Source organism: Salvia miltiorrhiza, chromosome 8, assembly GCF_028751815.1.
Source record: "Salvia miltiorrhiza cultivar Shanhuang (shh) chromosome 8, IMPLAD_Smil_shh, whole genome shotgun sequence".
Lineage (NCBI taxonomy): Eukaryota > Viridiplantae > Streptophyta > Magnoliopsida > Lamiales > Lamiaceae > Salvia > Salvia miltiorrhiza.
In genome coordinates this window covers 38,566,795-38,710,973 of record NC_080394.1, presented here as the reverse complement: position 1 = coordinate 38,710,973, position 144,179 = coordinate 38,566,795, and the positions used below count along the sequence as shown (strand labels likewise).

General features: G+C 38.1%; 7 protein-coding genes, 2 long non-coding RNA genes, 1 other non-coding gene and 1 pseudogene across 27 annotated transcripts; 4 read left to right on the top strand and 7 right to left on the bottom strand.

Annotated features, from left to right (window-relative positions):
- Positions 1 to 1,836: 1,836 nt before the first annotated feature.
- On the top strand, positions 1,837 to 4,958 carry LOC130996693 (uncharacterized). The gene is made up of 3 exons (XR_009092735.1): positions 1,837 to 2,051; positions 4,022 to 4,082; positions 4,701 to 4,958. It is a non-coding gene; the product is annotated as an uncharacterized LOC130996693 (long non-coding RNA).
- Positions 4,959 to 19,641: 14,683 nt separating this feature from the next.
- LOC131002102 (small nucleolar RNA R71) lies at positions 19,642 to 19,748 on the top strand. The gene has a single exon (XR_009094179.1). It is a non-coding gene; the product is annotated as a small nucleolar RNA R71 (small nucleolar RNA).
- Positions 19,749 to 36,515: 16,767 nt separating this feature from the next.
- Positions 36,516 to 38,894, top strand: LOC130996692 (peptidyl-prolyl cis-trans isomerase CYP18-2). The gene is made up of 5 exons (XM_057921990.1): positions 36,516 to 36,806; positions 36,954 to 37,015; positions 37,474 to 37,607; positions 38,074 to 38,158; positions 38,517 to 38,894. The coding sequence occupies exons 1-5, from the start codon at positions 36,624 to 36,626 to the stop codon at positions 38,560 to 38,562; spliced, it is 510 nt and encodes a 169-aa protein (XP_057777973.1). The 5' UTR covers positions 36,516 to 36,623; the 3' UTR covers positions 38,563 to 38,894.
- Positions 38,895 to 59,985: 21,091 nt separating this feature from the next.
- Positions 59,986 to 61,315, bottom strand: LOC130998457 (uncharacterized). The gene is made up of 3 exons (XM_057923874.1): positions 61,177 to 61,315; positions 60,560 to 60,741; positions 59,986 to 60,462 (listed from the first exon to the last, which is right to left on the bottom strand). The coding sequence occupies exons 1-3, from the start codon at positions 61,313 to 61,315 to the stop codon at positions 59,986 to 59,988; spliced, it is 798 nt and encodes a 265-aa protein (XP_057779857.1).
- Positions 61,316 to 61,949: 634 nt separating this feature from the next.
- Positions 61,950 to 77,360, bottom strand: LOC130996691 (transcription initiation factor TFIID subunit 2-like). Its single transcript, XM_057921989.1, has 26 exons — positions 76,970 to 77,360; positions 76,443 to 76,583; positions 75,772 to 76,104; positions 75,014 to 75,169; positions 74,858 to 74,924; positions 73,930 to 74,129; positions 73,601 to 73,754; positions 73,346 to 73,430; positions 73,173 to 73,264; positions 72,001 to 72,126; positions 71,868 to 71,921; positions 71,335 to 71,403; positions 70,181 to 70,278; positions 69,730 to 70,077; positions 69,540 to 69,627; positions 68,874 to 68,999; positions 68,727 to 68,783; positions 68,148 to 68,227; positions 68,017 to 68,059; positions 67,002 to 67,088; positions 66,270 to 66,359; positions 65,444 to 65,502; positions 65,155 to 65,245; positions 64,920 to 65,082; positions 64,541 to 64,724; positions 61,950 to 63,668 (listed from the first exon to the last, which is right to left on the bottom strand). The coding sequence occupies exons 2-26, from the start codon at positions 76,565 to 76,567 to the stop codon at positions 62,099 to 62,101; spliced, it is 4,545 nt and encodes a 1,514-aa protein (XP_057777972.1). The 5' UTR covers positions 76,568 to 76,583; positions 76,970 to 77,360; the 3' UTR covers positions 61,950 to 62,098.
- A 1,462-nt stretch (positions 77,361 to 78,822) lies between these two features.
- LOC130998456 (uncharacterized) lies at positions 78,823 to 79,350 on the bottom strand. Its single transcript, XM_057923873.1, has one exon. The coding sequence runs from the start codon at positions 79,348 to 79,350 to the stop codon at positions 78,823 to 78,825; it is 528 nt and encodes a 175-aa protein (XP_057779856.1).
- Positions 79,351 to 79,766: 416 nt separating this feature from the next.
- LOC130998455 (transcription initiation factor TFIID subunit 2) lies at positions 79,767 to 92,514 on the bottom strand. Its single transcript, XM_057923872.1, has 25 exons — positions 92,124 to 92,514; positions 91,597 to 91,737; positions 90,925 to 91,257; positions 90,167 to 90,322; positions 90,011 to 90,077; positions 89,083 to 89,282; positions 88,754 to 88,907; positions 88,499 to 88,583; positions 88,326 to 88,417; positions 87,154 to 87,279; positions 87,021 to 87,074; positions 86,488 to 86,556; positions 85,336 to 85,433; positions 84,885 to 85,232; positions 84,695 to 84,782; positions 84,029 to 84,154; positions 83,882 to 83,938; positions 83,303 to 83,382; positions 83,172 to 83,214; positions 82,157 to 82,243; positions 81,425 to 81,514; positions 80,599 to 80,657; positions 80,310 to 80,400; positions 80,075 to 80,237; positions 79,767 to 79,879 (listed from the first exon to the last, which is right to left on the bottom strand). The coding sequence occupies exons 2-25, from the start codon at positions 91,719 to 91,721 to the stop codon at positions 79,767 to 79,769; spliced, it is 2,904 nt and encodes a 967-aa protein (XP_057779855.1). The 5' UTR covers positions 91,722 to 91,737; positions 92,124 to 92,514.
- Positions 92,515 to 93,976: 1,462 nt separating this feature from the next.
- On the bottom strand, positions 93,977 to 94,504 carry LOC130998454 (uncharacterized). Its single transcript, XM_057923871.1, has one exon. It carries the CDS (start codon positions 94,502 to 94,504, stop codon positions 93,977 to 93,979), a length of 528 nt encoding a protein of 175 aa, XP_057779854.1.
- Positions 94,505 to 112,418: 17,914 nt separating this feature from the next.
- Positions 112,419 to 113,384, top strand: LOC130996690 (uncharacterized). Its single transcript, XR_009092734.1, has 2 exons — positions 112,419 to 112,819; positions 112,924 to 113,384. It is a non-coding gene; the product is annotated as an uncharacterized LOC130996690 (long non-coding RNA).
- A 217-nt stretch (positions 113,385 to 113,601) lies between these two features.
- LOC130996689 (uncharacterized) lies at positions 113,602 to 122,646 on the bottom strand. Of its 18 annotated transcripts, XR_009092725.1 has the most exons (11): positions 122,165 to 122,636; positions 121,069 to 121,201; positions 120,400 to 120,471; positions 119,467 to 119,878; positions 118,940 to 119,003; positions 117,707 to 117,793; positions 116,990 to 117,059; positions 116,165 to 116,234; positions 115,298 to 115,395; positions 115,059 to 115,167; positions 113,602 to 114,921 (listed from the first exon to the last, which is right to left on the bottom strand). XR_009092725.1 is itself a non-coding variant. In XM_057921987.1 (8 exons), exons 1-5 carry the CDS (start codon positions 122,231 to 122,233, stop codon positions 117,014 to 117,016), a joined length of 459 nt encoding a protein of 152 aa, XP_057777970.1. In that variant the 5' UTR covers positions 122,234 to 122,645; the 3' UTR covers positions 113,602 to 115,167; positions 115,298 to 115,395; positions 116,165 to 116,234; positions 116,990 to 117,013. The 18 variants fall into 18 exon arrangements, 1 of the variants encoding a protein (XP_057777970.1); XR_009092727.1 differs by having other exon boundaries at positions 119,522 to 119,617; positions 119,699 to 121,201; positions 122,165 to 122,644; XR_009092719.1 differs by having other exon boundaries at positions 113,602 to 114,553; positions 114,695 to 114,921; positions 119,467 to 121,201; positions 122,165 to 122,643.
- Positions 122,647 to 123,097: 451 nt separating this feature from the next.
- Positions 123,098 to 143,220, bottom strand: LOC130996688 (uncharacterized; annotated as a pseudogene).
- Between the last annotated feature and the right edge of the window lie 959 nt (positions 143,221 to 144,179).

The window sequence follows — 144,179 nt, the reverse complement described above, 5'->3', positions numbered from 1 at the left end:
GTAAGTACGCAAGGGACATGGTGAGAAGGTTTAAACTGGAAGGGGCAAAGCACATGCGCACTCCCATGGGATCAAGTGACAGGCTGTCGAAAGACAATGCTGAGGAGGTTGTTGACCCAACATTATACAGATCGATGATAGGGAGTCTCCTATATCTTACAGCCACACGGCCTGACATCATGTTCATTGTGTGTTTCTACGCCAGATACCAAGCAGACCCCAGGAAGTCACATCTCAAAGTCCTAAAGCGTGTGATAAGGTATGTTGCCGGAACACTTGATATCGACATTTTTTTTTCTGAGGATACTAACACAAATCTAGTGGACTTTAGTGACTCTGATTGGGCAGGCGATATGGATGATAGGAAAGGTACTAGTGGTGGATGCTTTTACCTTGGAACTAACCTTGTATCTTGGCATAGCAGAAAATAAAATTGTGTGTCCCTCTCTACTGCAGAATCAGAATATGTAGCAGCAAGGAGTTGTTGCTCTCAACTCTTGTGGTTGAGGCAAATGCTGTCGAACTATGGTGTGATGAGTGATGAAATGGTGATGTACTGTGATAACATCAGTGCAATCAACATTTCAAAAAATCCAGTTCAACACTCAAGAACCAAACACATTGATATCTGACATCACTTTATTCGCAATTTGGTGGAACAAGAGGTAATCAAGATAGACTATGTTCAAACCGAAAATCAAATTGCGGATATTTTTACAAAACCCTTGGATTTTGAGAGATTTACCACATTAAGAACGTCTCTTGGCCTCTGCTTTCGTGATAGAATAAAAAGGGTGTATTTGTTGCATCATGTGTAAAGTGAAAATTCTTTTGGATGCAACTGTATGTTTTCCTGTGTGATAGTCTCTATTACTATAACATGTTCCTCTACACTAACTCAGTATGTGTGTGTGTATAATTTGTTTAAAGCATAAAAAAAACCAAAGTAGTTTGGAGGGCACGGCGTTCGCTGCGACGATGCACTCTATGTTATTACAACTGAGTGAATTTTACTTGGTATTGTGTTTGTGTGTGTGAAATATGACAAACTGAGATATGTTGTAACACCCCGTGTTTTGAGAAGCTATTTGTGCCCTAGCTTGAATTTAAATTGAGTTTTAAATAGTAGCTAGAGGAATTATGCACGTGGGCGAATAAATGAGATAAGAAATTTTTAGAGTTTAATAGGAGGCGATATTATTTTCTCGAGTCTTATAAATTCTCTTATTGAGAAACCTATCTTCGCCCTATATTTTTATTAAAATGTCTATGTGATATAAATATTTTACTTGGTAGAATATTCACATATGATTTATTGATGCATTGTTATTATGATATTAGTTATATCATAATTGAGAAAAAATTTCCTCACATGAATAAATATATTTTCCCACATACTAAATAAGGTTATAATTATTCAAGTATATATATATATATAGATAGATAGATAGATATATATATATATATATATATATATATATAGATGCATCTCTCTTTCTCTCTCACTCTCTCACCCTCACGCAACACTCCCTCCCCACTCTCCCACATTATTCTTCTCTTTCCCATAATCAACACTCCCTCCCCACTCTCCCACATTATTCTTCTCTTTCCCATCAATGGAAATCACATGCACCATTAAAGAGCCCCTAAAAGGCTAATCTAACTAGCCAACTCATTCCTCCACACTTTAAGCTCACAAGCACATGCACACCTCTCTCTCATCTCCCTCCCTCTCGTCCCTCACTCTTCTCTCTCCTCATCTTCTCTCTTCTCACTCTCTATTTCCCTCACTTCATGACATCCTCACACATTTATTTCAAGATATGCATTGAATGAAGCAATCACACCATCACATCATCTCATCAAAGCAAGTTCCCCTCTTCTCCTTTTTCTTCTCCATTCGGCAGCCCCTCCCCTCTTCACTTCACCTCACTTTCTTTTTGTTCCACCAAATATAGTAAGAACTAAGGTTTCTTAAAGTGTTCATCTTCAAGCTCAAGCTCCAAGCATACTACGCATCATCTTCTACTCCACCTCCATTGATCTTGTTGGTAGCAACCTCAATCCTCCTCTTATGTTATATATATATTTTCTTGTGGTATAAGCATGTATATTGATGCATAATTGAAGCATGATGAGTTATTAGTGAGAAAATGCATGAGAATGGTGGTGAAATTGTAGATCCATGATGATATGTATAAATGTTGTTGTTTCAACCATTTTGAGAAACTTTCATACAGGGGCGGAGCCAGGGGGCTAGGGGGGCTAGAGCCCCCCCCCCCCCAAATTTTGAAAAAAAAAATTATAATATGTCTAAAAATGTTGTTATTATTATTATTATTATATTTGTATTTTAGTAAAAAAATGTCTAAAATGTATTGAATGCCCCCAAAAATTTTTTAGTAAATGTTGAACTATATTATCTATGAAAATGTTGTTATTATTATTATTATTATATTTGTATTTTAGTAAAAACTGTCTAAATGTATTGAATGCCCCCCAAAAAAAATTTAGCTAATGTTTTGAACTATATTATCTATGAAAATGTTGTTGTTATTATTATTATTATTATTATTATTATTATTATTATTATTATTATTATTATTATTATTATTATTATTATTATTATTATTATTATTATTATATTTGTATTTTAGTAAAAAATGTCTAAATGTATTGAATGCCCCCAAAATTTTTTTTAGTAAATGTTTTGAACTATATTATCTATGAAAATGTTGTTGTTATTATTATTATTATTATTATTATATTTGTATTTTAGTAAAAAATGTCTAAAATGTATTGAATGCCCAAAAAAAAATTTAGTAAATGTTTTGAACTATATTATCTATAAAAATGTTGTTATTATTATGATTATATTTGTATTTTAGTAAAAAATGTCTAAAATGTATTGAATGCCCCCAAAAAAAAATTTCGGGGGCTACCGCCCCCGAACCCCCGTAACAGTTCAGCCCCCCCCCCCCCCCCCCAAAAAAAATCCTGGCTCCGCCCCTGCTTTCATACGTTCTGGACTGATCAGTCGACGAGTTTTTCCTCGTCCAAAAATCTTCAAAATTTTACAGTGTGTAGATACATGTATCTTGAGAACGCTGGTAAAATTCAAGTCATTTGGACTTCGTTCACTACCTTTTTAAAATATAAATCCTTTACTGCACATTTCCGCCGGAAATTTAGAAAGGCAGTCCCTAGAGTCACACTTTTCAGTAACTTTCAAAAACATTAAGCCTCCCAAATTTTTATGGTAGACAGATACATGTATTATACCGATGCACACCAAATTTCAAACCATTTGGCCAACGTTTACTATTTTTCAAAAATCCTAACTTCCATTCGTGCAAAACTGCCGAATCTGGTAGACTGTGGGAAAACACTCATATCTCTTAAACCACTTGGAGTTTTTCACTCTACTTTTTTTTAAACAAAACTAGACTCAAAAAGGTTTTCATTGGTATAAGTCTTGAATCCAGGAGATTTCTGAGTTAAAACAGTTTATTCGTTAAATTTGAGGCAGAGCAGAATGATAAACTGTAGGAGTCCGAAAATTTCTACTTAGTATTTGTTTTGAGGATTTTAAAAGTTTTGGTGAAATAATACACCATGTTTTGGCATGAAAATGCTACTAGAAAATTTTATATATTTTCCAAAGCTTACATGAATATTTGAGTATTTATTTACAAGGAAAAAGATTTCAAGTTCATAGAGTGACTTTTAAGTCACTTGAGTATTGAGATAATTCATATATCTATATTATATGGATTAATTGAGTAATTTGAAGCATGAATGACTATGTGATTTATATGAATGCTATTTACCTAGGATTGAGAGTCTTTTAATTGGATAAGATATCCAATTAGATTGGGAGGTCCAATTGGGTAAATAGTGGAGAAGTTATAAGATGAGATTAAGCATTGATGCAAGTATAAGTATTAGATATTAGTTAGATTAAATTCTAACTAGAGTTTATTTTGTCACATGGCAATCTAAACCACGTGCGCCACCAAAGGTTCGAGTGACGGCTGGCGTTAGTACGACTCTGAGCGTTACGTCATCGACCCCGGAGACAGGTGGGCTTTATTCTAACTCTATTATGGCTAGCTACCATGATAATAAGTTCAAATGCAAATTCTTATGAAAATGAAGCATGTTGAAGCATTATTGATGAATCTTATGAAAATGAAGCATGTTGAAGCATTATTGATGAGTATTATGAAAATTGTCAACTTGCCATATTTATTATTGATGAGAATGAGATATGGTATGTTGCCTCTATGAAAGACATGATTATGATCATGATGCAAGATATCGGCCTTTGACTGATTTATATGACATTAAAGGTTTTGTGCGCAGAGGTGATCGTGAGCCGTCTCTAGTCGGCCGGTCACGGTGATTTGAAGGAGGCCTCCTTCTCTTCACCTTATATATATATATTATATGAGTTCTCATAGTTGGCACATACCGTGAATATATAATGTCTGCAGACTAATGATATTATTATGATGATGCAAATGAGTTTATGACAGAAAAACATGAACAGGTATTTTTAATCTCAGTTAAATCCTGTTGATGCATTGAAAAGGGCAAGATTGACATATAGCTCTAAGAGCAACATTTCAATTATTTCCGGCATGAGTCCACTGAGTGCTTTTTGGTACTCAGCCCTGCATGTATTTCTAAATGTGCAGGTCTGGCTTGGCGCGAGGATGGGTGAAAGCTGTTGGAATTGTCAGTTGGCTGTGTCTTTCCTATGTCTCATATTTATCTTTATAAGCTTTGACTCTATAAGAATTTGAACTCCCTGCTATATGTCTTCACACATATAGTAACGCATCTCGCTGCATAACTCTGATGAAACTCTTTATTTAATTTGCTTATGCCTGTAATATCCCTTAAGGGAAATACTTCTCAAACCCTTGCTAAGTTTCAATGGCTTTATTATGTTTACCCAAGCTAGTAATTATTTTTTGTCTTGAAATCCTTCTTTAAAATGAGTAAAGTTTGCAATTGCTTCCGCTAAAACAAGATGTATTCCTATTTCTTTCACTATTTCTTTTATTAGTCGTACGATACTTGGTATACGCTATCACTGGCTATATCGGGCTGCGACATATGTGTTAGCGGATGTTATGGTAACATGGTAATCACATGAGGCGTAAAATTTGTAATCTTTGAGAAGTTATCAAGTGTCCGATTCTTGTGGGATCTCTCTCTATCCACGTTTTTTGTGAATCTTGAAGCATTTCATGATTTTTTGATTTGTGCCTATCTCTATCTTGATCTCTTCAAGTTCTAAACCCTAATTTTTGAATTTATAATGAGGATAAACTTCAAAGATTTGTTTTTTGAGTGGTGGATTTGATTTCTTTTCTTATTTAATGACATGCAAAAATCACATCACCTTCATCAGTCTCCATCATCACGCATCGATCTAAGAACAAGCCCTTTCAAGTTCTTAAGGTTTTTTTTTTATTTTTTCTCCCATTATATCCAACCCTACTCCACAGACTCTTGAAATTATCATGCTCCTTGCAAATCAAGAAACCCTTGCCAGAGTACAAGCGGCGCTCGTGAACCTTCCGGCGATAATGGAAAATTCGGCGAATCCCCACGCCATTCTGCCACCTCCATCTGCAGCGCCAGCAACGGGAGCAACAACAAGCGCCCGAAGTCTTCTACTCCAGCGAAAACCCCTTGCACCGACCTAATCAGGGTTATTAACCCAGAACCCATATCCTCCCTTGTGCCCTCGACGAAGGATGAAACATCGGCGAAACTATCCGACGAGTCGTCGGACAAAAAACCAGCCGTGAAATATGTAAAGACCAAGGAATCCAAAAATCACTGCCTCCAAAAAGTCATAAAATCAAAGACCCAGCCTATCCATCGATCAAATCGGAACCATTTGAGGGTGATGAAGCCCGATTCCACTATCTATGTCATTGAGGATATCGTCTCAGCAGATGCGCCCCCAGCCAAGCAAACACGGAAAGAAACCCTCAAGCAGAGACTCTTGGTGGACTCCTCAACCACTGGAGACGAGGAATCCATATCCCCCATTCCCAAAGAGACGGAAGCTCCAGTCGCAGATGAGACGGTTGACTCCTCTCCCACAAGATCGTTGGATGACATCATCAACAAGGCTGAGGCGGAGATTGCTGCTGAAGGAATCACTGAAAAACCTCACCGATGAAAATACCTCTCTCAATGTAGTGCTCGCAAGTCTCAAGCGCAGAGAGATCAGTGAGGGAAAAAAGGTTGTTGCTCAACCTGTTGCCCCCACACACCAATCTAACACAGACTCAGAACATGAGGAAAAAACAGATCTTGAACCTGAGGGGTCAGATATGGAGGTACCCAAAGCTCTCACTCCCACATTCTACACGGCGGAGGCAGCCACACTCTTCAAGAATCTCAATAAAACAGAGTGTTATAGTGAGCGCAAAATTGAAGAGGTATCTTTCTCTGATCTCAATTTGGTGAAATTTTTAGAGTCGAGAAAGCTATTAAAATCTGTGACCACTGTTGAACCATATTTAAAGAGGATTGTGCAATATGTTTACTCGAATTTAATTGAGTCTTTTGGTGATAAAAAATCTCAAAAATATGGGATAGTGTTTTACAAGAATAAGGTGTATTCTTTAACTCAGACTGTCATAAACACTCTTCTTAGCACTCCGAATGGTCCAAGAAAACTCAAAAAATGGATCCAGCCCATGAAATTCTCGAATTTGATACACCTTCATTCGGCCATCTTCAAGAATACACCTTATTCTTGTAAAACACTTTCCCATATTTTCGAGACTTTTTATCAACAAAAGACTCAGTTAAATTCGAGTAAACATATTGCACAGTCCTCTTCAAATATGGTTCAACAGTGGTCACAGATTTTAGTAGCTTTCTCGACTCTAAAAATTTCACCAAATTGAGATCAGAGAAAGATACCTCTTCAATGTTGCGCTCACTGTAACACGTTGTTTTATTGAGACTCTTGAAGAGTGTGGCTGTCTCTGCTGTGTAGAATGTGGGAGTGAGAGCTTTGGGTACCTCTATATCTGACCCCTTAGGTTCAAGATCTGCTTCTTCCTCATGTTCTGACTCTGTGTCAGATTGGTGTGTGGGGGCAACAGGTTGAGCAGCAACCTTTTTTCCCTCATTGATCTCTCTGCGCTTGAGACTTGCGAGCACTACATTGAGACGCGTATTTTCACCAAGGAGAGGTTTTTCAATGATTCCTTCAGCAACAATCTCCGTCTCAGCCTCGTTGATGATGTCAACCAACGATCTTGTGAGAGAAGAGTCAACCGTCTCATCTACGACTAGAGGTTCCGTCTCTTTGGTAATGGGGGATATGGATTTCCATCTCCAGTGGTTGAGGAGTCCACCAAGCATCTCTGCTTGAGGGTTCCTTTCCGTGCTTGCTTGGCTGGGGGCGCATCAGCTGAGACGACATCCTCAATGACATAGATAGTGGAATCGGGCTTCATCACCCTCAAATGGTTCCGATTTGATAGACGGATAGGCTGGGTCTTTGATTTTGCGACTTCTTGGCGGCAGTGTTTTTTGGATTCCTTGGTCTTCACCGATTTCGCGGCTGGATTTTTGTCCGACAACTTGTCAGATGGTTCCGCCGATGTTCCATCCTTCGTCGAGGGCACAAGGGAGGATATGGTTCTGGGTTAATAACCCCGATTAGGTCGGTGCAAGGGGTTTTTGCCGGAGTAAAAGACTTCGAGGCGCTTGTTGTTGCTCCCGTTGCTAGCGCCGCAGATGGAGGTGGCAGAATGGCGGGGGGATTCGCTGGATTTTCCATCGTCGCCGGAGGGTTCACGAGCGCCGCTTGTACTCTGGCAAGGGTTTCTTGATTAGCAAGGAGCCTGAGAATTTTAAGAATCTCTGGAGTAGGGTTGGATATAATGGGAGAAAAAATAAAAAAGCCTTGAGAACTTGAAAGGGCTTCTTCGTAGATCGAGGCGTGATGATGGAGAGTGATGAAGGTGATTTGATTTTTGCATGTCATTAAATAAGAAAAGAAATCAAATCCACCACTCTAAAAATAAATCTTTGAAGTTTATCCTCATCATAAATTCAAAAATTTGGGTTTAGAACTAGAAGAGATCAAGAGGCACAAATCAAAAAATCATGAAATGCTTCAAGATTCACAAAAAAACGTGGATAGAGAGAGATCCCACAAAAATCGGACACTTGATAACTTCTCAAAGATTACAGATTTTACGCCTCATGTGATTTACCATGTTACCATAACATCCGCTAACACATATCTCAGTTTGTCATATTTCACACACACAAACACAATACCAAGTAAAATTCACTCAGTTGTAATGACATAGAGTGCATCATCGCAGCGAACACCGTGTCCCCTAAACTACTTTGGTTTTTCATGTGCTTTAAACAAATTATACATACACACATACTGAGTTAGTGTAGAGGAACATGTTATAGTAACAGAGACAATCACACAGGAAAACACACAGTTGCATCCAAAAGAATTTTCACTTTACACATGATGCAACAAATACACCCTTTTTATTCTATCACGAAAGCAGAGGCCAAGAGACGTTCTTAATGTGGTAAATCTCTCAAAATCCAAGGATTTTGTAAAAATATCCGCAATTTGATTTTCGGTTTGAACATAGTCTATCTTGATTACCTCTTGTTCCACCAAATCGCGAATAAAATGATGTCGGATATCAATGTGCTTGGTTCTTGAGTGTTGGACTGGATTTTTTGAAATGTTGATTGCACTGATGTTATCACAGTACATCACCATCTCATCACTCCTCACACCATAGTCCGACAGCATTTGTCTCAACCACAATTATGTATTTTTTTTCTAATACAATATAGTAATTTTTATTTATTATTTTAATATAATACAATATTTATTAATTTACAACGATTTAATGTTATATATAAAAAAAACTACAACAATTTACCCCGTCAATTTGGAATATAAGAGCTGTCAACCATAAACGATGCCGACCAGGGATCGGCGGATGTTGCTTTTAGGACTCCGCCGACACCTAATGAGAAATCAAAGTATTTGGGTTCTGGGGGAAGTATGGTCGCAGGGCTGAAACTTAAAGGATTTGACGGAAGGGCACAACCAAAAGTGGAGCCTGCGGCTTAATTTGACTCAACACGGGGAAGCTTACCAGGTCTAGATATAGGAAGGATTGACAGACTGAGCGCTCTTTCTTGATTCTTGGTCACTATTATTATAGCAACAAAAACTGCAACTAAACAGTATAATTGTAGCACATAAACAGCAAGCAGAGTATCGTATCCACATGGACTATTATGACGAATTACCTTAAGTAATCCTAACTAAACCCTAGTAATATTCAGGCAATCACAAATAAGAATGAAGTAGATTAAATCAAAACAAACCAAATAAAATAGGATAGAAAACTCAATTAATAAAAGACAACTGATCCTAGGGCAGTAAATTCATTAACTAAATCTATGCAATTAATCTATTAATCCTATGTACCAATTTAATTCAGTTATGATGAGAGATCACTTAATTAATCAATCACTCTCGCTAGAGCAGCAACGATCGTAGATTAGTAAATTATCTATCTCCGTTAGGTCTCAAGAAAATCTACTAACTCCCAATAGCTCCTAAGAATAGCTCCATATGATCCACCTATCTCCGCTAGGTCTCAAGGTTAAAATCATATCATACATTCCTGAATCCGCTAAACAGTTATCTCCGCTAGGTCTCAAACCGAATAACTAAACATGCAAACTATTGATCAGATAATTCACAAGAAATTAAGCACCAAGAATTATGAATCATAAACTGGAAGGCACAAAGGTATTAACAAATAAATCACATAAATTCAATCAACTATTTACAAACCCTAGAATCAGCTAAACGAAACTAGCCAGACATACTGAAATAAAACATAAACATAATTAAAAAGAACGCAATAATAAAAACTGAATTAAATAAAACACGGAATGAATGTTGAATGACAGCTGAAATCTTGCAGGAAAAATAAAGCTAATGTATGGAAGCAATAAAATTCTAAGTCTAAAAATAATAAGAAGAAGAAAAGAAATAAAGAGTGGTAAAGAGATGTGAAAGATGTGTCTAATAGGTCAGGGAAAGGACCTATATATAGGCACAAGAGATAAATACAGTGTAGAACTCGAAAATACTGAGAAAATATAAAAAAACCCGAAAATTCCCGAAAATTCGGAAATTTCCGTCAACACTATTCACTGCTGTGCGCGACTTTCTTATTTTGGTCATAACTTTCTCGTCCGAACTCCGATTTATGATCCGTTTGCGTTCACGAACTCGTATCGAGACGATCTACAACTTCTATCTCAGATAAGTTTTCCAAATTCGAACTCAATAAACCTGAAATTTCCTTCAAAGTTCGAGTAAGAATTATGTTTTAAAAGATAAAGCAAATTAAGCACAAAACAATCATCCAATACTCAATTTCCTATAAAATTAACATTATATGAACACTAAAAACAATGGAAACATGAGTGTTATCAACTCCCCCAAACTTAAGCTATTGTTCGTCCTCGAATAATGAGAAGAACACAATCAATAACACGAATGGGTAAGAAATCTAGCTCATCGATACCTCCGAAAAATAAAGAATGATAGAATTCTCAAATCCTCAATAATTAAGCACAAAATTCACCAATAAACACAACCAATAGCAAAATCCACCTTGACATTCCAAACAATTGAATCTCACAAGGTATGTGTATCACTCAACTCTCAATTTGATGGAATAGGACGTGTATGCTCTCATCGAATTCAATGCAATGCAAATCTCTTACCATAGGCTTGCCAATCGTCTACAATCTCCATCGCTAAAAGTGTGCCAGGACTAAGATCAAAAAGGTATTTTTCTTCGGGTTATAATGTAGGGACATTGGTTAAGGTAGGGAAATATAGGCTAAGTGACTCAAAATAATTAAGAACACCAACACCTTATAACTTCGCAAAACAAGTATGGAATAAATTTCATCTTCCTCCCAACTATGCCACCATAATTAACTCCAACCAAGGGATTTAATCATCACAAAACAGAACTAAACACTCTTTTATGCCCTCCATTTATTTCCAACAAACAAAGTCGATTTTCTAACATATTTCTCAATAAACACTCGACTTCACTCTTTTTTTTTCTTTTCTTTTTCAACAACTTTTTTAGAGCTTATAAGAGTAAATAGTATCATAATATCATCCCTTCTTTTTCATGAACCACTATGATATTCACCACACAAAGATTCCCATATACTACATCACCCCCTATCATTCAGCTAAAGAATAAAAGTTAAATAGGCTCAAAGTGGATAACAAAGGATATTTTTTTTTTTATTAAGGACAGTGTTTGGGATAATAATGTGGCTAACAAAAGATGGCCTAAAATCATCTCCTAATCCTGGGCACAACAGCAACCTCGACACAGAAACCATGGCAAGTTCTAGAAGATCACCACATGCATGACAAAACTCACAACAAAGAATAAACTGTGCATGATAAACAGTTATGGCTCAAAATCTCAGAGGTTTATTCAACGTCTAAAAGTCAAGGTCAAAATCACTCTAGAATTATGCAAATTAGTTCCAATTATGCTCAAATCATTAAAGAAAATCAAATTCAATTTTTTTTCCACAGAAATCATCATTGGCATCTCACCAGAAATCTAAAGGAGCAATAAACAATCACACACCACCAACCAAGCAGGATAAAACAATAAAGCCAACAAAAAGATAAAAGTGATACACATATCTATTCTCACCCCCCTCTCCCAAACTTATTACAGAACATAAGTTCGAAAATAAGTTTGGAGGGATGATGATATGTGTGTCACTACTCACAGAAAAACATGCTCCATGGTGGTAGTATGAACAAAGCGCGAGTTCCCTCATCTTCCAAGCTCAACACTGCACTAAAACCCCAAACAAAACAACAAAACAAAAAGAAACAAAACGAAACTAAAAGAAAGAAAAACAAAATAAAAACGGTTGGGTTACCTCCCAACAAGTGTTTAATTTAACGTCTAGAGCTCGACGATACCTCAAAAACTCATGGAGGTCGGAAACAGCACTCTAACCATTGGAAAGCTTTTCTACTCTTGGGTGCTCTCTCCATCAAAACACTTCTCTTGGCTCGAACATCCTCCACAAGCATTGCCCCCTTCTCATTCTTGTTCCGAAAAATCCGGAATTTCACTTTCTTCTTCTTGGGGGTATGGGTTTTCAAAGACCCTCCATCATGCTCCAAAAACAAACACATCTCAAAAGTTAGAACTTCTTTTGGTTTTGGAGTCTTTTTCTTGGCTTCACACTTGGGCAGCTCATTTTTCTCAACCTCTTCATCCTCCGAATTTGCTAGAAAACTGTCAGCCAAATTAACCACTTCATTCTGGGGAACTTCCTTTGGTGGAGGTTTCTTAAAAATCACAGTTTCCCCATAGGCTCCCAAAGTCATCGTCCCCATTTGCATATCTAGTTTTGCTCCACATGTGGCAAGGAAAGGTCTCCCTAACAGAAAAGGCATCTTTGGATCCTCCGGAATATCCAACACTACAAAGTCGACTGGGAAGAAAAAATCACTCACCTTCACAAGCACATCTTCCGCAACTCCTAGAGTTTTAGAGCAAGACTTATCAATAAGCAGAATTGTCTTGTTAGTTGGCTTCAAATCCCCCAGCTGCAACTTCCTATACACTTTGAGAGGCATGACATTTATACTTGCTCCGGTGTCACACATCACTTTCTCAAACAATGACTTTCCAATCTTCACAGGAATATTGAAGCTGCTCGGATCTTCTCTCTTTGGAGCCAACTGATACTCCTTCACTGCGAGCACCTCCTCAAATTCATTGAATGCACTCTTCTTTTCCATCACAGCCTTCACAATTTGCACCTTATTTGGCTTGTTTCTCAAGATCTCCACGGAAGGAATATTCACAGCCAACTTCTTAAATGTCTCCAAAAATTTGGAGCTTTGCTCATCTAATCTTGGCCTCGGGAATGGAAGGGGGGAGAAACAGAAATACCTTCATCCTCACATGAACTATCAACCACCTGTATGGAATGACATTGCTGATTTTGCTGAGGCTGTTGACTCATCCAAAAACACCTAGTGGATGGACTCGAATTTATACGAGGTCGTCCTAGGGTGGTAAGGTGACTCAAGTCGTCTCTCAAGGAAGGCTTAGCAGGGCTTCAATTGTGCTACTCACAAGAAACAGAAATAAAACCTAAACACTCTAATCGGGTAATTGGGTCTGACACTCTCTCTTTAATTCTAGGCGTAATTAAATAAAGCTTGTAAATTATCTAATGCAGAATCAACAGAAAGCATATAAATCTATCTAGGCGAAAGATGGGAAGCAGATTAAGAACGCAGGAAAGCCAAAAACCTAGGGTTTTAACTAGCAATCTAGAAAGCAATAGTAAATCAACAATCATAAACACTAATTATCTAGGCGATGAAAACATCAAAAGCATAAATCAAATATCATTATCTAAGTGCTCAATTATCTAGGCAATGCAATAACAAGAAAGCTTGTAAAGATTAACTAATCAAATTGAGAACTTACAATCGATTCAATGTAAACAACGATCTAGCGAAATCCACAAGTATCTAGAATGTTTCTATCTAACTAAACTAAGGGAAAAAGCATAAAATTGCGTCTGGAGGCTGCTGGGGTCGGAACTACCGAATGAAACCCTAAAAATCGGATTTTAAAGGTGAAATCCGTAACTGCCGGAACTGCACAGGGGCGGCGGCGGCCGTGAGGCGGCGGCGCCGTGGACGGCGGCCGCCGTGACACGGCGGCGCCGTGAGCGCCCTTCGCATTTCTCACCAAAAATGTGCACGGCCCGTGCCGTGGGGCCGCGGCCGCCGTCTCCACGGCGGCTGCCGCCTGGCGGCGGCGGCCGTGAGCCGAACTCCAGAAAATGCTCGAAAAGAATGCCAAAACGCTCGGCAACTCGCGAATCCTGCACGCGACAATAGTACATCCAAAAGATCATCGAGCACGTGAAAAATAAAGCACAAAGGTATGAAACGAGCTCGAATGCACAGCAGGAAAACTCACAAAATCATCACAAAATAGGGCTAAACAACCCCCCCACACTTAAATCCTTGCTTGTCCTCAAGCAACAGTCACAACATCGACAGAAAATCCATAAGCGATTCTTCTCACCAAGCAAACACTAACCAATCCAAGTCCTTCAAGATATCAATGTCCCCAATCAGAAGTTCAAAGTTAAAGTTTAAAAATGCAACAACAAGGTGATACAACTCAATCCGATCAGACCCGATTCTCCGCTAGGGGTGAATTTCCTAATGCAATTTCCTTTACAATCATATCTCATTCCTTTTTCACATTCTTACATTTTTTTCACATTTCACTTTCTCTCTTTTTTTTTTTGGGGTCAAGTTATTTTCGCTCTCAATAGACGGACCATAATTCACGAGATTGGACTTTTGGAGGTGATCCAAAATATTCTCGTGTGGTTTCCCATGCTCATAATGAAGCCATTAGAGGAGCAGAGACCCAGATCTATCAAAAACTCAACAACCAACCAAACAATTCAACACAGAGAATGATATTAGGAATTTGCACTGAAAACACTCCCCCTAGCTTCTACCGGACAAATCACCTCAAAAGTTGCTCATCAGGGTGTTGCACCAAAACCTTAAACTAATTACACTTCATTGGGAACAAATCAATCAAGAAAAACGAGGATAACAAACAACACAGACACAATCCAGAATCGCCAATGAATCACTATCAACATGCGATGCACTTAAAAACAAGCAAGAAAACAAGGCGAGGGGACCATTCGCCCCAACACAAGAAAGCCCAAGGACACAACAAGAAGACACCCACAGGATTTACAAATACCAACAAACGCCCCCCCCCCCACACTTAAAATTTGGCACTGTCCTCAGTGCAACAAAAAGAGGGGTGAAAGAGGAAACTTCCCTAAATACCAATCCAGTGGTGAGTCTGTAGTGTCCCACGATGTCTGCCTGTCTCTATCCACTCAAACTATCATTCCCAAGCACCAACCTGCACAAACACAAGAAACAACAGAAACACAACTCAAACAAAGCAAGAGAAAAACAAGAGCAAAGAATAAAGCAAGAAAAACATGGGTTGCCTCCCATGCAGCGCTAGTTTTAAAGTCGCCAGCCCGACTAAGATGGGTCCTTAACCAAAACCCCATTGAAGCTCCATCTGCCTTAGCATCTTTGTACACATATCTCTTTCGATCGCAGCTGCGGGCCCTCCAGGTGAGCGTTCAACGCTCATATCATAAGATGATCTCCTGTCTACACATTCTTGGGGACCGAGTGGAACTACCTCATCAAACTTCTCTTCCAGTGGCAGGGCAAGCAGAAAGCCCTGCTCTACATCCTCATCCTCTTGCAGCTTATCGATAAACTCCTGCTCAATGTCAGCCCCATCCTGCAGGTTAGCAAGGGATTCCTCCTCGATCTCGTCCTCCTCCTGCAACTGATTAAGGAATTCCTGCACAATATAATCCTCATCCAAAGCATCAAATGTTTCAACATAAGAGCAGATTTGAATTAAGGGAGTGGGGGTAGTAGGTCTTCTATCAAAAACTGAGAATGTGACCGCTCTACCTGCCCCTACCATACTTACAGTTCCCGTACCCACATCGATGCGAGTATGGGTGGCAGCCATAAAGGGTCGGCCAAGTAGCACGAGATGCCCATTCTCGCCTCTAATCCCTTTTCCCACATCAAGGACAACAAAATCAACCAAGACACTAATCCCCCTCACAACAACCTCAACATCCTCAACAAGGCCCCGTGGACTACTAATAGAGCCGTCAGCTAGCTCTATCTTCAAATTCGTGCCTTTCAGCCTTTTATTACCCAATTTTTCAAAAATATCAAACGGCATCAAATTGACTGCCGCGCCCAAATCAAGCATCCCAAACACCTTTTCAACCCCACCTAAGCTAATATCCAAAATAAAGCTACCTGGATCTCCTTGCTTGGGTGGTGATTGGTCTCGTGCAACAGTGACGGGTGGCCATGGCTCACTGGGGCATTGGGTAGCCTTGATTGCCTGCACAGTTTTACTTCTCCATCTCCCCATGGTTATTGGGGCCTCGTCCTTGACTACCTCGACGGCATGAGCTTGATGCGGCTGTTGATCCTGGTTTGGGAACTTCCCCGTTGGCTGTCCTTGCTGCAGCTGATTCAATGCTCCAGTTAGCTGCCCAACTGTAGTCTCGAGGCGCTTGATGGTAGCACTCTGAGACTCCATGTTCTGTTTGGTCATCTCCATAAAGGACTGCATGGTGTCCTCGAGAGACGGCTTCTGCGGTTGAGCTTGCTTCTGAAACTGTTGAGGAGCATTCTGGTATTGCTGCTGTTGCTGAAAATTCCCTTGTTGCATAGGGAACTGTTGATACTGCTGATACTGCGGGGGCTGCTGCTGCTGATAAGCTTGATTGTAGTTCTGCTGCTGAGCTCTCCAACCCGAATTGGAGCTTTGTTGCCCTTGATTAAAGCTGGGCCTCTGTTCAAATTGAGGCCTCCCCGGATAGCCCTGAGCAGCATAGACTTCTGCTTGTCCTTCAGGTGGGAATTCGCCCATTCGATGGCATGCGTTAATTCCATGGCCAATTTCGCCACATATTCCACATCCTTCTGCTGGTGGCGCGTGAACTGGTGGGGCTTCTGCCTGGTTCATCTTGAGGTGCTGAACTTGCCTCATCAATTCTGCTACTTGCTTCTGAAGCTCATTGTTGGGAGCTACTGCATTGGCTTCAACCCTCCTTCCTCTAACTGATTTCTGTTGAGAGCTCGCTGCAAGTGTGTTGAAAATCTCCTTGAGCTCATCAGCTGTCTTCCGGGCAATGTTGCCCCCTGCTGTACTGTCCACCATAAACTGTGCCGTCTGAATCAATCCGTCATAGAAAAACTGCATCAACATGACGGGTGCTAACTGGTGCTGTGGGCACTGGCGGAGGAGCTCTTGGAATCTCTCCCAAGCCTCGTGGAGAGGCTCGTCAGCTCCTTGCATGAAGTTCATTATCTGGCTCCTAATCTCCTGTGTCTTGTGGCTAGGATAGTACTTGAGCATGAACTTCTCACATGCCTCTCCCCATGTGGTGATGGAGTTCGGCGGCAGGGACAGTAACCACGTCCTAGCTCGGTCCTTGAGTGCATAAGGTAAGCACTTGAGTCTCAACTGATCCTCGGTGAGTCCCGACAGTGGGAAGGTTTGCACTTGAGAGCAGAAGTCACGGACGAACTGCAAGGCGTCCTCACTGGGCATCCCATGAAAGAGCGGCAGCAAGTTTGAGTCGTTGGGCTTCAGATTATAATTCCGGACCGCCGTGGGAAACACTATTGCAGAAGTGCTAGTGGTCCCAATAACAGGCCTGGAAAAATCCCCCATATACTGTACGTTCTGCTCTACCATGTTTTCTTGGTCAGGATTAGGCCGAACTTGTTCTTCTCCTTCCGAGTGCACAGGAGGTGTATCCTCGATGGCTTCCAGAATGGGATTGGAAGCGATTCTCTCGTCACGGTCTCCCTCTTGAGACTGTGATTCCACAAAGTTCCTCGAACTGGACTCGGACTCCTCCTCCAGGCTTAAAGGGACCTCACGAGGTCGGTGAATGTTGTCAAAGTAAGGCACTAGCTTTCTCTTCAAGCTACGGCGACCTTGCATACACAACACTAGCAAACCAAATCAAACGCACCGGAGGGAGAAAATAACCAAGTCAAAAGAAAGAAACAAAAATAAACACGGAAAACAATGCAACACAATCAAATGCCTAAAGCCGTCCCCGGCAACGGCGCCAAAATTTGACTCATCCAAAAACACCTAGTGGATGGACTCGAATTTATACGAGGTCGTCCTAGGGTGGTAAGGTGACTCAAGTCGTCTCTCAAGGAAGGCTTAGCAGGGCTTCAATTGTGCTACTCACAAGAAACAGAAATAAAACCTAAACACTCTAATCGGGTAATTGGGTCTGACACTCTCTCTTTAATTCTAGGCGTAATTAAATAAAGCTTGTAAATTATCTAATACAGAATCAACAGAAAGCATATAAATCTATCTAGGCGAAAGATGGGAAGCAGATTAAGAACGCAGGAAAGCCAAAAACCTAGGGTTTTAACTAGCAATCTAGAAAGCAATAGTAAATCAACAATTATAAACACTAATTATCTAGGCGATGAAAACATCAAAAGCATAAATCAAATATCATTATCTAAGTGCTCAATTATCTAGGCAATGCAATAACAAGAAAGCTTGTAAAGATTAACTAATCAAATTGAGAACTTACAATCGATTCAATGTAAACAACGATCTAGCGGAATCCACAAGTATCTAGAATGTTTCTATCTAACTAAACTAAGGGAAAAAGCATAAAATTGCGTCTGGAGGCTGCTGGGGTCGGAACTACCGAATGAAACCCTAAAAATCGGATTTTAAAGGTGAAATCCGTAACTGCCGGAACTGCACAGGGGCGGCGGCGGCGCCGTGGACGGCGGCCGCCGTGACACGGCGGCGCCGTGAGCGCCCTTCACATTTCTCACCAAAAATGTGCACGGCCCGCGCCGTGGGGCCGCGGCCGCCGTCTCCACGGCGGCCGCCGCCTGGCGGCGGCGGCCGTGAGCCGAACTCCAGAAAATGCTCGAAAAGAATGCCAAAACGCTCGGCAACTCGCGAATCCTGCACGCGACAATAGTACATCCAAAAGATCATCGAGCACGTGAAAAATAAAGCACAAAGGTATGAAACGAGCTCGAATGCACAGCAGGAAAACTCACAAAATCATCACAAAATAGGGCTAAACAGCTGTTGATGTTGGCTCTTCGGATTGAACTGAGTGTTGCTACGAAATTGGCCTGGCTTGTGCTGCGCAGCTGCTTGGTTGGCCATCTGACCAACTTGAGTCTCCAATATCTGCACTTGCTTGGACAGTGCTGAAAAATTATTTCCAATTTGACCCACTTGAGACTCCAAATTTGTCATCCTTGTATTAACATTTGTCTTCATACTAGACACCTCTGTTAAAACCTGCTGCATCATATCCTCACGCGATCCCTTCTTCGGCTCATTTATAACTCATCCACTAGACACAGAAAACCCAGGTGGAGGCTGCACAGCATTGTTGGGATTTGAATAGGAAAAATTTGGATGATTCCTATTATTGGGATGATACGGTGGATTTCCGCCCTGATGTCCCTGATAGTTTGGTCTATTGAATTGGTACTGCTGCTGGACATAATTAGCATCTTCAAACTGTGACACATCAGATAAACTCGGCTGCTGAGGAATTTTAGCTAGCAATGCTTTTCTCTCCAACTCATACTGCTTTTGAAGAGCTTCATATTTCTCCTTAAAATCATCTCTCTCCTCATTCACAGCTGCAATTCTTCTCGTAGAATTTCTGTCATTCGGCCATTGATAACTATTGGAGGCCATCTCTTCTATCACACGATAAGCCTCCCTTGTATTTCTATGGAGAAGACATCCACCTGCAGTAGCATCCACCATACTTTTTGTTAGACCAGTCAAACCATTATAAAAGTGAATGATTTGCTGATCCTCCGTGAAACCATGTTGTGGACAGTTCCTGAGCAGCTCACGAAATCTTTCCCAGGCATCATGAATGGTCTCATCTCCTAGCTGGGAAAAGTGAGAAATCTCCGCAATGATTTTCTGAGCTTTAGAAGCAGGAAAGTATTTTGTCAGGAAAGCTCTACACAAATCCTCCCATCTAGTAATAGCACCTCTGTCCAAACTCTTCAACCACTCATTCGCTCTGTCCCTGAGAGAGAATCCAAACATCTTCATTATGATGGCATCTGGTGGCACTCCATTCTGCTTAATAGTGTCGCAGATATCTAGAAACTGAGTAATGTGAGCATGCGGGTTTTCGGAAGCCATTCCACTAAACTGTTCAGCTTGCACCATGTTTATCAATCCCGGCTTCAGCTCGAACGTGGTAGCTTGCACAGTTGGTCCCCATCTGCCTCCTTGAAATTGATCAACCTGAGGCTGATACATGTGATTCAGTGGTGGCTCTGGTGGAGGAGCCCGGTTGCGCCTGCTCTCCTCTCTCTCTTCATCTAGCTGCCTCTGAAGATTTGTCACTGCTCGCACTAGAGTTTCAAGATCCATGTTATTCTGTTGCTCTGCCATTGCTTGCTTCTTCTTTTCGCGGTTGTCTCTTTTGTGCTGCTTTTCGATTTCCAAGTTCAAAGGTAGAAGATGTTCTTTTCCTTTGGATCTCGTGATCATACACTCCTGAGACAACAAACAAAAATCAGAAACAAAAATTTAAAAACTAAAAATAAAATTAAACCACCGCCTGAAATAATGCTTAAGTCTAATCAGAAATATTAAAATAAATTCTAAATAGTCCCCGGCAACGGCGCCAAAAAAGTTGGTCACTATTATTATAGCAACAAAAACTACAACTAAACAGTATAATTGTAGCACATAAACAGCAAGCAGAGTATCGTATCCACAGGGACTATTATGACGAATCACCTTAAGTAATCCTAACTAAACCCTAGTAATATTCAGGTAATCACCAATAAGAATGAAGTAGGTAACTTAAATCAAAACAAACCAAATAAAATAGGATAGAAAACTCAATTAATAAAAGACAACTGATCCTAGGGCAGTAAATTCATTAACTAAATCTATGCAATTAATCTATTAATCCTATGTACCAATTTAATCCAGTTATGATGAGAGATCACTTAATTAATCAATCACTCTCGCTAGAGCAGCAACGATCGTAGATTAGTAAATTATCTATCTCCGTTAGGTCTCAAGAAAATCTACTAACTCTCAATAGCTCCTAAGAATAGCTCCCTATGATCCACCTATCTCCGCTAGGTCTCAAGGTTAAAATCATATCATACATTCCTGAATCCGCTAAACAGTTATCTCCGCTAGGTCTCAAACCGAATAGCTAAACATGCAAACTATTGATCAGATAATTCACAAGAAATTAAGCACCAGGAATTATGAATCATAAACTGGAAGGCACAAAGGTATTAACAAATAAATCACATAAATTCAATCAACTATTTACAAACCCTAGAATCAGCTAAACGAAACTAGCCAGACATACTGAAATAAAACATAAACATAATTAAAAAGAACGCAATAATAAAAACTGAATTAAATAAAACCCGGAATGAATGTTGAATGACAGCTGAAATCTTGCAGGAAAAATAAAGCTAATGTATGGAAGCAATAAAATTCTAAGTCTAAAAATAATAAGAAGAAGAAAAGAAATAAAGAGAGGTAAAGAGATGTGAAAGATGTGTCTAATAGGTCAGGGAAAGGACCTATATATAGGCACAGGGGATAAATACAGTGTAGAACTCGAAAATACTGAGAAAATATAACAAAACCCGAAAATTCCCGAAAATTCGGAAATTTCCGTCAACACTATTCACTGCTGTGCGCGACTTTCTTATTTTGGTCATAACTTTCTCGTCCGAACTCCGATTTATGATCCGTTTGTGTTCATGAACTCGTGTCGAGACGATCTACAACTTCTATCTCAGATAAAGTTTCTAAATTCGAACTCAATAAACTTGAAATTTCCTTCAAAGTTCGAGTAAGAATCATATTTCAAAAGATAAAGCAAATTAAGCACAAAACAATCATCCAACACTCAATTTCCTATAAAATTAACATTATATGAACACTAAAAACAATGGAATCATGAGTGTTATCAATTCTATGGGTGGTGGTGCATGGCCGTTCTTAGTTGGTGGAGCGATTTGTCTGGTTAATTCCATTAACGAACGAGACCTCAGCCTCCTAACTAGCTATGCGGAGGTATCCCTCCGCGGCCAGCTTCTTAGAGGAACTACGGCCTTTTAGGCCGCGGAAGTTTGAGGTAATAACAGGTCTGTGATGCCCTTAGATATTCTGGGCCGCACGTGCGCTACACTAATGTATTCAACGAGTTTATAGCCTTGGCCGACAAGCCAGGGTAATCTTTGAAATTTCATCGTGATGGGGATAGATCATTGCAATTGTTGGTCTACAACGAGGAATTCCTAGTTCACAAAAATAGCCTACGTATGTATTCATCCCCCCCCAATACACATGTCCTTTCAACCCTCAGAGAACCCAATAATTGGTATCAAAGCAGGTAAACTAAACTATTTTCATTAAAACTCGTGTCGTTCCCTTTTAGAACTATTTTTGGTGGACAGGGGGAGTATAAGTAAATAAAAAAATTTAAGAATCGCATCACAGTAGACTCTAATTCAGGACCTCAAGCATGGGGCATTAGCCACTTATCGCTAAGCCAGCACACGCACACTCAGTGACTTTTTTATGCCAATTTAAAATAGGGTAGTTTTAAAATGTTGAAAAGTATGTTTGCATATACATTATCAAATGTGAGTATTTTTAATTTTCACTCTAAACTAAAAATATTCATTTGAAATCTTGATTTAGGTGGCGTTTATTTTGGAGGATTAACATTGATAGATAAAAATAATAAGGTTAATTTCTTGTTTACTTTGATGAATTGAAACTTTGAGATATCCCAAGACCTTGATTATTTTTATCATTTGAGTTAGTTTTGCTCGGTTCCTATCCCATTGAAAAAATGAGATTGGAGAAATCTTCTTCTTGAAGATGAAAATATCCAATCATGCATCTTATCAATCATGCAAAGTAAACACCCCCTTAGACTTTTTTTTCTTCTTTATCTTAATTTGAAGAATAGATGTCTACTGAATTTGAAGAAAATCAACATTTGTTGCGTTTCTTCCCGTACACAATGCATTTGTCCCATTAGGTTTTCCTGGCAAGGTTTTAATGAGGCAATATTTTTGTTTTAGGGATCGGTCAATCAAGGGAAAGTATTGTAAATATATCTTCTAGATATATCTTATGTGCGTTGACCAAAAAATCTCCCTAAAATTCTAGCTTCCTACTTGTGTAAATAGAGGCCTTTGACCCTCATATTAAATACATTCAATACATATTTTCTTCTCTACTATCTTGTTTCTCTCTAGTTTATAACAATGATTGAAATGTTCGATTTATTAATTATACATATGCCATTAGGAGTGGTTTAATAGTGGAGCTGACAGTTTCATATGTTTGAGTCATTTTAATACCTTATGTCTAGTTTTCTAAAGGGGTAACCGCTGCCACCGTCGCCCCCTCCCCTTCCCCCACCCTCTGCCGATGCCACCACTGCTGCCACCGGTGGAAGATCTCCCTGCCACCTCCGTCACTTCGTCTCCGACCGAAATCGATACTCTTTCCCCACCACACGGCGAAGGCGGCGACAGATCTGAAGCCCAGATCCGCCCAGGCGCTTTGAAGCTTCATCCTCCTACGAAGGTGTCGACAGATCTCAAATCTTTGAAGCTTCGTCCTCCAACGAAGATGGCGACAAATCTCGAAGCTTTGATGCTTCGTCCTCCAACAAAGGCGGCCAAATCTCGAAGCTTTAAAGCTTCGTCCTCCAACGAAGGCGATCGGCCAGATCTCGGTGATGGTATAGCGGTGGTGCAGAGGGGATGGTGGTGGTGATAGCGGTGATAGCGGCCAGATCTCGATCAGCCTGATTTTGTTAAGCAAGTCCAACCGGGGCATGGTAGTGTTATAGCGGTGGTGCAGAGGGATGATTTGAAATTAGGTTTCAGAGGTGTGGTGGTGCGGCGACGCCGGCGGCGGTGGCAGAGGGCGTCAGCGGCGAGTGGGGTGGAGGGGAATTAGGGTTTGGAAATGGCGGAAGGTTGGAGAAGATGATGATGTGGGTTGTTTTATTTATTTTCTTTTTTTAAAGTTTTTTTCCACATGTCAAAAATAGTCTATGTGTCAATTTTCGGCTGCCAACGCATCAATTTCGGCTGCCACCGTGTAATTTCCGGCACCGGATTAAGAAAAAATCGATGACAGGATAAAAACGCAATAAAAAAATTGTGCATTTTAGAGCCACATTTTTTAAAATAGGAGCAAAAATCAATTCCGTGTAAACGTGGATTTACAGGCAATTACCCATTTTCTAAATTGCAAGGTATGAGAAGTAGTTGTGAATAGACCTACAAAATTCAAGAAAAGAGAATCATTTATTTTAAACAAATAATTTTAAAGATTGCATGATGATGGACATGAATATGAAGTTAATTTATTTTAGAGTGGTGCTATTTGGCCATATTGTGGCTGGCCATAAAAGAGTTAGCCAAAAAAAATCGGTTGAGTGAAAAGGAATTTTACAATTATATCCTTAAAGTATTATACTATGTCTTATCTTACGTATTATAGCATAATTAATTCGGTTATCTCTCCCGATAAATCCCCATGAATCTGTTTCTCTCTCCTTATAAATTCCCATAAATTTGGCAGAAACCTTTTCTTCTCTTTCCTTTAAATCTCGCTTCCTTTCATCCTTCCCCTACTGTTTACTCACAAAAAAACTCTGCTAGAGAAACTCTGCTAAAATTCCAAATATTCTTCTAATTTATGGAAGAAGCAATTAGAAGAGCAAAACTGATTGAGATTTTTGGTGAGTGTTCCGACACCGAAAGTAATGGAGAGAATGCAGTTTTAAATGAATTTCCAGAGCAAAAACAAGAAGTTTCACATGAATTACAAGAGCAAAATCAAGATCATTCATGTGGAGTTCTAAGACAGAATGAAGAAGATGCACTTGAAGTTTTATGCCTAAATGAAGAAGAGCAGATGGAACAAAATGAAGACGATGCACCTGAAGTTTTATGCTTAAATGAAGAAGAGCAGATGGAAGTAGAATCACAAGAGATTGATATGCGAGCAATCAACGACATGTTGCAAAATGGTCCTCAATCTGGAATGGAATTTCAAAGTAGGAAATGCCTCTTTGCAGCATATCAAGAGTATGCAAAGCATAAAGGGTTCAGTGTATCAACTAGAAATGTACAAAAAGAGAAATATCTCATGATCTCATGTGATAGGGGCCGAAAGCCAAATGCTATCAAGTACAGTAAAAGAATCAATTGTTCAGCCCGTGTTAATGCAATAAAACAAGATGACGATCGTTGGAAGGTGTCGAGCGTGTGCAATACTCATAATCATGATTTGGAGCCACACATGTCTATCATGATGCCTGCTCATAGGCATTTGTCAAACAACATGAAGAGACAGCTAGAAGCACGTGATATGGCGGGCATACGAGTATGTAAGAATATAAGATTGCTCGAAGTTCTTGCCGACGGACCATCTAACTTAGGAGCGTCAGTGAAAGATTGTAGAAATTTTATTGATCAGAGAAGACGACTAAGACTTGGAGAAGGTGACGCAGCAGCCATTTATAATCTATTTAAGACGTTGCAACAACAAGATAGGAATTTTTTTCATCTCATGGACCTCGACGACGATAATAGACTCTGCAATGTGATGTGGATTCATCCTCGTAGCCGAGCTGCGTATGAGGAATTTCATGATGTGGTGAGCTTTGACACTACGTATCTTGTAAATCAGTACAACATGCCGTTTGGAACCGTAGTTGGAGTTAACCATCACAATCAATCCATTCTACTTGGATGTGCTTTATTCACGAATGAGCATGCCGAATCATTCAAATGGTTTTTTACCAATTGGTTGGATGCAATGGGAGGTGTTCAACCGACGGCAATTTTGACCGATCAATGCGAAAGCATTAGAATTGCTTTGAGAGAAGTTATGCCAGATAGCATTCATTGGTTTTGTCTTTGGCATATTGTTTCCAAGACCCCCCAAAAGTTCAAAGGTGTTCCTGATATCAATAAGGCCAATTCCGACTTCAATTCAATGTTATACCATAGTTTAAGCGTGGACGAGTTTGAAAGCAGGTGGGATGAATTTTTAATTGAACATAGTTTACATAACAACAAGTGGTTGAAGGACTTGTATGGTGAAAGACAGAGTTGGGTGCCTGTATACTTGAATCATATCTTTTGGGCCGGAATGGTGTCTACTCAAAGAAGTGAATCGATGCATGCTTTCTTTGATGGGTATATTACATCGAGGAGTACTTTGAAGACCTTCGTTGAGCAATATGAAATTTCTATCAATGATAAGATTCGCAATGAGCTAAAAGCAGAATATGCTTCAAAGTGCAGGAACCTTCAATGTGTTTCAGAATTTAGTTGGGAAGAACAGTTTGCTATGGTATACACTAACAATGTTATGTTGTTATTTCAGAAACAAGTGAAGCGGATTTGGAACTGCAATGTCAATTCGATGGAAACTATTGATACTTCACGAGAGAGGTATGAAATTTTAGAAAGAAGCAATTTAAGTGGATGGTCGCATAAAGAATTCGATTTCATCGTTGAATATCGGCCAGTTGGAGAATATATCTATTGCAACTGTCGAAAATTTGAGTGCAAGGGAATTTTGTGTTGTCATATACTTAAGGTTTTAAGTTACAAAAATATCCAGAAAGTGAATGACAGATACATACTTCGACGATGGCGAAAAGATGTGTATAGGCCATATTTTAGCATATTTTTTGCTGGTGGATACCCTCACATGACAAGGGAGTACAAGTTATTTCAAGAGCTTGAAAGAGAATTTCAGCATTGCAGCGATTTGGCTATTGGTTCAGACGAGAAGATCAACTTTCTGAAATTGAAGTTTAAAGAAATTAAAGATGAGCTTATGAAGTGGTCTCCGGTGACTGCAGCTCGTATTCGAGAAGATGCTACTAATACCGGAGAAGCTCAATGCTCAGGAACTCCTATTTTAGATCCATTGGTGACTCGTCGCAGAGGAAGACCAAAAACTAATCGAATAAAACATCCAGTCGAAGCTAGTCGGTCTCGTGGGCGGAGAGCTAATTCAGGCTCGAGTTCCAGAGGTCGTGGACGAGGTAATGCACGCGAAGGTAGCGTTGCAACTTGTTTTGGAATAGGGACATAAGGAGGTGTAGTTCATTAGATTCATTGTTCTTCAGTTAAGGCATTTTGTTGTTGGGGTGATTGAAGTTGTTGGGGTATTTTTATTGTTGTAATTCACGTGAAGGTAGATTAATGTACTTGATGTTGTTGGGGTATTTTTCTTGTTTTTTTCTTTAACATTATCAGTGGATGAATCATGGCAATTAGCCTTAGTTTGATTTTGTCTTAATTTTAGTTGAAGAATTTTGTCGAACATCTTATGTGCATGCCTTTGAATTTTGTAGAAGATCATATGTTATTAGTATGAGAGCCCTTAATAATCCAATCTAATCTAATCTCGTAAATCATCAAGCTTTAATGAACCATCGGATATTGTGAAATATAATAAAAAACAGAGCATGCAAATAAAACAGAGCATTAATTATTCCATCGGATATTGTGAAATATAAGAAAAAACGGCTCGTTGTCTATCACAAGTTGATGATATTGATATCTCTATTGTAGGATTAACGTTACGGTAAAGCTATCAGGCCATATTATGGCCGGCCATAGAGGGGTATATTAGTAATATTTGAGGGATATAATGAATAAAATAATCTAGATATTATAATGCCTTAATCTTAAATTACATATATAACCTTTCTGTTTCTATTCGAAGTTAGAGAGACAAAAACCTATAAAGTTGAAAAATATGTACTGAACTTTTTATTAAAGCATTTAGAGATAGAAACATTTCTTCTTCATCTTCTACATTTCTTCTTCTACTACTACATAAGCACCTCTCTTCATGAAGAATAAAAACGCTCGCTTTGAAGAAGTGAACAATTATCACCAGCAGCCCTTGAAGATGCTCTCTGCAGATTCACACCAAATGCTTCTGGAACACCCGCAGCTTATCCAAATGCTATTGGAAGACATAGATTTCACATATTTCTATTGATTTTGTATTATTTTTTAGTTGATAAATTTTGTCAAACACTTTGTGTGCCTCATGAACTTGAGCAAAATTTTCATATGATTGATAGAACATACTTCATAACCAAAAAATACATCTTTTTCATATGATTATTTTAGTTGAGAAATTTCGTCTAACACTTTGTGTATGTGATCCTAATGAAACTCAAGATAAAATTGAGATGGTTGATAGAACATAATAGCATACCAAATTATATCGTCAATAGCATAATACTTAGAGAAAATTTGAGACGTCGATAACATCTCATATAACATACCAAATTATATCTAACTGGCCTGACATTACAAAATACTTAGGAAGATAAACTTGACAATCGATTAAATATAAACGATTACATAAGAAATATTCTAAATCTCGCTTGAGCTGGAATCTGGAACAATCACAATAGGATCTTTGGAGCTGCCTTCGCCATATCCATGTTTGGTTCCCGACGGCATCATATCCACGAACAAATCATACAACTTAAGCAGCGGGTTATGCCCAAAGATCAAATCTTTCATGTATTGATCTCATCGACCATTGGAGTATTAAAAGTGAAATCCTCAATTCGAACTCATCAAATTTGATTATTAATTTTGAAATTTCAATTCTAATCCATCAAATTGAGTATCAAAAGTGGATTTGCTTGGGTATACTTCTTTAGGATTTCATGATATCAACACATTGGTTCTAAATCAGAAGCATCAACATATCATATGTCAAGTTTTGATCTTTGGGCATAACCCGCTGCTTAAGTTGTATGATTTGTTCGTGGATATGATGCCGTCGGGAACCAAACATGGATATGGCGAAGGCAGCTCCAAAGATCCTATTGTGATTGTTCCAGATTCCAGCTCAAGCGAGATTTAGAATACTTCTTATGTAATCGTTTATATTTAATCGATTGTCAAGTTTATCTTCCTAAGTATTTTGTAATGTCAGGCCAGTTAGATATAATTTGGTCTGTTATATGAGATGCTATCGACGTCTCAAATTTTCTCTAAGTAATATGCTATTGACGATATAATTTGGTATGCTATTATGTTCTATCAACCATCTCAATTTTATCTTGAGTTTCATTAGGATCACATACACAAAGTGTTAGACAAAATTTCTCAACTAAAATAATCATATGAAAAAGATGTATTTTTTGTTATGAAGTATGTTCTATCAATCATATGAAAATTTTTCTCAAGTTCATGAGGCACACAAAGTGTTTGACAAAATTTCTCAACTAAAAAATAATACAAAATCAATAGAAATATGTGAAATCTATGTCTTCCAATAGCATTTGGATAAGCTGCGGGTGTTCCAGAAGCATTTGGTGTCAATCTGCAGAGAGCATCTTCAAGGGCTGCTGGTGATAATTGTTCACTTCTTCAAAGCGAGCGTTTTTATTCTTCATGAAGAGAGGTGCTTATGTAGAAGAAGAAGAATAAGAAATGTAGAAGATGAAGAAGAAGTGTTTCTCTCTCTAAATGCTTTAGTAAAAAGTTCAGTACAGATTTCAACTTTATAGGTTTTTGTCTCTCTAACTTCGAATAGAAACAGAAAGGTTATATATGTAATTTAAGATTAAGGCATTATAATATCTAGATTATTTTATTCATTATATCCCTCAAATATTACTAATATACCCCTCTATGGCCGGCCATAATATGGCCTGATAGCTTTACCGTAACGGAGTGGTGCTATTTGGCCATATTGTGGCTGGCCATAAAAGAGTTAGCCAAAAAAAATCGGTTGAGTGAAAAGGAATTTTACAATTATATCCTTAAAATATTATACTATGTCTTATCTTACGTATTATAGCATAATTAATTCGGTTATCTCTCCCGATAAATCCCCATGAATCTGTTTCTCTCTCCTTATAAATTCCCATAAATAACTTCGCTTACTAATTTATTTTGAATTTTTGTAAATTTTGGCTCTTCTTTATTTCATCTCAAGGAAGTCATTTATTATAATCCACCCCCAATTAAATTTGTAATACCCCGTTTCCTTATGACTAAGTTTAGTGAAATTTTGAACTTAGAATTTGGATGATTCACGCCAGAATAAAAAAATGATCAATTTTAATTCCAACAAAAATGATTTAACTAAATTTAGTTATTTAAGCACATTTATTTAATTAAACAATCAAACATTCACACGAGCTATTTATTTAGCGAACATTGAACGATTTTTACAGTTTCTATAATTATATCCTGAGGAATTTTAATTGTCCAATCAATATCTCATCTCACACCAGCCACCCTACCATCACGCTTGTACCCTCAAATAGGGATGACAATGGATCCGAGACCCGGTCCAGATCCGCAGATCTAGACCATTTTTTCCGAATTTGGACCTTGCAAAATTTGGACCTGACGGATCTGGACCACTCTCTAGTAGTAGATTTAAAATCCAGATCCGATCCAAATCCGGCCCGTGGATCCAATTATATTTAAACATAATATTTTTATTTTTTATTTTTATCAAACCCTAAACCTAAATTCCTACGTTTAACGAGTGCATTTCTTGTCGTTTGCATTCTCGCTAGGGTTGTAATCGAATCGAATCGAATCGAAACGAATATCAACATATTCGATTCGTATTCGTGAAATGAAACTATTATTCGATTCGTGATTCGATTCGTTGATATTTTCGAGTTATTCGATTCGATTCGAGTATTCAATTCGTTGTATAGTAGTTCCTTAAATTGTTTTTCCGAATATTCGATTCGAGTATTCGATATGATTCGATTCGAAAATATTCGATTCGAAAATTTGAAGTGGAAAAAATCTGGGTTCGTAATATGCCTCCAATTTCACAAAACTTCCATGGATCACCATTAAACTAAAATCTGCAGCTTCCTTCAGCAAAAGCAACAGTAGAAAGATGGAACGGCAAAGTTCACACAATTTTTGGATACAAACATTAACATAAAATCGAAATTGGAAAACAAAAATCAAACCCAATTTGATGCAGGCGGCGACACGGCGCGGTGCAGATGCAGGCGCGACAAGCGGCGCGGCGACGCGGTGCAGGCGCAGATCTTCGGCGGGGGCACGACGACGCGGTACAGGCGGTGCGGCGACACTGTGCAAGCTCTGGAGCAGGGTGGCGAGCAGACCTGCGACGCGGTGCAATCTCTGGAGTAGGCGGCGATGCAGATGCAGGCGCGACGAGCGGCGCGGCTCGGCGACGCAGTGCAGGCGCTGCGGCGGTGCGGTGCAGGCGCAGATCTTCGGCGGGGGTGGGGCAGAGAGCGATGGAGGCAACGATCGACAGGGCGGCGCAGCAATTTTTTCAAACCCTCAATTGCAATTTTGAAATGGGGAAGAAGAGGCTACACTCTTTAGGGCAGCGACGCGGCAGGCTGCTAATTAGATTTAGGGCTACACTCTTTTTTTACTAGTATTTTTTTTAAAGAGAGGGTTAAAAAATGAGATATTACAAAAATAATAATTTAAATATTGATATTCTATATATATAGTATATATACACAATAAGGGTCAGAATTAAACATTAAAAAATTTTAATTAAAATTATATATATATATATATATATATATATATATATATAGGGTGTGGTTCTAGAGAGAACTACATTATTTGTGAGAACGGGAGAACCATCAAATCTAATGCATCCACTGTAAAAATTAATGCATTCGCTATTAAAATTAATGCACTAAAAAATTAAAAAAAAATGCTCCCTTCAGGATTCGAACCCAGGATCTGCATTCATCCAACAAGATGATGCATCCACCGTAGATCTTGATGATCGAATGGCTGAAAATGGTTCTCCGGTCTTCTTTTATTTATGGTTCTTTCTTGAACCTCTCCCTATATATATATATATATATATATATATATATATATATATATCGAATCGAATATCTACGAATATCGAATCGAATATCAAAATTTCATATAAGTATTTGAATAATAATCGAATCGAATCGAATATTTATTATCGAATACGAATCGAATAATTTCGAATACGAATCAGACAATTTCGAATCGAGCAAAATTATTCGATTCATTTACAACCCTAATTCTCGCTGTGGCACAGCCGCACAGACAGACTCGCATGCAATGTGTTTAAAGAAAGTCTAAATTTATGGCAAACATTTTCTTGTAAAATTGAAGGGTAACATCTGTGTCAACAAATAAAACACTAATTTCGGATACTAGTAATGTTTATTTAATTATTATAGTTGTATTATGTTTTGTCAGCATATGTTTTGGCAATTTACAGAATATGTTTTGGCAGAATATGTTTTGGCAATTTACAAAATTAAGAAGATGAGTCTTATTTGATTCTTTTTGGCATTTAAATATGACTAAATGATCGACTTGACGAGTGGCATTAATATGTGGTAGCTCTATAAAAATTGATCGTTTCAATATTAGGATCATTATGTTCTTTCTTATTTTGGATTGTTTGATTTTAATTGGATTATGATGTTCTTATTTATTTTGAATTGTTTAATTTTAAATGAAATATGGTGTGTTTTTTGGTTATTGAATAATTGTTGAAACTTTAGACAAATTGTTATGATTTTTATTTTAATGTTTAATTAGTTTATAATATATTTTATAAAAAAAAAATAACATGGATCCGGGTCTGAACCCGAGATCCCGTGAATCTTATGAATCTGGGTCTGGATCCCATTACCCGAGATCCCGTGGATCTTATGAATCTGGGTCTTATGAATTTGGGTCTGGATCCCATTTTTTTGAATCCAATGAATCTGAATCGGATATGGATCTAAGTGAAAAAATATGTATCTGGACCCCATTTTATACAATAGCCAAGTTCTCTTATCTCATTTCGTTCACTTCCTCTCGTTCCACAACCCCCAAACAGAGTTCAAGTGCAGAGCCACCAAGCAAATTCAGGCAGCCAACCATTTCAGAATTTAAGATTGAGAAACCCAAATTCATGTTGTGTAAAGATTTCCAGCCATTCAATTGAATCACACATTATACGAATTTTCCAGCAACCAACTTCCCCACACAGCAAATCCAGATTTTTTTTTGTATTCTAAGGTTTTGAAACAAATGACATTACAAAATCATGTGCATACCATCTATTCATATATATTTACAGATGAAGCATGTCTGTTTTTAAAAAAGAAAATGAAGAAGAGTAAGAGTTGTGCTTGTTGAGTCTGGGTGTTGGTGTCTGACCGAGTCTACTGTCGAGACCGGAAGTGGGGTCGCGGCGGCGGTTTCGGTTGATATGAGGGAGAGCGGAGGCAGCCTTGGAGGCTGTCTTCTGCTGAGTTCAGTGAGGTAGAGGGATGAGGCGAGAGAGAGAGATGGTGACTGTGGTCGCGGTGGCGGAGGTTAACAGGAGAGGGTAGGAAGAGCAGAGGGAGGCAGGGCTCCGGTGGCGGCTGGGTTGCTGTCAATCGGAGGAAGAGAGATAGAGGGGACGACGGGCGGCGATTGTAGCTTGTTGCTGCTCGCCGGTCTGTTGCAGGGAGTCGGCGGCAACAATCGTCGTTGCCTGAGGACAGTGAGATGAGATGGCGGTGGTGCCTACGGTCGCCGGAGTTGCTGGAATTTGAGGGAAGAATTGGTGAGAGGGGGAGGGAGAGTGCCGATGATCTGTGAGAGACAAGCGGGGTACTCGTCTGTTAGATTTTGAGGAAGAGAGAGGAAGATAGCCGAGAGAGAGATCTGTGCGTTTGAGAAGGAGAAGAAGAAAGGAATTGAGGGCTAGAAGTTGGGCTGTCCGGTTTTGGGGGGAGGCTGTTGGGCCGAAATTCTTATTTTAAATTCAGCTGGGCCCATTATCTTATTAAAACAATTGGGCTAATTTTAAATGGTGTTTAGGCTGTGCAGTTTCTTTTTTTTTTCTGGACTGCACTCAATTTATTTAATTTGACTATTAATTATTTTAAAGGATGATTTTGCATAACAATATTATTTTATTATGTGCATATTTAAGTAATTACTTATCATATGCTAAGCATGACATGACATTGCACTTGCATCATGCAATAAAAGATTAAATTGGATTTTAATTGTAAATTCTGTTATTTAAGAAAAATCGAGTAAGGATATTGTTGGTGTTCTTAACTCAAGAATTTTAGTTTTCAAATATTTATTAAATTTTGAAATCCCTGCGTGATGAATTAGGAGTGTTTAGCAGACTCACTAAGATAATAAGTTAGCTTCACGAGACCTATTAAGAATGAAATTTCTTGTAAACTTTGTGGACCAAGGGGATTAACGCTGCTTTTCCAAGACAGGTTTATATGTTAATGATCTTCAGGCTTTGCCTATCCAGGTGGGCTTACTTTCCAAATGTATAAAGTATGATTGAGTTATTAAGCTCCAAATGTTTTAATGAAATGCAAACTGTTTATTTAATGAAATGCAAACTGTTTATCCAATAAAATATTTATGTGCCATCTGGTCTGTTTAAAGCTCGCAAAGTTAATCAATTGAGGTTCTCTTATGACCTAATACGTTGTTTGAGAATTGTGTACACTTGTTAGCTGACTCGGTGGGTTGATCTCCATCGGGCACTAACCAGAGGCATTATAAGGGTACTCGGCTGGATGTGTTCCGGAGCATAAGAAATATGAGGCTTGCTTGGGTAGCGTCCCGAGGTCAAAGTAAACTTGTCTGGGTTACGCCCTCAGTTCAAGTAAGCAGGAGACAGAGATCCATCGGTGACTAAAAGGTCCGGGATAACAGCGAATAACAGAAAGGGAGTGTGACATGTGCGCACAAATGAAAGAAATGTTTTAACATGCTTAGAAGTTCATTTACCTTAAAACCTTCTAAGTCATGTCAAGTATAATTGGATAAACTGTCTTTACGAAAATATGAAATGTTTCAGAAAATGCATGTCCACTCAGTACATTAGTACTTAGCCCAAAAATACTTTCAAATGTTTTCAGGTTAGCTGACTGGTGCTGACAGGACGGAGCTGAGGCTAGGGTTAAATTCCTATTTTAGACTTCCGCTGTAGCAATTACTCATATCCGTCTTTTGTTTCATCATCTTAAGATATTCATGTTAAATTTCAAATGATATACCTGACCGAACTTAGACTCTTCACTACTAAATTTATGCTAATGAATGTCGGTTGTCAGAAGCATGAAACAAAACTTGTGATCCAAAGGAGCATAGCCCGACTTGATATTTTATTATTCGGTTTTTAACAAGGTTTTTCCCTTATTTATTTCTATGAATTATTCACACTTCGATTGTATTTTTCCCTTCAAGAATTGGGGTGTGACAAAATTAAAATTGTATTGATAATGAGTCGAAATATTAACCTTAGATTATAAGTGTTTCTTAGTCACATATTAATAATAAATTTCTTTCGAGTCTCAAATTAATATATATAACCTAGCTATTTGTTGAATTCCAAATTGTTGAAACTCTAAAAGTTGGTGTATCCTCTATTATTTCCATATATTTACATTGCGTGAGTTTTTCCTTTCTTTATTGGTGAATGAGTTTTTTAATATTTCTCCCTCATTAATAGAAACTAGAACGATCTCCCGTGCGATGCACGGCGAGTATCGAAATTAAACGACATCAATTACTCAATAAAATTTTGGTTTTGAAAACGTAAATTTTCAACTTTGTATAAAGTGTAATGACAATTATAGTTATTAAATAATTAATAATTATTTGATAATGAAAATTAGCATTATATTTTATTATAATTATAAAGTATGATGCTTCATAATAAATAAATAATTCACAAATATAAAAAAATAATTTGAAATTATATTTTTTAATATATATACTAATTTCATCTACAAAGTTAAATTAACATTAATACAAAAAAATTATTTAAAAAAAAAGAGTTATAAAATGAACCAATATATATTCCTTCACCTCTATTACATTTAAACTATTATAATTAAAAAAATATATGTAAACACAAACACATGATATTTACTTATTTTTATCTAAAAATACAAAAAAAATAATTAATATAATAGAAAAAAGTAAACATGTCATTAAAGAAAAAATTAACACTCATTAAAGTAGAGAGGAAAGAACAAAATACTAATATTTTAAAACTTTAAATTATCATAACTTATTCATTCTAAATTAATTTTTTTATCAAAAGATCAAAATAAGAGATAAATTTTGTAGCAAAGAGATAGAGGAGAGAGAAAAAAAATATAATAACAACAATTATTAAATTACAATAAAACAATTTCGATATAATATTAATAACAACAATAATAATAGTGCAAAAAAAGGAAGAGATAAAAATATAAAAGAATAGAGAAAAAGAAATAGGAGAGAGAAAAATAATTACCATAAATTTTTTAATTACAATAACTTATTTGTTTCAAATTCATATATTATGATTTTTATACCAAATTAAAGATCTTGTCATTATCTTTAATTTAAGATACATATTGAATATCTTTCCATATATCAATTTTAATTTTTTTTAAGAAAATCACTAAAGTATGAAAGAGAGAGTAGAAGAGAGAGAAATTGTATGAAAAAAATAGTGAAAAAACGTGTGATAGAGAGAGGAGAGAGAAAATGTGAAAAAATGCAGTAGTGGAAGGAAGGAGAAAAATTGGCGGGAACAAAAACTGGTGTTTCATATATATATATATATGTAAATAAGAATTTCCTTAAAAATATTTATCTAAGAAATAGAATCACAAAACCCGAGCCGGTCCATAATTTAGAGAAAAACGCCTTTTTCAGCACACTCACTCTCAGTGGAAGAGGAATAATGGCGCCGAAAGAGGCGATGGCTGCTGCCGACGGCGGGCCGCCGGAGGTAACTCTGGAGACATCGATGGGCCCCTTTACTGTTGAGATGTACTACCACCATGCGCCTAGAACCTGCGAGAATTTCATAAGGCTCGCTCGCAAAGGCTACTACAACAACGTCAAATTCCACAGAATCATTAAGGTTCGTCGTCTCTCCACATTCCTATTCTTTCTTGCTCTAGTTAAAGCTTCGTCGATTCTGTGAATTATTTATTTATTTATTTATTTTGCAGTCGGTTTTGTGCTTTTCTGTATTCGAATTTTAATGTTTATTTTCTGGTGTTTGAAGGATTTCATTGTGCAAGGAGGTGACCCTACCGGAACTGGCAGGGGTGGCGAATCCATCTATGGGTTTGTGCTTTCACATCTCTCTCTCTCTCTGCTTTTACCTCTATTTGCTAGTTGCTTGTGTATACTTCTTTAGGATTTGTTTTTCTCTTGATAAATAGGATATGAGATATTTTAGATGTTATTTTCATAAATTTCATGTATGTGTGTTGAAGGTACTTAGTGTAGATGCTGATTGGAGCTTACTCACTCTTTGCCCTGGATTTTGGATCGGTTAGGTTTTGTTTTGTTTCTGTATGTCGTTGTTATTTAGCTAATCATTTTCTAAATGTCCAATGAAGATGTTATATGCTAGGGTTTCTCCATTTCTTTTTGGGATTTATGCTATGTCTGTATTCTCTTATACCAGAATTTGTCCAAAAATATTTTGTTTACGAATTACACCTCAGTTTTGGATGAGGTGGAATGATGCTTCGTCAGAAAATTTTGGTTTAATCCTTCAGTTTCTTTTATTTTTGCAGCAAGCACTTTGATGACGAGATACACAGGGAGTTGAAGCACACAGGTGCCGGTATCTTATCCATGGCAAATGCTGGTCCAAATACTAATGGAAGCCAATTTTTTATAACTTTGGCTCCCGCACCTTCTCTGGATGGTAATTATATTAGTCCAGAAAGTTTGCATATGAAGAATATTTTTACAATAAACAACATCGCTTTTCCAACCTTGATGTCATTAAGTTCGAGAATTGACATATGATATGTTGATGCTTCTGATTTAGAACCAATGTGTTGATATCATGAAACTAGGATTTGCTTGCAAATGAGATTATTGGATCCATTTATTGTATTCTGTATGGAGCTTGATGAATTCCATGCTTCCAATTCAAAGTTGATTTTGTAAATTCAATTATTGTTGAGGTACCTTGTTAACCCCGGAATTTTATGCAAGGAGCAGAGTGATCAAGAGATAAAATGTGGGATGCTATTGTTATTCATCTGTTGTTTTTGCTTTGGTGTTTTGATCTTCGTCATCTTGATTTAGATGCAATTATTAATTATATTTTACAACTTTTAGCATGCCTTTATTTCATGTTTTGACAAGTGTGTCTGTCTTTATAGGAAAACATACGATATTCGGAAGAGTGTGTAAGGGAATGGAAATAATCAAGAGACTTGGCAGCGTTCAGACTGACAACACCGATCGGTATGCTCATTGAGTTTTTATTCTTTGTTGTGTGCATTAAACTATATTGGGTGAAACAGTAGCATACGTGAATGTAAAACTGTAGGTTGGCTTGGCCTGGCAGTAGATAAGACATTCCTCTCATTCATTAGTCTTTTGACAGTCAATAACAATGAAGCCGTAGTTTCATCACTATGTAGTTGTTAGGGATGTGCCATTCCCCAGATGATGTTCTATCTCCATTCAATGGACTAGTTTGTTGTGTAAAACATGTACTTTCTTCATGATAGTGTCATTAGTACCATTCACGAGTCATTCACCTGACCTTTGATTTGTATCATTTGTGTGTTGGGTCTGATGTGGTTCTTGGTTAGTGCAGGCCTATTCATGATGTAAAGATACTTCGCGCAAATGTTAAGGAATAGCTCTTTACTGCATCAAGTTTCGAGGGATTAGCTGCTCACATCCTTACATGACTAGTTAACTGTTGAGTCCAGATAAGTTTCACGAGGGACTTTATTTTCTCAAGCCTTGAATTTCCAGTTTGCCCTTCTGTTTGTTGTGACACACACATTGGAAACTCTCTCTAGTTGAGAACCTATTTATTATAACCAGAGTAAATCTGGGTCGCGCAGGTACTGAGAATTTAGTGAACAGATCAAACCATTTGCTCATTTACTGTACGTTTTGAAGGATCTGCAGTACTAGTGTGGCTTCATGTTTTGATACAGATGGGAATGGAATCGATATTTCTTAATTTCTTTATTATAATCCAACCTATATAAGCTACATCAGTTAATGAGATTGTAAAATAAGAGGTATCATGATAATAGAGGAAAATCTAACATATACATTATCATGTTTACAGTAAAGTTGGTTAGTTTATGTTTTTGCTACCACTATGTAGGCTGCAGTTTTCCTCTCGTGGGCATTGCCTAACTATTCACATTTACCAAGAAAAAATGGCTCATTTAAATTAAGTAACTTTTTGTGACATTGGATATTTAGGTTAAAAATAAAAAACCACAACAGAGGACAAAATAGTTGCAAAGGCATAAATTAAAGTGTTAATGGGTAAAACTGCCTACTTTTGATAATATACATTTCAAGCACTTATTGTCGGTGTGCTGTGATTTATTACATTCAATGACTTTTTTTCCTTTTTTTTCTTATAAATTGTACTCCCTTCGTCCATAAAAAATACTAGTCATTTATAATCATTTTGAGATGTCCACAAAAATTAATCAATTTTCACTTGAGAAAATTTTCTATCACATGGTTTGTTCATTTCTCCAATTCACAGTACAATTAATTATTATTATTATTAACAATATCTTTTAAGTGCGAATCTATTTCCATTTACAATAAACTAATACTCTCTCCATCCCACTAGAATTGACACTTTTGAGTTGGGCACAGAGATTAAGAATAAAGGGTTAAGAGTGTAAAGTAGGTAGAGTTCGCTTATTTTATGTGAATAGAGAAAGTAGGGACTACATACTATTTTAGGAAAATGTCAATTTTCGTGGGACAAATAAAAAAGGTAAGTGTGTCAATTCTAATGGGACGGAGGGAGTATATAATAACAACACTGAATTTCGTAAATAGTAACTTAAGCCCAATCAATAATTTTCAGATCAGGAAACTATGTTTTTGTTATTATACTTTTGCTTCCGTTTCAAATAATAATAACTTCCGTTTCAAATAATTATTTTTAACCTTACTGTGGAGTAAAAATCTTCCTCGAATAATTATTGCAAAAAATTTCATATAGATTATTGCCGACCACTCTTCTGGGAAAAAACTGTAACCACAATTATATTAAACAATAAACAGAGCCACATCATCTTTTTTTCTTTTCTTTACATGATTATATTATTATTTGGTTCGTATTATTTATGCCATCACATGTCATTGGTGGTAAAAATATGAGTATATAATTAATGCAGAATTTCAGAGCGAATGCCATTCGCTATATATGTATTTGTGTCCTATTCTTTTGATTTCTTTTAATTATAGAGGAAAAAAATTGTAGAAAAATATATCCGCAAATTAACGTAAAATTTCGTAAATTTCTGATTCATAGTTTGCTTCTCAAATCATCCACAAATGGAGAATAATATAATAATGACTTGCCAAATTAGTGAGCTATAGTCGAGAGTTGCTAAATTAGTGGGTCATAGTTGAAAATTCATTATAAATGCGAAACAAAATTTACGGATTATATAAAGGCATGATAATTATAATGAAGTGTAACTAAAATGCCAGAGCTCAATTAGTGAGCTCAATTAGTGGATATTAATAGCCAAAAATTCATTATAAATTTGCGATGCACGCAAAACAAATTTACGCATTCTTTTTTTCTCTACTACTTGCATCATATTTTTACCACTATTTTACGTGTAACATCAAAATAATATGACCCATTTCTATAGCTTAATCAAATATATACAAAACACGGGAGATAGTAGAACGGATTTAATTTTAAAGTTACGAGTTGTTTGGACGTATTATTCGTCTTCTTACGGGAAGACGAATAATTTTACATCATACGAGTTGGTGTTTCATGATCGAAGCGGTAATCGGATACATGGATCGATTAAACGCGTTGATCATAAAAGGATGCAACTTGATTTTATTGTTGGTAATATTTATGCATTTCAATTTGTTAAAGTGCAACACAACAACATGTGTTTCAAGACTACCGCAAATGTTTTTAACTTTTACGTCTACTTCAACGACTCGCGCGGTTGAGATATTTGATGATATTTTTCCATCGAATTTATTCATTTACCGTGAATTATCTACTCTTACCGATATTGCACAATTGGATGCCAATAGTTTGTTTGGTAACACTTTTATTTATATATTTTTTTATAAAAATATTAATACTCAACAAGTCATTATATATTTAAATTTGTAATCTTCTATTTTGCAGATATTATAGGTAAAGTTGATCAAGTTCTAGAAGCACTGTTAGATCCCGAGGGTCTCGAATAGGTGTAGGGGAGGGAATACACCTATGGGCTATTTTTCTTTTTCCTCAAACAGAGGGATCTCAAGAAAGAAATCTAAACGAAACTTTACACGCAAACAGTGACGCCTGTTAACTGAAAACAGTTTTGACCAAACAGGGTTGACAATTGATATTGAAAGCTCTTCAGTAAGGAGTTATCAGTTAAGTTACTGGAACTTAACTGATGCACGTAAGGGCTTCAGTCGAGTTTGCTAAAATAGATATGATAACACTCTTCCTGACTATCAGAGATAGATCAGTCAGACTGATATCATACGCAGCGGAAATTAAACTTAGTTTCGCAATAGCCTTGGTTGAGCACGTTGTTGGTCTTAGGTTTCTCTTTGCAGTTATTCAGTATTCAGTTTATCAATTGAAACAGCACAAGTACGAAAGTAAAACTGAAAGCTGTAAACAACACAGAGACTTTTACATGGTTCGGAAAAATCCTTTCCTACATCCACGGCCGGTTGATCAAACCAACAATCCACTCCGCAAGTGCTTAACAGGTGCACTGCAAACCAAACCGTGTGCTTGCCGGGTGCACACAACCGTACCACTGAAGAAACCACTTCTTCAGTACCCACACTTCACTCGTGTCGGATTTCTCTTGCTTAGCACAACCCGCGCTAAGACTCTCAAAGTCATAGTACCTTCCTGAACTCCGAATCACTCAAACACTCAAATCTTTCTTCCTGAAAGGAGGTTTGAACGGGTGCCAACTATACTGCAAAGAACAAGTTCTTTGGAGCAAGTTTGACCTTGGCTTTTGGGTAAACAGGGGTTTGCCTAAGGTCTAAGAGAATGTGTGTAATCAGCAGTGACTGATTTTGGCTTTGGAATTCTCTTCTTCGATTCAAGCTTTGGGGAGGTTAAGATTTAGGCTGAGTAGCGATTTTGGCAGAGCTTCAGCTTATGTCGTTGAATCGGTGAAGATTGAAGTGATCCTCGAGCGCTATTTGTAGAAGAACTCTTGAATAGATCCGTTGGCGTAGAACGTCCTCAAGATTTCTTCCGTTGGAGAGCAATTCGAATTTGGGCTGAGGCTTCAATCTTCGAGGTTCCTTGTCTGGTGGAAACGGCTCTCTTGAGGGACAGGAGATGTGACGTCTCTGATAAAGTAGCCACCAAATAGGAATGACCTCTGCAGAGATAAGAAGATCCTGAGATCTCTGCATTTAATGCGGCTGTACTTTTGTGAGTACGTGGCTTCCTTTGAACGTTGGAAGATTAGTCCGAGGAAGAATGTTTAACTGATACTTGACTTTAGTATCAGTCCGCTGAGTCCACGTGGCACGCATTAAGTAATCAGTTCCAAACTGATTCTTCAACTGATACTTCAGTTGGTATCTTCAGTCTTCAGTCTTCAGTCATTCGTCCTTCAGTCTTCAGTCTTCAGAACCGCAAGCTAAACTAGAAACGAACTCTAACACTTGAGTTCAAAATAGTTCTAGTCTATTACAATTAAGACCTATGCATTTTGGTATCATCAAAACAAGGATTAGGATATTCCACAAGGTTCCCAACAAGCACAAAAGAAAAAAATTAATGATCGTGATTCTATTTTGGTGGATGTATATCTTAAAAATATCGAGTAAGTTTTTTTGTCTATCAAGATTGATTTAGTAATTAAATATATTTAATTTGTTAATATTATTATATTGAAAAGGCCCAAATAATCCAAAAAAAGTATATACGCATGTACGCATATGACTTTGGTGATAGTGTATTAGTATTGCTAATTAGTTTGGGTTAAAAAAAAAAAGTGTGTTTATTAGTTTATATGCATATTAAACTAATAGGGTTAACAGAAACTGTTACACCCACCATGATGAATTTAAAATTAATGATTTTTAAATTCATTTATGGAACTCCGTGGAGGAAATTTGAGTTATAACATATCATAAATGAGTTTTATTTGAAATATTTTAGCGATTTAGATTAAGATTAAATAAATTTATTTGTTTTATAATTTCAAGTACACAGTCGGTCTAAGAAAAAAATACATCTATATTAAACAAAAAAATAATATGCTTCCTACGTGTCAAGTTCTGGCACATTTTAATGTCGAAAATTATTACGACGTGTTTTCTTCTAATGAATTATTTTTCAAGACTATAATAAATTGATATTTGATACTCCCTCCGTCCCACCGAGCTTGAGTCGTATTCCTTTTCGGGCTGTCCCATCGAGCTTGAGTCATTTCCTTTTTTGGCAAAAATTAAGCAATTTAAAGCATTAATTTACTAAACTAATTGCACCCCTTATTACTTTCTATTTCCTACTTTATCACTTTATTACATTTTCTCTCCTACTTTATCACTTTATTACCTTCTCTCTCATACTTTATCACTTTTAGGGCTCGTTTGGTTTTCAGTAAAGGATTATGTAAGATAATTTGTAAGCAGGATATTTAGCGTGGATAATGACAGATTATTAATACTGAGTTGGTGTTTGCTATCATGGCTAAATACAGAATATCTCGTTTTAAGTTAATCCTAGGGGGAGGTGGTATTATTAATCCTAAGAAATCTGGATTAATAATACTGGGTCGTGGGATTAAACCGGATCATCCGCATTATTACTAAATAATATCAAACACTAGACTGATCTGTATTAAATTAGCTAATACAGTGTATTAGCCAATATCAAACACGCCCTTATACTACACACTTAAAACACTAATCTACAACTTCTTAATTCTCGTGCCCAAAAGAAACGCCTTAAGCTCGACGGGACGAAGGGAGTACATTATAAATAAAATTAATTTTTGAATGGATATATAATAAATTTGCAATCATTTTGGAAATAATTAGTGCCTACATTATCACGAGTAAATTGTGTAATATTTAAAAACAATACTAATAGAAATATTAATATTACTAAAGCTCATACATAGTGAAAGTAAAAAAAATACTTACAGTAGTTTGTTACGAATTACATGAGTTATAGTAGCCCTGTTAACACTAATATCTCTTGACTACTCAGTACTCATTCGCCTAATTATTGAACAAAGCTTCTTTCTTTCTTAATTAAGGTCTGTTTATGACACTCGATCTGAATTGCACAATTTTATTATCTTCTTTCGCGTGTATTTTATTGATTTTTTTTTTTTCATTTATTTGATTTGGTTTATTATTTTATATTTTTGTGTCATACATGAACACTATCTGTATCAATACTTTAAAGTGAAATCAATTTATAAAATGATAATATATAAATATCCTATTCATATCTATATAATGATTACGTACGGATTGATGAAAATAGTAAATACTAAATTCAATTTTCTGTTTTTAAAAAATGAACACTATCTGTTTCAGTTAATTATTTTTTCATATTTCTGTTCAAGTTTGGATTTATTTGGCTAGGACTTACCTATATATGTGCGTTCAAATACACTGCAATCTAATAATATTTGTTACGATAATTTTTATGATTTATGTATTTAGGGACAACGAATTGTCTCTACATTGTGGGGTGATGCTTGTGAGGAAATTGTTCGTGTTTGGCAAGATAAGACGAATCGCTCATTATGATTCTTCAAATGTGTCGTGTAATTTTTTTTAACAATACGTTAATATATTATTCATGATTTGTTAATTCCACATACCCTTCTTCGGTGGATGCTCCAGATGATTTGTCTTATCGTCAAGATAGAGCAATCCTCGCTCCAACCCTAGAAATAGTTGACACAGTTAATCAGTATATGATGTCGATGAATAAATCTGAAACTGGGGCATATTTAAGTTCTGACAAAACATGCACTTTAGAGGGAATTCATGATGTTCTCAACGATGTCCAGACACCTTAATTTTTTAATAGTTTGAAATGTTCGGGAATTACCAATCACGAGATAAATCTGAAGGTAGGTACATCGGTCATGTTATTAAGGAACACTGACCATTCTCACGGACTGTGCAATGGAACACGTTTGGTGATTACAAGACTTGGTAACCACGTGTTGAAGGCTAAAATATTGATCGGTACTAATTCTGGCCAAAAAGTGTTGATTTCTAGAATATCTCTGACTCCATCAAACCTACGACATCCATTCAAATTTGAACGGAGACAATTTCCTCTTATTGTTTCGTATGCCATGACAATCAACAAGAGTCGAGGATAATCTCTGTCACATGTGGGTCTTCTTCTCAAGAAACCAGTTTTTTCTCATGGTTAACTTTATGTTGCTGTTTCAAGAGTAAGAAGTCAAAGTAACTTGAAGATTTTAGCATGTGATAAAGATAATAATAGCATATCAAGTACAATGAATACAAAGAAGTTTTTCAAAACTTATAGATTTACTAATTTGTGTTATCATGCTTTATTTAATTTTACAGATGTCAGTTTCACATTATTATTATTATTATTATTATTATTATTATTATTATTATTATTATTATTATTATTATTATTATTATTATTATTATTATTATTATCACCTCTATTTCAAATAATACAATAAAAACTCATTTACCTAATTAAAGGTTATGTACTTTTTTTCCAATACAATATAGTAATTTTTATTTATTATTTCAATATAATACAATATTAATTAATTTACAATGATTTAATGTTATATATAAAAAAACTACAACAATTTACCCCGTCAATTTAGAATATAAGAGCATTCAACCATAAACGATGTCGATCAGGGATCGACAGATGTTGCTTTTAGGACTCCGCCGGCACCTTATGAGAAATCAAAGTATTTGGGTTCCGGGGGAAGTATGGTCGCAAAGCTAAAACTTAAAGGAATTGACGGAAGGGCACCACCAGGAGTGGAGCTTGCGGCTTAATTTGACTCAACACGGGGAAGCTTACCAGGTCCAGACATAGTAAGGATTGACAGACTGAGAGCTCTTTCTTGATTCTATGGGTGATGGTGCATGGCCGTTCTTAGTTGGTGGAGCGATTTGTCTGGTTAATTCCATTAACGAACGAGACCTCAGCCTGCTAACTAGCTATGCAGAGGTATCCCTCCACGGCCAGCTTCTTAGAGGGACTACGGCCTTTTAGGCCGCGGAAGTTTGAGGCAATAACAGGTCTGTGATGCCCTTAGATGTTCTGGGCCGCACGCGCGCTACACTGATGTATTCAACGAGTTTATAGCCTTGTCCGACAGGCCCAGGTAATCTTTAAAATTTCATCGTGATGGGGATAGATCATTGCAATTGTTGGTCTACAACGAGGAATTCCTAGTTCACAAAATTAGCCTACAGGTGTATACTTTCCCCCCCCCCATACACCTGTCCTTTCAACCCTCAGGGAACCCAACAATTGGTATCAAATCAGGTAAACTAAACTATTTTCATTAAAACTCGTGTCGTTCCCCTTTAGAACTATTTTTGGTGGACGGAGGGAGTATAAGTAAATAAAAAAATTTAAGAATCGCATTACAGTAGACTCTAATTCAGGACCTCAAGCATGTGGCATTAGCCACTTATCGCTAAGCCAGCACACGCACACTCAATGACTTTTTTATGCCAATTTAAAATGGGGTAGTTTTAAAATGTTGAAAGTATGTTTGCATATACACTATCAAATGTGAGTATTTTTAATTTTCACTCTAAACTAAAAATATTCATTTGAAATCTTCATTTAGGTGGCGTTTATTTTGGAGGATTAACATTGATAGATAAAAATAGTAAGGTTAATCTCTTGTTTACTTTGATGAATTGAAACTTTGAGATATCCCAAGACCTTGATTATTTTTATCATTTAAGTTAGTTTTGCTCGGTTCCTATCACATTGAAAAAATGAGATAGGAGAAATCTTATTCTTGAAGATAAAAATATCCAATCATGCATCTTATCAATCATGCAAAGTAAACACCCCCTTAGACTTTTTTTTCTTTATCTTAATTTGAAGAATATATGTCTACTGAATTTGAAGAAAATCGACATTTGTTGCGTTTCTTCTTGTACATAATGCATTTGTACAAAAGTAACATCATAAAACACCAGTTAATTAGTTAAGAGAAAAATAGCAAATAGTCCGCTATCATATAACCTATGGGCATATTTATCTCTCCATCTTTGATTTTGGGCTGTCAACCCCTCAATATCTCAGAAGGAGTGCAATACTCCACTTATTTCCGACGGAAACTTAACTCCGCCCAATATTTTTTATTTTTTTTCTTTTATTTTTCAAGTGGGTCCCACTCTACGAATATAATCTGCCCATTGAGGGATAAGAAGAGCAAAATACCCTTAACATCCTTAATTCTTAAAGTTTATTCTTACTGGCAAAGCAAAACATTTTATAATCCATGATTGAATCTATAAAATAATACACATGAATCTTGTAAATATCAATTGCTCAAATTGTTAGCATCAATTAGTTAAATGCATGTAAAAATAAATTTTAAAAAAATGAAAATTTTCATTTTCAACATAGCAAAATTCAATGAAATCCGATGAAAAAAAATAAAACTAAATGAAGCAATAACAAATAAATACACGAAATTTGCCTGCTACTACAAAGCTTGAGTGAGACCCACTTGAAAAAAAAATGAAAAATATAGGACGAAGTTAAATATTGTATGTCAGATATAAAAAAGATTTTACACTTTTTATGAGATGTTAAGGGACTGATAACTTAAATTCAAAAGATAAAGAGAGAAAAATAGTAGAGGTTATATGATAAGAGGCTATATGTTAAATCTATCATTAGTTAACCCTCCCATGTGTCACTTAGAGGGGTGTATTGGTTTGGGATTCTGTTGGATTTTTTTGAATTTTAAAAAGTTCATGAATTTTCGTGGTTTTAGGAAATTCATAGACTATATGTAGAGTTTGGCTGACTTTTTTAATTGATTTTCATGGATTTTCATCGGCTTGATAGGAATTAGGAAGGCAGCAACCCAGCGCTGGCTGAAGCCGAGCTGCCGCTGGAACCGAAGCAACTCAACGTTGGCCAGTGCCCAGCGATCACTGGAACCGGAGCTAGAGCCCAACTCCGGCTGATCTCGTCGACTCCAGAGCGGTTCCCACAGAGGATGCGATGGAATTCGCCCAGACACAAAACCTATTCTTCTTCGAAACATTCGCGCTCAACGGCGAGAATGTGGAGCTCGCCTTCCTCAAGCTGCTTCAAGAAATCCATGATGTCGTCTCCAAGAAAGCGTTGGATAGCAGCAATTTGGTAAAGTCCAGTTTGAGCAACATATATGAATAACCATAAGTAAATAATGATTAAAAAAGTGTATAATGGAGTATAATTTAGTCATGTGTATGTATAATGCTAAACCTATCGCTGTCGGAGAAAATTTGCCATCTCAAATCTCAATGGCATCATGTGGTTGTTGATAATCATATATGCCCAAATCAAAAATGACTTCTTCTCTGCTAATGCAGTAAATGGAAACTTATAAAAAATATTTAACTATTGGCTTCTCAAGGAATTAGGATAGGGTTTAGGCACGATAGCGTCGAGCGAGCATTGGACAGAAGAGAGGTGAAAGAATCCACATAAATCTTGTATGATGAGGTGAGATTTCTCTCTTTGTATCTTTGAAGGAGAATCCATCAAAATCCATAGAGTTTTAAAATCCACCAACTTTTGAATATCTAAAGATTTTTTAAGACTTTTTAAAATTCATATTGAACTTTTAGATTTTTAAAGACTTTTAAAAGTCTGAATTGAATACCCCAAACTTTCAAAGTCCAAAAAAATCATACACACTCTACTAGGGCTGTCTAAATGGATATTGGATTTTGGATAATCCAATAACCGAACCGAACCGTTCGGTTCGATTCTTCAATAACCGAAAATTTTGGGTATTGGTTCAGGTTCGGTTATCATTTTCTTGAAAAATTCGGGTATCGATTAACCCGATCGGTTATTCGGGTTAACCGAATAACCGAATAACTATTTAATTAATAATTTAATATATATATATATATATATATATTATAATAATTATTTAAAAATTAAAAGTTAAAGCCTTAAATCCTAATTTCAATCTGAATTCTGAACACTCCCTACCCTACCAGACCCACCCGCCGCCCAACACCCCACCTTCTCTTATCTATCTATCGTCTCCAGTCGGCGACGCCGTCCGCCGTCGCCCTCCGTCAGCTGCTGCAAGTCCCCGGTGCCGCTGCCTACCTGCGCGCGCTGCAAGTCCCCGGCTGCCTTGCTCCACTTCTCGCCAGACTCCGCCGCTCCGACGAGCTGCCGCTCCGCTCCGCCAGACTCCGCTGCTCCGCCACGAATCGCCGAAATCTACTCGATATCCAAAATCTGAATTTTGTGCTTTAAAACTACTCGAATCTTTATGTATTTTTATACTTGAATTTACTTGAGTTTGTGAATTTTTATACTTGAATTTTTGTGCGCTGAATCATCATAAACTTTGACAAAATCTGAATTTTTATGCTCTGAATTTTTGTGCGCCGAATCTACTGAAATGTACTCCAAAATCTGAATTTTTACTCTCACAATTTTTATGCGCTGAATCTACTGGAATGCACTCAAAAATCTCAATTTTTATGCTCTGAATTTAATCAAATTTTTGTATTGTGCAAGACTAGAGTGTTGAACTATGCTCTCAATTTAATCGAATTTTTATGCTCTCAATTTTTATCCTTTTTGATATAATGCACCAAAATATAATCATATGTGTGTGTCGAGTTCTTAAATTGAAATTCAAGGCTGTGACCATACATTCAGTGAAAAAAATTGAACTATGTTTTATTTTTTTCTGTTTGAGAACCTATAAATATATCTGCTAATGGTGAGAATTGCGATTGATTAAGTGGTGGATTATGAATTTTAATTTTTTAAACGGGTGTTTCGGATACCCAAATAACCGAATCAGTTAACCGAAGCGGTTATTGGATAACCGAATATCGAAAACGGTTCGGGAACGGTTAGTAAAATATGGCAATTTCGGGTTCGGGTAACCGAAAATTCGGGTACAGATAACCGAACCCGAACCGATCGACAGCCCTACACTCTACCATCAATACACCATCCTTAAACTAGAATAGAGAAGTCGTGCAAAATACCAAACTTAACCCTCCCATGTGTTCTTTCTGATGAGTTATTGTGCAACACAAAACGTTGTGGAGCGCGTGGGACAAAACATCTCATGTGCCCTTTAGAAATAAAATGCAAATAATTAAGGAGGTTAATTGGTACAAAATTACATCCTTAATTATTGCAGCATCAACCTTAGCTTTCGTAAGTCCTAAACATGTGACTACAACATATTCTTAATTGCAGCTAGCATCAACCTTTCACTAAGTCTTTGCACCATTCTTCAACCTTTGAATAGAAATAACAAAACAAAACATTACCATACACATTAATTTTTATTATCACCAGAATGTAATATTATACTACATTAAAATTAAAGCATGAATTTCTAGTCTCACAACATACTAGCTAGGATTACTAAAATTAGTAACCCTGACTAGCACACGATTATTGTACACGAAATCTTCAATAAATTAGTCGACTAATATCTTCATCATTACTTAGCAAATCAGACCAATTTTGTAGTTCAAAATCCCATAAAATTTCGCCCTCACTAGGATTCTCCTCGGCAACGGCGGCGGAGACTGTTGGATCGCTTAATGTGTATCGAATGCCCCCAGGGATTTCGAGAATTTGTAGATCCGGCAAAGGTACATGTGAGTAAAGTATCTACATACAATTAGTCTATACGATTTCTATGATCTCGCCAGAGAAATAGGTCGCCAACGGAATGATGATTTCGCTGCTCTGGATTTGATTTCTCTGGCAATGCTGTTCACGACTCTGGACTTGATTCCTCTGAACCTGATTTCTCTGGAAAAGCATTTCACTTCTCTGGCATATTGATTCCTCTGGCGTATTGATTTCTCTGCTCTAGCGTTCGATTCCTCTGACTGGTAAAATACGCACGGGTGTTTAGTTTATAGCTGAGGGATCAGTTTGTAAATATGCAAGAGTTAAGGGAGTTCAGTTTTAGGTTAGTTACAACAGTTCCAACGGATCTGTTCCTTCATTCCAGAAGTCAGCGCGTAGCTCAAATCTTCTCAACTGCTATTTCTTTTGTTTAAATACCTAGATTAGTTGTTGAGTTGTAGCTTAAGAATTTCTATTACTGTAACTAGTTGAGAGTGAGGAATTATAGCAATCTTGATAGATTTGTAGGCTATACACTTCTTCTAGTGTTGAGTGTTCTCAATTGTAATTGTAAAGTTCTTGAGTGTTCATAGTGAAATAGAATTGATTGTTTCTGCACCGTGGATGTAGGATTGAAAAATCTGAACCACGTAAATCGACTTCGTGTTCTTTTCTTTTATGTTCTTGCTGCGTTGATTGTTTTTCCGAACAATTCCACAACAAGTGGCGCCGTCTGTGGGAAACGAAAGATCGACGCACACCAACTGTTCGAGATTTGAATCGGAGAAAATTTGAATCGGAGGAGTTCTTGATCGGTGGAGGAATCGCCATTCTTTTCACTACCAAATGTCGATTGCTAAATTCGACACCGAGAAATTCACAGGGAAGAATGATTTCTCCCTGTGGAGAATGAAGATGAGGGCCGTTCTCATTCAACAGGGCCTTGATGATGTTCTGACCCAAGAAAAGGTACCTAAAGAAGGAGATGAGAAGGCGAAGTTCGCTGAAATGCAAAAGAAGGCTCATAGCACTATCATCCTACATCTGGGAGATAAAGTGCTGAGAGAAGTGTCAAAAGAAGACATTGCAGCTGCAGTATGGGCTAAACTGGAGAGTCTTTACATGACCAAGTCTCAGGCAAATCGGCTCTTCTTGAAGAAGAGGCTGTATTCCTTTAGAGTTTCAGAGGATAAGAATCTATCTGATCAACTGGATGAATTCAATAAAGCCGTTGATAATTTGGCTGATATTGATGTAAAGCTAGAAGATGAAGACAAGGCAATCCAGCTCCTGAGTGCCCTGCCCAAATCCTATGACAACATGAGGGATGCCATGTTGTATGGGAGGGAGACTGCTATCTCCCTAGATGAAGTCATGAATGCCTTGAAATCTAGGGAGTTGCAAAAGGCATCTGATGTCAGGCAAGAAACCGCAAGTGAAAGCCTGATCAATGTCAAAGCAAAGTCCAACAAAGGAAAATTCAAGAAGCCTTTCAAAGAAAAGAAGAGAGGATCGGGGAAGAAGGAGGATGATGAGAAGGAAAACAAGAAGTGCCACTTCTGCAAGAAGCCAGGGCATATCAAGAAAGACTGCTACAGCTGGAAAAGAAAACAAGCTCAAAAAGGCTCATCAGACACTGCCGACCTTGCTGAAAATATCCAAGAAGCTGAAGCTTTAAACATCACATCTTCTAAAACTGAGAATAGTTGGATATTAGATTCAGGGTGTTCTTTCCATATGTGTCCTAACTTGAATTGGTTTGTTGATTTGCAGATGAAGGACCTGGGATCTGTAGTTTTGGGGAACAACCAAGTCTGCCCTGTCAGAGGCATTGGTGCAATCAAGTTAAAGCTACATGATAATTCTGTAAGGCTCCTAACTGAAGTTAGATATATTCCTAGTCTAAAAATGAATTTGATATCCCTTGGATCACTACAAATGAAAGGCTATGAGTTTAAATCATGTGTTAATGATATATATGTTTTAAAGAAAGATAAAGTTGTGTTGAAAGGAACCAGAAAACAGAGTTTGTATCATTTAGTTGCTGAAACTATTGTTGGTGAGTCTGAAATTGCCTCTACTTGTGATATTGAATTGTGGCATGAGAGACTGGGGCATGTTAGTGAAAAAGGGTTAATTGAACTAAAGAAACAGGGTATACTGAGTTTATCTGCTGATGAAAAACTGAACACTTGTGATGCATGTGAATTAAGTAAAAGCAAGAAACTCCATATCCTGTTGGCAAACATGTCTCATCTGCACCTCTTCAATATGTTCATTGTGATCTGTGGGGTCCATCCAAAACCACCACTATAGGTGGAGGTGTATATTTCATGTCTCTAATAGATGATTTTTCTAGGAAAGTCTGGGTTTACATTTTAAAACACAAGTCTGATGCCTTTGATAAATTTGTTGAGTGGTGTAGTGCTGTTGAGAATGAAAAGGGATGTAAGTTGAAATGTTTAAGGACTGATAATGGCTTAGAATTCACCTCTGGAAAATTTGAAGAATTTTGTAAAGAAAGGGGAATAAAAAGACATAAATCAGCACCTGGAAATCCTCAACAGAATGGGGTTGTAGAGAGAATGAATAGAACTCTCCTTGAGAGAGTTAGGTGTATGCTCTCTAGCTCAGGTTTGCCACCTAAATTTTGGGGAGAAGCAGTCACCACTGCTGCTTACCTTATAAATAGATGCTCTTCTAGTACTATTGATTTTAAAACTCCTGAAGAACTGTGGACTGGTAGGGCTGCTAATTACTCAAACTTGAGGAAATTTGGATGCTTAGCATATATGCATGTTAGGCAGGATAAGTTGGAATCCCGAGCATTGAAATGTGTTATGGTGGGATATCCAACAGGGGTTAAAGGGTATAGGCTCTGGTGCATAGAATCTGGAAAGGGAAAACTCCTAGTCAGTAGAGATGTAGTGTTTAAAGAAAACATAATGCCTCTTAAGGAGCAATCTACTACTGAGTATACTGGTAGAGGAGTTGAAGTAAACACTGATAAAACTAGTGATAACAATCCTATTAATGATGTAGTGTCTAGAGTATCAGAAGTGACAGGTATAAAACAGGAAGAAGATGATCAACAAAAGGCTAATACTGAGGACCTCAGTGAGTATCATCTAGCCAGAGACAGAGCTAGAAGAGTAATCAAACCTCCAGCCAGATACTCTGAAGCAGATCAAGTTAGCTTTGCTTTCTCAGCAGCTGAAGAGGTAAATTACAGAGAGCCTAAGTCTTATAAAGAAGCAATTCAGTGTTCTAAAAGCAAGCAATGGATCAAAGCTATGGAGGAGGAAATAGAGTCTTTATTGAAAAATAAGACTTGGATCTTGGTGGACAGACCTAAGAACCAGAAATGTGTAACATGTAGATGGTTATACAAGAAAAAGGTGGAGGTTCACAAAGGCATTGAGGTAATCAGGTATAAAGCAAGGTTAGTTGCTAGAGGTTTCTCTCAGCAAGAAGGTATAGATTTTAATGAAATCTTTTCTCCTGTTGTTAAACATTGTTCTATTAGACTTATACTTGCTCTAACTGCACACCTAGATTTAGAATTGCAACAGATGGATGTTAAAACAGCTTTTCTAAATGGTGAGTTAGAGGAAACTATATACATGAATCAACCAGAGGGATTTGAAGTAGCTGGCTGTGAAGGTCAGGTATGTCTCTTGAAAAAGTCTTTGTATGGACTGAAGCAAAGTCCAAGACAATGGAATAAAAGGTTTGATAAATTCATGATAAGTATAGGTTTCAAGAGAACATTGCATGATAGATGTGTATACTTGAAAGAAGTTGCTGAGTCTGTGGTTGTTTACTTACTCTTGTATGTTGATGATATGCTTATTGCTAGTAGTTCTAGTAATGAGATTGATAAAGTAAAGCAATCACTGAGTGCTGAGTTTGATATGAAAGATCTAGGGACTGCTAGAAGAATTCTTGGTATGGATATCAAGAGAGATAGGAAAAATATGAAACTTATGCTTGTTCAATCTGATTACTTGAAGAAAGTTTTGTTAAAATTCAATATGAACGAAGCAAAAGTTGCTCAGGTCCCTATAGCTCAACATATTCAATTGTCTAATAAGCAATGTCCTGTTACTATTGAAGAAATTAAAGACATGAGTGTTATTCCTTATGCAAATTTGGTAGGAAGCATCATGTATTCTATGCTTTGTACTCGGCCTGATTTGGCTTATGCTGTAAGTCTTGTAAGCAGGTACATGTCAAATCCTGGTAAGGCACACTGGGATGCTTTAAAAGGAGTATTAAGATACTTGAAAGCAACTGTTAATAAAGGAATTATGTTTCAAGGTGGAGCCACTAATTTAGAACAAGTTTTAGTTGGCTTTACTGACTCGGGTTATGCAGGAAGTACAGATACAAGGAAGTCCCAATCTGGATATGTATTTACACTTTATGGAATAGCAGTGAGCTGGAAATCTACACTACAATCTGTGGTAGCTCTTTCCACTACAGAAGCTGAATTTATAGTTGTTACAGAAGCAGTGAAAGAAGGTATATGGCTGAGGGGTATGCTATCTGAGTTAGGCATTAATCAACAGGTTGTCTCTATTCTTTGTGATAATCAAAGTGCCATTCATCTTGTTAAACATCAATCTTTTCATGAGAGGTCTAAGCATATAGATGTTAAATTTCATTTTGTTAGAGATTTAGTTGAAAAAGGTGATGTGGTAGTCAAGAAAGTTTCAACTAATGATAATGCGGCAGATGTGCTTACTAAAGCATTACCAACTGTTAAGTTCCAAAAGTGTTGTTCGTTGATTGGTATGAGCTCTCTTGAGGAGAGCAAGGTGTTTGTCTAATTCATGCAGGTAGCTCGGTGTATTCTAATTGTATTAGATAAGGTGGAGAATTGTGAGTAAAGTATCTACATACAATTAGTCTATACGATTTCTATGATCTCGCCAGAGAAATAGGTCGCCAGTGGAATGATGATTTCGCTGCTCTGGATTTGATTTCTCTGGCAATGCTGTTCACGACTCTGGACTTGATTCCTCTGAACCTGATTTCTCTGGAAAAGCATTTCACTGCTCTGACATATTGATTCCTCTGTCGTATTGATTTCTCTGCTCTAGCGTTCGATTCCTCTGACTGGTAAAATACGCACGGGTGTTTAGTTTATAGCTGAGGGATCAGTTTGTAAATATGCAAGAGTTAAGGGAGTTCAGTTTTAGGTTAGTTACAACAGTTCCAACGGATCTGTTCCTTCATTCCAGAAGTCAGCGCGTAGCTCAAATCTTCTCAACTGCTATTTCTTTTGTTTAAATACCTAGATTAGTTGTTGAGTTGTAGCTTAAGAATTTCTATTACTGTAACTAGTTGAGAGTGAGGAATTATAGCAATCTTGATAGATTTGTAGGCTATACACTTCTTCTAGTGTTGAGTGTTCTCAATTGTAATTGTAAAGTTCTTGAGTGTTCATAGTGAAATAAAATTGATTGTTTCTGCACCGTGGATGTAGGATTGAAAAATCCGAACCACGTAAATCGACTTCGTGTTCTTTTCTTTTATGTTCTTGCTGCGTTGATTGTTTTCCCGAACAATTCCACAACAGTACACTTGTTCAATTAACTAAAAAAATAAATTTACAAATTATGAGATTCTATATATGGAAAGTAAATTAGGGTTTGTTCGAGAGAAAATTGGACTACGGAGGCTTAGAAGAGGTGAAAACGTTATACTGAGTCATCTTCCAAAGAGTTTTGGTGGCATTAGGAAATCGTCCGACGTAGAAAACCATGGTCCTTTTTCGGCCGATTACGCGATTCTGGGATGAGTAGACGTGGGCCCAGTTTGTGAGGCGGTTAGGCCTGCCTCCACCGCCTGAAGAAGAACCATTGCTCGCCCTATGCCGGACTGTACAATATTCACCATTACAATATATAGCTGATGAAGAGGGAATATAAATTAAAAGTGGATTGATTGATTGATTAGTTACGTGGAAGATCTGAAGGATTGTAGTCGAAAATATCAAGGAAAGGAATGACCCTATCGCTTGTTATGGAGATAGAAAGAAATCAGTTCTTCCTCAGTGGGGTAGAACCTAAAACCTACCTCATCTCTCTCTCTCTACTCAATTCCGCTCTTGCTCTTGGGGACACGCATTTAATTTGAAGCACAAATAATTTTAGAAATTATCATTACGTGGTGGGAATTTTCCATCATTCCATGCGCGTGTTACAAAATTTAAATAACGAATTTCTACGTCCCCATTTGTGCATGGGAATATTAATTGTCAACTAAGAATTAGTCAATTCAATTTCCTTCAATATACCCCACATCTCTATAGTTGCTCCCTCCACCCATCAATATTCTACTGTGGAAGAGAGTCATGAAATGTATTTTGAGTGCAGAAGAGGTCCCAAAAAGGGCAATGTATTATTGGGTTAGTGGTGTTTGGCACCAAAAATGCAAACTTAGGGGGTGGTATTTTGTACAAATATTAAGTATAAATGAGGTTTAAAATATAAGCGATAATTTCTAAAATAGAAAAACTATAATTTTTGTGAACAGACGAAAATAATACTCCCTCCGTCTACGAAATGAGTACTATTTTCTTTTTCGTTCGTCCACGAAATGAGTACCCATTTCCCTTTTTGGCAAGTGTACCCCACACAACCATTTAATTAATACCCCCAAAAAAATGAGACCCTTATTATATTCACATTACACTCATTACATTTCTTATATTCACATTCACATTATACTCATTTCGTGGATGGAGGGAGTAATAAGACTAAAATTTTCATATTGACAGATTAACGTTTTCGAAGACGATCTTCTAGAGCATCTTGAGGTGAAAGTAAACGCACTAGTAGCTGGCATTCATATTGACATATTAACGTTTTCGAAGACGGTCTTCTAGTGTCTTGGTTGAACTTGAAACCTATTATACTATTTAATAGAATGACTTATTCAATTTAATTTACTCAAAAAAAAGTACTGTAAATTAGTGGGAACCCATCAACGTCATCACGGTTATTTGTTGAAAGGAAAAAGAAAAATGGTTGCAAAACATTGTCATTTTTGAAGAGGTGATTTTATACTCTCAATTCTTTTTGCACGGAGATTAAAACAACTTATTTTTGGTGGAAAAAATAGTGTGGTCCACAATAATTAAGCATTTTAAATATATTTTTTTCATTCAAAATAGAAAATGAGCTTATTATAGTGGACATCCCAAAATGAAAAACGAGCTTATTCTAGTGCGATGGAGGGAATAAGTTATTGCATTGAAAGAGAATTAACTTTCTAAGAACATCAATATTGGATAATGAAAACAACTTTGTCCCCCATATGAATATCTAATTCCTCACCAAAAAAAAAGTAGATGCATTGAGAATAATAAGTTGTGAGATATTATCCAAATATAGAAAGTGACTAATTTTTTAGGACGTCGCAAAATAATAAAAATAAATTATTTTTTGTGGACGGAGGGAATATATGCAAAATCTCAACTTCAAATAAATTTTATTCCACGTGGGCATATATTATGTGCGCTAAATCATTGGATTTGTGCTACGACTTTCCCTAACATAAAAGTGTTTAGCATTCATCTCTGCATCAACATTGAATATGGCTTGAAGAACAACTTATGTAGTCATTTACAATATCTAAATATATACTCCCTCCGTCCCATTATTGAAGACACACTTTCCTTATTGGGCTGTCCCAATAATAAAGACACACTTCCAAATAAGGAAATAATTAAGATTTAAGATACACTAATTAATACACTCCCTAATTAAAGTATAAATAAGAAACAAGAAAAAAAAACCCTAAATGTTTTTCTATCTCTCGGCCTTTCCGCCTCTCTCACTCTATCAAAAGTTCTCGCTACTTTCTCGGCCTCTCCGCCTCTCTCAATCTTTGAATCGATCGTCTCCGGAACCCTAGATCTACACCTGTCCATCTGCGCCGCCCTCTTACGAAACCCTAAGATTTCGCCGCCCTCAGCCTCCAACCGTAATCCCCATTTTTTCTCTCTCTGGAACCCTAGATCGCGTTTATGGCCGATAAATTGGGTTGGTCGGCGTATTTGAACTCCGAATTCATCCCCGATTCGGAGGACGAAGAATTCTTTGATTCCTTACCTCTGTTGCCGTCGCCGCCGTCTAGTTATTTCTATGAGGGGAGCGGCAGATTCCAGGGTTTCGAGGAGTCCGCCGGTGGTGCTTTCATGGAGGATTCGAGGGTTCCAAGGAGTCCGATCCGCCGACCCATCTATCACCGCCCCTCTACCGCGATGAAGGCGGAAGAGTCGGAGCTAGACTTTCTCCTACGCACGGAGAGCTGGGATGACGTCGTGCGCGAGCGGGAAGAGGTTGTTAGCGGTGACTGGTGGCTCCGGCGCTCTCCTTTGTTGCGAAGGATGGTGGAGACCATGTTTCCGGCTCTAAAAGGTTGAGATTGTTCTTATTGTTGCGATATTTGTGTTCCTTTGTGTCCTGTTGGTATGAGGGGTGTGGCCCTCTGTGCTGTTGTTCCTCTGTGTTCCTCTGTGTCCTGTTGGTATGAGGGGTGTGGCCCTTTGTGTTGTTGTTCTTCTGCTTTTTCCATGAGTGCGATTGTACGTGGTAGATGGGATACATTTGCTGAGATGATGAACTTGCTGCTCATTTGTTTGATTTTCCCTATAATGCTAAAAATCTATGATTAAATGTCAAAAAATGAGATTGTGGGTTGTGTCCCCTACACTTTGTTGATGGTTGTTGCCATGGTTCTTTCTTGTGACTAATTGTGTTTGATTGAATATGGTGTGTGCCCTGGTTCTTACTTATGACTAATTGTGTTTGGTATGAGGGGTGTGTCCCTCTTGTTTGTCCTGCGGCCTCTTTACATTTAATCCAAAAAACTGATCTTTATAACAAAATGGTTGGCTGTCAAGCTTTACAAAAAACTATGCCCTGATTTTTACAAAAGACTATACCCTGAGCTTTACAAAAGACTATGCTTTGAGCTTTACAAAAAATTAGGCTCTCAAGCTTTACAAAAAACTAGCATCTTCCAACTAAATGGAGGCATAGAGCCACATCTCGAAGGGCCTCACACGTTCTCGATTTGCACTCGACGTGTGTTGGCACGCGCCGAGCCCGACATTCGCGAAACAGAACATCCCTGTAGGCTCAAATGGAGAAGGCTCTAATCCCAACTGCATTTTCAGTTGGTCTATGCCCTCCACCACTCATTTTTCAAACAAATAGCCAATGCACTCTTCCACGAGCTCTTTTGGCACTTCTAATGCCATTGGAAGTGCACCTTGTCTTGCAAGCATTCCCTTCTTCATGTGTGGGAGCTTGTAACAATTCTGCCCTCTTACTTTCATAATTTCAGTTATACATCCCTGTAGGCTCAAGAAAACAGAGTTTAAAGTATGAGGACTTAGCTCCTCAAATGATTTTTCAACTGTCTTTACTAGCTCATGCTCATTTGTGGCAACTGACTGTACTTGCAAGCTTTGAATAGCCCTAAACCAACCCAAGTCATTGATGTTGGTGTCTGGGCTATTTGGAGGTTGATGTACAATCCTGATATCAAAGCCATTGGCTGTTGCTGCAGCTCTCCAATCTGGATCACTGTCCTTAATATGTGGCCTTGCATTATCTTGTTGTATATATATATATATATTTACTTGCAAATTGGGGCCATTTGGCCATAATTGCTGGAATTAACTCTATATAAAGGCATAACAAATTGAATTAACTTCAATTAAGCTATCTTGCATACATTTGAAATTAACTTCAATTAAGCACTCTTGCCTTGGAGATATAGCAGTCCTTCATCACTTGTTTAGTGATGGATTGAATTGGCTTGTCCTCCATTGTTCCAGCCAGCCTATTCTTGCTTATTCTTTTGGCTGGTACCATCTTAGTGAAAGGGAAAATCCCTATCTTGCCATCGAATAACACACTCCCATCTTCATTGAATAAAGGCCTACACACTGCACAATTAAACATAACTTTTTTGATAAACTTCTTACTCTTGCATATGCGATGTGGATCAGTTTCCTCTGGAGTCAAGTAAAATTTGTGGTTTGTTTTGGTGATGTAGAACCACTTCTCATCAATATGCGTGCATATTCTTGAACTTTAGGACATTGTATATCCTATCATACACAATCTGTTCGAGAGAGAATCGTAGCCTCAATAACTTGTTGGGGGCCGTCAAATCTGGTCGGATAGCACTTGAATGAGCTCTGATCAGCCCCTTTGAGATCCATCTACCCACTGTACTCTTTGAGCAATTTATGTCTGTGGCTAGTCTTCGAATGGTTCCCCTTTGTGTAACTCTAAACTAGAGATGAGTTCTAAATCTATTTGTACTCTTTTTCTTCTAACCTTGTTGATTTTTTTGCTTTGAACAGTTATTAACTGACCTCGTGCTTGTTCCTCTTTTGTAGCCTGCCAAAAACGTGCGACGGAGCTCCGACAACACCCCCATTTCGCCATGGCAGCAGTAATAGTCCCATAATGGAGCTTCCCATTAGTAGAATTTTGAAGAAGAAACAAGGCCATGGCTTGCCTTTCTTGACTTGATAAATCTTTCCTTCTTCCCATCTTTTCTTTTCTTTTTTTGGCTTTGGAGCTTCTAAGACAGAATTTCTGTGTATGTTTTGAAATCTGGTAGGAGTTGGCCTTTTATAAGGTTGCTTGTAAAAATTTGGTGCGAAAATTGAGTTAGAAATGAAATTTGGTGTTGGCGCCCTTTATTAAAGAATTTGTGCATCTGTTTTCATTTTAAATTTGGAGCAGCCACCCTTTTCAATTTTCAGAATTGAATAAAAAACGATTAAAAAAAAACGATTAAAAAAAATGGACAAATCAGACTAAATTTTCATTTGGTGTTAAATTCTGGACAATTTTTTTTATTTAATTCATTTAAATTAATTAAAAATTTCAAAATTAATGAAATTACAAAAAATTAAAATTCAACTAAAACATTAAATAGAAATAAACAAATACACAAAATTAAAACTAATCAACTACACTAATAGAGGTGGTCCCCAACACTTTAACACCTAACCTACCTCTCCTTAATCTCCGTGCCCAAATAAAATGTCTTCATTATTGGAATGGAGGGAGTATTTTAGATCCCCTCCATATCATGTAACTTATTTAGTTATTTCCGTTGTCAAAGTCTAAAATGACCTTAATTTAAAATTTGGGCAATATAAATCCAGCTTAAAAGACCACCACCACCGTATAGTCGTTTCCCAGAAAAACAGATGACTACATTCTAAATCTAGATAATAATGCATTACACAAAGGGTAAAAAGAATGGTGTCAGGATCTACAATGTTATTGTTTACGCTTAAACTTGATTTTAATTTTATGAGACGGTGCGCTTGGGGCTGCATTTGAGCCTCCATCATTTCTGCTCACAGCCACATTTGCCGCCCCTTGCTGCTGAATAATACTCGCAGAAATACTCTTGTTATTTACTTCCGTTGCCGATGAAGCAGCTTCTTCCCGACCAACCGTACCTTGTCTAGTTTCAGGTTGCTGTTTTTTACTCCCTGACTCGACCCCGGTAGGGTGGTTATCCACACCTTCCACTCTCTTTTCTTGTATCAAAGGCACAATTTTGGGTTTTTCAGCGAGGAGCTTTGCCATTTCCTTCTCCTTACGCTTTTTTTCCTTCTTTCTTCGCTTCAGTTCCTTACGCTCCGGATCATCATGGTGCCTATCCTTTTTCCGCTTCTTGTCCTTATCCTTGTCTTTTTTCTTTTCCTTGTCTTTACCATGGGATTGCAGATCGGTGGGAGCTGAACTGCCTCCACCATCATACCTTCTGGTGTCGAGAGAGGCCAGATGGTTTTCACTTGTTTGATGCTCTCCATCACTTTTCTTCGTGGTGGTAGGTGAGGGGTGATCATCCACCGCAAGTGGGAAAGAAACTTTGCTTGAATCTGCAGTACATTGCAGTTCCTTGGAAAGTTCTTCTCCATCAATTGTGGGTTTAGCACGGCTTATACTGGCTGTTACTCTTGAACCAACATCATGGCATGAATTGGCATCCTCAAAGTTGTGATTGCCTGTACTGATGGTTTCGCCAAAGTTTCTATGTGGTGCGTCAACAGAGACTGAACTGCTTGCTCCACGATCAGCGTCGTTGAATCCATCTTGAGCATTCAAGATTCTAGTCCTGTCAGGATCCTCAGCCCGACTAGATGCTCTATCCGGATCCTCCGCCCGACTAGATGCAGCAGTCTGTCTGACCCTGATCTTTAGTTTTGGTTTCTTTAGCTCATGACTGATGGAAACGGTATCAGGTTCACGAGTAGCATCCCCAGAGGGCATGTTATCATGATGGACAAGGCCAACTGGTTCAATATCTTGACGATTGGCAAGTAACGTGTCACTTCTTCTGGAAGCCTCAATATCAACAAAAGTTTCAGGTTTCCCGGACGCCTCAGTAGTTTCAATGAAGGTGTTGCCCTTTTCCTCTGTGTCAATTACTGTGTTGGCTAAAGAGTTGGTAACTTGCTCAATTGGCTGATGAGCTTCAGCGGGCAAGGGCAATTTAGGGATAATTGTGAATTCATCTTCAGGAAGATGCAATACTGAGTTCCTCTGTTCAGGAGCATCAGAAGGAGCATCTGCTATCTGTTGAACAGCAGGAACCACAGAATCATCGAGTGCAGGAAATGGGACCGCCATAATCGGTTCATGTTTTTCTCGAACAGTTTCCCCTTCTGTATGACCTTCTGGAACCAACAAATTATGCGGCATATCAGATGCAGACGAAGGCTCGGGAGTCTTGGACTGCTTAATAAGAGCAGCAAAAATGCTCTTGAGTTCGCTACATGTCTTTGTATGTCCCATCCTGAGAGTCTCATCTCTTGGAACCCCGTACAGTGTTGGAGCCCTGAATATATAAAATGTTATCAGTAACAAGTGATTAAGGCATAGCAACAACTAATCCTTCATCAAAGAACTATAGATTATATTCACTCATATAGAACTAATGACAAACAACTTGAAAAGCTCAAAGGTTAGATTCAGTGAGAATACTATCTTTCATGAGAAATGAGAATCACGAATAAATCAATAAAATCCATATGTAAGTTGCTTGTAATGCACGAATAACCGTATTCGGTTAATGTGGTGAAATTTTCGTCTCCTACAAGATTCGAACCCAACCCAGGTGGAAATGACTATTCGTACATTACAAACAACTTATTCATGGATTCCTTCGTTAACTAAATATCTCACGATTATTTCGAATAAATATGCCCATAGATTTGAATATTTCATGTTCCAGATTTATTCTCATCTCTCACCACATTTAGCTATTCTCGTTGGATCCTCTCTCTCTATATATATATATGTATGGTTGAGATCTATTAAAAATGCTATCTTTCGTCGAAAATGATAATATAATGAATAAAATCTACGAATAAATCAATATGATGCACGAATAGCCGTATTCAGTTAATGTGATGAGAATAGCTATATGTATATTACATTAATCTATATTAACTTATTCGTTATTCTCATTTCACACAATTAATTTGAATAAATATTAGGGTTCATAGTGTTTTATGTCCCAAACTTTCGGCATTTTCCATAAAATGTCCTGAACTTTCATTTTTTCTTAAAACCTCGAACTTCCAAGTTTTTTCATAAAATGTCCCGCCATACAAAATCCGGTAACGGAAATATGACTTATCTCGCCAGATGAAATATTTTGGAAACCTCCATTGTTGGAAAACCATATTAGGATGTACGTGTACACACCTTTTGGCAAGAACGTGCAAAATGCAGAAGACATAGTGACGAAGCATAATATTGTTAAAGGCCAGAGGGCTTTCCAGCAAGCGCAAGAGCGAAACAAGTGTGTCACTCTTTATGCCATTGTCACCATTGGATTGATTAATCATCTGTGATATGCGCAAAGCACAGAGACCTAATTTGGTTTGTCCTGTAAAGAAGAATATGAGCAGATTCAGAATGCTTACTATGCAAACCTGATGAAATTATTGAAAAAAAAGCCAACATCAATGCATGTGATTAGGAGAACACAAAGACGTCAATTCTATAAGACCAAATGAGGAATGGAATAGAATATGCAAGCAACGTGAGAATCACAGGGTAAAGAGCCAAAGAAAACAAAAACCTCGTAGAGATGTCTCATCATTAAGGTACTCGATGAACAGTTTCAGTGCTGCATCTATTCCTTTACACTGAACTTCAAGTTCAACTAGGCCTCTGCTTGCAGCAATTCGAATTTGCCACGTCTTTGATACCCGATATGGTCTAATAAGTTCAACAACATGATCCTGAATAAGTGTGCACACTATGTTAGCAATGAATCAATCAAGCCATACACAAAAAAGCAGGGAAGAACTTACAAGAGGAATGAATTCTGATAGTTTGAGTGCCATTTGAGTAAGTGACTGGATACAACAGATTGTCAAAATCCCATTGTGACTTGGCATCAACCTGTTTTTAAAATTTTGAAAAATTAGAATTTTAAAATAACAAGCATTTTTTACAACCTAAACAAGTAGTTGGCAACTCAAATACTAATTGGCATTATTGTGTTATTCACGTTAAAAACAAAAGAGTCTAACATAATCCTTAAAATTAAAAACTTTCACGTAGACCGGCATCTTGTAACCAACAAACTATAATTAGTACCTGTCGAATTGCAAAAGACGATCAAGACGCTTCAGCAAGGAGGGTAAATAGATGACACTCTGTACAAGATCAACCACAAAAAATCAAAATACTGCTCAGCCCTCTGAATTTAGTTATTAATCAGCGACAGACTGACAAAACATGGATGATGGAAAAATTAAACCGAATTTCTAATAAACTAGAATAATGGATTTATGTCCTAAACTTGAAATTAGTACCTCAATGTAGCAGCAGGCCTCAAAATCTTATTCAGGTCATTTTTACCATTGGCATAAATTAGTTCTAAATCTATATTCACATATATGATCAATACTCGCCTTAGTTTTATATGCTGAAATTAAACCAAACATTCAATAAAGTTCACCAACTCTCCAGTCAAAGAGCTTATCAATAAGCTGCTCTATGATATTTAAAATACAAACATTTTCATGCAAAGAAATTATGTCCGAGAAAAATGAGTTCTGAATCATCTGCTTTGATATTACTTAGGCCAGCGTGAGGTGAAAAATGTCCTCATCCTCATGAGAAAGAAAATGTTGAAGATTGGTAAATTATAGGAGCAAAGATCCCCTATAAACGGAGCTGTCATTGCAATTGAAAACATAAGATTCTGGTGTCCTGTTAGCTAATGTTGCATCTCTAAAACATAAATTTAAATTATGATGAGCATCTATGAGACAGTATTGGCCACATACTGGAGAAGGCAATGAAAATTCATAAAGAGAAACTACATACATCTTCTTGTAAGAGAGAAACATGAGGGGAGGAAGAGGGAGCAGTGGCAACAAGAGCAAGCATCATCACTAAAGTGAATCATATCATATACCTGCTGTCCAAATTCAAGTTCGCCAACAGATTGGACCAATGCAGCTACCAAGAAAACATCCGAGTATGTGTTCCCACTGTTATCATTGTACTACAAGCATAATGCAGCCATAACAAAAATCAGGAAAAAGCAATCTCATTGGAACAATCAGTCAGCAATAAATTCAATCCCAAATATAAGAGGAACAACCTGACAAAAAACATGATTAGAACTTCAACTCAGAAACCCACAGGAACCGTGTAAAGAAAACATCTAATACAACAATGCATTTCCTTCTGTAGCAATAGTAGTAGTCTGTCAATCACAAGCAAACAGACACACTAAAAAATGAAGAGAATGGACCACAGCTAATTCCAAGGCAGTAGCAGTTTATTTCCATTGTCAAATTTACGAATAACCGAAAAGTCCAAAACTATATCACAACCATATACTCCCTCCGTCCCACTTATCTTGGCACATTTGCTTTGGGCACGGAAATTAAGAATAAAGGGTTAAGAGTATAAAGTGGGTAGGGTCCACTTATTTTATGTGTGTAGAGAAGGTAGGGACCACATACTTTTATTTGGAAAGTGCCAGTATAAATGGGACAAACTAAAAAGGAAAGTGTGCCAAATAAGTGGGACGGAGGGAGTACAGAGTACTAACTTCCTAACAAGGGCTCTTCTCAGTAGTGTATTGTTCACATAGCCAGTCCACATAGGCCTCTCAGTAGTGTATTGTTCACAGTGTTACCTTCAGAAGTTGCAGAATAAACTCAACAGCTTCTCTAGGGCTCTTCTTGTCTGAAGATCTGACCATAGCTATTGCATGTGGTATTGCCTGAAAAATAAGTACGATCTTATTTGATAATAAGAATAAGATATATTGTCTGCATTATTTGTATTGGAATATAATGCAGTTTTACTTTTCTTCATTCATTGATCAGTAGCAGATGCACTTCAATTCAACAGAAATGAGTCCAATAGTTGTTAAGCTAAACAAAATAAGACTCGGATATAGAACCCCAAGAAGAAGCAACATCATGTTAATAGGCAACCAGAACACACATGAAAGATCTAAAGAAATGAGAAATAAAAAGAAGGGTTTGAATATATTCTTCAAAAATAAGAAGAAACGGAGGAAAGATTGGCCTAAGTTCCTAACAAGCACCCTAGGGATTAAAGACTGATAGAGTCACATTAACAGAATCACAATTCACATATAGACAATAAGGGGCAACTACAAAACCCTCCGAATTCACATATAGACAATAAGTTTCCCCCAAACAATAAAATAAGAAGACGAAGAGGGGGAGGGTAAATGAGACAAACCATAAAAGTTATTTTTGTAACTGTGCCTAAATTATTTGAAACTTGATCAAGATACAAGAAAATATGTGAAAGATCAACAATGATGTGGAAGACTAGAATATAAGGAGGTTGAAGGTTTTATATAAGCGAGATGTTAGATTGTGAGAATGCTCGATGCAATTAAACTTTTCAGATCATATAGATAAGCAAAGAACAAAATAGATAAAAAAAAATGTCGCGTAAAATGGACTGTAAGAGTCATTCACCGATAGAAGCAACTTTGTATAAAGTGTAGACTTGTAAAAGTTCTCGCTTTATTTACAAGTCAATTCATAGAGGATGAAACCTCTTGTAAAAAGCATAAAAAGATAATGATGGGCACAAAAGGTTAATAAGACATTTACACAAAATACAGTGCTACTATCTGAAAAACATCTCATCCTACCTCAGTGCATTACCTCAAGTACAAAGTACTCCTGGAAATCATGGAAGTCATTTGGCCTATTAATAAAGAAGAACAGACAATTAACAACTTGACCTGATAATTGCAGAATTTATTTGAATTCCTGATAGAACTTAAAGAATCTACCTGGGAAGATTGATCTTTGGATCAAATCTTCGACTTTTATAAAAGTTTATCAGATGAAGCAAGCCAGCCCAGTCAGTGTCCTGATCAGACAGTAAAGCAAAAAATTAATAAAAGCAAACCAATAACCAGAATAACAAAACCAAACAGTGACAAGTTATGTTTCCAAGCAAGAGGAATAACAGTGACAAAAATGATCAATGTATTGTTATTCAATGTGACAAAATAATCACTAAGAACAAGAGCCGCTGCCTTTATGCTGTGCTCCATTACATAATGGAACAATAGAAGTTGATACCGTACATATGAGAAAATAACTTATTCCTACAAGCAAAGACAAAAATAACAAAGCCAGGACTCCACTGACATGATATGCATAACATAAGACATGCAAAGGCAAATTGACAGTCATTGATCTCAAAACCATAGACAAATTAATGTTTAAAATATAAAAAGATTTTGTTGCCTTACAAATTTAAAATGATTGAGACAATCAAATCAGGCAACAAGTACGGGCACATTAAGTCATCTAATGTTCCATAAATTAAATGTTTCACAAAGTGGAAAATGCATTGAATATACCTCACTTGTGGTAGCAGCCAATGCATATGCAGCCTGTATGCGAACTCTCCAGAAAGCCTGAATGAGAAAAATAGAAAGACAGAGTTGAGCAGACATAGATAAGGACAGACTAAACTAGATAAAGATGCAGGGTAAAAGGATGAGGACCTTGGAGTCAATGAGAAAATTATTTAGAGCATTAACAACGGAAAAGGAAAGTTGTGGCAATGCTTCCAATACTTCAATAGCTTGTGCCTGAGCAACAACGTCCTTATCCCTCTCCAACTGATTTATCTAAAGAGCAAATAAAACGGCATGAAGGTCCTGCGTTGGAGATATCAACAGAATAACAACAGCTCATCCCAAATTTCTTGCTACAACTGATTGACATTTCTTATAACTGGTAAAAAGTCATTTGTCAATATTAACTTTTGATCTAGCCTCCATTGTATTCATACATAGTGACACAAGTACAAATTATGACAAAAATAGTTAAAACACTTGGAAGAAACATTGATTCTAACATACTTTTGTGTGATTCAGAACTCCTTTTTGTATTCAATATTTCAATCTCCTTTTCACACTCTTGTGTATATAGAATATGAATAGAGAAGCAGCTCAATTTTATTAAAAGACCTTTATGATCAATAATTATTCATTAATAAGATCTCTTTTAATATTGATTTTCATAAAAATAGAAGAACACATTTAGAAGTATTAGACCCGAAATCAATTGCTCTACTATCTAGCTAGCTAAAGAACTTTTGTATAACTTTACTGACATTTCTTCTTTTGACTACGAAGTAAGAGTTCTGATCTGAGTTTCACACTCACCCACATTTGCACAGGTTGATTAAAATGTACTTCAGCAAGATATTCCATTTCTGGATCAGCGCGGAGCCACAATAGGGGAGACTCAGAACTGTGGTATCCATACAGAAATAATCATAGCAAGAGGTTAACACTCAGTAAGATTGGGTTAAAAGAAGGATTACGTAAAGGCATAATACACCAATACACATACTTGGGCCGCACATCAGTTGTGGGCACAGCATCACCATTGTCATCAGAACCATCAGCCTTGGTGCCCTTCTTGGTTTTCTGGAAGCGCTTTGAAGCAAGTTTAGAATGACACTGAATCTCCAGTAACTGCCAGGGTTCACCAGCCATGGGCAGAAAAGGGTGGTCATACATGCCATCGAGCTCGTGCACCCTTATACTCATCATCCCGGGCCACCCAACTACACCATCTCGATTTTCAGAATCAGGATTGATATTATCAATGCCTACCCAAGAATCAGGTCTAGAAGTGCATCCCCGCAGAACAGCTAATTCAATCATATTCTTTCTTTTGTTATAGGAAAATCCCATCCTAAGTGGAATGAAGGAATGTTAAGAGAAAAGTTATCGGTAAGATTACTTGAACAGCCAAAATACAATCAATGTAAATAGAAAATAGACAGCAAGAATCATACTTCAGCACTGGACAACCACAAGATCCAACCCAGCGAGGAAAGAACTCTTTAAGAAATGGCCGCTCAAGATTTCCGATTTTATTAGCAAAGTGACGGAACTGCCAGCAAACAATGTCAGAGTAAAACGTTAACAACAATACCATCATAAGAATCCGAGAAGATAATCATATACATATGTAGTTAAGAGACAAGAGAGAGAGAGAGAGAGAGATTGTGACATCAATGTAAGCTGGCCATGTACTTACTTTAAATTTTAAAACATAGCAAGATGGAAGCGGTGAAAGCAGCATTACATATTTGCCAAAATAACAAATCCAAAGTCTTCAGAGTAACATATTAATCACTTTTTACCATATAAGATATGTTGATTGCAATTATGGGTAAAGTATATGCATTAGTAACATTGAGTTGGACTCGGCATATCACATTTGATTCTAATATTTTACTGCAGATAAAATGCCATGAAACAATATCTGAAGCTTTCAGATGCTACATGATTGTTTAATCAGAAAGAAAAGAAACAGAGTACTCAAATAAGACTAGGCATCCTCTACTAGAAAGAAGTTGGAGCATTTAAATCGACCATCCTACTTTCCACTTGTCCAAATGTATGATTTTTTTTTAATAAAATAACCAAAACTAAAAAGAAATGACCTGAAATGCATGTCCAAGATAATCTAAGTTATAGTGGTAAATTTGAAGGTGAAGAACCAACTTTGGTGAAGGTCAAACTTAAGAGACCAACTGGACCTACAATCCAGCCAGAATGCAGTTCTGCATACCCATACCCATAACATGGTCCAGGGAACTATAATGAAGAGCATACTTTTACCACCTTAAAAGTACACTACATAGGCACCTTGTAAGGTAGAGCACAAACAGCTTGCTAGCAATTCTCTTTCGGCATGACAACATCATAACATCTATCCACTAGAAGACGCAATAGCTTTTTTGTTATTGTAAGACAAGACTACGTGTTTAAGTTTGCTTTGAGGATTGGAGGAGAAACTATACCTTGGAGACTATGCTCCCTAGTAAAAATTAGATTGATGCTAGATAAGTTCACTTACACCATCAGATGACGGAATGCAAAGAGCATGAAAACAAATAAAGTAATAACATAAGAAGGGGGGGGGGGGAGCCTATAAAGTTACCTCTTTGGTGCTCAGTGTTCTCAAAGAACGATTACCATCTCGAGCCCTCAAAACAATATTCTGTAGAATCTGTGGATGGAGAAGACTATCATAAACTCACAAACATAAAGAAAGGTTAGATACCGGCTGAAGAGACCAGATGTAGTAATCTAAGAGTAATAAATTCCCCTAGCATCTAGAATCCAACAAGCACACCTTTCAGGGGCTTTGAGAAGACAGTATCAATGCCCTATCACAGGAGATTACTATGCTACAAAAATCGTAGCTTGAAACTATAAAACTCGAACAAAGAGGGGGATTACCTTTAGACAGAAATAAAAAATGGAATGATATACCATATAAAGACTTGGAGTGGGGAATTTTGATTAAAAAATATCATGCCTACTACAAAGAAAGGAAATGTGAGTGTCTCTGTAAGTGTGTTTGTGTGCATACGAAAGCATTTTCTGAAAACATATTAATCTAAAGAGAAAGAACAAACAATTACTTGGACACAGCTTTATATAACTAAATTCAAGCTTTTGGCTTCTTACTTTACGAAAGGACTCCGGACCCATCTGCTTCTCCAACATTTGAAGGACAGCTACCTATTATAAACAAAGAGAATTAAGCCGAAAGCATGAAAGTCCAGATGTGAATCTAACCAACCAACCAAAAAGAACTTACAGATTTCCATGATCTTATTTTTCCATAAAAACCAATGCACTGGGTGCCATACAAATCCTTAGAAGCAGCACTGGAGCTCAAGGTAGTAGCACCACTATCATCTGCTTGGCATACAGCACAATTGGCCTGCGATATTATATAGGTAAATTGGCCAATTCAATACAGTGTATACACTCTTTAGTATGCTTGAGAGCGGAATTTATAAAACAATAAAATACATAATCTCCAAAGTTCACCATGATGTCCATCACTCCTTCATGACACAAAATGTTGGGTCATGTTTAGGTAATGATTCACATAAGACGGTGCAAACCTACTCTTCACTTTTGTCAGTCAGCAGTATGCTGAAAGAACAAACACTAACCTTGTCCTATTCATTCTCATAGCATACATCACTATATTTTAGAAGTATAAACACAACCAGAAGCTATCATTGCATATTCACAATATTCTCAAATTTGACTCATTTCCTTAACTTGCTAAGTGCATACAACAAAGAAAGATTTGAAAAAATGAACTTCGAAACGAGTCTTGTGGGTTCAAGGAAGTGAAGATGTTCAGATATAATTTTCCACTTTCATGTATCAAATATTGGATCTCAGGAGAAAACAAAAATAAAATATAAACCACAAAAATTATCTTTGGAATATATTAATATCAAAATGAAACTAATTTCCAAGTCCATATCAATTACCAACATGGGTAACATATGGCTCAAAATCACCAAAGGAAATATTTAGGAAGATCTGAAAAAAGAATATACAAAAATAGTGGAAGTTGCCCATGCATTAGATAGTCACCACATAATCACTTGTACTAGTTTTGGGTAAAGATACCCTTTCATGTAAAGGTCATTAGCCTTTCCGGGGGAGTAAGGTGTGGAATGTGGATACGAAGCCTGTCAAGAGGTATTTTCTCTTGGTCACTTTACAAAATCAGTGAATTGAAACAAAGAATGGTATGAATTGCTCAACATGTAAGGAATTCTGACACATCCCAACTAAATAGATAAAAAGAAGCATTGCAGGTTCCAGTGCTTAATTACAGATTACTTCTAATTTAACTAACTCCCATCACAGCAACACATTATCAACCAATATGAAATAATATTATGTCTAACATATGAAACAAAACATAAAATTTCAATTTAAGTGGTTGAAGAATCATTGAACCTTGTATCTTCTATAGCGCGCTTCATTGTTTCCCAGAAACCTCTTAATAAAAGAATCAGTAAGAAACCCAGCAAGACCCTCCACCAACCACTCTGACAGAAATATTACAGCAACCATATCAGATTGAGATTTTTCCATAGTTAATGGTACAAACATCTGAATTAGCTTATCACCATCATTTGGTGCTTCAGGGGTGATATATACTCCGAACCACTGTCTGGCAAGAGCATAAGCAAGTTTAATCCTCGTCTCTATAGTCTGCAGAAAATCCATCACCGGAAACAGAAATAATAAGGGAAACTTGACTAGAGTAGCTTTCTTTTAATTTTCATTAGCTAGAAAAGGTCTAATAACAAAATGAAAGCAGGATGGTCAAAAGGATATATAAATTACTCACAGCTTACAAGGAAACTATTTCATAAGCATACCTGATCAATGAGCTTCTCATCAAACAGAAGATGAGAGCTGAAGATACTCGTAGAAGCTCCTGAACTCCATGAGGATACCGTCATCTCAGGAGCAATGAACACTTGTGTGTATGATCCAAATGGAAATGATGCAGAGAGGTAATCCTCATAGTGGCTAGTGAAAAATATGTAGAAAATTAATATTGGATCAGATACAATTGACCGAAATTCCAAGTGCATTGTTCTAGAAAATGGCAAATCAAACTCCGACGAGATAAGTGAATTTCAAATACTGGTTATATCAATGAGGGGTCACAATCAAGACAGCAAAGATCAATATTAGGCAATACCTGAAAGCATTGTAGAAAAATACCACTGTATTCCGCAGCTTTGACAAGTTAGAAGGTAGACAAAAGTATGAGAGCAAACCACGATGTCGATCAGGAAGAATTTCAAATGGTGCAACTGCCAGAGATATCCATTGAGCAGCTACAGGAACATCTAGTTTATAAACATATGTCTTCTGTGGTGGATCATCCTTGGTCAAAACCTACAAGAGAGGATTTTCCGGTGACATTTCAAACAAAAGAAAATATCCTGGCACTGTTTAAGCATAAAGCATTAAGGAATTATAAGAACGTTTGCAAAGAAGTTTTTTACTCAAGCAAGAAAAAAGAATCACTAGAGCATTGCTATGCTAACTCTATGTCTCAATATGAATCACACTTTCATTTACAAAGGAATGCCATGTAAAAAACAGAGTTAAAGCAAAACCTAAGAACATACAAGTTCAATGTAGTGGTCAAATGCTAAAAGCAGACATTTTTTATCTCTAATTCCCAAATATCTCAAGATACGCATTCCCTCAGTCTTCACCAAGCAATCTCTTAAATTTTGCATGCTAAACAATTACCTTAAAGAAAATCTAATATGCCAACCCATCTTCTTAAAGTTGTGAAGCGGAAGAGTTTCAAGCACTAGTTATTAGAAGCTTGATGATAGGATAGTCGCATCTCATATATAAAGAGAAGCAGTGAGAATTATAAAGATCCTTCATGGAGGGAATAGATATTTCTCCAGCTTACCCATTTGCCATATGTTAGCACTCGACACTCAACAGCAAACATAAATAAAAAAGAATGATTCAATTTGAAATTTTCTGCACCCTATTTAGTAATTAACATCTCTTTTAGCTATTTAGCTTGAAATCAGAAGAGGGAATATATGCAGTTCCTCAAAACTTTTTTGCCTGAACATTTATCGTTCTATCCTTTTTACCTGATGAAGTAAGGTTCCGGAACTAACTGCGACAAGATCACTGGCCACCGTAAATTCAAGGTCATAACTGAACAAAATACAGAATAATTTATTGTAAGCATAAGAATGCAATTTTATTAAAATTCTTTAAGTTGGCACTTATAGCCTTGCAAATACCAGCAACACTGCACACTGTCGTCCAAACAAGGAAACCAGCACCGTGCACGCCTCAACTGGTTGTCTGTATGCAAGACATTGCCATTAAAATGAACCCCCGTCTCTGCTTTTTCAACCCAATATTCAATGCGCACAAGTTTCACATTCTGCACTGGCCTACATCATAAGTAAGAAGCAGCAAAATCTCATAAGACTGTCTGAAAGAGAACACTACAACGTAGTTGAGCACAAACCCCAGAACCATTTGCAGGGAGTGGTGACATAGAGAAAAAATAATTTCTCATAAGAAACCGACTCATGCATATGGGAAAAGGGTTAAAGTAAAAAATAGATTGCATGTCTAATAAAGCCATTGTCCACATTAGACGGCAAAAATTGATTTTAGTTGTACCTTTTTTGAGGCATCATATGTCGATTTTTCTATCTACTCGATGCAATATAGTGATACTATTAAGCATCTCTACGGAACCTAATATCTTGAACATATCACGTAAAGAGTAACAAATAGTCAAATAGTATCCAAGAACTTTATGACTAAACATCTATCATGAATCTCATTTATTACTTTTGCCTTGTAATGAGTATATATCAGAAATCACTAGGGATGAGATTTTGATCGCATTGCAGGAACATCCTAGGACCATGTCACATGGCATACATAAAACTTGGATTGCATCCACACATCAATAAATTAGAAGTTGTCAAATAGAGCATCTAAATAGAAAGTAAAAGCAGCGACGATTATAATTTCAAAAAACCTGTTAGCATCAGCCAAGGCAGGTTCACCATTGTCCACCTGCATATATTCTTCTTGATTGTCGTCCATTTTAGTGGTCTTGCTACACATTATCAGTAAATTTGGAAGTAATTCGATCTCAAGAGATGACAAGTAAACAGACCCGGAGGCATCAGCAGCTGAAGTAGCTGATGAAACCACGGACCATCTATCCTTGGGGTCCAGATGCTGATAGTGAGGGAAGACTTCAAACATTGCTGGCTCTCCTTCAACCGTAACATTTTCAATTTCCAAATTATCTGCATGCAAACCCACTATTCCATTGTCCGGTATAGCTATTTGCAGTTCTGTGTACCTGAATTTGTAGATTCCATAACACATAAGAAAAAGTTACACTCCACCATTTTATTTTATTTTTAAAAAAATTATGGCATTTCATTTCAGACTCAGTTTCTCTTTTTCTTTCTCCCTTCATAAGAAACAAAGGAACCTTAAAGGGGAAAAAACTGTACAAGGTTAACCCCCCCCCCCCCCAAGTATAAAGGTCATCCATTCTAGAAATATAGTTCCAGTTCCCAACTAGGTCTGAATCAGAACAGCCTTTATATTTATGATTTGATGCCAACCAAGCTACCTAAAGACCCTAAGAATTTTATTTTTTTTAAAAGAGAGAGTTGAAATCAAGAAACACACCCATAGATTCGGCGGCGGTCCATGTCAATGGACAGACAGAGTTTCTGATGCTTGACAACTGCCTCTGAATTACTATTATCTCCATCTCTCTGCTCTTCATTCTTTGCCTTTTTAGCCTTCGCCATTTCAAGTTTTCAACATCTGCAGGTAGAATACATGCATGCATTACTTTCGTTGTGCATCAAAGATTGTGAATAAGCTCTATTTCGCAGGGTTATAAAGCCATTCCCTTTTGTCACTATCACATTTAAGCTGAATTAAGGTTGAGCAATGGTTACAGCTCAAGTATGCTGAACTCAAATATGTTAATGTCCATACATTCCAGAACATGCAATACTTCAAAACCAGACTACATAACACCGACCAATCCCAACTCTTCAATACCTCTAACAACATAAAATACGTCTTAGTAGCTGAATTACGCTAAAAGTAACACTCCCAACAGTCATCTTCCCAATCTAACTAGACAAAACGATCAACGTTCATTAGAAATAGAACAACACAGCATGTATATTAAGAAAAAATACCGATATAAAATTTTCAATGGCAGCCGTGGATCATCAAACGCAAGGCCTATGTTCTGCCAAATTATGGCTCAATTAAATAGCAGCAGAGGTGTCGCCGCTTTGTTCACCGGCGGCGTGGTGGCTGCAGCACCACCGCTGGCGAAGCCTCCTATTCCCTCTTTTTCTTTCGATTTTCTCCAATAAGTTAGTGAATTCGAAATTGAGGAAGCAGTTTCGATTAGTTATGGCGTTGAATTCACGAGTTAAAATTGTTAGTAAAAAAAAGGGGTAGAATCTGCTAGGGCACGGAGCAAGAGATTGCGGGGTGATTGAGTATCTGATACGTCGCGGGAGTAGGAGTATAAATAAGCAGAAGGTCAAATGGATGGGATTTTCGCACGAGATAAAAAAGGAAATCTCCTTCTTTCTTTCTTTCTCTTTTTACCTAAAAATAAGGAAATTACCCTCCTCCTTTCTTTCTTTTTCCTTTCTTTCTTTTTCCATTAGAGTGCTTTCTCTTTGATCATAAATTTTTCATGAAAAATGAGGGATAATCAAAATTACATATTAAAATCTTTTACGATTTTTTTTCTCTTATTTTCTATTTGATCTTTACTCATTCCTCATTTTCACTACAAACGAGTGATAATATTATCACACTATTAATGATAATATTATCTCTCATTTGTAATGAAAATAAGGAATGAATAATGATCAATTAGGAAACGAGGGGGAAAAAAGAAAAAATTAAAGAGTGAAATTTTATTTATTCTTCTTTTTCCCATTCGTTATTTTTGTAAAACATGTCTTCGTATACTTACTAGTGTAATCTTGACGGATCACTATTTTTTAGTATAATTTATAATAAATTTGATTGTCAATTATATTGGTGATATATATATTATTTTTTTTTTATTTGATATTATCTGTAGTTCAATTTTTAGTGGGACATATTTTTAATATCTTTGTTATATTCTAGAATGAATACTAATACAATTATCAGTGTTATGTACGATATATAAGATAACTAACTCGTAGAACATTAGGCCATAATTTACTTACGAAAACTAAAGGTAACGATACTCAACCCAATAGCTCACTATCCGGACAATTGGCAATATCTAGCATGCAATACAGCAATCATTTTCAATTCTTCACTTTAAACCCTGAACCTATAATAACCCTCACAAGCTTTGGCTTTAAGAGGAAGTTTCTAAATCCTGAACTGTAGATCCGCACAAAGCCTCTACAAGTAAAAGATACGATATACATAAGCAATAGTCAGACATAGAAATCCAACACTCAATCCCATCCATGTCGAATAGCAATGTTAGTTATACATTAAATCTAAAAAAGTAGTTAATATCTATAAAGAAAATTACGTAACTCATTAACCATTAATCCATAATTACCAGCCCAAAATCAAAATGCAAAGACACTCAAAATGACCAACTACATAAATCATATTGCTAAAAGTAAGAGCCTTTCCTTAAGAAATCTACAATAAACTAATAAAAGTACGCATGTGAAGTAAATAGAATTATAAATGATTAATGAATGCTAATGACATATAATATAAATATATGAATAAGATGACCAAAGTTATATCGTAATTACCTTTCAATCTATCAAAAATTTTATTGTATACCACGTTAGTTGTTGTATGCTTGTTTGACCATTCTTGTCACATATTAAAATTTTGAGACCTTTTTTGCTAGTAACTCGTGAGATTGAGACATACAGCTGGCCATGACTAAATACGGGTTTGGTAGGTAAAGTCCTACGTTTGAAAGAGATTGTCCTTGACTTTTGTTTGTAGTCATAACAAAATAAACACTTAAGGGGAACTATCACTCCGGAACCGGATGGGAAATTTAGTGAAATCCGATTCTAGCAATTGGAAACTTATTACCCGCATTATTTCCTGAAATCAGTTTTGCTTCGATCACACGTTCTCCTATTTTAGTAACTATCATCCTCGTTCCATTGCACAACTCATTGGATGGATCGATATTTCTAAGCAGTATGATGATGCACCTCTTCTTCAATTTTATTTTGTGGTTTGCGAATCCTGAACACTTGATTGTATTGAGATATTCAACAGAAAATACTTCATCATCTACATCCACTTCTCCATCCGCTTTGCAAATGTTATCTGAACTAAGGTATATTTTTTCTTCGTCGGGCATTAAAGACATGACGTAATCATTGATTGTATCCACCATTTCATTCGTGGGTGCCAAGATAGCTTTGTCCTTAAATTTTTCTGGATTAGACTCTGTATTCAAAACATTTGTATATGTACTTCTCACTATAGATTCAATAGGATTAGCTGCATTTTGTATAAGAATATCATCTGACTTTAGCTTCTCTATCATCAAAAGTGTCACCAACAATACCATCCCCTACACAACCAGAATCTGGCCGAACACCGACGGAATATTCCGTCGGTAAGAATCAAAATTCCGTCAGTAAATGGAGATACCGACGGATTACCGACGGATTTCACCCGTCGTGAAAACGCTCGTCGGTAAATGATTTACCGACGGATTTTTTCTGTCCGTCGGTGGATACCGACGGACATCGCCATCGGTAAGTCTCCGGCGCCAGCGTTGGCCGTGGTAGGTGGCGCGTTTACCGACGGAAAATTTCATCGGTAAATTATTTTTAATTTTTAAATTTTAAATTATAATTTTTTATATATATCAACCTATCTTCGTATTCTACAAGTATTTTGTATTTCTAATGCATTTTGAACTTAATTGCATATGATTTGGCCAACTTCCCAGTGGGTCACCCATCTTACTAGTGCTCTGAGTCAAGCACGCTTAACCTTGAAGTCAAGTGTGTCACTCTTTATGCCATTGTCACCATTGGATTGATTAATCATCTGTGATATGCGCAAAGCACAGAGACCTAATTTGGTTTGTCCTGTAAAGAAGAATATGAGCAGATTCAGAATGCTTACTATGCAAACCTGATGAAATTATTGAAAAAAAAGCCAACATCAATGCATGTGATTAGGAGAACACAAAGACGTCAATTCTATAAGACCAAATGAGGAATGGAATAGAATATGCAAGCAACGTGAGAATCACAGGGTAAAGAGCCAAAGAAAACAAAAACCTCGTAGAGATGTCTCATCATTAAGGTACTCGATGAACAGTTTCAGTGCTGCATCTATTCCTTTACACTGAACTTCAAGTTCAACTAGGCCTCTGCTTGCAGCAATTCGAATTTGCCACGTCTTTGATACCCGATATGGTCTAATAAGTTCAACAACATGATCCTGAATAAGTGTGCACACTATGTTAGCAATGAATCAATCAAGCCATACACAAAAAAGCAGGGAAGAACTTACAAGAGGAATGAATTCTGATAGTTTGAGTGCCATTTGAGTAAGTGACTGGATACAACAGATTGTCAAAATCCCATTGTGACTTGGCATCAACCTGTTTTTAAAATTTTGAAAAATTAGAATTTTAAAATAACAAGCATTTTTTACAACCTAAACAAGTAGTTGGCAACTCAAATACTAATTGGCATTATTGTGTTATTCACGTTAAAAACAAAAGAGTCTAACATAATCCTTAAAATTAAAAACTTTCACGTAGACCGGCATCTTGTAACCAACAAACTATAATTAGTACCTGTCGAATTGCAAAAGACGATCAAGACGCTTCAGCAAGGAGGGTAAATAGATGACACTCTGTACAAGATCAACCACAAAAAATCAAAATACTGCTCAGCCCTCTGAATTTAGTTATTAATCAGCGACAGACTGACAAAACATGGATGATGGAAAAATTAAACCGAATTTCTAATAAACTAGAATAATGGATTTATGTCCTAAACTTGAAATTAGTACCTCAATGTAGCAGCAGGCCTCAAAATCTTATTCAGGTCATTTTTACCATTGGCATAAATTAGTTCTAAATCTATATTCACATATATGATCAATACTCGCCTTAGTTTTATATGCTGAAATTAAACCAAACATTCAATAAAGTTCACCAACTCTCCAGTCAAAGAGCTTATCAATAAGCTGCTCTATGATATTTAAAATACAAACATTTTCATGCAAAGAAATTATGTCCGAGAAAAATGAGTTCTGAATCATCTGCTTTGATATTACTTAGGCCAGCGTGAGGTGAAAAATGTCCTCATCCTCATGAGAAAGAAAATGTTGAAGATTGGTAAATTATAGGAGCAAAGATCCCCTATAAACGGAGCTGTCATTGCAATTGAAAACATAAGATTCTGGTGTCCTGTTAGCTAATGTTGCATCTCTAAAACATAAATTTAAATTATGATGAGCATCTATGAGACAGTATTGGCCACATACTGGAGAAGGCAATGAAAATTCATAAAGAGAAACTACATACATCTTCTTGTAAGAGAGAAACATGAGGGGAGGAAGAGGGAGCAGTGGCAACAAGAGCAAGCATCATCACTAAAGTGAATCATATCATATACCTGCTGTCCAAATTCAAGTTCGCCAACAGATTGGACCAATGCAGCTACCAAGAAAACATCCGAGTATGTGTTCCCACTGTTATCATTGTACTACAAGCATAATGCAGCCATAACAAAAATCAGGAAAAAGCAATCTCATTGGAACAATCAGTCAGCAATAAATTCAATCCCAAATATAAGAGGAACAACCTGACAAAAAACATGATTAGAACTTCAACTCAGAAACCCACAGGAACCGTGTAAAGAAAACATCTAATACAACAATGCATTTCCTTCTGTAGCAATAGTAGTAGTCTGTCAATCACAAGCAAACAGACACACTAAAAAATGAAGAGAATGGACCACAGCTAATTCCAAGGCAGTAGCAGTTTATTTCCATTGTCAAATTTACGAATAACCGAAAAGTCCAAAACTATATCACAACCATATACTCCCTCCGTCCCACTTATCTTGGCACATTTGCTTTGGGCACGGAAATTAAGAATAAAGGGTTAAGAGTATAAAGTGGGTAGGGTCCACTTATTTTATGTGTGTAGAGAAGGTAGGGACCACATACTTTTATTTGGAAAGTGCCAGTATAAATGGGACAAACTAAAAAGGAAAGTGTGCCAAATAAGTGGGACGGAGGGAGTACAGAGTACTAACTTCCTAACAAGGGCTCTTCTCAGTAGTGTATTGTTCACATAGCCAGTCCACATAGGCCTCTCAGTAGTGTATTGTTCACAGTGTTACCTTCAGAAGTTGCAGAATAAACTCAACAGCTTCTCTAGGGCTCTTCTTGTCTGAAGATCTGACCATAGCTATTGCATGTGGTATTGCCTGAAAAATAAGTACGATCTTATTTGATAATAAGAATAAGATATATTGTCTGCATTATTTGTATTGGAATATAATGCAGTTTTACTTTTCTTCATTCATTGATCAGTAGCAGATGCACTTCAATTCAACAGAAATGAGTCCAATAGTTGTTAAGCTAAACAAAATAAGACTCGGATATAGAACCCCAAGAAGAAGCAACATCATGTTAATAGGCAACCAGAACACACATGAAAGATCTAAAGAAATGAGAAATAAAAAGAAGGGTTTGAATATATTCTTCAAAAATAAGAAGAAACGGAGGAAAGATTGGCCTAAGTTCCTAACAAGCACCCTAGGGATTAAAGACTGATAGAGTCACATTAACAGAATCACAATTCACATATAGACAATAAGGGGCAACTACAAAACCCTCCGAATTCACATATAGACAATAAGTTTCCCCCAAACAATAAAATAAGAAGACGAAGAGGGGGAGGGTAAATGAGACAAACCATAAAAGTTATTTTTGTAACTGTGCCTAAATTATTTGAAACTTGATCAAGATACAAGAAAATATGTGAAAGATCAACAATGATGTGGAAGACTAGAATATAAGGAGGTTGAAGGTTTTATATAAGCGAGATGTTAGATTGTGAGAATGCTCGATGCAATTAAACTTTTCAGATCATATAGATAAGCAAAGAACAAAATAGATAAAAAAAAATGTCGCGTAAAATGGACTGTAAGAGTCATTCACCGATAGAAGCAACTTTGTATAAAGTGTAGACTTGTAAAAGTTCTCGCTTTATTTACAAGTCAATTCATAGAGGATGAAACCTCTTGTAAAAAGCATAAAAAGATAATGATGGGCACAAAAGGTTAATAAGACATTTACACAAAATACAGTGCTACTATCTGAAAAACATCTCATCCTACCTCAGTGCATTACCTCAAGTACAAAGTACTCCTGGAAATCATGGAAGTCATTTGGCCTATTAATAAAGAAGAACAGACAATTAACAACTTGACCTGATAATTGCAGAATTTATTTGAATTCCTGATAGAACTTAAAGAATCTACCTGGGAAGATTGATCTTTGGATCAAATCTTCGACTTTTATAAAAGTTTATCAGATGAAGCAAGCCAGCCCAGTCAGTGTCCTGATCAGACAGTAAAGCAAAAAATTAATAAAAGCAAACCAATAACCAGAATAACAAAACCAAACAGTGACAAGTTATGTTTCCAAGCAAGAGGAATAACAGTGACAAAAATGATCAATGTATTGTTATTCAATGTGACAAAATAATCACTAAGAACAAGAGCCGCTGCCTTTATGCTGTGCTCCATTACATAATGGAACAATAGAAGTTGATACCGTACATATGAGAAAATAACTTATTCCTACAAGCAAAGACAAAAATAACAAAGCCAGGACTCCACTGACATGATATGCATAACATAAGACATGCAAAGGCAAATTGACAGTCATTGATCTCAAAACCATAGACAAATTAATGTTTAAAATATAAAAAGATTTTGTTGCCTTACAAATTTAAAATGATTGAGACAATCAAATCAGGCAACAAGTACGGGCACATTAAGTCATCTAATGTTCCATAAATTAAATGTTTCACAAAGTGGAAAATGCATTGAATATACCTCACTTGTGGTAGCAGCCAATGCATATGCAGCCTGTATGCGAACTCTCCAGAAAGCCTGAATGAGAAAAATAGAAAGACAGAGTTGAGCAGACATAGATAAGGACAGACTAAACTAGATAAAGATGCAGGGTAAAAGGATGAGGACCTTGGAGTCAATGAGAAAATTATTTAGAGCATTAACAACGGAAAAGGAAAGTTGTGGCAATGCTTCCAATACTTCAATAGCTTGTGCCTGAGCAACAACGTCCTTATCCCTCTCCAACTGATTTATCTAAAGAGCAAATAAAACGGCATGAAGGTCCTGCGTTGGAGATATCAACAGAATAACAACAGCTCATCCCAAATTTCTTGCTACAACTGATTGACATTTCTTATAACTGGTAAAAAGTCATTTGTCAATATTAACTTTTGATCTAGCCTCCATTGTATTCATACATAGTGACACAAGTACAAATTATGACAAAAATAGTTAAAACACTTGGAAGAAACATTGATTCTAACATACTTTTGTGTGATTCAGAACTCCTTTTTGTATTCAATATTTCAATCTCCTTTTCACACTCTTGTGTATATAGAATATGAATAGAGAAGCAGCTCAATTTTATTAAAAGACCTTTATGATCAATAATTATTCATTAATAAGATCTCTTTTAATATTGATTTTCATAAAAATAGAAGAACACATTTAGAAGTATTAGACCCGAAATCAATTGCTCTACTATCTAGCTAGCTAAAGAACTTTTGTATAACTTTACTGACATTTCTTCTTTTGACTACGAAGTAAGAGTTCTGATCTGAGTTTCACACTCACCCACATTTGCACAGGTTGATTAAAATGTACTTCAGCAAGATATTCCATTTCTGGATCAGCGCGGAGCCACAATAGGGGAGACTCAGAACTGTGGTATCCATACAGAAATAATCATAGCAAGAGGTTAACACTCAGTAAGATTGGGTTAAAAGAAGGATTACGTAAAGGCATAATACACCAATACACATACTTGGGCCGCACATCAGTTGTGGGCACAGCATCACCATTGTCATCAGAACCATCAGCCTTGGTGCCCTTCTTGGTTTTCTGGAAGCGCTTTGAAGCAAGTTTAGAATGACACTGAATCTCCAGTAACTGCCAGGGTTCACCAGCCATGGGCAGAAAAGGGTGGTCATACATGCCATCGAGCTCGTGCACCCTTATACTCATCATCCCGGGCCACCCAACTACACCATCTCGATTTTCAGAATCAGGATTGATATTATCAATGCCTACCCAAGAATCAGGTCTAGAAGTGCATCCCCGCAGAACAGCTAATTCAATCATATTCTTTCTTTTGTTATAGGAAAATCCCATCCTAAGTGGAATGAAGGAATGTTAAGAGAAAAGTTATCGGTAAGATTACTTGAACAGCCAAAATACAATCAATGTAAATAGAAAATAGACAGCAAGAATCATACTTCAGCACTGGACAACCACAAGATCCAACCCAGCGAGGAAAGAACTCTTTAAGAAATGGCCGCTCAAGATTTCCGATTTTATTAGCAAAGTGACGGAACTGCCAGCAAACAATGTCAGAGTAAAACGTTAACAACAATACCATCATAAGAATCCGAGAAGATAATCATATACATATGTAGTTAAGAGACAAGAGAGAGAGAGAGAGAGATTGTGACATCAATGTAAGCTGGCCATGTACTTACTTTAAATTTTAAAACATAGCAAGATGGAAGCGGTGAAAGCAGCATTACATATTTGCCAAAATAACAAATCCAAAGTCTTCAGAGTAACATATTAATCACTTTTTACCATATAAGATATGTTGATTGCAATTATGGGTAAAGTATATGCATTAGTAACATTGAGTTGGACTCGGCATATCACATTTGATTCTAATATTTTACTGCAGATAAAATGCCATGAAACAATATCTGAAGCTTTCAGATGCTACATGATTGTTTAATCAGAAAGAAAAGAAACAGAGTACTCAAATAAGACTAGGCATCCTCTACTAGAAAGAAGTTGGAGCATTTAAATCGACCATCCTACTTTCCACTTGTCCAAATGTATGATTTTTTTTTAATAAAATAACCAAAACTAAAAAGAAATGACCTGAAATGCATGTCCAAGATAATCTAAGTTATAGTGGTAAATTTGAAGGTGAAGAACCAACTTTGGTGAAGGTCAAACTTAAGAGACCAACTGGACCTACAATCCAGCCAGAATGCAGTTCTGCATACCCATACCCATAACATGGTCCAGGGAACTATAATGAAGAGCATACTTTTACCACCTTAAAAGTACACTACATAGGCACCTTGTAAGGTAGAGCACAAACAGCTTGCTAGCAATTCTCTTTCGGCATGACAACATCATAACATCTATCCACTAGAAGACGCAATAGCTTTTTTGTTATTGTAAGACAAGACTACGTGTTTAAGTTTGCTTTGAGGATTGGAGGAGAAACTATACCTTGGAGACTATGCTCCCTAGTAAAAATTAGATTGATGCTAGATAAGTTCACTTACACCATCAGATGACGGAATGCAAAGAGCATGAAAACAAATAAAGTAATAACATAAGAAGGGGGGGGGGGGAGCCTATAAAGTTACCTCTTTGGTGCTCAGTGTTCTCAAAGAACGATTACCATCTCGAGCCCTCAAAACAATATTCTGTAGAATCTGTGGATGGAGAAGACTATCATAAACTCACAAACATAAAGAAAGGTTAGATACCGGCTGAAGAGACCAGATGTAGTAATCTAAGAGTAATAAATTCCCCTAGCATCTAGAATCCAACAAGCACACCTTTCAGGGGCTTTGAGAAGACAGTATCAATGCCCTATCACAGGAGATTACTATGCTACAAAAATCGTAGCTTGAAACTATAAAACTCGAACAAAGAGGGGGATTACCTTTAGACAGAAATAAAAAATGGAATGATATACCATATAAAGACTTGGAGTGGGGAATTTTGATTAAAAAATATCATGCCTACTACAAAGAAAGGAAATGTGAGTGTCTCTGTAAGTGTGTTTGTGTGCATACGAAAGCATTTTCTGAAAACATATTAATCTAAAGAGAAAGAACAAACAATTACTTGGACACAGCTTTATATAACTAAATTCAAGCTTTTGGCTTCTTACTTTACGAAAGGACTCCGGACCCATCTGCTTCTCCAACATTTGAAGGACAGCTACCTATTATAAACAAAGAGAATTAAGCCGAAAGCATGAAAGTCCAGATGTGAATCTAACCAACCAACCAAAAAGAACTTACAGATTTCCATGATCTTATTTTTCCATAAAAACCAATGCACTGGGTGCCATACAAATCCTTAGAAGCAGCACTGGAGCTCAAGGTAGTAGCACCACTATCATCTGCTTGGCATACAGCACAATTGGCCTGCGATATTATATAGGTAAATTGGCCAATTCAATACAGTGTATACACTCTTTAGTATGCTTGAGAGCGGAATTTATAAAACAATAAAATACATAATCTCCAAAGTTCACCATGATGTCCATCACTCCTTCATGACACAAAATGTTGGGTCATGTTTAGGTAATGATTCACATAAGACGGTGCAAACCTACTCTTCACTTTTGTCAGTCAGCAGTATGCTGAAAGAACAAACACTAACCTTGTCCTATTCATTCTCATAGCATACATCACTATATTTTAGAAGTATAAACACAACCAGAAGCTATCATTGCATATTCACAATATTCTCAAATTTGACTCATTTCCTTAACTTGCTAAGTGCATACAACAAAGAAAGATTTGAAAAAATGAACTTCGAAACGAGTCTTGTGGGTTCAAGGAAGTGAAGATGTTCAGATATAATTTTCCACTTTCATGTATCAAATATTGGATCTCAGGAGAAAACAAAAATAAAATATAAACCACAAAAATTATCTTTGGAATATATTAATATCAAAATGAAACTAATTTCCAAGTCCATATCAATTACCAACATGGGTAACATATGGCTCAAAATCACCAAAGGAAATATTTAGGAAGATCTGAAAAAAGAATATACAAAAATAGTGGAAGTTGCCCATGCATTAGATAGTCACCACATAATCACTTGTACTAGTTTTGGGTAAAGATACCCTTTCATGTAAAGGTCATTAGCCTTTCCGGGGGAGTAAGGTGTGGAATGTGGATACGAAGCCTGTCAAGAGGTATTTTCTCTTGGTCACTTTACAAAATCAGTGAATTGAAACAAAGAATGGTATGAATTGCTCAACATGTAAGGAATTCTGACACATCCCAACTAAATAGATAAAAAGAAGCATTGCAGGTTCCAGTGCTTAATTACAGATTACTTCTAATTTAACTAACTCCCATCACAGCAACACATTATCAACCAATATGAAATAATATTATGTCTAACATATGAAACAAAACATAAAATTTCAATTTAAGTGGTTGAAGAATCATTGAACCTTGTATCTTCTATAGCGCGCTTCATTGTTTCCCAGAAACCTCTTAATAAAAGAATCAGTAAGAAACCCAGCAAGACCCTCCACCAACCACTCTGACAGAAATATTACAGCAACCATATCAGATTGAGATTTTTCCATAGTTAATGGTACAAACATCTGAATTAGCTTATCACCATCATTTGGTGCTTCAGGGGTGATATATACTCCGAACCACTGTCTGGCAAGAGCATAAGCAAGTTTAATCCTCGTCTCTATAGTCTGCAGAAAATCCATCACCGGAAACAGAAATAATAAGGGAAACTTGACTAGAGTAGCTTTCTTTTAATTTTCATTAGCTAGAAAAGGTCTAATAACAAAATGAAAGCAGGATGGTCAAAAGGATATATAAATTACTCACAGCTTACAAGGAAACTATTTCATAAGCATACCTGATCAATGAGCTTCTCATCAAACAGAAGATGAGAGCTGAAGATACTCGTAGAAGCTCCTGAACTCCATGAGGATACCGTCATCTCAGGAGCAATGAACACTTGTGTGTATGATCCAAATGGAAATGATGCAGAGAGGTAATCCTCATAGTGGCTAGTGAAAAATATGTAGAAAATTAATATTGGATCAGATACAATTGACCGAAATTCCAAGTGCATTGTTCTAGAAAATGGCAAATCAAACTCCGACGAGATAAGTGAATTTCAAATACTGGTTATATCAATGAGGGGTCACAATCAAGACAGCAAAGATCAATATTAGGCAATACCTGAAAGCATTGTAGAAAAATACCACTGTATTCCGCAGCTTTGACAAGTTAGAAGGTAGACAAAAGTATGAGAGCAAACCACGATGTCGATCAGGAAGAATTTCAAATGGTGCAACTGCCAGAGATATCCATTGAGCAGCTACAGGAACATCTAGTTTATAAACATATGTCTTCTGTGGTGGATCATCCTTGGTCAAAACCTACAAGAGAGGATTTTCCGGTGACATTTCAAACAAAAGAAAATATCCTGGCACTGTTTAAGCATAAAGCATTAAGGAATTATAAGAACGTTTGCAAAGAAGTTTTTTACTCAAGCAAGAAAAAAGAATCACTAGAGCATTGCTATGCTAACTCTATGTCTCAATATGAATCACACTTTCATTTACAAAGGAATGCCATGTAAAAAACAGAGTTAAAGCAAAACCTAAGAACATACAAGTTCAATGTAGTGGTCAAATGCTAAAAGCAGACATTTTTTATCTCTAATTCCCAAATATCTCAAGATACGCATTCCCTCAGTCTTCACCAAGCAATCTCTTAAATTTTGCATGCTAAACAATTACCTTAAAGAAAATCTAATATGCCAACCCATCTTCTTAAAGTTGTGAAGCGGAAGAGTTTCAAGCACTAGTTATTAGAAGCTTGATGATAGGATAGTCGCATCTCATATATAAAGAGAAGCAGTGAGAATTATAAAGATCCTTCATGGAGGGAATAGATATTTCTCCAGCTTACCCATTTGCCATATGTTAGCACTCGACACTCAACAGCAAACATAAATAAAAAAGAATGATTCAATTTGAAATTTTCTGCACCCTATTTAGTAATTAACATCTCTTTTAGCTATTTAGCTTGAAATCAGAAGAGGGAATATATGCAGTTCCTCAAAACTTTTTTGCCTGAACATTTATCGTTCTATCCTTTTTACCTGATGAAGTAAGGTTCCGGAACTAACTGCGACAAGATCACTGGCCACCGTAAATTCAAGGTCATAACTGAACAAAATACAGAATAATTTATTGTAAGCATAAGAATGCAATTTTATTAAAATTCTTTAAGTTGGCACTTATAGCCTTGCAAATACCAGCAACACTGCACACTGTCGTCCAAACAAGGAAACCAGCACCGTGCACGCCTCAACTGGTTGTCTGTATGCAAGACATTGCCATTAAAATGAACCCCCGTCTCTGCTTTTTCAACCCAATATTCAATGCGCACAAGTTTCACATTCTGCACTGGCCTACATCATAAGTAAGAAGCAGCAAAATCTCATAAGACTGTCTGAAAGAGAACACTACAACGTAGTTGAGCACAAACCCCAGAACCATTTGCAGGGAGTGGTGACATAGAGAAAAAATAATTTCTCATAAGAAACCGACTCATGCATATGGGAAAAGGGTTAAAGTAAAAAATAGATTGCATGTCTAATAAAGCCATTGTCCACATTAGACGGCAAAAATTGATTTTAGTTGTACCTTTTTTGAGGCATCATATGTCGATTTTTCTATCTACTCGATGCAATATAGTGATACTATTAAGCATCTCTACGGAACCTAATATCTTGAACATATCACGTAAAGAGTAACAAATAGTCAAATAGTATCCAAGAACTTTATGACTAAACATCTATCATGAATCTCATTTATTACTTTTGCCTTGTAATGAGTATATATCAGAAATCACTAGGGATGAGATTTTGATCGCATTGCAGGAACATCCTAGGACCATGTCACATGGCATACATAAAACTTGGATTGCATCCACACATCAATAAATTAGAAGTTGTCAAATAGAGCATCTAAATAGAAAGTAAAAGCAGCGACGATTATAATTTCAAAAAACCTGTTAGCATCAGCCAAGGCAGGTTCACCATTGTCCACCTGCATATATTCTTCTTGATTGTCGTCCATTTTAGTGGTCTTGCTACACATTATCAGTAAATTTGGAAGTAATTCGATCTCAAGAGATGACAAGTAAACAGACCCGGAGGCATCAGCAGCTGAAGTAGCTGATGAAACCACGGACCATCTATCCTTGGGGTCCAGATGCTGATAGTGAGGGAAGACTTCAAACATTGCTGGCTCTCCTTCAACCGTAACATTTTCAATTTCCAAATTATCTGCATGCAAACCCACTATTCCATTGTCCGGTATAGCTATTTGCAGTTCTGTGTACCTGAATTTGTAGATTCCATAACACATAAGAAAAAGTTACACTCCACCATTTTATTTTATTTTTAAAAAAATTATGGCATTTCATTTCAGACTCAGTTTCTCTTTTTCTTTCTCCCTTCATAAGAAACAAAGGAACCTTAAAGGGGAAAAAACTGTACAAGGTTAACCCCCCCCCCCCCCCAAGTATAAAGGTCATCCATTCTAGAAATATAGTTCCAGTTCCCAACTAGGTCTGAATCAGAACAGCCTTTATATTTATGATTTGATGCCAACCAAGCTACCTAAAGACCCTAAGAATTTTATTTTTTTTAAAAGAGAGAGTTGAAATCAAGAAACACACCCATAGATTCGGCGGCGGTCCATGTCAATGGACAGACAGAGTTTCTGATGCTTGACAACTGCCTCTGAATTACTATTATCTCCATCTCTCTGCTCTTCATTCTTTGCCTTTTTAGCCTTCGCCATTTCAAGTTTTCAACATCTGCAGGTAGAATACATGCATGCATTACTTTCGTTGTGCATCAAAGATTGTGAATAAGCTCTATTTCGCAGGGTTATAAAGCCATTCCCTTTTGTCACTATCACATTTAAGCTGAATTAAGGTTGAGCAATGGTTACAGCTCAAGTATGCTGAACTCAAATATGTTAATGTCCATACATTCCAGAACATGCAATACTTCAAAACCAGACTACATAACACCGACCAATCCCAACTCTTCAATACCTCTAACAACATAAAATACGTCTTAGTAGCTGAATTACGCTAAAAGTAACACTCCCAACAGTCATCTTCCCAATCTAACTAGACAAAACGATCAACGTTCATTAGAAATAGAACAACACAGCATGTATATTAAGAAAAAATACCGATATAAAATTTTCAATGGCAGCCGTGGATCATCAAACGCAAGGCCTATGTTCTGCCAAATTATGGCTCAATTAAATAGCAGCAGAGGTGTCGCCGCTTTGTTCACCGGCGGCGTGGTGGCTGCAGCACCACCGCTGGCGAAGCCTCCTATTCCCTCTTTTTCTTTCGATTTTCTCCAATAAGTTAGTGAATTCGAAATTGAGGAAGCAGTTTCGATTAGTTATGGCGTTGAATTCACGAGTTAAAATTGTTAGTAAAAAAAAGGGGTAGAATCTGCTAGGGCACGGAGCAAGAGATTGCGGGGTGATTGAGTATCTGATACGTCGCGGGAGTAGGAGTATAAATAAGCAGAAGGTCAAATGGATGGGATTTTCGCACGAGATAAAAAAGGAAATCTCCTTCTTTCTTTCTTTCTCTTTTTACCTAAAAATAAGGAAATTACCCTCCTCCTTTCTTTCTTTTTCCTTTCTTTCTTTTTCCATTAGAGTGCTTTCTCTTTGATCATAAATTTTTCATGAAAAATGAGGGATAATCAAAATTACATATTAAAATCTTTTACGATTTTTTTTCTCTTATTTTCTATTTGATCTTTACTCATTCCTCATTTTCACTACAAACGAGTGATAATATTATCACACTATTAATGATAATATTATCTCTCATTTGTAATGAAAATAAGGAATGAATAATGATCAATTAGGAAACGAGGGGGAAAAAAGAAAAAATTAAAGAGTGAAATTTTATTTATTCTTCTTTTTCCCATTCGTTATTTTTGTAAAACATGTCTTCGTATACTTACTAGTGTAATCTTGACGGATCACTATTTTTTAGTATAATTTATAATAAATTTGATTGTCAATTATATTGGTGATATATATATTATTTTTTTTTTATTTGATATTATCTGTAGTTCAATTTTTAGTGGGACATATTTTTAATATCTTTGTTATATTCTAGAATGAATACTAATACAATTATCAGTGTTATGTACGATATATAAGATAACTAACTCGTAGAACATTAGGCCATAATTTACTTACGAAAACTAAAGGTAACGATACTCAACCCAATAGCTCACTATCCGGACAATTGGCAATATCTAGCATGCAATACAGCAATCATTTTCAATTCTTCACTTTAAACCCTGAACCTATAATAACCCTCACAAGCTTTGGCTTTAAGAGGAAGTTTCTAAATCCTGAACTGTAGATCCGCACAAAGCCTCTACAAGTAAAAGATACGATATACATAAGCAATAGTCAGACATAGAAATCCAACACTCAATCCCATCCATGTCGAATAGCAATGTTAGTTATACATTAAATCTAAAAAAGTAGTTAATATCTATAAAGAAAATTACGTAACTCATTAACCATTAATCCATAATTACCAGCCCAAAATCAAAATGCAAAGACACTCAAAATGACCAACTACATAAATCATATTGCTAAAAGTAAGAGCCTTTCCTTAAGAAATCTACAATAAACTAATAAAAGTACGCATGTGAAGTAAATAGAATTATAAATGATTAATGAATGCTAATGACATATAATATAAATATATGAATAAGATGACCAAAGTTATATCGTAATTACCTTTCAATCTATCAAAAATTTTATTGTATACCACGTTAGTTGTTGTATGCTTGTTTGACCATTCTTGTCACATATTAAAATTTTGAGACCTTTTTTGCTAGTAACTCGTGAGATTGAGACATACAGCTGGCCATGACTAAATACGGGTTTGGTAGGTAAAGTCCTACGTTTGAAAGAGATTGTCCTTGACTTTTGTTTGTAGTCATAACAAAATAAACACTTAAGGGGAACTATCACTCCGGAACCGGATGGGAAATTTAGTGAAATCCGATTCTAGCAATTGGAAACTTATTACCCGCATTATTTCCTGAAATCAGTTTTGCTTCGATCACACGTTCTCCTATTTTAGTAACTATCATCCTCGTTCCATTGCACAACTCATTGGATGGATCGATATTTCTAAGCAGTATGATGATGCACCTCTTCTTCAATTTTATTTTGTGGTTTGCGAATCCTGAACACTTGATTGTATTGAGATATTCAACAGAAAATACTTCATCATCTACATCCACTTCTCCATCCGCTTTGCAAATGTTATCTGAACTAAGGTATATTTTTTCTTCGTCGGGCATTAAAGACATGACGTAATCATTGATTGTATCCACCATTTCATTCGTGGGTGCCAAGATAGCTTTGTCCTTAAATTTTTCTGGATTAGACTCTGTATTCAAAACATTTGTATATGTACTTCTCACTATAGATTCAATAGGATTAGCTGCATTTTGTATAAGAATATCATCTGACTTTAGCTTCTCTATCATCAAAAGTGTCACCAACAATACCATCCCCTACACAACCAGAATCTGGCCGAACACCGACGGAATATTCCGTCGGTAAGAATCAAAATTCCGTCAGTAAATGGAGATACCGACGGATTACCGACGGATTTCACCCGTCGTGAAAACGCTCGTCGGTAAATGATTTACCGACGGATTTTTTCTGTCCGTCGGTGGATACCGACGGACATCGCCATCGGTAAGTCTCCGGCGCCAGCGTTGGCCGTGGTAGGTGGCGCGTTTACCGACGGAAAATTTCATCGGTAAATTATTTTTAATTTTTAAATTTTAAATTATAATTTTTTATATATATCAACCTATCTTCGTATTCTACAAGTATTTTGTATTTCTAATGCATTTTGAACTTAATTGCATATGATTTGGCCAACTTCCCAGTGGGTCACCCATCTTACTAGTGCTCTGAGTCAAGCACGCTTAACCTTGAAGTTTCTTTCGAGTGGTCGCCAGTAGAGAACACGCGTATTATTGATATAACTAGCACTCATTAATTCATTTAAACTCTATTTCAATATACAATATCATTTATTCATAACCTTAGAATATGTCGAGATGATATCTAAGACTTGTGGTGCCGGCGAAAAAATGACGGTAAATATATGATCGAATTTAAGATAATAAAAAAAATTAATATTATCGTTTATTAAAAAGAGAAAATATTATTGCTAAAAAATAACTATCAATTTTAAAATATTTTCAATAATTTAAAAATAATAATAATATAGAAAATTAATTTAAAATAATTTAAAATAAAAAAATAAATAATAAAAAATAAAAAAATAAATAATAAAAAAATAATTTACCGACGGACTTTATCCGTCGGTACTAATTTTAAAAATAATTTAAAATAAATAAAATAAATAAATTAATTAAAAAACAATAAAAATACAAATAATAATATTTATTGAAATTACCGACGGAATATTCCGTCGGTAATCCGTCGGTAAAACATAAAAATAATTATTAAATTCGAAATTACCCAATTTTCCGACGGAGTTTAATCCGTCGGTAGGGATTCCGTCGGTATTTCGTCGGTAAAAAATAAAAATAATTATTAAAATCGAAAATACCGAATTTACCGACGGATATTGTCCGTCGGTAGTGATTTTGTCGGTAGTCCGTCGGTATTTTCATCGAAAATAGATGCCGGCTCCGGCGTTGTTGCCGGATGGCGATCCGTCGGTGATCCGTCGGTATCTACCGACGGAAAATAGTCCGTCGGTGATATCCGTCGGTGTTCGACCAGTTTTCTTGTAGTGCTATATTAAGTATCCATTCTGCAAAATTCTTAGTATCTTCAGCATATGATCCTAATGCGCAATTCTGATATAAAATATAAATTTGAATAACATTATAATCAATAAATAAAATAATTTAGCTGAACATATATCTGTATAAAATTATGACTCTAATTTAATTACCTGCAATTTCATGTTCTTAGTTAATTTAAGAACTTTGCACTGATTCCAAAGTTTAGAATAACTCATTGAGGTGTGGACAATATCATGTCTTCTACTATTTGGTACAACTGGTAGTATTTGTCTGAAATCTTCCCTAAAACAACGACTAAACTGCCAAACGGTTTTGAAGAACAAATTCCTGTAGGTGACTAGCACATCCCTTAGACTCCTATCAAGAGCTTCAAAACAATATCTATGCGCATTGGTGCCTCATCCCAAATTATGAGCTTTGTCTTCTTAAGGAGTCCGGTCATATCACTATCAGGTTTGATCTTGCCACATGTTGAGTTCTCACGCAGTCTAGGAGTATACCAAATCTGGAGCGTGTAGTCCTACTTTTAGGAAGCAGTAGTGAAGCTATACCACGTGAGGCAACTAGTAGTACAATATCACCCCTCCCACGTAAGGCCGAGCACAAAGTCTTCCAGATAAATGTTTTTCATGTACCATCATCACTATCAATTGCATTAATTATCTTCTGATAAATCATCCTTAGCTCGTACGTTAAAGAGGGATATAGCTTAGCGTGATCTGCCCTCATCTTTTCTATGTTGTAAGATGTCTCTTCCAATATGAGCGGGTTTTCAGCATCAGATATAATAGTTTCCTTTAGTATGGGCATGACAGGAAAATGAATTAGACTGCTGGAGTTAGTAATGAGTAACTTTTCAATTTCAGCCAACGTAATATTTTTTTAGTTGCTAATCCGTTAACTGCAAATCTGGAGAAAAAAAAATACAAACATAATAGAGAGAATAATAAATCCATTATTGAATCTCGATACATATCACTATTTAAAAGTATAAACTACGTCATTTGTAATGAACATTTCAACATATGTATGAAAACACCATGAAAATATTGCCTCCAAAAAATAAAAATAAAAAAACCATTAAAATAAAATCTAAATTGTAGTGCCAAAACAACACATATTATTATTTATTTTAAACATGGTATTTCATTAACTCGAACCATATTCTTTTTTAGTATAATATAATTTGTTTCAACTTATTCAACTATCAAGATTAATTTATTCATAAACTATCTATATTTATCATATTAACTAAAGTCTCAAATTCCTATAGAAAAATATATATAATTAAGGGTAAATATCATATTAAACCTTGAACTATTCGCACTTTATCAAAAATACCCTGAAAGTTTCGAAATGCTCTCTAAACCCTCAAAATATTAGGATTTTATCAACTATATCCTGCATCTATTTTTCAGTCACCAGAAACGTGACGTGGCTCGCCGGATGACACAGTGTAATTTAAATTCTATTTTTTTTAATTCATGTCATTTTATATTCTATTTTTTTAATCCATGTCATCCATACTCCTCTTCCCCTCTCTCTACCGTCTCTCTCTCTCTCTCCGGTGAGTGTCGTTGGTTTTCGCTGCCTCCGGCGCGGCGAGGCCGGCTCCTCTTCTTCCCTTCCTCTTTCTTTCTTCTCTTTCAACATCTAATTCCCCAAATTCTATACAAATTATCCGGCGACCACCTTGTTTCCGGCGACGGCCAGCTCGAGCGACCACATCTCGGGCCAAAGCACGAAGCAGCCATTCTTACCAGTGCGCGAGCCCATGGTCCTGCCATTTTTGCCTGTGGAAATCTCCATCTCGCAGCGTATGAGCTTGACCATCCCTGAGACGTACATGTTCTTGGCATAGCGGCGCTGCTTGAGGCAACCGGCGGCGGCCAGGTACTGCTAAATTATGTAGTAGGCCGTGGAGGTCTCCTGCAAATTAAGGGCGAAATCAATTAATTAATTGTTGGAGATGGAATTAATTACAAATTAAATATTAATTGGGACTAACGAGGGGGATGTTTTTAATGTGGAGGGTGGAAAGGGGGTTGTTGCAAATGGGAATGGGGGCGAGCGGGCACCCCAAAACCCCGAGGAGAATGCGCAAATTCTGGCGATGCGCCGACGGAATGTAAACGACATTGATGACTCCACATTTCTCTGCAGTCTGAACCACTCTCGAATGATTTCCCATAAGCTCTCATTTGCTTCATTCGTCATCTTCCATTCCCAAATCGAGGCCTTCCATTAGAGGCATCAGCGGTTGAGGACAAATATATGGTACTACTACTGGGTTTGTGAGGTAGAAGAAATGAACAAATAAATGGCCTTCGGCGATAGTGTGACGAGGTTAGCAGCGGCAATGGCGGAACTCGCCGGAGGGGCGAGTTTCAGGGGGAGAAGAGAGGCAGAAAACCTAGGAATTGGATTTTAGAATTTGGGGAATTAGATGTAGGAATGAGAGAAAAGAAAGAGGAAGGAAAGAAGATGAGCCGGCCTCGCCGCGCCGGAGGCAGCGAAAACCGACGACAGTCACCAGAAAAGAGAGAGAGAGAAAGAGAGAGAGAGAGAGAGAACGCATAGAGAGTGGGAGAGTATGGTTGACATGGATTAAAAAAATGGAATTTAAATTACACTTTGTCATCCGGCGAGCCACGTCACATTTCTGGTGACCGAAAAATAGATGCAGGATAATTTTGATAAAACCTTGATACTTTGAGGGTTTAGAGAGCATTTTAAAACTTACAGGGTATTTTTGATAAAGTGAGAATAATTCAAGGTTTAATATGATATTTACCCTATATAAAATGGCATATACATTATACCGTTAGCTGATGAACATGCCATTATATATATATATATATTATTTTGTACTTAAGAGTTTATTTTTTTATAAACTTTCAACTGTAAAACTTCTCTAAGTACAATACTTTAGAATTTTCATAGCTCGTGTTATTAGGCGTAGATTCAAGATCGTGTTGAGTTATATATATGGTTTAAATTAGATTATTGAGTTTATTAAATATGATGGTAGGTTTTGACTTCCGATAGATTAGCAATGAGGTTACTCTATACAACCAATTGATCATATGAGTATTTTGACATATCGGACGTATATATTTGTGTAATTTTTGACAATATTTGAAATGACTTGAATATTAGACCACACATCCTCTCCTTATATTAAATAGGGACGCCGGCTCTAAAAAAAATGGGTTAATTGCCGGAAAAACCATATACTTTTTCGATTTTTGGTTATTTCCCATGACAAAAAAAGTTTGAACAGAAATCCATGAATTGAAAACTTAATTGTAATTTTCCCCCGCGTCCATTTTCCGGCGATCTCCGATGGAGCTCCAATCCAACGTGGCATAATTCATTCCATCTGTCAAAATAAATTGATGACTAGGCAGCCACATCGCCTGATGACTAGGCAGCCACATCGCCGCCGCCTGAAACCCAAATTTTTGAAAGAGGTGCCGCAGATCTGGTTCTGTCTCCCTCCTCCTGCTTTGTCAAGCAATGAGCCCTAATTAATGAGAATGGAGGCGAGCAAACTGGAAGAGGAAAGGGGAGGGCGAAGGCGGCGAGGCGAGAGGGCAGAGGTTGGAGGCGAGACGAGGGCGGCAGAAGTGGGAGCCGGGATCTGAATCAGTTACCCAAATTTCTGAAAGAGATGCCGCAGATCTGGTTCTGTCTCCCTCCCCCTGCTTTGTCAAGCAATGAGCCCTAATTAATGAGAATAGAGGCGAGCGAACTGGAAGAGGAAAGGGGAGGGCGGAGGCGGTGTGTGGAAGCGGCGAGGCGAGAAGGCGGAGGTTGGAGGCGAGATGAGGGCGGTGGAGGTGGGAGCTGGGATCTAAATCAGATCTCTCAAAACTAATTGTCGTGCCAACTGCCAATCGCCGCCGGCGTCGGGGACTCGGGGTGGAGTCACAAGGCTCGGGCAAGGCGACCGTAGACTGGTTTGCTGGCGCCGGAGGTCGAGGTGACGGGACTAAAAAAAGCTTCACTATCGCGGCAAAACTCCAATTCCCGGCGATGACACGCTGGAAATCCGATTGCCACCTCGGATTTAATTTGGGGGAAAAAATGGACGCGAGGGAAAATTACAATTAAGTTTTCAATTCATAGATTTCTGATCAGACTTTTTTTGTCATGGGAAATAACCAAAAATCGAAAAAGTATATGGTTTTTCCGGCAATTAACCCAAAAAAATTAAATAAATAGGGACGCCATTTCTTTTAATTTACGCATTCAAAAACATCTCTACGTTTAACACTTTTTTTAAGATAGCAAAAACGTCTTAAGTCGAATTTTACAAATATGGAAAACTTGGTCAAATGTCTATATAGGTATTGCTATTTTATTCTGTTTTTAAAGAAGATTAATAATAAATTTCCATTTTCCCCATCTTATCAATATTTGGACCCTCGACATAGTGATTATTGAAAAGAAATGTTTTATTAATTGAGCTACCTTTCGTTATTTAGGATTATTACTCTTCGGACATCGGCTTCCAAAGTCCTGAAAGTTCGACCTCAAACAGTTTTGTTATATTGTTCAAAGTTGAGTACCCAAATATTATAGTTTAAACAATATTATAATAGTTCAGATAAAAGTATTAAATGTTGGGATATTGTTGGGAAATAAGAAGAAATATTCTACCCTTAGTTTTGATGACTCCAAAAACCCTTAGATTTAATTTGTACTATACTAGAATTTCTTTTGAACTCAACTGTTGGAGTTAATTTTTTTAGTCACTACAAGAAACTGGGCGATTAGCGACGTAATTTTTCGTCGCTAAACCCCAAATTTCCATCGCTAATTTCGATCATCGACGGACGGCGACGGAGGCCGTCAGTCGCCGTAAAAGTGGTCGCTAAATTGAATACCGGCGGAATTTTATTTCCGTCGGTAAAATAGCGACGGAAATGACGACGGCGCGGCCGTCGGCGGCGAACGACGACGAAGGCGTCGTCGAAAATAGCGACGGAAACAACGACGAAATTTTCCGTCGCTAAGTAGCGACGGACTGAAATTCCATCGCTATTCAACTGGTCAACTTTAGCGACGGACTACTATTCCGTCGTTATTTGCCCGCTCCTTAATTAAGGACGGACTTCAATTCCGTCGCTAATTTAAAAAAAAATTATAATTTGCTCTACCCAGTTATCGACGTCCTGTTATACACTTTTATTCTACTATATTATCAATACATCAATCACCAAAACACAAAATCAATAAAATATTAAAATTCTAAAATATCATTCATATTGTCATAACATAACAAAATATTCAAGTGTTAAGAAACATAATAGAAATAGTCAACTATTCAATTTAAAGTACAAAAGAATGGATCCGGGTCAGGACTCGAGACCCTGTGAATCTAATGGATCTGGACATGAATCTCGTTTTTTTGAACTTAATAGATTTGGACCGGATCCTGACCTAAGTAAAAAAATACGGATATGGATTTGGACCAAGCAGGATTCGATCCAGGTCCACATCTGGAGTTGGTGGCGTTGCTGCATGTAAGCGGTGGGCAGTCGACAACTAAGAGATTGGGCGCGTGCGAGCTGACAAGGTGCAAGTCAGAATCGATGAGTATGGGGGCGGTTAAGTTGATGCCGGAGGTGGGTTGCTGAAATTATAAAAAAAAATAAAAAATTAAGGTGCAGATCCACCCTTGAAGTAGAGGGTGCAATTAAACCCAAACGTTAACGGATACTTAACGGAGTTAGGTCAGAGGGGGGGAATTTGCACCCTTTTCTCGGAGTTCAGAGGTTTAGTTGCACACACAGTGAATAAGAGGGGTTATAGGCTATAAGGGCTACTACTTCGAGGGCCAATCTGCACCTTTTCCCATTTTTTTTTTCATTTTCTCTTTTACCTTTTCTTTTGTGTTAATAGGCAAAAATGCCCACTTCCTTAAGGGTTTTTGTAAAAATGCCCTCTCTTATCATACAAAACATTCTATGCCCTAATTATGTGAAGTGCCTAATTTACCCTTTGATGTTGATGGGTTTGCTTGGTTTTTTGTGAAAGTCTTACACATTTGACCGATTTGACAGCCATCGGTCATAAAGTCAACGATTTGACAGCTATCAGTCAAGAGTACATATGACCGGTGGGTGGCTAGATCATGTGTCCGGCCGGACACATGATTTTATCGGCCGGACACATGATTTTATCGGTCGGACACATGATCCGACCGATAAAATCATGTGTCTGGCCGGTGAAATTATGTGTCCGCCCGACCGGACACATGTTTTCACCGGCCGGACACATGATTTTACCGGCCGGCGATAAAATCATGTGTCTGACCGGTGAAATCATGTGTCCGGCCGGTGAAATTATGTGTCCGCCCGGCCGGACACACGTCCGACCGATAAAATCATATGTCCGGCCGGTACGACTTTCACAAAAAACCAAGCAAACCCATCAAATCAAGGGGTATTTAAAGAATAGGGCATAGAATGCTTTGTATAATAAGAGAGGGCATTTTTACAAAAAAAGATAAGGAAGTGGGCATTTTAAATTTTTACTCTTTTCTTTTCTATCCTGCATCTCTCCGTCTCTCACTCACCGGTTCTCTCGATTCCTAAGATCCGGCGTCTCTTCGCCGTCGACCACCTACGACCACCCTAACCTCTCTATCCAATTTCTCTCTCTCACAACCCCCGGTCCGTCCCAGCTCTGCAAGCAGCAGTGCGCGACTGCGCCGCCTTCGCCTAGCCTTCCCTGTCGCCCCGCCTCATTTGGCCTCGGCGTCTCCGTCCGCTGACTCCGCAGAAGCAGCAGTTTCCAAAGCCCAATTTCCGGTATTTAAGGTAAGTCGGCAGGCTATTTGTATGTGTTCGCTTTTTGATTTTTTTTTTCGCTGTAATTTGGGGCAAACTTGTTACTCTTTCTAGAATAAACTTCAATGAATGATGAACGTTGGCTTTTATAGATATATTGATAAGAGCTACTATGATATTTGGAAGCATAGATATTCAGTTTGTTATATGCATAGCACTTTAAATTTAGGTTTGTCTTTAGAACTGTTTTAACACAATAATGATGGAATGTTCTGCATTGGTAAAAGATGTGCTCATCATCTTTGAAAGTAAATGTCAGAATATGTTTGAGTTGATTCTATATACAAAATTTCATCACCTAATCTTTTTCTTAAAAATGAAACGAGAGCTTCTTTCTTCAATCTCAAACAGAGCATATTCTTTTATTTTTTGAGTTTTTAATATGAAAAATGGTTATTAACCAAGAGGCAAAATTCAGCCAACACTTTTACAAATTACACTTCAGATATAAGTTCACACTTTATTGGCGAGAAAATGGCCAAAACATGGCTACGAGCCTGTTGTAGCTCGAATGAATTGAATTATGTAAAATTCTGGCATCTAATTGTTACTCCCTCTGTCCACAAAGAATTGGGTTCAACACATGTGTTAATAAAGTAGTTGGTGGATGTGTGTTTAGTGGATAAAGGGTTCCACCATGTAGAAATGAGTGGTTGTGGTTGAATTGAGCATGGGTTAGGGGTGGTTTTTTGGTAAATAAGGTTGGAATATAAGGAGAGGGTGTGTGTTCATGTCCCAAAAAGGAATGTAGTAAACTCTTTGTGGATGCCAAATAAGGCAATTGTTGTATAATCTTCGTGGACGGAGGAAGTGTTATTTACATTTGGCTCCAGGCGCGAGAAGCTGCAAAAGAAGAATTTGGTTTAGCCCAAACCAAAACTTGAAACCGATTCAGTTCAGTTTAGATTTTTAGTATTTAGCAAAATTCAGTTTTCGGTTTTTTGGGTTCAGTTCAGTTTGGGACCGAACTGCCCAAATGCTCCGCCTTAGTTGTATTCAGAGACTGAATACAACAAGTGAAAAAAAGTCACAATGTGTTCTCAGAAATCTTTATGTGACTGCAGGAATAGGGGAAAAGTAATCAAGGCCTTAAAACTTTTACTTTTCTCTTTTTTTTGGTGCATACTTTGTGGGTTGGGTAAAAATTAGGGATTTGCATATTAGCTACATAACTTTTTAACTGCACTGGTTGATTTTGCTAGATGCTAATTACTATTTTGGGTAAATAGCATCAAAATCCTGGTAGTTTCGCCCGTTTCACATTTTTCCCATGACCTAAAAATTTCTCGTTAAAATCCTTGACCTTAATCCCGATTCTTAATTTTCCCTTAAAATTAATCCTCCATTTAACTTATGATGACATGGCAATCGGAAATCCACGTAGGCTTAATTTTCCGGCGAGAAAAACGGCTGTGTTTAATTAATAAACATAAAACGTCATCGTTTTATATATTATTTGGAGATTTATTGAAATCAAACTGAAAAATTGAGCACGAATTGAAATCCCTTGTGAAATTAGGGTTCTTCACCAAAGAAAATCCCCAACCCACTATAAGCAGTTGAAGACGAAAATTTGTCATGTCTTCCTCATCATGCTCGTGTGGAAACTTAAGCCCTCTCTAAAATTCCGGCGAAACCATCGTCGTCTCCTTTCCCATTTCCCTCGACCTCTCTCTCTCTCTCTCTCTCTCTCACACACACACACACACACATAGCAGCCCCTAGCCTCGATTTCCGGCTACTGCTCTCAACCCCCGCCCCCTCTCCCTCTGTATCTCTCCAACGATAGCCAAAGCCGCCACCGGTCTTGGTGACGGCAAGAGCACCGCCGCCTCTCACTCCACTCTTCTCCATCATTGGCTGGGCAGCAGCGGCACCGCCGCCGCCGAGCCCAGCCTTCCTCTCTCTGTCTCTCTCAAACAGTCAGTCACCCCCACCGCTGACCACCCATCATTCTCCGGTGAAACAGCAGCGTCGAGCCACCATTCCACTGCTCATCCGACTCAACTCTTGCTCAACGCACACATACCAGGACTCGACTCTCTCACACACAAACCAGAGACAGCTATACTAAAAACAAAGGATAAATCAAAGCCTCAACTCAATTTCTTCTCTTTTCTTTTTACATAAATCATGCTTTCTCTTGTATTATTTAATTCAGGGCTAAAACGGTGCCATTTTGAGCTTCATTTAATGACTCAGCAAAAGCTCCGCCACATAAGTGACACGTCATGTAATTAGTTGCCGGAAAACATCATTAAGGGAAAATTAAGAATTGGATCAACGGTCAAGGATTTTAACGAGAAATTTTTAGGTCATGGGAAAAATGCGAAACAGGCGAAACTACAGGGATTTTGATATTATTTGCCCTATTATTTTTAATAATTTCCTCATTAAAATCTAACTTAATACTGTTGGAACTCATTAAATTACTTAACCTTATTTATGAAATTCTAAAGTGCATTACTTATAGTGAACTTTCTTATCCATAACAAACACTAGTTATGATCTATGAAGCACGGGGACGTCTATTTGATAATGAGTAGTGACACCAAATCTGAGCCAGATGAAGGGGGGAGTTCAGTGTTGCCGACGTCGGAATCAGAGAAGGAACTTGTGGAGCCGCCTCCTCCGGTTCGTAGTTTTCGACTTTTGATATTTGAACTTGGTTATATTTTCATGTGATCTTTCGTTTGATTAATTACACGCACTCTCATCACCGTCTGTCCCTATTTCTTCTTTCTAATTTATTTTATGGTCTCTGAGATGTAGGTACCTACCTTTGGCTATGTATACACATCTCTCTCCATTCAACTTACTTTCCAATTAACAGCATGCTAGTTAAACACAACTGTTGTGGTATTTCAAGTTTGTTTTTGTGTTCTTGTTTAGTTCTGATGTGCTTGCAACATTTCTAGCCATGAATAACCAAAACTAAAACTGCATATCTTTAATAAATAAAATAAAAATGAATACTACATAGATGATTCTATAGCTAGCCATCTTTAAGCAATTTGTGAGCAATACTATAAGACGTGTAGGCATCGACACATGCTTGCTCGATCAACTCAGTATCAAGAAATTGTTGTTTTCTGATGAAGTGCTATGCTGATTTCGTGAATTCTAATTAAGGTTCATATCCAATAGGTTTCCTGAATTGTTGGACTGTAAACTTCTGCTGTTACCTGTGGCAGTAGTGTTAACATATCATTAAATTAGAGTTGAGGAATTGCTCAAATTTGATTGCTCTCAAGTTCGTTCATAGCCATGTCAAAGTTGTTATGATGAATGGTTGAATTTTCCATCTAGAAGAGGATGAATATGCTGCTCTTCTTTTGCTTGTTGTCAATCATCAAAATTTAATGGATCTTCTTTCCCCATCTTTTGTTCACTTAGTAGTTAGTAGAGCTTGTCTATGATCAGTTAACTATTGTAAATCTATGTTGTGACCTTGGTAGATGTATGAGAAACAACATAGAATATGTTAGTATGATTGGGAATGAGTGATAGTCATCCACTCAGTTGTTTCCTTGCACATTCACATTTGTTTTTTTCTTTCTACTAATGATGAGATTACGAATGTTTTGGCTTGGGTATCTACTTCTTTCCCAAATTTAGTTAATTTGTGGGCTTAAATTGTAAACTATATCATCTTAAATAAGTAATATGCTTTGTTTCCAATTAACTACCACTAACTCAGTTTGTGGTAGTTGCTTTGAAGAAAAAAACTCAGTTTGTGGTAGAAAATGTTTTAAAAATTAATTAAATCAACTATACATTTTTAATGATGGAATTCAGTTTTAATAATATGTATTTTGTAATTTATAATTTTCAATTTACTCATCTAATTAAATATATTTACATTCACTTTTCTTTTAAAAATGCCGCATCTTATGGCATGCACGGACATTCATTCTTTCTTAGTGCAGACCTGGCAGACCTCGTTTTGTTCGCTGATTCAGAATTTTTGGAAGTTGGGGATTATTAGTATGCTGTGGTGTATTTGGTCGTTGCGCAACAAAGCTGTTTTTGATGATCGTCCCTTTTGATCAGCGGCGTATGTTAGCTTTTGTAAAGGCTACTTTTAAAGAGGTGGATGAGGCGTTTCCCAGGCTTGGTCATACTTCTAACTTGTGGCCTGATTATATGATCACTCGCTCTATCGGAGTTTCGATGCATGCTGCTCTGCCTCCAGATTTTATTAGTGTCAACTGGTGGCCTCCTGCGGGGGATTGGATCAAAGTCAATACGGACGGGGCGGCGTCGGGTGCTCCTGGAGTGATTGCAGCTGGGGGGGTGTATCGGGATAAGTTTTGTGTCGTTAGAGGGTGTTTTCACTTGAACGGTGGCAAGGGTTATGCCTTCGAGGCGGAACTTCTTGCGGTTATTACCGCGATTGCTATTGCGCACTCAATAGGGTGGCATAAACTTTGGTTGGAGACGGATTCGCTGTATGTGGTTAAGATTTTGGAAGATCGTTCGATGGCTGTACCGTGGAGATTTTATGCGGCTTGGAAGGCCACCTTGGCTAGACTTAGAGACATCACTTTTCTGGTTTCTCATATTTTTCGTGAGGGTAATGCCGTTGCAGATGCCATGGCAAATTTAGCTCAGTCGGAGGGCTGGTGGCCGTTTGGTATTGATGCGATTAGAAAGCTTGTGATTGCTGACATTGCAACGCATAGCTTTTCACGAAAGGTTCGGTAAGGTTGCTGGTTGCTGCGGGCGTGTCTGTTGGTGCTGGTCTGGTGCTGCTGCTGCCGTAGTTGCGCTGCTGCTGGTCTGATTTGCTGCTGCTTGCTGGCTGGCTGTTCTGGTTTGCTGCTGGTCTGGTGCTGCTGCTGGCGTAGTTGCGCTGCTGCTGGTCTGATTTGCTGCTGTTTTGGCTTGCTGTTGCTGCTGCTTGCTGGCTGGCGATTCTGGTTTGCTGCTGCTGGCTTGGTCTGGTTTGCTGCTACCTTGGAAGGCAGCGTGTTTCTCGTTTCTTGGCTGTTGTGGTTTCCGCCGAGTGGAGCCGGGGTAGCTTGGGGGCGATGGTAAGGCCGGAGCTCTCGAGGTTACCCCTTTCGCTCTCTTGGCGTTTGTTTTGTTCCTTTAACGAGTACTCTTTTTTCGCTTGGGGGTTTTTCCTCAAAGCGGTTTTAACGAGGCTCGGCCCTTAGTTTGCTTCTCTGTGCTCTCAAGGGTGTTTCTGTCTTTGATTTTCCTTTTTTTTAATAAATCTTTATTTCATTCTTTTAAAGAGAGAGAGAGGGGGAGAAAGATAGATTTATAATAATAATAATAATAATAATTAATAATAAAATATAAACCATACATAGTTACATTATTAAGTATTAGTTTAAAGAATATTCACATAATTCTTTTACAATGCGATCGTTTTGTAATTTTATTCCTAAAATAAATTATAATTTGTAATTTGATGTCTTTCAATAGTAATGTTATTTTGTTCTATTAATAAATTATATACATTAAATAAATCTAAATGCATGGTATAATAATAAAAACATCACAAATAAAAAAGAAAGAGAAGTAAGAAAAAGTGTTAATATTGTTGAGTATGTTTATAGTCTTATAGATATATTTACAATTGGATTCGTCCTTTACAAAAAAAAAAAAAAAAAAAAAATTAGTTGTCTTAAAAGCACAAAGAAACACAATTTTCTCCCCTTTCTGTAAAAAGAAAAGATAATGCACGGATTTGTAATTGTTTATCAGAATAATCAGTTTTAGTTATGTATACTTATAATTGTTTTAGTGTATACATGCACGTCAATTTCTCAAACGAATCAAATAGATATACGAGACATACACGGTAGGGGACACAATATCTTACACAGTTTGCTACACAGTAGAATGACATAATCGTGTAACCAACTGTGTAGTTGTCACCTAACCGTGTAGTCAACTGTGTAAATAAGAACACCAACCAACCTTTAGAGTTTTTAATTAAAAATATTTTTCGATAAAATATACAATACACACCTTAGATCATGTTAATCGGTATGTTGGAAGTTGTCTCGTAAATATGAGTTGAAATCACAATAATTGATAAAAAAAAAATCACCATTGTTCTTCACTACTCAGTCGAGTACTCGATGATGAACGCGATTGAGTACTCCATCGAGTAGTGAAGAACAATCTTAAATTTGCTGTTTATCTCATTATTTTTTATCATACGAAGCATTTCGTCGATCATAACTAACGTGTTCAAGCTAACATCGATGAAAAATAAACATATTAAGTGTATTTAGCTATTGCACTAGAGTAAATGATTGAAGTGTGGAATATCTACTTCATAAGACATAGTGTGAAGTTTTATGTTGAAACTTAGGATATGTTTCACGTGTTCAACAATTATCACACCCCGTGTTATATAATAGCCAAATATACTCCCGTTGACATTATAAACAAGAAATATAGGTTGAAATCGCAATAATTGATAAAAAAGTCACCATTGTTCTTCACTACTCGGTCGAGTACTCGATGGCGAACGCCATCGAGTAGTGAAGAACAATCTTCGATTTAGCTATTTATCTCGTTATTTTTAATGATACGAAGCGTTTCGTCGATCTTAACTAACATGTTCAAGCTAATATCGATGAAAAATAAACATATTAAGTGTATTTAGCTATTGCACTAGAGTAAATGATTGAAGTGTGGAATATCTACTTCATAAAACATAGTACGTGTGGAGTTTTATGTTCAAACTTAGGATATGTGTCACGTGTTCAACGATTATCACACCCCGTGTTATATAATTGCCAAATATGCTCCCATTGATATTATAAACAAGAAATGTGAGTTGAAATCGCAATAATTGATAAAAAAAAAAAATCATCATTCTTCTTCACTACTCGGTCGAGTACTCGATGGTGAATACAATCGAGTACTCCATCGAGTAGTGAAGAACAATCTTAGATTTTGCTATTTATCTCGTTATTTTTTTCATACAAAGCGTTTCGTCGATCTTAACTAACGTGTTCAAGCTAACATCGATGAAAAATAAACATATGAAGTGTATTTAGCTATTGCACTAGAGTAAATGATTGAAGTGTGGAATATCTACTTCATAAAACATAGTGTGGAGTTTTATGTTCAAACTTAGGATATGTGTCACGTGTTCAACGATTATCACACCCCGTGTTATATAATTGCCAAATATACTCCCATTGACGTTATAAACAAGAAATGTGGGTTGAAATCACAATAATTGATAAAAAAAAAATCACCATTGTTCTTCATTACTCGGTCGACTACTCGATGGCGAACGCCATCGAGTACTCCATCGAGTAGTGAAGAACAATCTTAGATTTTGCTATTTATCTCGTTATTTTTTATCATACGAAGCATTTCGTCGATTTTAACTAACGTGTTCAAGCTAACATCGATGAAAAATAAACATATTAAGTGTATTTAGCTATTGCACTAGAGTAAATGATTGAAGTGTGGAATATCTACTTCATATGACATAGTGTGGAGTTTTATGTTGAAACTTAGGATATATGTCACGTGTTCAACGATTATCACACCCCGTGTTATATAATAGCCAAATATACTCTCGTTGACGTAATAAACAAGAAATGTGGGTTGAAATCGCAATAATTGATAAAAAAGTCACCATTGTTCTTCACTACTCGGTCGAGTACTCGATGGCGAACGCCATCGAGTAGTGAAGAACAATCTTCGATTTAGCAATTTATCTCGTTATTTTTAATGATACGAAGCGTTTCGTCGATCTTAAATAACGTGTTCAAGCTAACATCGATGAAAAATAAATATATTAAGTGTATTTAGCTATTGCACTAGAGTAAATGATCGAAGTGTGGAATATCTACTTCATAAAATATAGTGTGGAGTTTTATGTTCAAACTTAGGATATGTGTCACGTGTTCAACGATTATCACACCCCGTGTTATATAATTGCCAAATATACCCCCATTGACGTTACAAACAAGAAATGTATGTTGAAATCGCAATAATTGATAAAAAAAACCACCATTGTTCTTCAGTACTCGGTCGAGTACTCGATGGGAACGCCATCGAGTACTCCATCGAGTAGTGAAGAACAATCTTAGATTTATCTATTATCTCGTTATTTTTTATCATACGAAGCGTTTCGTCGATTTTAACTAACGTGTTCAAGCTAACATTGATGAAAAATAAACATATTAAGTGTATTTAGCTATTGCACTAGAGTAAATGATTGAAGTGTGGAATATCTACTTTATAAGACATAGTGTGGAGTTTTATGTTGAAACTTAGGATATATGTCACGTGTTCAACGCTTATCTCACCCCGTGTTATATAATAGCCAAATATACTCTCGTTGACGTAATAAACAAGAAATGTGGGTTGAAATCGCAATAATTGATAAAAAAAGTCACCATTGTTCTTCACTACTCGGTCGAGTACTCGATGGCGAACGCCATCGAGTAGTGAAGAACAATCTTCGATTCAGCTATTTATCTCGTTATTTTTAATGATACGAAGCGTTTCGTCGATCTTAACTAACGTGTTCAAGCTAATATTGATGAAAAATAAACATATTAAGTGTATTTAGCTATTGCACTAGAGTAAATGATTGAAGTGTGGAATATCTACTTTATAAAACATAGTGTGGAGTTTTATGTTCAAACTTAGTATATGTGTCACGTGATCAACGATTATCACACCCCGTATTATTTAATTGTCAAATATACTCCCATTGACGTTATAAACAAGAAATGTGGGTTGAAATCGCAATAATTGATAATAAAAAATCACCATTGGCGAACGCCATTGAGTACTCCATCGAGTAGTGAAGAACAATATTCGATTTAGCTATTTATCTCGTTATTTTCAATGAGACGAAGCATTTCGTCTATCTTAACTAATGTGTTCAAGCTAATATCGATGAAAAATAAACATATTAAGTGTATTTAGCTATTGCACTAGAGTAAATGATTGAAGTGTGGAATGTCTACGTCATAACATATAGTACCGTGTATGAGACCACCTACCGTGTATGTCTCATAACTCTGTTTTGTTGGGAACTTAGTGAAATATCCTAATCCTTGTTTTGATGATACCAAAATCAATAGGTTTCATTTGTAATTGACTAGAACTGCTTGAACTCAAGTGTTAGAGTTCTTTTTCTAGTTTAGTTGTTGTTCTGAAGACTGAAGACTGAAGTTACCGACTGAAGCATCAGTCGAAGAATCAGTTTTGATTGATTACTTAATGCGAGCCGCGTGGAATCAGCGAACTGATACTAAAGTTAAGTTTCAGTTAAATATTCTTCCTCGGACTTAATCTCCAACGTTCAAAGGAAACCACGCACTCCAGAAGTACAGCCGCATTAAATGCAGATATCTCAGGATCGTCCTTTCTCTGCAGAGGCCATTACCTTTTTGGTGATTACCTTTTCAGAGATTACCTTTTCAGTGAATCCTATGTTTGAATCTTAAAATTCTCACTTGCAAGTATTTGAAAGAGTTATCTTGCTTCAATAAATATCTTCAATATATTAGTGGAGATATAATAATGAAATGTTATCCATTAATTATAGTGAAATATAAAATATAACAGTGAAACTATTATCTAAAAATATTGTCCACTAATATTTTTTATTAATATATTACCCGAAAATGTTTTTATTTTTTATTGATATATCATTTTAATATTTTCCACTAATATTTTATATCATATAATATCTCTATAATTATCATTTTCAATGAATTCTTTGTCAAAGAGTCGAGGTATAGAAACTCGTGATAAATTAATATGACATGAAAATTTTTGTTTCCCCCCTAAGGAAATCACTTCCCGCCCTGAACGAAAAAAATCCCTCCAAAAGTTAGAGGGAATTTATTTACTTTTTTGCTCAATTTTCCCTCATTTCTCCCTCCTTCGTTTCTCATCACATAAATCATTCATTCTCCTTGGATTTTCCCTCACTTGCCTCATTTATCAGTTGTTCAATTGTTTCCCCTTATTGGTGTCCTCCTCCTGCTGGACAACAAAACATCACAAATCATCGATGTAACAAACGAGGAGGCGGTATGATTCAGTGGGTTTATTGTCAACTTGGAAGATGCTAACGTCGATCTGCCTTTGGAGAGCTTCACAGAGTCGACTCGTTCGAGAGCTGGAAAAGCTGACGAGGGTCGAGGAATACGCCTTTATCTCGCTGGTGAAAGATACTGACCTTCAAACTCTTATCAAGAACCTGCTATATATACCATGTATGTATGATATGTGTTAGTGTTTAAATTGATAGTAAAATGCAAATTGCAGATAGATAGGAGAGCTAGGCGTTGTCTTTTGCCTAGTCATGGTTGTGCCCGTGGGGGGTCGCGCCCTCCCAAAGTTTGCAAAGACTGGTGCTAGAACGTCATGCTCGGTGGCTTGCGTTTCAGACGAACGCCACATGTTCGATAATTTGTCTCAGAGAACAGCACCGCCGTCCTTCGCCTAGCCAGAGTTGCCGCCATCGCCATCTCGCTTCTTTGTTTGCGTGGGTTTGATTAATTATGTATTTCTGTAGCCCAAGCCTTTAGAAGTTGGATTGAAATGAGATTTTCATCGCAGCCGTTGATGCCTTTGACTTCACCGATATCCGCCGTAGGATGCTTATTACTTTTATTTTTTAATATACGCATAACACAGGTAGTGGGGCATCTAAAATTCAATAATGACAATATTGTTTATTATTCTGATGGTTAGAAAGCCAAATCCCATTATTCATTACCAGAAAACTTAATTTCCCATATTCTACTTGTTTTTATTAGTTTTATATAAAGTAAGTATGAAATGGGATAAGCCATCGTGTATCTGTGGAGCTCAGCCTGGTCCTTGTATTATGTTTGGTTGAGAATTAGCTGCTGTTGATTGAGATCGGAAGAGCAACCGTTGTAATTTTATCAGAACAATATTTCAATTTCAAGACAAATAAAATACACTAGTTCAAAACACTGGGCAAGAATCTTAGGGGGTTCACATTCATTGAGATGGTAGCCAAAAAATTGAATACAAAGAACCTAAACGACCAAAATTGTTCAAAATTCAATAATATTTAGATTCACTCATGACCACTGCCACCAATACACAAGGTTGCTTTTTCTCACTGCTTTCTGAAGCAACCTCAAAACAGAAGAAAAATAATCATTTGATATGTATGATTATCTTCACAAAGAATATAGTGTATAGCTAGCTCAAGCAGCTACAGCAGCTCTCGCCCAAACAAGGATCAAAGGTGTATGCCCGGTTTTCATTCAATTGCCTTCTATGAACTTCCTCAACTTGGCCCTTGCAGAATCTCAGTCTCGGTCTTTGACAAGAAACTGTATCTTGACGCTTAGAAGAGGAGAAACAAACCATGATGGCTGTGACGTTGTCACCTATATCTCGCATTAACGCTTCATTGTTCTGGGTCGTTGTGGTACCTCAGCTCTTTCTGTACTAGGCTAACTGCCTCCTGGTTCGACATAACATCCCAAATACCATCGCATGCAATTATCAAGAACTCATCGTCCTCAGTCAGCTTAGTCATCTGAAATTCATATCCAACTGGGAGTTTCATATACCAATCTCCAAGAGCTCACCAATATAAAGCACAACATTTGGCATCCTAGAATGATTTGAACTCTACAATGGAACATCGTCTAAACAAATACACAGTTTCTTCGTCTAAATTATCATAGAAACTACATCAATTACAATTGCTGTAAGTGATAACAACAAAAAAAATGCTCCATTTAGCATTGATGTTGTAATATGTAATGAAAATTCTGCAGGTTGGCAGTAGAGGGGAGAAAACAGAGGTACAAGGAATAAAAAATCAGCAATGAAACACCGCATCAGAAGCAATCTCCCCACAAAACACACACACATAAACTCCCAACTACAGAAGGACGGAATTGCACTTCTGCATCATCAACAACACACAAAATGGCGGTTATCTTGTTCAAGTCAAACAAAAAGCAAACACACAATAATAAAAATCGAATCTTGCCCAAAAAGATCAGGAAAAAAAAATAGAGAACAAGGAAAAAGAAAAAGGGGAGACCTTTCATGACCAGCGGTATCCCAAATCTGAGTCTTGATAACTTTACCATCAATATTAAGACTCCGGGTTGCGAACTCAACGCCTATAGTGGACTTGGACTCGAGATTTAACTCGCTCTTGGTGAATCTCGAGAGAAGATTCGATTTCCCAACACCCGAATCGCCAATTAGCACTAGTTTGAAGAGACAATCTGAGAGAGAAAGAGGCACCTCCACCTCGGCGATGCACTTAGGAAGATGAAGAATGATCAATTTATTGGAAACAAATTCATCTATAAGTTATAAAATAAGAAATTCAAACATAAAACACCAATTCGAACAAAATACAAAAATACAATAATTCAGAAACTATTTTTCAGACTCACCATCTTCCCGTTGAAAAATTTGGCGCAAATATCGAGAGCCATTGGCCGAAACAGCTATAGCCTCACCGAAATTCTCAGGCACTTTTTCTATACGCCATCGTTCTTGAATCTGAAAACATATTTGGATTCAGCGTCAAAATCGCCGTTGAACAATGTTGCTCTCAGCCAAAATTTCTCAACGTATCCCAAAATTTCATATATAAGTATATTCAACTATATTCACGAAGCAGTATAATTACCGTGTCTGGTATGGTTTCAATAAGAGCTGTATAAGAAGAAGTAACTAAAACTTCATAAGGACGCAACCACAGTGAGAGACCAGCCTCCTGGAATATATCTAGGATAGGGAGTGATGAAAAAAACCAATCAATATTGGCTAAAGTAGCACAAGATAGTTGAAGCAAGAAGTGGAAAGTGGACATTCATATCCAGCATCATTATTGCACAACTATGAATTAAATTGGCTAGATAACCAAGGGAAGTGGAACTAATATATTGGGCCCATGACATAATAAGATATAAGAAACTAGTAAGTAAATCAAGTGCCTTCATGTGAATATTCCTGATCACCAGAAGTTCACCTAATAATTGCTTTTGCTCGCAAATGAGAAATCTTCTCCATTCATTTTGTAAGTCATCATTGATTCCTATTTATTTTGCATGTGTGTGGAAACAAAATTAGTAGCAAAGAATCCAAGAAAACAATATATGTGCAACAGCTAAAGTCATTTATATAACTACTCGTGGATGATGCAATTAAGAGGCCATTCTTCATCACTCACATTAAGTGCCTAGACAGGGACTATGAGACCCTCACACCCTATAGACACACACAGGTTCAAAAGTTCTATTAAGATAGTTATTAATACTATCATACCACCTTTTATGGATCATTGCTAGCTATTACTATAGGAAGAAATCCTCTATGATAATTTATCAAACATAGTCCCTGGCAAGTCCAGATCATGAGTGGATAAACATTTTTAACTAAGCACACATGATACTTAAAGACTAATGAACAAGAAACAACTGAAAACAACAGTACTAAGGCCAATGAGCAGGACGGAAAACATGAACCTAAATTTATCTTAGAGACGGTTGCTTACCATAAAAGTGAGAAATAAGTTGTACAGCCAGGTGTTCCTGTCTACAGTCATCCCCACTCTTCACAATCACCTAGGTAAAACAAGAATCAGATAAGTAGCAACTCCAAGAAAGAAAATAACTATGTCGGCACATGTACATTACAATGTATTTCCGGTGGAAGGACAAACGAACAAGATTAAGAAGTATGAAATTTATATTTGGCACAGTTCACTAGAAAGAAGGAGAGAAACATAAATTCATAAAATCTGGCATATAAAATGCAATAGTTATATCTCCAAAGGATTCAACAAATATCTAGCCAAGAATTGTGAACAAAAAGCCTTCCATATCTTTCTGATTGACATAATCTTAACTTATTTTGTCTACTCATATCTGATGAAAATACTAATCATGCAAAGGGATTCCTTGTCGATACATCTAAATAGATCCAAGCTATATAAAGTAGAGATCATTCATTTAAGTCATTTGGGTGAATGGATTAGAAGTGATAGCAATTATATCTTACAGCAAATTTTGGCAACAACTATTTCAAATTAGGATTTAGGAGCCCACCCTCGGACCCTCCCAATGAGATATAATGGAGTCTGACCTTTCTAGAAAATTACTGAGTCACCTATTATTTGGTCTGGACTAAGCAGATTTCAGTTGGATCTAAGCACAGATGCATCTATTAAACAAGAGCCTTAATGAGAAAATCATGATAAAATTGCTCATAACACAAATATTGAGTTTATAAAATGCCCATGAACAATAAGAAGCCATAAAGACATATAAGAAGGCTGATGATGTTGAGCAGCATATGAAATCTGTTACACATCAAGTACCTGGAAATCTGATAAATCCCGGCTTCAAAGCAGCAAGCATGTTGAAAAGATCTTGTCGAAATCCATGTCCCTGCAAATGGGAGTTAGGAACAAGTAAAACAATCTCAGTCACAACAAAGAAAATATAAACCAAACTATGAGATCGCATTCCCTAAAAAAAAAAAGAACTATGAGATCACAGGAGCACAATCCCAATTCCAAAATATTACAATAAAGAACTGATGCCTATACTGCAAAAAGAAAAAAGAACTGATAACTCTGTACACAAGGATGATGGTAAGTTACACAGTCCAGCTTCCGTATAAAAAATAATGGTTCAGCAGTTAATTGAAACATCAAAACACAAAGAAAATATAAACCGAACTATGAGATCACATTCCCTAAAAAAAAAGAACTATGAGATCACAGGAGCACAATCCCAATCCCAATCCCAATTCCAAATACAATATCCGATCAAATGTCTAGATCTAATATTACATGACTACGAAGATCTAAGTCGCTTTCAAGTACTCCATAAAATTCCAATAAAGAAAATAAGCTCAACAAATCTGTGATTAACTGAACTCACAGTGTTTCTGCGATCAACAACATTAGCAAAAGAAAGCAACGAAATAATTTATAGCTCTGTAAATACTTCTTGGAGCAAGCAGCAGCAAGATGCTTATCTACTCCCTTACAAAACTAGTAACCAATACTTCTTGTGAAAATCATACTCACCAACTGCCTGCACCAGATCTGTTATTTTCATCCAATTGTTCCTTCTCAAATTCTTCTAGTATCGCACGTTGTCTTTCAGTTACAGTTCTGAAAAATGACAGAATGAAAAAATCTGAGCATAACATGAAATCTTGTTCTCTTTGCAGCAAAATTCTTCAAATCTAAAAGTAAATGCACAGATTGACTTGAAAAAACAATAAGAAGCAGCTGCAAAAATACAAAGAAAGACACCTAAAGCCAAAAGTATAGCACTCCAGAACTAGAAACATTTAAATACACTATTTCAAATAGTATATATCTATAATCCAATTGTTTTATTTGCATGCTCGAAGAAGTTTATCAAATTTCCAGAAATAGGTATATTGATGGACCTTTGATGGGATTACACACGTAATGGCAATAGATTGCAACAGAAAAGCCCATTAGAAAAATTCAATGATGCCCAATATGGAATTAAAGGAATAAAAATCTGATTATGGTAATATATCTTGTGCATTCCAAGAAGTGATAAAGATGGTTCTTTAAAGATATGTGGGAATATAGAAATTTTTGGTTCCAACAGAGACTCTTATTGATAAACAGATGCCATCATGTCATGATGAGTCTTATTGATGAAAATCATTAGACACAATCAGAAGTTATCTAACATGGAAGTACAAGCTTCAACAAAATACAATATTTAAAGAAAATTAACTCATCTTTTGATTTAATATTTTCTACAAGTATTTTCACACAACTATTTCATTTTCTTTCATATTTTTTTCTTTCTCGGCCTCCTTGAGGACAAGAAGATGAGAAAGCTACTCAACCACATAAATACAGTAAAATAGATGTGACACTGAAATTTCATTACAAAGCTACATGAAATTCAGTGTAGTGACAGTCACTTGGATTAACTGGTACAAAGACAAACTGGAGAAAAACCTGGTCAAGCTACTCAACCATATAAATACAGTAAAAATGATGTGACAGTGAAATTTCATTAAAAAGGCAGAGGCTATATGAAATTCAGTATAGTGACAGTCACTTAGCTAGATGGATTAACTGGTACAAGGACAAGAGAAAAACCTGGTAAAGCTAACAAATGACTCCGAAACTATAACAATACATTTCCCTGTAGGGTGAAGGTGGTCATATTCCATGTTATGCATTTTCCCTGGATCATTTTTAGCTAATGTGGTACTAAATCTGCAGTATCTGTTCTATGTTTCTTTTTTTAGGGCAATGACTTACCAGAAATAGAACGAAAATCAGGCAATGGTCCATTCAATCTTAAATGGTCTTGTTGTGGGAGTTCCTGCATGTGTGTAACATGCTAAACCAAATCAGTTCACTCATCATCTATGAAGCTCAGCTTATATCGATCCACAAGCTCAAACTCAGTTTTCTTACCAACAGAATACATAGAAGGAAAACATATATAGTTGAATCACTAAAATACAATCACATCTATGCATCTTACTATTATTGGCTACCAACTGAACTGAAACTTGCAATTTGTAAGTCAGTTGCTAATTCAAATATGGTTATCGAGTTGAACAGCATGACAAATGAACTGGTCATTTAATAGATCAAAATTTCAAAACCAATAACTCTCATCTTGCCCAGCTCAGCTGAAACATGAAAAAATGAATAGCATAATGAGGCAAGTGTAGATCCCAAATCTGGTTCCTAGAAATCCATTTTTCCTAGTCTAACAAACCATGAAGTATTTGACAGCAACATTACTAGCTAAACGGAAAAGGATTCGAATTTCAGACCTTCTCAGCTGCTTGGCATCCGAGTGCTGAGACTTGATCAAGCCATATTGTAGACCTTTTTGATGTTGTCAGCTGCAATATTGAATTAGCATCTGATCCATATGCTTCCAACACCATCTCCACCTTCTTCCACTTTGCAACGTCGTCATCCCTGCACGAGCAGCTCAGAGCTCGAGATACTAAAAATCAGCAGAAGATAAAATAAAATAAAAAAATCAGTTGGTCTTCTCACTTTATATCAGATGTGGCTAGCTTCTGCTGCTTTGAGCCAATCGGCCAGGGGCTACAGTAATTTTCAGGATAAAATTGGGAGAGAATAGCTCTGATAACAGCTAACGACAGCACCTTACTAATTCATACTATAAAGTCCATGGTCCTGGTTAACCTGATGTTTGCTTTCCCTTGGACTGAACTGGAAAGGAAAATGCACAAATCCAAACTATAGATGCTGAATTCCACTTAAAGTCTATTAGAATCCAAAAAATTTATAGTGGTGCAATGTAATATTCATGTAAAGACACTACAGGTATATAAAGCACAAATAAATGTTCATTCTAAATAATAACACAATGTGGCGCTCTACCAGCAAAGGATTGCTTGTGACACTACAGGTATATAAAGCACAAAAAATTCCCATATGTATATATGTATACATGATTATTCATGAGAAATATCAGCTGCTATATTAGTTAGGAAAGAAGCAAAACTGAAGATAAAGAAAGGAGTATATAGAAAATCAATTTTTGCACACTTAATGACATACTAAAAAGCTTAGGCAACAATATTGCACACTTAAAGAACATAATAAACATAAAATGTTGTCAATTGATAGAAAATAGAAGAATCTGTCCAAATGAAAAAAATTGAAATACCCATCCAATTTTTTTATTACAGGAGAAGTTGTAACCAAACCCTCCAAAAAGGATCCCTGACCTTGGTTTGGTTTAGCATCCAACCTCTCATATAAGTGGGCATCATAGGATCGCCCAGCTCGTTTCTGTTGGTCTGATGTAAGTGTTTCATGAGAAAAATTGTCAGGCTACTCTCTTGAGAAAATTTTCAGGACATACAATGCTTAATACAAGATGATAGATGTTTAAACTTAAAAGTATAAAGTGCAAAATCTGCACCAAGGGCAGAACAATACTTGTTGTATAGCCACCAGAGCTGGGTCCACTTGATCACCCAATATCCATGAGCATCACTTGTTTCTTACAAAATCAATATCTAATAGTAAGTTTTTTACCCCACCCTTTTCAATGACTTCACTTAATATGCCCACTCCTGTAGCTTAACAAAATGTATTGTTACTCTTGCAAGGGATTAGTGGGTATGGAGTTACTTTAATGGTTCAGAAATTATATAAAACCATCTGTACTGAGTACTCCTAAAAAGGAGCTGTATTATGCTTATGAAAGTCGACTAATGGTATTAGAGTGTGATTTCAACTTGCTATGCAAAAGCTATAGTGCCTGAACTTAAAAGGTAAGGCTCCAAAAACATCACATATTACTAGGAACATTTTAGAGATATCTTGTTAACATCCAATGAGCCTATTCAGAGTAGCAAGAGAAACCAACAAAAGAAACAGGGAACTCATACCAGGCTCTGCTTGAACCTCTTGACAAAATCTTAATTCCCCCAAAATCTCACGGTAGCCAAAAACCCATCGGTCAGCCCACTGCCCACCAATAAAAATAACTTGCTGTTTGTAATCACCTGTTTTGAAAGCAACCTGTGCCAAGAGAAAATAAGAAAGAAGGCGATATGAATGAAATAGTGGCCTTAAGACAATCATTATGAAATACGAGCACAAAAACAAATTTGATAGTGCTCATAACAAAAGAATTGAAGTCACTAAATCATAAAGATTTAAGTCTACTTCTTCTTGATATAGCATATTTCTCTTGATGCATCATACAAAACATAGAAACCTAGCATATTTCTTCGTCTCACGTAATTTGAGCATCTTATCTATCACTCCAACAAGGAGAGAGTGTAAGAAACAACAAAGGCACACTAAACCCTTTTATCTATCACCCTTTCAAGTTTAGCCAGTTATCCGCAGCTTGCAACAGAGAATTAGCTTCTTCTAAGTTCTACAAGACTAATCAATCTACCTAGACAGAAACAAAATACTGATTAATCACCAGAGAAACTTAGAATTGTGGCAAACAAACACATGCAAAAAGTTGAATAAGAGAATTCCCATAAAGGTAAGATAGAAATTTCCTGTTCGTTGACTAGAAAAGCACACATTAAACCCATACACGAGTTTCAGAAAATCATCAACCAATATTCAATTCAAACTACCACCAAAATAAGCAAAGCGCCAGACCAACGATTCAGTAGATCAGAGTGTAAATTGCAAAGAGAGGCATCAAAACGAAAGCCGAGATCACCACCTTTGAAATACTAACGAGCTAACGGCTGGAACGCTACACAATCAAAAACCCTCGAGCAAAATTGGATCTTTAGAGAGAGAAAAGAGGGATTGAGAAAATCGGAGTAGGTGAGGTTGGCAGAGAGAAGGAGAGGCGAAAGAGGCACCTCCACCACGGCGATGCACTCAAGAAGACGAAGAAGGACCAATTTATTGGAAACAAATTCATTATAAAATAACAAATTCAAACATAAAACACCATTTCGAACAAAATACAAAAATAAAAATAATTCAGAAACTATTTTTCCGACTCACCATCATGTTCCCGTTGAAAAATCTGGCGCAAATATCGAGAGCCCTTGGCCGAAACAGTGATCGCCTCATCGAAACTCTCAGGCACTTTTTCTATACGCCATCGTTCTTGAATCTGAAAACATATTCGGATTCAGCGTCAAATTCGCCGTTGAACAATGTTGCTCTCGGCCAAAATTTCTCGACGTATCTCAGACACGGATCCAATTTCTTCTTCGGGTGGAAATTTCTGCAATTTTTTCCTCGGGCGGCCAGCCAAACCATGGTTACCTCTTTTTTTTTTTCTTTTTTTTGACATTACACGTATCTCAATCGTAACGGCCGAGTTGTATTGAAGCTTCCGCACCATAGAATTTTCCCCATTCTTGGCCCTAAATTATTCCTCTCTACAAACCAAAACAACAAACAAACACTCCAAACAACCTCATTCTTCTATTCATAAACAAATCTTTATTCACAATACAACATCTCTAACGCATTCGAGTCTTACACAACTTATTAAATTAAATGAGAATTCTTTAAACAAAGTCTTTGTATAAAACCGTTTCACATGAAACTGATCAAGATTTGGACCCAAATTCATACTCCCTCGGTCCCACTCCAAATGTCTCATTTTCTATTGTGTTGGTCCCACTCCAAATGTCCCATTTTCTTTTTTGGCAATACATCATCTCTCTATACTTAATATTTAAACAATTTCCACCAACTCACTTATACCCACTTTATCTATTTTATACACATTTCTTAATCTCCGTGCCCAAAAGAAATGAGACATTTGGAGCGGGACGGAGGGAGTATTTTAGTAACATATTTTCATTTTGTTTGGATCCAAATCTTAACCCCAAAACTTGTTCTATACTGAAACCAAATCGCCTGTAGTTTTCTTCGAGATACAGACTTCGTATCAAGCCATTAATAAGTAGAACACCCAAGATGTAATAATAAACTGATAAACTTCTTTTCAACAATGTGTTTGAGAAAATCTTGTGAACTGTCTCAACCACGAATAGTTCTGTCCAGCAATATTGCTTGGATTCTCATTCTAAACTTTGTTCTTTATTTTCTCTTTAAACCTATGCACATGATTTTGATGCCAAATGCCACTCAAGAATGCAAAAGTTTTAACATATAACATGAATTATATTCTACAGCTGCCCCAAAAGGTATTCCTAAATCCTAAGTAACACGAATTAGTAGCACAACCATGACAAATATGCATGTCATGGCGAAGATCAGCAGCCATGTAAAGCATGTTGTTTTCAGACTCTGTGAATAAACCTCCATCGCCTGAGAGTTCGCGTGCCCAGTGCTCGCCAAGCTGTGCTCAACCGCTGTCTCAGTTGAGTCAATTATCTACACAAACAAGATCCCAGTTGTTAGATGTCGACTGTGTTCCTCTAAATGGGTCTTGTGCTTTACTCTACCACGACATGTGTGTGTGTGTGTGTGTGTGTGTGTGTGTGTGTGTCTCAGCCTTGTTGAAGTGAATCTTAATATCGGACATAACAATAAGCAGAAATAAAACCTACAACTTTATAATAATTGTAGAAGAAATTGCAAGAGAAAATTCATGATCAATAATATATTAGTAAGAATTTGACGAAAGATAATATATTAGTAAGAATGTTCACAGTTTGGTCCTAAAATAACACTGCAATGAAGTTTTGTGTAAACTAACATTGTGTGGCCAATCACATAAAGAAGGTGCAGGATACGAGCAATCAAAATTTCGCTCACCTTTTCGGTATTTTTTATGGATTGACTCATCATAAGGCTACTCTCTTTGAGTTGTCATGCCAAGCCAACCATTTCATCCGTCAAGTCTTCTTGTAGTTGTCTGTAGAGAAAAACACACAATCATAATGTGGGAATATCTGCATAAACATGGAGGACGAAAGAAAAAAAGATCACATATGCAATTCAGAAAGGTCATGCAAAAGCCTGATTATACCTTCAATTTCAAGATGCGGTAATCAGGCAACCACTTGTATGACATAAAAACACTAAATTTACACTCATGTCAATAACACATTCAGACCAACAGTTTTCTCTTGTTTTCTTTTTCTTTGATAGGTTTAATTTACAACCATATTCTGCAAGAAGACTAAAGTGATAGAAGTGATATCGGCTTCTAAGCTATGTAAAATATGTTACAAGTTTGGGGGCTCATATTTCTTCAGACGTTACATAGAACATGTTTTAGAAATTCCAAAATAAGATGTTAGGACTTTACAGGCGATCAAGCAGTTTCTCTAAGAAGTGAGAAAGTCCCGACTCCCGACTTATTCATAAAATAGGTTCTTATTATCACTGTGATAGATCTAAATACCAAATTATCATCACCAACATCTAAAAAGTTCAATGATCATTAGTTAACTAAAAACAATGCTACAAGTTTCTAAAATGTAACATCTTATGATTCTATAGCCATCTCATAAGAACATTTGTATAACGTTCTACATATAGTAACTTATCAAATATAAGCTCATTCAAGGTGAAAAATACATGCAGTAGAATAATCACTATGTGACTGGGTGAATATAAGTGGTGTTTACGAAACCAACACCTAAAACTATAGAGAGAAACTGCGAATTATACCTAGTGTGATGACTTGAAGAAGACGAAGTAAAAATGATCGGAAACCTTGACCCAAAGAGAAAATAGCAGTTGTATTTGAAAATATGAGATAGCGTAAGTAACAGTACACGAGCTCGGGCCCTATTTATAGGTTTACAAACGGAGGGGTAGAATAGTAAAAACATCTTCGGTGCATGCGTCTTGCGTAGTGGAAGGGTACGCTGGTAATTTCGATAATACGCGGGAGACCTTCCCGCGCATTTAACAACTCCTCTGGTAAAAAATGTCTCCTCTGGAAAAAGCGTCTTCTCTGTCGATGTAATCTCTGGTGGAGATGACTCTTCTGGCAAACACGTCGTCTCTGGCAAGGGCGTCTCCTCTGGCGGTAGTGACTTCTCTGGCACGGATATACTTTCTCTGGTGGAGGACTTCTCTGACGATAGCGACTTCTCTGGCATGGAGGACTTCTCTGACGATGACGACTTCTCTGGCATGGAGGACTTCTCTGACGATGGTGACTTCTCTGGCATGGAGGACTTCTCTGACGATGGTGACTTCTCTGATGGCATTGACTTCTCTGGCGAGTGTGTCTCTTCTGCCATACTTGACCCGCCAGTAGGGTCGATTCCTCTGATTTGTATTCTTTCCCTACTCTGCACATATTACTCCTCATCAACCACTCCCCCCTCTGGTCTGGTTGAACCGGGTATTCTTCGTGTTCAACCAGTGGGGTACTGTGAAAGCCCAAACTATGCTGTTTTCCTTGATCCCTGCAAATCATGAAGACATAAGTACCCTAATTTCATAAGAAATCAAAGATAAACCCTGTAAATTGCCCTCTGGTATTTTTATTATTCCCACCCTCCCTGGTCTGGCTAGTTCACTCTGGAGTATTGCCACTAGCCAGAAGATTCGCCCGCGTGGATGACGTCACCTGCATTAAATGCCTGCCCGATCTACAGTACTTTTCCCGTACCCCGAGGTTATTTTTTAACCTTTGCGTCCTTTCGTCTCTCCGTAGAAATCCTCATCCGTCGATTATTTCCCGTGTGCCACGTGTCGTTCATCCCGTGTGTTGGTGGTTACCCGCGTACAATTTTACTTAGTCGATTCGAACTCCCACTTTTCACTATTCTTCTTCTCCAAGCTTTCCGAACGATTTTTCTGCATTTTCCGGCGATTTCCTCACTGTTCCGGTATCCTCCCGCGACCCTTTCGCTCCAGGTTTTACCGTCCATCTTTCTCTGGCCTAGGTAACTCGCGCATCCTCTTCACTGCAATTTTGTGTTTAATCGTAGCGTAGTGGTATAACTGTTGGTGCTCTGATTGAGCGTGTTAGAAACCCTAGGATTGGCATTTCCCATCATGGCCTGCACCTCCGCCCCTCAACCCTCTCGCTCGCCTTCTCCTTCTGCCCGAGACCCTTCATCTTCCTCCCCTTCGCAGCAAGATCTCGAAAATCTTCCTTCCCCCTCTGTTTCTGACGAATCTCAAACTGCACCCCCTCCCCCTCCACCTAAGAAAAAGGGGAAGAAGACCCCCCAACCCCCCAAAAGTGTTCCTCCATCCCATCTTAGTGTCGCGGAGGTGGAAAAATTGAGAAGCAAATGTAGGCGTCCTGAAGGTTTAAAGTTCGAGGCCTTCTCTAAGGGTTCAACGCCTCCCGAGAACCTTCACCATCCCAAGATGATAGTTGTTTGGAAAGCCCAGATAGATGCTGGTTTAAGGCTCCCTCCTCCTACCTTGCTGGTCGATGTTTGTAATTATTTTCACATCTCTTTCTTTCAAGTCGCCCCTTCTGCTATCCGAAGGTTATATGCCTTCCATGTTTTGTGCCGGGCTCACGGTGTTGGGGACACCGCAAAACTGTTCTGTCAGACCCAGACCCTTCGCATGCAGGGCAGTCCCCTGTATAGCTTTGCAGCTCATCCAAAACATCCTACTACCTTTCTCTCCTCTTTGAATTCTTTCGATAAGGGCTTCCTGAAGCATTATTGTTATGTGCGCACCCTTTTCGGCACCTGGCGCGATTATCACGCTTTGGAGCTGGAATGGCATAAGCTTCGTACTACTTATAAACCGGCTTCTCCCGAGGTCCCTTCTACCCGTGACCAGAGTATTATAGCCCACCTTAACGCTATGAACAAGGCCCAGCCCCTAGACTGTAGGTACCTTGCTGAGAATAATTCATCTCTGGCATACAATGGTCTATTTCCCCTGTACCCAGAGAAATCAATAGGTAAAAAATATACATTAAAAAATATATTAGCTTTTGTTACCCTGATTTTAATGTTGTGAAATTTTGGTTTGCAGATATGTCTTGGAGGCGCAAGTGTGGGGACAATTTGCCCGACATTCCCTCTCTTGCTGGCAGCGGGGAACATGGCACAGGTGGTTCTGCTTCCGGGACAAATCCCTCGGAGCAGCCTACTGGGGCCAAGCTGACCCCTATTCCTCCTGTAGTTGAAATCCCAGAGGGGAATGTGGAAGCCTCGCGTCCATTTGACACGGAGGAAGTTGATGCGGGAGCCCTTGTTCATAGGGGTAGACGCTCCAACGCTGGTGATGCCGCTGACACCTGTGAAGAAGATATCCAAATCGTGGATATTACTGATGAGGTTCCTTCGCCCGATTCAGCTCCCGGTGCCCCCCTTGCTGAGCTTTCGAAGAAAAGGAAGAGGGGCTCCCTAATCTCTGTAGGTGAGAAGGAGAAACAGGAGGGCCTGAAAAGGGCCGGCAAATCTTCAGAGCCAGCAAGGAAGTCTGCTGGTGGTGTAAAGATTCTCCCCTCTGCTGGGGACAAGGGCAAGGGGCTAGCTAAGAAGTCAGCTGGTGGTTCTAAGGTTCTCCCCTCGGCCGGTGGAAAGGGTAAGGGCAAAGCTGTGGTGCCCTCGGCTGATGAACCAGAGGATCTTGTTCCTGGGCCGATTTCGAGTTTATCGGGGCAGGAATTGATTGATGCCTTGATAGCTCGTGTCCACTCAAAGGACCAAGAGAAAATGGAGAAGCTGACCCGACCGGCTTTAGCTACTCAGCTCTGCCGGTTGGCTCTTCAGGTATCCTGCATCTTATACTCTTTGTTAAAAAATTTTAAATTACTAACCTTTTATTGTTTTGTTGGAACCCATTTTATTTTCTTGCAGGTGGAGTCGGGGATGTGGGGGGCTGTTAAATGCATCCATGACTACGAGGTGGCAGAGAAAGAGAGAAAGAAGGAGCAGGCGGACATTGCCAAGCGTGATGATGATGTCGCTGGGGTGGTGGAGCGTCTGAGTAAGGCTGAGGCAGAGATTGCTGAGTTGAAGGCTCGGCTGGCTCAAGTAGAGGTGGAGAAATCTTCCCTGGTTTCTGAGCTAACAAGGACGACCAAGGAAGGTCATGAGAACCTAGCCAGGTTCAAGGCGGGATACGAAGAAGCCTATAATGCGACTCGGCGCGACTGGAAAAAGACATCTGCAGAAGCTCAGAGTCGCGCTTATATCCTGGGGGCGCGAGATCAACGTCTGGAGTATTTCTTGTCTCCGCAGGGCCAACACTTCCTGGGGGTGATGCTGGAAGGCACTCTAGGGGCTTTCAAAAAGACTCCTGAATACCTGGAGGACTTCGGACCCCTTTTTGCTTACGTGATAGAGCGTACTGCTACAAAGGCCTTGGAGATGGCGGGAGCCACCCCAGAGCAACTTGCTACCCTGAACCTGCACGCCTTGATGGACAACCTCAAGGATGAGGATATAAATGCGTTGATGGGGATCCCTGCGAATTCTCCAAGGAAACCGGAATAGTGGTACCCAGTGCTGGAGAAAGCCATTCCCTATTTTACTCTCGGGATTGGATTTGACTCGTTGCCCTCCGCACCCATGTACATGCCTGCTTTCTCTGCTTCTCTGGTGCGCTTTGTGAACCAGCTGCGAGATCCCTCTGGCAAGACCACCCGGAGATTTTCTCAGTTCAGCATGGAGCCTCCCCTGCCCTCTACCTTGGCGCCTTCCGCTTTTTCCGACTCTGCCTCCTCCTCTGCTGCGGTGGACCAACTGTTTGAGCTGTATCGAGATGAGAATCTGTATGCGCAGGAGGCTGCGAAGCTGTTGGATCTGGGAGCTCGTCTTCCGAAAGTGAAGAAAGCTGGCATGCTGCCAGTATTTGCAGGGGGAGCCTCTGCTAGCCAGACCTCCGCAAGTGGTGTCCCTCTTTTGGTCTCCTCTGCCTCTGTCCCTGCTTCCTTTACCTCCCCTGCAGATGCCTCCGTCCCTCCTGCCTAACTTGATGACAAATTTTGTAATTTTTCTAGTTTGTATAAATTGGATACTTACTTCTCGTTTTGGGGTGTATAGCTCTGCCTCACTGGCATATTTATGCGAAGTTTTTTCCTTGCTTGTGCCGCTTTTCTCCCTTCGTTCTTTACGTTGTTCTCACTGCTCATTGATGTTTGAGTTTATATTCCCGTCTTTCCCCTGCTGATTTGAATTGACTTGTTACGCTTGTTGTTGATGCTTCTCTGATCCCCTCCCTTGGGATTTCTTTTAATTTCTGCTATAAGGATTCCGTTGACTCCTCTAGCGAGAATTGTGATGACTCCTCTGGCGAGGATTGTGATGACTCCTCTGGCGAGGATTGTGATGACTCCTCTGGCGAGGATGGTGATGACTCCTCTGTCGAGGATGGTGATGACTCCTCTGGCGAGGATTGTGATGACTCCTCTGGCGAGGATTTTGATGACTCCTCTGGCGAGGATAGTGATGACTCCTCTGGCGAGGATTTGGTTGACTCTTCTGGAAAGGATTTCACCGCCTCCTCTGACGAGGATTTGGTTGATTCTTCTAGAAAGGATTTCACCGCCTCCTCTGACGAGGATTTGGTTGATTCCTCTGGAAAGGATTTCACCGCCTCCTCTGACGAGGATTTGGTTGATTTCTTTGTTAGCGATTTCGTGCTTCCCATCCAAGCTACTTCCCATCCGCGCTGCTTCCTATCCAAGCTGCTTCCCATCCAAGCTTGAGCACTCTGCGCGGAGCATGGAAGACCCGGGGGGTGAAACCAACTTTCGCGGCTTACGATTAAATAGTAACCCTCTGCGTGGAGCATGGAAGGCCCGGGTGGCACGACCAACTTTCACGGCTTACGATTAAATAGTAACCCTCTGCGTGGAGCATGGAAGGCCCGGGTGGCACGACCAACTTTCACGGCTTACGATTAAATAGTAACCCTCTGCGTGGAGCATGAAAGGCCCGGGTGGCACGACCAACTTTCACGGCTTACGATTAAATAGTAACCCTCTGCGTGGAGCATGGAAGGCCCGGGTGGCACGACCAACTTTCACGGCTTATGATTAAATAGTAACCCCCTGCACGGAGCATGGAAAACCCGGGGGGTGCGACCAGCTTTCGTGGCTTACAGTTAAAGCAACCTCTGCGCGGAGCATGGAAAACCCGGGGGGTGCAACCAACTTTCGCGGCTTATGATTAAGTGCTATCTCTGCGCGGAGCATGGAGGGCCCGGGCGGCACAACCAACTTTCGCGGCTTACGATTGACAGGAACACCCTGCACGGAGCATGGAAAACCCGGGGGGTGTGACCAACTTTCGTGGCTTACGGTTAAAGCAACCTCTGCGCGGAGCATGGAAAACCCGGGGGGTGCAACCAACTTTCGCGGCTTATGATTAAGTGCTTATCTCTGCGCGGAGCATGGAAGGCCCGGGCGGCACAACCAACTTTCGCGGCTTACGATTGTCAGGGACCTCTGTGCGGAGCATGGAGGGCCCGGGTGGCACAACCAACTTTCGCGGCTTACGATTGTCAGGAACACCCTGCACGAAGCGTGGAAAACCCAGGGGGTGTAACCAGCTTTCGTGACTTACGGTTAAAGCAACCTCTGCGCGGAGCATGGAAAACCCGGGGGGTGCAACCAACTTTCGCGGCTTATGATTAAGTGCTATCTCTGCGCGGAGCATGGAAGGCCCGGATGGCACGACCAACTTTCGCGGCTTACGATTGTCAGGAACCTCTGCGCGGAGCATGGAGGGCCCGGGTGGCACAACCAACTTTCGCGGCTTACGATTGTCAGGAACCTCTGCGCGGAGCATGGAGGGCCCGGGTGGCACAACCAACTTTCGCGGCTTACGATTGTCAGGGACATTCTCTGTTCTGGTTGGGTGTAACCCCTCTGCTCTGGTGGAGCATGATTCCTCTGTTTTTCCCTTGGCTTTCTGAGAAGCAATTTTTGAATTTAAAAATTGGGACCTACGGGTATACACCCTACTCCCCCCTCTGGTGACATGTGCAATACTCCGTTATGAACATGTTGGCCCAATTATTTCTTACTCCCTTCTTCGGCCCATAAGTTCGTGCGGGCCCATTACCCCTTAGCCCATTTCTTAAGCCCCATACTGCCTCTATATATATCCTCCACCCTTCGCGATTTAGGTTACAATTCCCTCATTTCTTTTCCGCCGCCCCAAACTGCTCTCTTTTCCAACCCTAGATCTCCTAATCCTTTGGCATCAGCTGCCTCCTCATCCTGGTTGTAACGCCCTCAGTCGGGGGAGCGAGTCCTTTTGAGAAAGTACGCCGGCGCCCGTTGGTGACTTGAAAAAACAGGACTCCCCCCCGCCTGAGGGTTTTATCTCCAAGATTCTTAGAGAAAGTTCCCTCGTTACCTTTTCTGCTCTCTCAAACCCTAGATCTGCCAACATTTTGCCTCCCTAGATCAGTTGTAAAGCACTCAAGTAAGGGAAGTTCCCCTCTGAACACTCACATCCCTGAGGGCTCCGCCTTTTCCTCTGTACTTCTGGTGCAGATCCCTAACTTTGTGGTTGTAACGAGCGGACTTCCCTTGCTTGAGAGCGTTATTACCAGGTTTCCCAGATCTAGACGTTGGTCATCCGGATCTGAGCGTTGATTCCTCGGATCTGGGCGTGGATTCCCCGGATATAGTCATTGGTTTGCCCCTTTTCTGTATTTCTTCTTTGTAGCATTTTGACTTGTTATTTTTCTGGATATTCTGCAGGCGTGTGGTGGAGCGGAAGTAGATCTGAGAAATGAGCATGTCCCAGCAGTGAAATAGAACTCGAAGTGTTGGATCGTGGAAGAGGAGACGTCCATCCCTGATGCTTGTTTTCCCTTTGACCTGCTAAGAAGCAGTTTTTGTGTTTGTTTCTCCCTTGTCCTGCTAAGAAGCAGTTTGTATTTTGAATTTGTAAATTGAGGATTATGGGTATACACCCTACTCCCCCCTCTGGTGACATGTGCAATACTCTGCATGAACATGTTAAGTAGCATTTGTAATGTAAGAAAACGAGAATTGAAATAAACAAACACAACACCAGAGAATTCCCTAGAACCACATATCTGTTTTATTGATATTATGGCCCCGGACCTCGTTAAAACCCCTGTGGGGAAAAAGAGTATCCGGTCTACAAGTGATTACTCCTGCTAAGAAGCAGTTATACATAGAACTTTTTGAGTGTGTTTATATTCCATGGTCTGGGGAGAGCTCTGCCGTCTGAATCCGACAATATGTACGCACCGCCTCCCAAGACCTCTGTGACGATGTATGGCCCTTCCCAATTGGCCTCGAACTTGCCCACCGCCTTTAACGCATCAGCTCGCTTGAGAACCAAATCGCCCTTTGACAATTTCCTCACTCTGACCCGTTTGTCATATCCCGCTTTGATGATGCCTTTGTACTTGGCCGCTCTGATACGGGCTTCCTCCCTCTGTGCTTCCACCAAGTCCAGCTCTGCTCGGCGGAGCTCCTCATTGTGCTCAGTGTTATATGTGGTAATCCGATATGATTCTAGTCGTGCCTCTGCTGGTATCACCGCGTTAGATCCGTACACCAGCGTGAATGGTGCCTCCCCTGTTGCCGTTTTTGGACTAGTTCGGTAAGCCCAGAGAACAGTGTCCAGTTCTTCCACCCACTTCCCTCTGCTCTGAGTTAGCCTCTTCTTGATTCCCTCACATATGGTCCTGTTAGCTAATTCCACTTGTCCATTTGCTTGTGGATGAGCCACTGAGACAAACCTCTGTGTAATATCCATTCGATCACAGAAATCCGCGATCCTCTGCCCTGTAAATTGAGTCCCATTATCCGACACAATGATTCGTGGTACTCCGAATCTGCAACAGATATTCCTCCAGATAAAGCGTTCCACTGTAACTTCATCGATTTTGCTCACAGCCTCAGCCTCGACCCATTTAGAAAAATAGTCTACTGCCACAATGAGAAAGCATTTCCCTCCAGGTGCTGTAGGGAGTTTGCCGACTATATCAATGCCCCATTTGTCGAACGGACAAGCAGCATACATGACCCCCATGGGCTCCCCTGGTATGTTGATTCTCCCGGCATGCCTCTGACAAGCTTCACACTTGCGGACGAACTCTCTGGCTTCCTGGTTGATATGAGGCCAATAGAACCCGGCCCGGATAATTTTGCGCACAAGATCTCGAAATCCCGTATGCCCACCACAGCAACCTGCATGAATTTCTTGCAAAGCAAAATTAGCTTCCTCTGGAGATAAACATTTTAGCAAAGGTTGAGTGAAAGATCGTTTGAAGAGTTGATCGTTGATTAGACAGTAATTCTCATAACGAGCCCTCTGGTTGGACTCTCTGCTTAGCCGCTCCCCTGTCTTTAGGAAGTGTACGATCGGAGCCCGCCAATCATCCCTGATCTCTACCGAGAACACCTGCGAAGTCTCCATCTCTCTGGCATCACAGAGTAGAATAATCTCATCACTCCAAGTTTGTTCCACCGCGCTAGCCATTCGCGCCAGTAGATCCGCTTTTGTATTCTCCTCCCGTGAAATCTGCTCGAGCTTGAATTCCATGAATTTTTCTTTCATTCCGTTAATTTTGGTATGGTACGCCTTCATCCTCTGATCCTTGATATTATAACTTCCCGAGAACTGTTGTGCGACCAGCTGGGAGTCTGTCTTTATGATGACACACAGCGCTTTAAGCTCTGACAAGATGTGAGCCCCTCTGACCACGGCCTCATATTTCGCTTCATTGTTGGATAACCGACAAGTGAATTTGATGGCGAACTGGTATGTCCCATAACCTGGTGAAGTGATATAAACCCCGATCCCACATCCCTCTTTCGTCACGGACCCATCCACAAAGGCCACCCAAAACTCTGGTATAGGACGGCGAGTTGTTTCTTGTATGAAGTCTGCCAATGCTTGTGCTTTGATTGCTGTTCTCGGCTCATATTCTACATCATACTCCCCTAATTCCACGGCCCATTTGACCATTCTTCCCGACAAATCCGGGCGTCCCAAAACTTGCTTGAAGGGAAGAGACGTGCGTACTATCACTCGGTGTGAAAGGAAATAGGGCCTCAACTTTCTGGCCGTGACTATGACTGCCAGAGCAGCCTTCTCAATCTCTGTGTAATTCTGCTCAGGCCCTTGTATGATTCTGCTGACAAAATAGATAGGTCTCTGATGACTTCCCTCCTCTCTGATTAGCACAGAGCTGATTGACTCATCCCCCATAGCTATGTATAAATATAACGTTTCTCCCGGAACTGGCTTGGTCAGGGTTGGGAGTTTTGCTAGGTATACTTTAAGATCCTCAAACGCCGTGCGGCATTCCTCTGTCCATAGAAACTTGGTTCCCTTCCTCAACACTTTGAAAAACGGCATGCTTCGCTCTGCCGATCGCGATATAAACCTGCTCAAGGCAGTGATACGCCCATTCAGAGTCTGCACTTCCTTGATTCCTCTGGGCGGTGTCATTTCTAAAATAGCTTTGACCTTGTCGGCGTTGACCTCAATCCCTGCTGGCGTGACTTTATACCCCAAGAATTTCCCTGTTGTGACCCCAAAAGTGCACTTGGCTGGGTTCAACATGAGTCTGTGATCTCTGACTACTGTGAAGATCTCTTCCAGATCAGACACATGGTCCTCTGCCCTGTTACTCCGTACGAGCATATCGTCTACGTACACTGAGATATTCTTAGCAAGCTGCTCTTTGAAAATTTTCTCCATCATCCGCTGATACGTGGCTCCTGCATTCTTCAGACCAAACGGCATACTCTTCCACCCATATACTCCACAACAGACGGCAAAAGCCGTTTTGGCGATGTCTCCCCTGTTCATCTTTACCTGATGGTACCCTTGGTACGCATCCATCATGGATAATAAGGCACATCCTGAAGTAGAGTCCACCAATTGATCAATCCTTGGCAGAGGATAGTGGTCCTTCGGACAAGCAGCGTTTAGATCTCTGAAATCCACACACATCCTCCAGGTGTTCGTTTTCTTGGGTACCATCACCGCGTTTGAGATCCATTCTGGGTATTGCACTTCCACAATATGCCCGGCTTTCAATAAGTCATAGACCTGCTCTCTGATTGCAGCGTCCTTTTCAGCCCCAAAATTCCTTGTCCGTTGCTTTACCGGCTTAGCCTTGGGATCCACGTTGAGGCAATGCTCCGCCAACTCCCTATCGATTCCCTTCAAATCTGCGGTGCTGAAAGCGAACACATCCGCATTTCGCCGAAGACATCCGATGAGCTCCTCTCTGACCTGATCACTCATGGCCGATCCAATCTTAGTCTGGAAACCCTCTTTCCCTGGAAATAACTCTATCATATTGCAAACATCGCTAGTGGACACCAGCGCGGTTTTCTCTGTGGTGTCTCTGTCTTTTAACAAACCCGCCAATTCTTGGCGCTCCTCTGCTGGGGCATGCACCTCGCCCACTTTCCCCTTCTTCCGGGCGTTCGACCCCTCTGACCATCTTTCCCTTTTCTGCCCCGCTGACTGTGTGAGCATTTGCACGTGGCATGCTTTTGATGTCGTTTGATCGCCGCAAACTTCTCCCACTCTTCCACCCTCGATTGGAAACTTCATTTTTAGGTGAAACAAAGAGATAACCGCCCTAAACGCCGTCAAGGCGGGCCGGCCGAGTATGACATTATACGAGGGTTTAGGCATATCCACCACTAAGAACCGTACCATCCTTGTTTTGTTGCCTGCAGCTGTATTGCCAAGAATCAACGGCAGCTCTACATACCCCAGAGGCATGACCATCTCTCCTCCAAACCCAAATAGAGGAGCATTTGTCGGCTCAACATGAGCGTTAATTCCCATATTTTGGAGACATTCCTTATACAAGATGTTTACAGCGCTTCCCGAATCCACGAAAATACGGTGAATAATGCAGCCGGCAATGTCCGCCGTGATGACCAGCGCATCATCATGCGGATACATTAGTGTGCGCATATCCTCTGCTCCAAAGGTGATTGCCGGCTCCTCTGCCGCGCTGGTGACTTCCATGACCTTTTTAGGATAATACCCTGTTTTAACTGCTCTGACGACTTGCTTTTTAGCCCTATTTGATGTGGGCATCCCGTTCTCCCCACAAATCATGTGAACTTCCCTTCTATACGGGGGGGGGGGGGAGGGGAGGAAGAGCTTGTCTGTCTGCCCCCTCTCTGCGATTATCCTGGTTGTCATCAAGCCTACGATCTCTGTTGTTGTTCCCCTGTTCTCGTCGCTGATCCCAGTTATTTCTTTGATCCCTCTGATCTCGCTGATCTCTCTGATCCCTCTGATCTCGCTGATCTCTCTGATCGGTCCTCCTCTGACCTTCATTTCCCCTGTCAATGAGATGGTCGAGATATCCCTGACGCACCAGTAACTCCAATTGGTGCTTAAGGTGTCCACAATATTTCGTGTAATGCCCGAAGGAATTGTGATACTCGCACAACTTATTGTTAGGCCCTTCCTGCGGTGGCCCAGTCTGGTAGGTCCCCGGTGCCCTAAAGAACGGCTGATCCTTTATCAGATGAAAAATTTCTTCTTGTGGTTTATTCAAGGGTGTGTACTCGGTGAACCGCGTCACCTCATTCACAGTGCGCTGTTGTTGGGGCGGCATTCCACCCTGGGGTGGTAGTACCCTGGGAGGCAACCCTCTGAATGGGGCCCTATCTTGTTGTCTCTGTCTTTCGGGTGCTTCCTCAGCTTTCTTGACCCTGTGTTTCTCATTTTCCACCTTCCTCGCCATTTTGGCATCCTCCAACTGTAGATAACCCGGCAGCCTTGCCATGATGTCATCAAAATCCCTTGCTGGTCGGATTTGTAATTCGTCAAAAAAGATCCCCGGCCTGAGTCCTCTGACATAGGCGCAGTTTTTAATTTGCGATTCTGCCTCTGGCACCTCCAGAGCGGCAAGGTTAAACCTCGCTGTGTACTCCCGTAGCGTTTCTCCCTGCTCCTGCTTAATATCCATCAGCGAAAGGGCTGACTTCCCTACCCTCCGTGAACTCGCGAACTGACGCAAAAAACGAGTCTGTAATTCTTCGAAAGAGTGAATGGAATTTGGGGGCAGCGTCCCAAACCATAACTGAGCCGGTCCAGTAAGAGTAGTGGAGAAGATTCGGCACTTAATGCCCTCAGTGTACATGTGCAACGTAACCAACCCTTCAAACCGATTGAGGTGTACCTCCGGATCGGTAGTGCCATCGTAATCCAGTGAGATGGGCTTGTAGCTTCTAGGTAAGGTATCTGCCAAGATATCGTCCGAGAAAGGACTGCGGTTGTTGATCGGGTGGAGCCTTGATGTCTTAGCTCTCTTGTCCCCCCTATGCCTCCCCTGCTCCCTTCTGTCTCTGGGCGCATCACGAGCGTGGCGCCTGTGGACTCTATATTCATGTCTGCCCGAGGAATACTCCAGCTCCCTCTCCTCTGACCTCTCTGTGTAACGCGATTTTTCTGAGCGATGGGACTTCTCCACCTGATGCGATTTTCTTGACCTTTGTTCCCTATCCTCCCTTCGGGATTTCTCCCTAAGTGATTCCTCCAGATCCTGGAGTTGATGTTTCAGCTGAGACACTTGGTTTTTTAACCGAGCCTTCTCCCTTGGTCTCTCCTACTCGAACACCAGGGAGACGGATTGACTATCAGACTCGTCAACCCTCTCCTTTCTCACAACACTGTTGAGTCTGACCCGGCTCCCCTCTGGTCTTCTTTCCACTTCCCTGTCAGCCGGGTCCCCTTGCACTTCCAGAGGCATCGCAGCTTGTTTGTTGATTGCTAAAGTGTTTACCTCCTGAGCAGCGGGAGGTGGGGCCTCAGTGCCCTGCAAAGTAGCCGTTCCCACCAGTGGAGCTACAGTGGGAACAGTGGACAACATGGGAGTTCCTAGTGCTTGACGCACAACAGAGTAGTGAAGCAGCGCCATCATCTGTTCCATTGACCCAAACGTAAGCTGTCCCGCTCCAGGCGCGGGAGTTAAGCTTGGCATATCAGATCCCGGAGTTACCAGAGCAGATCTCTGGAGATTTGCGTTCAGCCCTGTCAACGGAGTGGCGGAGATAGCCTGAAACCCTGGTGGTGCAGCGAAGGCAGCATTGCCCTGTAGGCCAGTGAACAAGGAGGCAGGCACCTCAGTGGTGAGAGCAGCGGAGTCGAACTCTTTCTCCAGGTTGCGATGAGCATCTGACGATCCCATAGTACCTACATGTAAGCAAAGTGAGAAACCATTCTAACGACGAAAGAATAAACCCCTTATTACCGATGGGAGTCCCGATATAAGAAACCCCATAAAGAATCCCGAGCACCGGTACGAAGACCGTTAAAGAATTCCCTTCCAAGTAATTCTACACTCGGGGAAATAAACCCAGAGTATAGATGGAGAAAACAGAGCCCTCAGTAAGATCCAACAGATGCAAGATACCCAGAGATAAGTACAAACAGAGCAACCACCAGAAGATATGTTAGCACGATTTATTAAACATGATAAGAAAAGGAATTATGTAAGAAAACAAATACTGCCATAATACGAAGATTAGTCAAGGAAAACATGGAGAACATGAATAATCGTTTCCCATAAGTAAAGATCGTCCACAAAACAATAATACGAATCTCACCATAACAAAGACAAAGTGTTTAATTATCATATTACTGAGGTAAATCCCTTGCATCGACGACAATAAATACCCTTGAAATCGAAGATGAGCCACAAAAACCCACATATCCATAGCAAAAAATCCCAATATATCAGGAACAGAGCATAACTTCCCAATTCAACCATCGAAATCGAAGATTAGCCACGAAAATCATGAGAAACACCCCTAAATACCCTTCCTTAAACGAAAATCATCTGTAAACTCACGGCACAGAACCATCATACCAGAAACAGATCATCACCCCCGATTCAACGATACAAAGCGAGGATTAGTCACCCAAAACATAGGAAGTAACGGTAATTATCAATCGCAAACAAAGAATACCCACGGATTAACAACGCGAACCCGAGCACAACAGAAGCAAAGTACTAATCGGCGTATTATCGATGCAAACCCATGAATTAACAGTAATAACCACACGCTTCACCGAAAACAAGATAAAACACGAAGATCGCCCACAATTATCGTATTAACACGCAAAACAACCACATACAAGCAACATAAACCCAAAATATCGGGGATCCATAAGGAAACGACGAACACAATCGGAACAGAGCACCCAATTACAATTTCCTCATGCAAAACATTAGATCGGTGAAGAAAAACCTTAATTCTACAAGAGAACCCCTTATTCGCAGATAACTACCCCAAACAAACGGCAAATAAACGTAAATTTCCCCTGATTCATGTTTTACGCCCGTCGCCACCTTTCCCCATGCACCCAAAACACAAATCAACGCAGAGCTCAGCAGGTTAACAACATATTAAACCAGAAAACACAATTAACCGATTAAACCCAGCTGGGTGTCCGGATTATCGGACCGATCGGTGCCAACGCCCGCAAATCCGATTGGATTCACATATCTGCGTACGCCGGCGACCGTAATCTCACGTCTTAATTCAGTAGCCTTCCCACAGACGGCGCCAGTTGGTGTTTACGAAACCAACACCTAAAACTATAGAGAGAAACTGCGAATTATACCTAGTGTGATGACTTGAAGAAGACGAAGTAAAAATGATCGGAAACCTTGACCCAAAGAGAAAATAGCAGTTGTATTTGAAAATATGAGATAGCGTAAGTAACAGTACACGAGCTCGGGCCCTATTTATAGGTTTACAAACGGAGGGGTAGAATAGTAAAAACATCTTCGGTGCATGCGTCTTGCGTGGTGGAAGGGTACGCTGGTAATTTCGATAATACGCGGGAGACCTTCCCGCGCATTTAACAACTCCTCTGGTAAAAAATGTCTCCTCTGGCAAAAGCGTCTTCTCTGTCGATGTAATCTCTGGTGGAGATGACTCTTCTGGCAAACACGTCGTCTCTGGCAAGGGCGTCTCCTCTGGCGGTAGTGACTTCTCTGGCACGGATATACTTTCTCTGGTGGAGGACTTCTCTGACGATAGCGACTTCTCTGGCATGGAGGACTTCTCTGACGATGACGACTTCTCTGGCATGGAGGACTTCTCTGACGATGGTGACTTCTCTGATGGCATTGACTTCTCTGGCGAGTGTGTCTCTTCTGCCATACTTGACCCGCCAGTAGGGTCGATTCCTCTGATTTGTATTCTTTCCCTACTCTGCACATATTACTCCTCATCAATAAGCTTCTTCAGAATATCATTTCAAGTTATTGCATAGGGTAAAAAATCATCATCAACTAACTCTGAAATAGTGAAAATTATGCTACCTGTGTTTCTCAATATGAGCATGTGCTGCAGCATCCAGTTTGACAGACTTCGCATTATTACTGTCCTCGTTAGTACTGGGGGATCTATCTCCCGATGGGGGCCTGCATCAACTAAAAGTCAAATTTAAAAAATTTAGGTAATAAATAATGTAATAAGCCAGCATAACCATCATTTTACATACAAAAATCTCCTTCTCAGCCCTCTGGGAGACTGAATACTTTCTCCGTCAGATGTGGTAGGGGATTCTTTGACCTTGGTTTCAAAGGACGGCTCCTGATGAACTTGAGTAATGGACTGGAATTTGTCAAAGAAAAGGATAATTTTAGAGAAGATTGCTGATAGCTTGAAAGTTCAAAACTTAATTAGAGTGATCAGTCTAAATATAGAAACGGACTTTATTTCCTAGTTTATTCAAGGAGGCAATCATACAGCTGCCACATAACATAAACATAAAATTTATTGCATTCTTGGCAATGTGGAAGGTAGAGAAAATAGCCTCAATCAAAATGGAATCACTAAGAAAGAGAACCAAATTCAACTTTCTAGTTGCCATGTTTTTGTTGGAATAGCAACATGAAGTGGTAAATTGTTGACAGTTTGAAGTAGTAAATTAATGGCAATCAAACTTCAAGAAACCATACGTAAGCAATAAAGGATTAAACTAAACAACTTGATAATGTCAGAAAAAACAAACATATCCTGCAGAGAACACAGAATAATAGTCTGTGCAAGGCAGGTTCATCTAAGTTATGTTTTGAGTACCATGAGATATATTCTACTCTAAATATTTTTTTCATCTGAATTTACCGGTTGGGAAGTTAAATGGTTTTTTAAATACGGATCATCTTCTCACTATAGATGCATCTTCACAGTAACTAAAAGTTTTAGAAACCATATGGAATGATACACAGAACTATTAAATAGACTAGTTTTCAACAAGCATGCAGCTAAAATCTCGAACCCACCTCAGTGACATCTAATTTAGCTGCTACAGCTTCAATTTTCTCAGAATATTCATTTAACAGAGCTTTTGAAGCCCTGAAAAAAAGATGGCACAATCAAATAGAAAACATTATAACAGTTCCTGGATAGCATCTATATATATTTTATCACTATAAGGTATGAAAAAAAAAGTAATACAGAGCTTACACAAGAAATTGACTTCAAAGTTAACAAGGAAATGATTATGGAAACACCAACTCTATTCATCAAATTATGTATGAGCTCTTATAAAAGAAGTATAATTGTATGGAGGGTTTCATTTAAACTGTTAATACATCAGTTAATGGTTTGGCTTTTATTCAAATAATAATGGCAACAAAATAATCAAATATAGAAATTCAAAGTTGCTTTTGAGGCATGAGGAGGAAAATTAGAAATATACCATTAGTTTTTGGAACATATATTTCAAATTTTAGGTGTGAAAGGAAAAGCAAAAAAAAAGCAGCACACAGAAGCATCATACTTAAAATGTAATGCCAGGCAAGAAGTGATGCAAACCACCTTATTAATGCTTAGCAGTCTACAATAAGAATGAACTTTGTAGAGGGAGTCCAACAATGAACGGGATTTATTCAAACTGACAGCCATAAATTAGTTGAAAGGATCGGCTTTATTGTGCCTGATAGAATTCAATCAATCAAGAGACTCCTCTTCTTGAGTAGCTTGTGAGGCATGATGGGCTAAGCAAAAGACAGTCAGTTTAAAGAGAAAACTCCATATATAACCACCTTCGTAAAGCATAAGATGATACTATCATAAGTAGCATATCAATCAAATAACACCATTTGATTCCTACATCACAAACTCTGAATGCTTATAAATAGGTAGGTAAGCTATCATAAACCTAATGGGAACATCAACACTAATGATGTTCTGTACAAATGCTTCATTGCAATTTCACCATGTTCTTCATATATGAAGAACCAAATGAATAATCAGATGCCACAATGACCTTTTATAGAGTTAGCCGAATTGGAAGTTACATGCATGAATTAGACAAACCTTGGCAAACCTTCAGGAGTCCTCTCTTCAGCCAATTGCTCCAGTTGCTCTCTTAAAGTGGCCACATACTAAATATTACAACCACAAACAAAAGAATGAATTTCTTATTTTTCAATAAATAAGAAAAAATTCAAACCAAATCCAATTGACAGTAAATCAGGTAAGCAAAAAATCACACTAGATGGTCAAAAATAGCTTGAAGAATCAAGAACTATATTCTCACTAAACTGTCCCTACATTAATCAACAAAAGATATAAATATATGCTTGACTAGAAATGATGAACATAATGTGTGAGTGAATAATTATGAAGACCAGGCATACATGTATAAGCTTTCCCTGATTTTGTTGCTGCGGAGCTGCTGCAAGTAACCTTCTCAAATTCACTTCAGTTTTGCTCAAGCCCATCACAGAATCCAAAGCACGTATAGTTAAAAGACCAACTGAGATAAACAGCAGGATAATAGCTGATTATTAAAAGGTAAATTACTAAAATCAATCAGACTGTACAGAATTATTATGGTAGATGAACATCCATCACAGACTTGGAGGATTAGTCATTGACTTTAAAATCAAGTCATAAGTTCACACGTGCACTAGTCAAATTAAACTTCAAGTTTACCAGGAACAGAACATATAAACATCAAATTCCAATAGTTAGATTTTGTTTCGACATGATCATGATTAAATCATAACCTAAAAAGCATGGGGACAGATACGTAATACGGATACGATACGGTACGGGGACGTAAATACGTCATTTTTCCAAAATACATGATACGATACGTCAAAAATACGTTTTAGTTTTTTTATTTAAAATATATTTTATATATATTATAAATTCATAATTCACCAATAATATAAGCAAAACACTACTAATTCATAATAAAGTTAACCAAATAGAAAATAAAACATAGTCTTAATAATTAATACTTAATAAAACACACTAAAATGTTAGCCCTCTTCACTCATCATCCTCATTCTCCTCCTCCTTCCTCTTCCTCTTCATGGCTGCCAATACAAATCAAAAACATAAATCAAACTTCAATCAACAAATTGAAATACCCACTGCCAAATTCAAAATACCCGCGGCCACTGCCCAATTCGAAATACCCACTGCCCAATCAAAAACATAAATCAAACAAATCCAACAAATTGAAATACCCATCTGCCTAAGTTAATTGAAATACTCAAATACCCACTGCCCAATCCAACAAATCGAAAATCAAACTTCAATCCAACAAAACCCAAAGCCAAATTCAGCCAATCTACCCACTGCCCAAGCCAAATAAAAGAGATTAGAGCAATACCTTTAGTTGTTAAGGTGGCGCGGCTGCTCCAAGCGCGCAGGGAAGCGCGACGGCGACGGCGAGCGGCTAGCAGGGTGGCGCAGGGACGATGGTGAACGGGGTGGGTCAGAGAGGAGATGAGGCGCGAATTAGGGTTTCAGAGGTTAGAAGTTTTAAAATTAATTAAAAACGTATTTTTAAGAGTCAAATACGTTTTTGACCGTCTTTTCAACGTATTTCTGCCGTATTTTTAATTAAAAAAATAATTAAAAAATTGGACACCAAAAATACGTCCCCGGGGATGTATTTTACGCGTATTTATCGCTTATCGTCCCCGGGACGCATACGTCTATCAAATAGACGTCCCCGTGCTTCATAGATCATAACTAGTGTTTGTTATGGATAAGAAAGTTCACTATAAGTAATGCACTTTAGAATTTCATAAATAAGGTTAAGTAAGTTAATGAGTTCCAACAGTATTAAGTTAGATTTTAATGAGGAAATTATTAAAAATAATAGGGCAAATAGCATCAAAATCCCTGTAG

Excerpts from the sequence above, each read along its gene's own strand:
- LOC130998457 (XM_057923874.1), bottom strand. The coding sequence starts at position 61,315 with ATGGCCTTGTTTCTTCTTCAAAATTCTACTAATGGGAAGCTCCATTAT. Across the intron at positions 60,742-61,176 it reads AAAAGAGGAACAAGCACGAG|TGTGTAGGCCTTTATTCAAT; the intron begins GTCAGTTAATAA and ends TTAATTGTGCAG. Across the intron at positions 60,463-60,559 it reads AGGACTGCTATATCTCCAAG|CAATTATGGCCAAATGGCCC; the intron begins GCAAGAGTGCTT and ends AGTTAATTCCAG.
- LOC130996692 (XM_057921990.1), top strand. The coding sequence starts at position 36,624 with ATGGCGCCGAAAGAGGCGATGGCTGCTGCCGACGGCGGGCCGCCGGAG. Across the intron at positions 37,608-38,073 it reads TCCCGCACCTTCTCTGGATG|GAAAACATACGATATTCGGA; the intron begins GTAATTATATTA and ends CTGTCTTTATAG. Across the intron at positions 38,159-38,516 it reads CAGACTGACAACACCGATCG|GCCTATTCATGATGTAAAGA; the intron begins GTATGCTCATTG and ends TGGTTAGTGCAG.
- LOC130996691 (XM_057921989.1), bottom strand. The coding sequence starts at position 76,567 with ATGGCGAAGGCTAAAAAGGCAAAGAATGAAGAGCAGAGAGATGGAGAT. Across the intron at positions 67,089-68,016 it reads AGGAGTACTTTGTACTTGAG|GCAATACCACATGCAATAGC; the intron begins GTAATGCACTGA and ends CTTATTTTTCAG. Across the intron at positions 65,246-65,443 it reads CGTCTTTTGCAATTCGACAG|GTTGATGCCAAGTCACAATG; the intron begins GTACTAATTATA and ends TTTTAAAAACAG.
- LOC130998454 (XM_057923871.1), bottom strand. The coding sequence starts at position 94,504 with ATGGTATTGTTGGTGACACTTTTGATGATAGAGAAGCTAAAGTCAGAT.
- LOC130996689 (XM_057921987.1), bottom strand. The coding sequence starts at position 122,233 with ATGAGGCGATCACTGTTTCGGCCAAGGGCTCTCGATATTTGCGCCAGA. Across the intron at positions 117,794-119,521 it reads CAGCTGACAACATCAAAAAG|AACTGTAACTGAAAGACAAC; the intron begins GTCTACAATATG and ends GTCATTTTTCAG. Across the intron at positions 117,060-117,706 it reads AGATCTGGTGCAGGCAGTTG|GGACATGGATTTCGACAAGA; the intron begins GTGAGTATGATT and ends TCCCATTTGCAG.
- LOC130998455 (XM_057923872.1), bottom strand. The coding sequence starts at position 91,721 with ATGGCGAAGGCTAAAAAGGCAAAGAATGAAGAGCAGAGAGATGGAGAT. Across the intron at positions 86,557-87,020 it reads GTCCGGAGTCCTTTCGTAAA|ATTCTACAGAATATTGTTTT; the intron begins GTAAGAAGCCAA and ends CTCCATCCACAG. Across the intron at positions 80,658-81,424 it reads AACTTGAATTTGGACAGCAG|AGTGTCATCTATTTACCCTC; the intron begins GTATATGATATG and ends GATCTTGTACAG.
- LOC130998456 (XM_057923873.1), bottom strand. The coding sequence starts at position 79,350 with ATGGTATTGTTGGTGACACTTTTGATGATAGAGAAGCTAAAGTCAGAT.